The sequence below is a fragment of the Condylura cristata genome, unplaced genomic scaffold (assembly GCF_000260355.1).
Source record: "Condylura cristata isolate star-nosed mole 26May11 unplaced genomic scaffold, ConCri1.0 scaffold00006, whole genome shotgun sequence".
Taxonomy (NCBI): Eukaryota; Metazoa; Chordata; class Mammalia; order Eulipotyphla; family Talpidae; genus Condylura; species Condylura cristata.
In genome coordinates, this window is record NW_004567107.1 from 38462077 (window position 1) to 38596909 (window position 134833).

General features: G+C 40.9%; 1 protein-coding gene across 6 annotated transcripts; it reads right to left on the reverse strand.

Moving 5' to 3' along the window:
* Positions 1 to 32095: 32095 nt before the first annotated feature.
* Positions 32096 to 116124, reverse strand: TJP2 (tight junction protein 2). Of its 6 annotated transcripts, XM_012721544.1 has the most exons (24): positions 116037 to 116124; positions 115332 to 115452; positions 68343 to 68396; positions 66189 to 66313; positions 64495 to 64597; positions 62368 to 62941; positions 58415 to 58518; positions 57611 to 57764; positions 55805 to 55913; positions 55567 to 55691; positions 54040 to 54106; positions 53261 to 53411; positions 48526 to 48634; positions 47139 to 47349; positions 46305 to 46492; positions 45935 to 46030; positions 44949 to 45028; positions 44399 to 44609; positions 39812 to 39912; positions 38428 to 38640; positions 37131 to 37241; positions 35760 to 36068; positions 33239 to 33324; positions 32096 to 32387 (listed from the first exon to the last, which is right to left on the reverse strand). In XM_012721544.1, exons 3-24 carry the CDS (start codon positions 68385 to 68387, stop codon positions 32222 to 32224), a joined length of 3438 nt encoding a protein of 1145 aa, XP_012576998.1. In that variant the 5' UTR covers positions 68388 to 68396; positions 115332 to 115452; positions 116037 to 116124; the 3' UTR covers positions 32096 to 32221. The 6 variants fall into 6 exon arrangements, with proteins under 6 accessions (XP_012576998.1, XP_012577000.1, XP_012576997.1 ...); XM_012721546.1 differs by lacking the exons at positions 115332 to 115452; positions 116037 to 116124 and adding an exon at positions 112894 to 112965; XM_012721543.1 differs by lacking the exons at positions 115332 to 115452; positions 116037 to 116124 and adding an exon at positions 98987 to 99029.
* Positions 116125 to 134833: the final 18709 nt, after the last annotated feature.

Sequence of the window (134833 nt, forward strand, 5' to 3'; positions counted from 1 at the left end):
ACTTGTACCACCCTGATACATTGGTGTGTTGATAGGAGTGGATTCTGGCGGCTCTAGAAGTTCTTTTACCCATGTTTCCAATCTATGCCTCCGTCTTCACAGGAACATTCCCTTTATGTGTTGGTGTCTTCCCTACTCTCTCTTAAAAGGATATTTTTCATCCAATTCATGGCCAGCTCCATTAATCCAAGATTATTTCATCTCAAGGGCTTTAATTGACATGTCTGCAAATACCCTTTTACAAATAATTTCATATTCACAGGTTCTGAGGGCTAGGACATGGACATATATTAGCAGGTCCCCATTCAACACATTGCAATATGTCAGGGATCATTTTAAAAAGAAGTTTTAAAAAAGTATATGGGACCCTCCCTGTTGGTACAATGGGTTAAAGTACAGCACTATGAAGCTATCTACAGTCACTGCAGCACAAGTTTGATCCCCAGCCACAGAGGTGACCTACATGGCATGGCAGACCTCTTCTGACCCACCTGCTGCTCCCCTCAGCCATGTATTTTAGTCAATCTACCTGGTCTGCTCCCTACTCTGTCTCTGGTGAATCCTCTCACCACCACCCCCACCTCTGGCCTGTACCCCAGTTCTTGTACCCATAAATAAATAAATCTTTTTTAAAAAGTATATGGATTATGGGCCCTCCCTGGTGGCGCAGTGGGTTAAAGCACAGCACTAAGAAGCTTAAGCTGCTTCCGCATGAGTTCGATCCCCGCCTGCCCCGGAAGTGACCACATGGCGTGGCAGACCTCTCCTGACCCGCCCGCTGCTCCCCTCAGCAGTGTACTTCGTCGATCTGCCTGTTCTGCTCCCCACTCTGTCTCTGGTGAATGCTCTCACCCTCCGCATCTCTGGCTTATACCCCAGTTCTGTATGAATAATTAAATAAATCTTTAAAAAAAAGTATATGGATTAAATGAATATATATCAACTATGATATATACAGAGGCTAGAAAATACCCATCACCTTCTAGATAGTCCCATCCTCCCCTCTTTCCATCACCTTCTAGATAGTCCCATCCTCCCCTCTTTTAAGTTAATAGCTTGCCCTGGAAGAAGCCCAAAGCTAATCAGTAAGCCAAGTGGTACTTTAAATAAATTTTTTTTCAAAGTGGTTCAGACCACTCATCCTATTGTTTGCTGCCTTCCATATAAGTGCCAGATTGTTCGATTATAATGTGCTTTAAATTTCTCTGCAACCACTGACAAGTTGTCCCATAAGAATTAACTGTTAATACAGTTCTTGCCTTAGAGCTTTGTTCTTCTTGAATTTTAATTGCCTATTAAAGAGAATCATTCAGAGTGTCTATTTTCTGAAAACAGGCTGAAGAGTGATCACCTTGCCTTTCCAAAGAAGCCATACAGTGTTTGGTCTTCCCGTTCCAAAAATAACATAGAAACATTTGTAGACAGTCATATGGCAGAGAACCAAGAGTTGGAATGCAAAGCCTTCCTGTCTCTTGTGGAAGGCCTCTTGAGTCCTTAAGTAGTTACATTCCAACATCACAAGGAAGCTGAAGGGGGCAAATACAGTGAGGAGAGTGTGAGAGGCAGTCCTGGCATTCCTCTTCTGGGAGAGACCAAATTTGGTCATGGCCTCAAGAAGTTAGGGTGTGCTGAAGGAGGTGTTGCTATCACTGTCGCCTGTGAGAAGGAGGTGTTGCTATCACTGTCGCCTGTGAGACTACTTGAAGTGAATTGTGTCTTCTTCAGGTTGCCTTGCCAGTTGCCTGCAGCCTCCTCAGACACCCACTTGGATTGCTACCTTGCTTAGTGGCAGAGATAGTGATCAATTTCTTCCATTCTCTTTCCTACCATAGTCTTTCCCTAACTTAACAACAGAAAATGCACAAGTGAAATAACTCTTTTTTCTCCTAATTTTTAATAGACCAGTGAATTCCTCTTTGAAGCATCCCTGTCTCTTTTTAATCACTTTGATCTTACTGTTTGTCCCCATACTCCAAAGCTCAAACCTACTTATTTCACTAATATTTCTTTCTTTTTTTTTTTAAAGATTTATTTATTTGTGCATACAGAACTAGAGTGCAGGCCAATGGCTCAGGGGCAGTGAGAGGCTTCACCAGAGACAGAATAGGGAGCAGAACAGGCAGATCAACGAAGTACACTGCTCAGGGAAGCAGTGGGCGGGCCAGGAGAGGTCTGCCACGCCATGTGGTCAGAATCGAACTCATGCGGAAGTGGCTTTAGCTTCTCAGGGCAGTGCTTTAACCTGCTGTGCCACCAGGGAGGGACTGCAGTAATATTTCAATCTCTTTCTGTGTCTCTCTCATTCGTGACTTTAAAATGAGGAGCTTTACAACAAAGGATGCTGGGGCATTTGCTTAGCCATAGGCAAGAAAAAAAAAATAAAAAGCCAAACACATCAAACTAACCTCATATCTTATATAAAAATCTAAAAATGAACCACAAACTACATTAATACTAAAATTACAAATATTTAGGAAAAATAAGAGAAAAACCTTGGGTTATAGAACTAAAGAAAAAGCTACTAGTTTGACACCAATTGTACATCTATGCAAGGAAAAAATTAAAAGTTGGACTTCATCAAACTTAAAAACTTTTGTTCTACAAAAGACCCTGTTAGGAGAATCAAATGATGGACTACAGGCTTAGAAAGACATTGCAAACAACATAGTTGTCAGGGGCTATATAAAGAACCCTCAAAACTCAAAACAAAGACAGTCTAATTTGAAAATGACAAACACACAATTAGAAATTACTATACAACTATTAGGATGACTAACAAATAAAGCAAAGACACTAAATCCTTGAAAGATGCAGATAGGGAATCACTCATTCATCCCTGGTGGGAACGTGAAAGCACAAGATAGCAGAGCCTCACTGGAAAACAGCTCAGCTGCATGGCAAAGCTAAACATGGCACAAGACCTGAACAAGAATGGCAATACCCCCAAACCGAAAACCACCCATATTTCTCTCAAGTTAAACAAATCATGATATACTGATAGCAAAACATATTACTCAGCAACAAAAGGGACAAATTATTGATACAAATAGTATGTTGGTGTTTACTACTCATATACATCTGCTGAGTGAAAGAACTTAATCACAAATCATTCTATATGATTCCATTAGTGTCATATTCTTGAAATGGTGAAATAATACAAATGGAAGAAAGATGAGTAGTTACCAGGGTTTGGGGAAGGAAGAAAAGGCAGCTATAGTAGGCAACAGGGGGGAGTCCTTGTACCAATGAAACAGTTTTGTATCTTCACTGTGGTAGGGGCCACCAGCATCCATGTGTGTGGTCAAGTTACACAGAATAAAACAAACACACATACATGTAAACACACACTCATCAGTAAAACTGATTAAACCTGAATAAGGTGAATCAATTGTATCAACATCAATGGGATGTATTTGCACTATTTCCTTTTTTTTTTTTTTGAAGATTTATTTATTTATGTATACAAAATCTGGGGTACAGGCCAAAGGTGAAAGGGGACGGGGATGAGAGTATTCACCAGCGACTGAACAGAACAGGCAGATCTACTGAAATACACTGCGGACGGGAGCTGCAGACAAAAGAGGTCTGCTGCACCATGTGGGTCAGCCCCCTGGCCAGGGATGGAACTCAGGCCATAGAGGTGACAGTGCTGAGACATAACCTTTACACACCAGGGAGGCCCTTACTGTAAATTTAAAGAAACATAGGTTGAAAATGAAAACATAAGCAACTATAAATAAGAGACATTCTGCAGTGGAGGGGTCAGAGAAGAATAAAAACAGGGAAGAGAAGAGCATAAGGGAGTATGGTGATGATGGACAGGTGAACTGGTAGTAGGGATTTTACAGAGACTACACCTAGGAAGAAAAAGCAATCTGCACAAGAATGGACAATGATGGGTCACCATGGAGCAAGAGGTTAGTTTCAGCACAATTAAACTATCAGCAGCCACTGCAGCACAAGATTGATCCCTGGCCCACGTAGTGCAGTAGACCTCTCCTATCTCACCCACTGCTCCCGTCAGCAGTGTATTTCAGTAGATCCACCTGTTCTGCTCCCCACTCTGTCTCTGGCAAATCCTTTCACTAGAGAGTACTGATAACCCCCCTCCCCTGCACCTCTGGCCTATACCCCAGCTCTTGTATGAATAAATAAATAAATATTTTTTTAAAATGGACAATGAGTTAATATATGTATATATAAATGTACACATTATAAAAATGTGAAGACATGAAAAAAGATATTGCATGGAATTAGTAACTCCACAAAAAGTAAATGTGATGAAATAGTCAGCTATATTAAAAAGAATGCACTCTTGCTATTTGCAACAACATGGGTGGGAGGTATATGTTACATGAAATAGCAGAATGACAAATATCAGATGATTTCACTCATATGTACAATACAGAGAAACAAAACAAAAGAACCAGTAAAACTAAACCAAAAAACCCCTAGATACATGACTGCATAATTGAGGTCACCAGAAGAGGGGGAGGTAGGAACAGAGAGGGAAGGGAACCCAGAGGTCTATGGTAAAGGACTGCGGAAGCTGGGGTTGTTGGTGGGGTGCTGACATACACATCTGAGGAGGTGTGAACTTATTCCCCCAAAGCATAAACTATGTTAAGAAGAAGAAGCATATACTGTGTTGTAATGTTACCACAATAAAATATTTTAAATCATTCCAAGTATCTCTTTTGACCACAACAGAATGAAACTAGAAATCAGTAACAATAAGAAAAACAAGCAAATTCACAAGTACATGCACATTAAACAGACCACACGTCTAGAAGACAGCAAGAGCAACATTAGGAAGGAAGTTTATAGCAATAGACAACTACATTAAAAACAGAAGTTCTCGAATAAACAATCTAATTTTAAATTTCAAGGAACTAGAGAAAGAACTGAAAAAGTAATAAATAGATAGATAAATAAACCCATAGTCAATAGAAGGAAGTAAAGAAGAAATAAATCTAATAGAGAATAGAAAAAAATTAATAAAACTAATTTGTTGAGGGTTTTTAAAGAAAACTAAAGACTAACAAAAAAAAGGAAAGAAAAATAAGTGAAATCAGAAATGAAAGAGAGGATAATACAATGGATACAAAGGGACCATTATGAATAATTATATGCCAAAATAATGCATAATTGAAAAGAAATGGATAAATTCCTGGAAACATGCAACCTTCCAAAAGCTAAATAAAAATAAATAGGACGCTTGAACAAACCAATAACAGCTAAGGAGATTAAGCCAGTAATCAAATATCTCACACCAAACAAAAGGCCAGCTGACTTTATAGGCGAATTTTAGCAAGCATTTAAAGACTTAATAACCACCCTTCTTAAGTTCTTCCCAAAATACAAGACGTACAGTTTCAAACTTATTTTATGAGGTTAACATCTCCCTGATACAAAAGCTAGACAAAGATAACAGAAGGAATAAAATTACAGGTCAATATCCCTCATGAAAATGCAGATATAAAAATCCTCCAAGTAGGTTTCTCAAACAGCTAAAAATGGAGCTTCCATATAACCCAGCAATCCCACTCCTAGGTATCTACCCAAGACACAAAAACACTGATTCAAAAAGACACCTGCACCCCTGTGTTTATTGCTGCTTTATTGGAAAGACATGGAACAAACCAAATGCCCAAAAGTAGATGACTGGATTAAAAAGATGTGGCACATATACACAATGGAATATTACTCAGCAATCAAAAAAAATAAACACATGTCTTTTGCTGCGACACAAGCTATGCAACTTCTATTAACTGCCAAATTCCAGATAGAAAAGGAAAAGCTCTGAAAAATCAGAATTTCCATGCTAACTTATGTTATGACCTCCCTTTTTTGTATAATCATCAAAATATTCTAAGTAACCATCAGTTTTCAACTGGATTGCCTTAGCCTCATAAGGTGCTCCCTGGCCCAGCAAGCAAGCACTGCCCCAGGATGGGAAATTCCTCTTGCAGTAAAAAATAACATTACAACTGGCTGATTAATAAAAGCAATTGGCTTATAACAAAATCAATATTGTAAAACAAGGCAGTACTAGAATGTGTTAAAAATAATCAGATGAGAACCCAAATCTTATCACTCTACTCGCTTACTTAAGCTTTTATTGCTCAGTCTTTCAGTGAGGAATCTTACTATCTCCCTTAGTGATTTATCTACCAGAAAACTTCTCTACCCTACTCCTTGACTTGACTTTACCCTCTTTCACAACTTTACCTTGTCCCGCGACCTCACTTTATCCTCTTTCACATCTCTACCCAGCCTCCACCCTACACTCCACTTACCTTTACTCTCTAAGATATCTCAGTGACTATGAAGATCATTAAGTAGCATTTAATGTTTAAAGGGACTTTATTTTAGCTAGTCATCACTGTGGTAAATATAACAATGTTAGCCTTAAATTTTATGAATTTATGCACTTGTCCTAACTTTAATAGATTGATTTTAATAATAAAAAATGTTATAATCTCAGCTTAAGGTCAATACGACCCCAAACTGTTCTTAGAAAAAAAGATGATTATAATCTCTCAGCCCAGTTCATGTGCTGATGTCAGACTTGCACCAAACTCCGATTCCCATGTGTTCCTCGCACCCACTCCCCTTTTCCCCCCCTTTTAGGAATCTCTGCTTGCCAACACCACTCCCACCTTAAGATCCTGCCTGTGCTGCCCCTCAACAACCTGTGATCGGGAAGGTCCCTGACATGCAGCAACATGGATGGAGCTGGAAGAGATCATGCTTAATGAGGACCCTCCCTGGTGGTGCAGCGGGTTAAAGCACAGCACTAAGAAGCTAAAGCTACTTCAGCATGAGCTAGATCCCCCCCCCAGAGATGACCCATATGGTAGGGCAGACCTCTCCTGACCTGCCCACCACTCCCCTCAGCAGTGTACTTTAATCGGTCGGCCTGTTCTGCTCCCCACTCTGTCTATGGTGAATCCTCTCACCACCCCTGCACCTCTGGCCTGTACTCCAGCTCTGTATGTATAAATAAATAAATTTTTTTTAAAAAAATCATAATTAGTGAAGTAAGCCAGAAAGAAAAGGAAAAATACTGGATGGTTTCACTCATAGCAGGAGTATATAGGACCGGGGAGAAAATAATAATAATGATGAACAACTATATACCAGAGACATTTTATGAGATGGGAAAAGGCAAAAAGTATGTAAAAATAAACTATTATATTATTTTTTTTTAAACCTTCCAAGTACTAGCACACTAAATCTGACTACTTTGAAGGGTCTTTTTCCACACTATTCACTGATCAGTGGACACCTATTTCCATATCTGAGCTGTTGTGGATAATGTCACAGGGAACACATGAGTGCAGTTGTCTCTTCAACATACTGACTTCATTTCCTTTAGCTACGTGCCCAGAAGTGACTGCTGGGTCAGAGGTAATTGTGCTTGAGGAATTCCCATTCTGTCCTCTCCAATGGCTGTACCAATTCACATTACACCAAATGTATGGGCCTCCTTTCAGTCACATCCTGGCCAACACTAGAGTTTGTTTTTTTGATAACAGATATTCCAACAGATGTGATGTGATAGCTATTTTATGTTTTTTATTTGTATTTCCCTGATGATCAATGACGTCAAGCACTTCATACACTTATTGGAATATGAATGGAATGTTGTTTGTTCTTAAACAAGGAAATCCTACCACTCAAGACAATGTGGATAAATCTGGAAGAAAACATGCTAAGTGAAATAGGCCAGGTAATGAAAGGCAAATAAATCTATCTGATCTGACTCATATGTGGAATGTAAAGTAGTCTGACTCCCCGAGGTAGAGACTAGAAGGACAGTTTCTAAGAGTTGGTGGGGTGGGGGGAAGTGAAGAGATGTTGGTCAAGCAATAGAAAGTTTCAGTAACATGAGATGATTAATTTCTGGAGATCTAACATACAGCCAGGTGACTCAAACTAACAATGATACCTTGTATATTTGAAATATTTTAAGAGAATAGCTCTCAACTGTTCTTACCACAACAAAAAGGAAAAAGAAAACAGTAAATATGTGGAGATGATGGAAATGCTTTTTAGCTTGATGGTAGCAATTATTCCACAGAGTGTACCTTTATTAATTCATCAATTTAGACACCTAACTATGTACAATTTTTATTTTGAATCTCAGTAGAATTAGAAAAATAACAACCTAATATTATATTAGTTTGAATATATTAATGGTTATGATGACAAATTTTTAAAACAAATGTACACAGAATTTTCATCATTTCAAATAAGTGTCTTTTTTTAAAAATTGGTAGTTCTAAGGTGTAATCACAATAAAAATGTCTAAGTTATAGGTCTACGCACAGAGCTGAGGAAATTATTATAAAAACTTGTCCGTATAACTTCCCCTGACTGCCCCTGCCTTTCAAAAGGCAGAGAACAGGCCGCTTTATTAAAATGTTGGGGGAAGGGAACTGAGGAGATAAACAAGGAGGTGCCCTCTCTCCACAGTATCTGTTGTAGGAGAGAAGTTTCCCTTCGACACCTTACCATTTACTCCTAGAAGTTCAAAAACAAGTTAATGACTGCTTGTCAGTCTTCTCTGGGCCAGGCTATTTACAGGTAGGGCCAAGGTCTTTGGAGAAGATGTCCCACTAATACTGTGCCTGGCATCTGAAGAGCCTTTAACTTCAAGAGCCTCCAGGACAGATGATGTCTGCTCATTCTCTTCTCCCTCTCAGAGCCTTCCACGGGATACACAGGATCAAACCCATAAAAATAGCAAGTGTACCAGGCAGAACAATGCCCAAGTCTGGCTTCATGTTGATCTTTTGTTAATGACTGCAGATGTATAAAATACTGGTCAAACCCAAGTGTGCGTCAGGGGACTATTGTTTCAGTTCTAGATTGTTCATGTAAACATTTTTGTCTAAATCAATGAAGGTGGTAGAAAAGGAATTGCTAGTTTTTCCTTTTTTTTTTTTTTTTGGTTTATTTATTTCTGCTAAATATGGTACAGGCTCAGAGGTGCAGGAGCTGTGAGAGGTTCACCAGAGACAGAGTGGGGAGCAGAACAGGCAGATCAACGAAGTACACTGCTGAGGAGAGCAGCACACGGGTCAGGAGAGATCTGCTGCTCCATGTAGGTCATCTCCCTGCCGGAGGATCAAGCGCACAGTGAAAAGTCTGCGCAAGCTTAGATTGAAAATCTTAGTTTTTCAATCCCTTAAATATATCTGCTCTATCTGGTCTAGTCCCAAGTCAAAATGTTTTCCTTTTATCATTTCCACTGCTGGGAAGATAACAAAGCAATTTGCACCCTAGTAGAGGAAGTAGTTAAGACCTTGGCACCACTTATTTTTCAAGTCAAGAGACACAGAGGTGGGCATCCTCTGGACAGTGTCACTATCTAGCCAATAGTAAGACAGGAGCTTTGCAAGAATTTCCAGCCTCAAGACAACCACAGGGACAAGACTTTGAGATCAGGAGCGCTTACTTACACCATTAGGTATGGGTGGGACTGGGTCAAGGCAAGGTGCCAGAACGAGCTAAGGTTTGTAATACTCGGGGAAAGATGCAGACAAGGAACAGTACAGCTTTCATAAACAAGTTGCTAGCCTAAAGGCACACGGGTTTCATTTTTTGCGATGGTGTTGCTATTGGAAAGGTTGTTACCAGTTACCTATTTGCGGTCATTTCACAGGCTGAAACACTGTCTTGCAACTGCCCCTGGTGATATCTGACCTGTACTCTAATGGCCTATTCGGGTATTCCTTAATGACCTTTACTTCTGGGTTACTCCTTTCTCTTTGGGAGACACACTTTCACAGAGTCGCACGAAAGTACCCATTGTTTTTGTCGCAAGGGTGATTTTGAAGATATTGTTCCTTACATCATACCGGGGAACTGAAAGGAAGGAAGTTCCAGGAAAAGTTCTGCTTCACCCGAATGACTGGTCTATTTTTAACAATGGTGTGGTTCTTATTATTGATGGCATTACTTTGTTTTAGCTGCTGAGAAGTCCAGAATGTACCTGACCACTAGCAAACACGCGGAGAGCGCTATGGCTTTAATTGTATGTGCCCAAGTCATCCCTGGCACCATCTTATCTTCCTACACCAGACCTTTTCCATCATGACCTTTTTTAAAAAAGAAAGCCTATTTGGGCCCTCCCTGGTGGCGCAGCGGGTTAAAGCACTGCACTGAGAATCTAAAGCCGCTTCCACATGAGTTCGATTCCCGCCTGCCCCGGAGGTGACCACATGGCGAGGCAGACCTCTCCTGACCCGCCCGCTGCTCCCCTCAGCAGTGTACTTCGTCGATCTGCCTTTTCTGCTCCCTGCTCTGTCTCTGGTGAATCCTCTCACCCTCCGCATCTCTGGCCTGTACCCCAGTTCTGTACGAATAAATAAATAAATCTTTAAAAAAAAAAAAAAGAAAGCCTATTTTACCCTATACATCTCTGTGCAAAATACATACATACATATATATATGTAAAATAATAAAAATAAATACTCTGTGCAAAAGAAATAAGGTATAGGGCCCTCCGTGGTGGGCAACAGATTAAGGCGCAGAGCTGTGAAGCTCGCCGCTGCCACTTCGGCGTGAGTTGGAGCCCGGGGCAGAGAGGCAACCCACATGGCACTGCAGACCTCTCCTGACCCACCCGCTGCTCCCCCCAGCAGTGTACTTCATCAATCGGCCTGTTGTGTTCTCCGCCTCCTCCCTCTGCCTCTGGTGAATCCTCTCACCACTCCTGTACCTCTGGCTTGTACCCAGTTCTGTATGCATAGATAAATAAATCTTTAAAAAAAAGAAAGTAGGTATAAACAAGTGAATAAATAAACTGGCTGAGTAATTGACAGAAATAACCTATTTTAAAATTTTCCACCCCACTTTGTTTTGGTAATCTTGCCCTGTCTGTCCTTTATAAGTCAGCGTCTTCTATGTTGAGATGTTAAGTAACCACTGATATGTTTAACTTCTGATGGATTTATTCCCATAACTGGCCTTCTTCCAAGCCATATGGCAAAAAAGAGCTTCTACTGAGTTCTACAAGAGCAACCTGGGACTGTCTTCCTAGACAAAATAGACACCTTGAAAGTTCTAGGAAGCACTGACAGACACCAGTGAAAGCACAGCTAACTGGAAGATCTATCTAGAACCACAGACATAACTCTTTTCAAAATGTCCCTATTATGGAAAATTTCTAATATCCCCACAGTGGAGACAGAGTGCTGTGGACCTATCACTTAGCTTCAACTCTTGCTGACCCATGACCAGGCTAGGGGCATCAATGTTTTCTACTTCCTTCACCACCAGGGTACTTTAAAGCAAGCCAGACACCGTATTATTATATTCATAAATATTTCAGAGCCAACTTCTAGCAGAAATTATTTAATGTTTCTTAGATAGTAACACATTGTTAATGCCCACTTATTAAACACCAAGACAGGTAGATATTCATTGAATATTCATCTTTATTTGGAACTTTGTTTAAAGTGGCAGCCCTTTAATGAAATGTTTTATTATAAAAATTTTCAAACATACTACAAACTTAAGAAAATTGAATAAAGGACCTCCTTGTGCCCATCACCCAGATCCAATGACACTCTAGAGCAGAATGATATTATTCCTTTTTAAAATGTAAACTACAGAGTGTTTGACTGATGTTCTGATATTTTATTCCTCTGGAAAAGAGTACAGTGACTGAAATGGAGCTGATAGCAGGAAGAACCCTTTCAATTCTAGAAAGTTTTAGTGCTAAGCACTAAAAGCACTTATTTTTGACTGACTTAATCATTGTTATAAATGCTCATAAATATCAGTCTAGTTCTTAGCCACAAATGTGATTTGTAAATCTGGGTGAATTTCAGTTTCCCCAATCTAGCTAGTTATTTACAGAAAGAGCAAGCTGACATTTCAAGAAAGGCAGTAGCTAAGAAGTTATTTCTCCTTTTATCATAAGCACAGAAAATATGTGGCCAAGAATTGATGCTGTACAGATGTCTTTTTATTTAATGGGGAGTTTGTATAATTTTAGAAACAGATGCACTTCCTAGGTATTTTTACAACTGCCCGCATCACTAGGCTTTTGTTGCATTAAAAAATCATCTTCCAAACTTAGTGACTAAAAAAAAAAATAACCATCAAGATGGAAGGATTTTCCCTATTAGATGTCAAAACTTATACATCCTTGATTCAGAGGCACATTTTATTATCTTCGACATTAGGCTGCATAGAGATAACAATCTATGACCTTGTGTAGTTACTCTTAACCAGACAGCAGTCAGGACATATTTGTTGACTTTACAAAACTGAATTTGGTCAAGGCTGTTCATATTATCACCACTTTAGTTGAGAAGTGTACATTGTTGACTGCCTGTGTTTCCTCAAGCTATCTTCAAAAAGATTACCCCACAACTCAGCCTAAAAATTGGAAGGTATTATGTATCCAGAATGTGCTCAGCCAGATCAGTTGGGTAGAAAGCTGATATTAGTGAAACAAATTTTCATTGTCAGAGAATTGACCTTGATTAGATACCCGTATCCTTGCACAAGAATGGGAGCATGAGACCTAAGTTTAAATGATACTGTATTATATTTTGTAACAAAGATGCATACAAAAGAACTGCCCAGAATATTTTTGAGAAACTTCTCAAAATGAGATTCGGAAGTTTGACAAGAAATCCTATAATCAATAGTTGAGTAGTCCTTTAAAAATATTTCCTCTTTGGGGACCTCCCCGGTGGCACAGGGGTTAATTCTCAGTGCTATCAAGCTGTTGCCAGCCATAATGGCATGAGTTTGATCCCCAGCTAGGGAGTTCACCCACATATGGCACAGCAGACTGATCCAGTCTGGCCTGCTGCTCCCCTCAGTTCTGCTCCCTACTCTCTCTGGTAGTTCCTCTCATTCCCCACACCTCTGGCTTATATACCCCTGGCTTATATTCATGTGCATAAATAAATAAAAATAAATTTTTAAAAAAGGAATAAATACTACCTCTTCAATATTTTTGATGACTGACAGAAATCAACAAATAGTGTGGCTGTAAATATTAAAAGAATTCCAAAGCAGTCTGAAATGGATCGGTAGAGAGCAGCACTAAGTTAGCAGGATGTAGGTTTGTTCTATCTCGCTGCTTCTGCTCATATCTGCACAGGACTCCTGCCTGATGGCAGAAAACAGCTAATTCAGATCCAGACAGCATGTCCACAGTCCAGTTAGCTGATTAGAGGAAGGCATGAAAGCAGAGCAAAGGGCAATGCCAGCTATCTTTCTAGAGCTTTCCTTTTCCTTTTTTTTTTTTTTGTATTTTTTTTTATTAAAAAGTTTATTTTTACATCATTTTTTTTTCATCTCAATTGTAATCCCCACGGGTTTCCCATCACCAAATCACCCCTGTGCCACCACTCCTTTTCCTTTATTTTTAAAATATAATTTATTTATACATTACACCTATATATGTATATATAGATTGCATCATTGTTCATTTTGTACAATGTTTGCTTTCTTTTCTCAGGTGTAGTCACATCTTTCTACAGTTTTTCAAAAGTTGCCACACAATATTCTATCTCATGGCTCAGGAGAGTAGTCAGAACTGTACCTAGGACACCACTGCTTCCTAGTTGCAAGGAACAAGAGTAAACGCCTCCTTTACCCCAGGTGGTCACACACATGATGCATGATCAGATATTTCATGGTTGAGGACGAAGAAAAATAGGAATTTGCACAACTGGCAGTGTCTGCCACATCACAGTTTTCAAATGTACTATCATGAAATTGTAGTATTCTTTCTATTGTTAAGATTGTATAAATAATAATCTTCACTGTTGTAATTCTAATATTTTGTATTTGTGTCTTGCTCCCTATTTTATAACTATATGTTGCTACATTTTCTCTTCTTTGTTATTTCCTTTCATTTTCTTACTTTAAGTTACTTGTTACTCTTTTCCCGGTTTCCTTAACTGGAACTTTGTTTTTAAGCTGTTTAACTTTAAGAAATAATATTAAAATTGGCTGTCTATACTGTTGTCAAAGCAGTAAACTTATACATACTATTTTCATAGTCATTAAATTCTAAAGGTTTTTATTTCCATAAAATCCTCTTAAACTCATGTTACTTAACAGATAATTTTTAAAGTTTATAATATTTGTGCGATGTTTTAAATTGCTAATTTAATGTCATCATAGTGAAATATCTAAGTTGAAATATCAATTATTGGAAATGTGTTGTGATTTCCTTTGAAAATAGTATATGGACACCCTGATAACCCCTTCCTGGTTAAATCAAGCTTACTTGCCGATTTGATTGCTAACTCTTTAAAAAAACGAAATTTTCTTTTTAAAATAGCCCTCTATACGGGTATTGTTAAACATTTCCACTAAGTTTGTAGGTTTGTTCACATCTTGTAATTCTTTCAGTTTTGTATTTTGTCATGACATTTAGTAGCCCATTTTACCTTTATTAATTCTTTTTTTTTTTTTTTTCAAATTCATCTACCATAGAAGTTTTGTCTTGGCCAAGTGTTAGCTAATACTTTTTCTATTCTTCTATTTTCAATTTTTCTACATGGTTCATTTTAGATGTAACTTTATACTGCGAAGACCCAATTAGATTACCTATGCTTAATGGGTAAGTATAATACATTTGAACTTACTATACTTTTCATTTTTACTTATTTCTACTGTTATAATGTATAGCTTCTCTTTAGTATCTTTTTTTCTTTATTAAACATTTACTCTTTTCCTGATTGATGGATTAATAATTTGCTGTATTTCCCATTTCTCCCTCTACTGTTTTTATGCTATATTTTCATTGCTGTTAATGTTAATATCATCCACTTATGCTGTGAATGACAAAATTTACTGTTTCTATGTAACTCCAGGACTTAGAAAATACTTCACCATTATTTGTATATAAAGACTCTCTTCCAGACCTCTAATCCTTTCATATTATTGCTGACCTGACTTAAAGATTTCGTTTTCTTGTAACAACAATAACAAAAAAAACCCTGCTGGACTTTGCTCTTATAAAAGATAAGGATGTGACATGTATGACAATGATAGCACAATGGGGAGAAATAAAATTATATTTAAGCAGAATTTTTATATTTTAGCAAAATTGTCAACATCAAGTAGACATGGATGTTTATAAGACAAAGATGAAAATTATAATTCCCAAAATAACTACCAAAAAACAAACAAACAAACAAAACAAAACTCTCAGGGCCTCCCCAATGGCCAAGAGGTTAGACCTCAGTGCTATCACCACTATGGCCTGAGTTCGATCTCCAGTTAGGGACGTAAACCGCATGTGGTGCCACAGACCTCCCCTGCCTTGCCCACTGCTCCCCTCAGCAGTGTATCTCAGTCACTCTGCCTTTTCTGCTCCCCACTCTGACTCTGATGAATCCTCTTAGCCCCTGTACTCTGTCCTGTACACCAATTCTTGTACGCATGCATAAATAAATCTTTAAAAAAGAAGAAAGTGAAAAGATAATCACTGAATGAGAGAATTTTCAACTTAAATTTTTTGATATAGAGTATATAAAGGATTTTTACATCTCAACAATAAAAAGATATGTGATTTTAGGGCCCTCCCTGGTGGCGCAGCGGGTTAAAGCGCAGCACTGAGAAGCTTAAGCCACTTCCGCATGAGTTCGATTCCCGCCTGCCCCGGAGGAGATCTACATGGCGTGGCAGACCTCTCCTGACCCGCCCGCTGCTCCCCTCAGCAGTGTACTTCGTTGAACTGCCTGTTTTGCTCCTCGCTCTGTCTCTGGTGAATCCTCTCACCCTCCACATCTCTGGCTTATACCCCAGTTCTGTATAAATAAATAAATCTTTAAAAAAAAAAAAGATATGTGATTTTAAATTTTAATACACACAAAGAATATAAATAGAAACTTCTCCAAAGAAATATATGAAATACTAATTAACACATAAAAGATATTCAACATCATTAGGGAAATCCAAATCAAAATCACAATAAGATACCACTTCAAATCCATGAGTATGGTAAAATTAAAAATACAAATTATAACAAATGTTGGCAAAAATATGGAGAGATTGGAACCATCATACACTTCTGGAGGGAGTGCTGAGTTGTGCAGATGCTTTGCAAAAACAGCCTGGCAGATTCTCAAGTGGCTAAACATTGAGTTATATCACAAAGCAGTTCCACTCTAGCTATAGACCCAAGAAAAATAAAGATATGTCTGCTGAAAAACTTGTATACAAATACAAAATAGTATTGTTTGAGTTATTCAAAATGTGCAAACAATACTAACATTCATCAACTGATAAATCCATAAATAAAATGTGGTATATTGATGCGGTGGAATATTATTCAGCAATAAAAAGGAATGCTGTACTAAAATAATATGAATGAAACTTACAAACTTTATACTAGTGGGAGAAGCCAATTACAAAGGACCATCTGGGACAATTCTACTAATTTGAAATGTCCAGGATAAGCAAATCCATAGACACAGAAAGCAGTGATTACCAGGGGGATGAAGGGCATGGGAAGATTAGAAGAGGCAGTAATGACTAAGAGCTGGCAGTTATCTTTTCAGGGTAATGAAAATGTTCCCGAGTTGATTGTGGTGATAACTGCACAAGTCTGTGACTATACTAAAAACCATTGAAGTGCACAACTTACATGGGCAAATTATATATGTGAATTATAGCTCAAAAAAATTATTTTAAAAGTCAACCGAGAATTTAGACTGTCCACTACCAAAATGTTAAAATACAAAAATATTATGATACAAGCAACATGAACAAATCTCAAACACTTTACAATTAGTGATTAAAAATAGAAAAGAAACACTACACATGGCTTGATTCTATTTATATAAAATTTCTAGAAAAGGCAAAACTATGGAAACAGAATGCACATCTGTGTTTGCTGTGGCTCAGTGTGAGAGTATGAATGTGCTATCAGCAGACCAGGAAAAGGAAGGAGACAAAAGAAGGGAGAAAGTTCATAAGGAATTTTGTTAAGTCTTAAATCAAAAGCTTTAAGTTTTTCAGTTGGAAGACCCACTGCCTACCTGGTGCAATGAAGCAAGCAATCCACCCACACATAATTAGGAGATGTGGAAACATCTGGTATAAAGGAGGTGCCTACAAACATCCCAAAGTCAAAAATAAACTGCTCACACACAAAGAAACAGGAATGAAAATGGCACTGGTCGTCCAGAATCACTGAGTGCTGTATTTTTCAATGCAATTCTATGCCCAGTGACTCTAAAAATGAAATGCAGAGATAGAACAAAATTATTTTGAGATATGCAAAGCGTTTACAATTTTATCTGTCTTACACTCTTTCTCAGGAAGCTACTGGAAGATGTCTTCTCACAAAAATAAGCCAAAGTGAATAAGTAAACCAGGAGTGAAAGATTGGGGAGGGCAGTAAAGGAAAATCCAGCTGACAGTTGGCCTATGGAGTAAAAAAAAAGTGAAGGATAGAAATATCATGTGGCCCAGCTACTCCACTTCCAGGTTTCTGACATTCAGATACCAATAAATAAACATATCTAATTATGAAGACACCGATTTGAAAAGATTCATGCACCCCTATGTTCATTGCAGTATTATTTTATTTCCAAAATTAATAGCTTGTCAGTTTAGAGGAAGTTTAAAGACAGCATTCATTGGAAGATATTACATTGTCACAATCAGACAAACCAAACAGAAAAATAACTTTTTCTGGCATAGATGACAACCCTGTAGAATGTATTATTTGGATTATATATAGTTGAGATCTCTTTCTTTCACCTCCAATGTACTATTTATGAAAAAGATTTTAGTGCTTTTCCTGTGAAGTCTCACCTGTCATTTTCAGACTTACCCAACTTTCATGGCTTCTTCAGGCGAACAGGATTAAGATTTAGGATTGCCTGTCTCTAAAGACTGTGGTATCCTCAAAGCAGCCCCTGTGTCCAACAGAATACACATGGGCCATGTGTATTCATGGGAGAACTTATTTGGACATTTGACACATGTGAGTTTTGCAGCATTATTTATTTATTTATTTTTTTAAGATTTATTTATTATTTGTACATACAGAACTGGGGTACAGGCCAGAAGCTCAGGGGCGGCGAGAGGCCTCACCAGAGACAGAGCGGGGAACAGAACAGGCAGATCGACGAAGTACACTGCTGAGGGGAGCAGCGGGCGGGTCAGGAGAGGTGTGCCACGCCATGTGGTCACCTACAGGGCAGGTGGGAATCGAACTCATGCGGAAGTGGCTTCAGATTCTCAGTGCTGTGCTCCAACCTGCTGCGCCACCAGGGAGGGCCCTGCAGCATTATTTTAAGTAGCCAAGACTCAGGAACAATTTATGTGCTTACTAACGGATGAATAAAAAGGATGTGCTATACAATAAAAATTAAGTTTTTTTAAAATATTTTATTTACTTATATTTTGTGTAGAACTGGGGTACAAGCGAGAGGTGAAAGGTCAGGGAGGGAGGGCTGAGAAGATTCACCAGAGAGAGAGAGTGGGGAGCAGAAAAGGAGGATCTACTGAAATGCACTGCTGAGGGGAAAAGTGGGTGAGTCAGTGCTGTGCCTAAGTGGGTCAGCTATCTGGCTGGGGGTAGCACTCAGGTTGCAGCAATGATAGTGTGATAGCGCTGAGACCTAAGCCCTAGGCCACCAGGGAGGGCCTCAAAATTAACTTTTTTGAGTGAAAGCAAACCAATCACAAAACTTTTACTCTAGGGATACACAGTTAGGAATCTCAGAGCTTACTGAGTCAGAAACTTCAAGCCTTTCTCCCTGAACTTTAAGGCCAATCCTAAGAGACATACACAGAATGACTATCTACCCTTACAGGATGATGCATTCCCTTTTCTCTTTTGCTACACCTCACCATAACATGAGTCCCAATTTCAGTGCAAGTGCCAGGAACAAATCACATCAGGGTGTCACTTCCTCAACTTTTCTCCTCATTCTCTTTGCCCTGAAAACCTAAAGGGAAGAAAATGAATTAATGTATCCTTTTTTTTTCTTTTTATGACAAATACTAAGTCCCTCCATGTTCCCAGAGCCAAAAGAAAAACAGAAGAAAAGGAAACAATTCCTTCTTTCAAAGAGATTAGGGCCAAGAGAAGAAAGATCCTTTAAAAGTTTACAATAGGCTTTGTTAACAATGTGATAAATTACTTGCTGCTGCTTAGCTAATGGTAGGCATCCTAATTCAGCCTTGGAAGACTTTCTGGGTGGCAATATCTAAAATAATAACTAAAGCAAGACAGAATGAGGTTGATAGAAATGATTGCTTGTGGGAGTGGTTGAATTCCTAAGAAGGACTGGTTATCTTGAAAGAGGATCTGGCAATCTGAGAATGTGGCAATTTAGAAATCCTTTGGGTTAAGAAAGGAGAAGTTAGAGAAGAAAGAAGAGATAGAGTCAAAGAGAAGTTTAGGACACTGGATAAATTTTTCTTCAGCTGACTTAAGACAATGAAGAGATGCTGCTGATTGACAGATACTTTAAGAGATAGTGTGATAGCGCTATAAGTCTATAAGTACAGCACTTGGTGGTCTGAGCCCTACACCCAGGAATATTCCAAGCCTGAGGTTTCCCTAGAACTTTCTCCTATTTCCTTTCCAACCCTCCAGAATGTCTTACTCTCACAACTCACGAATGTGTGTGTGGTTTATAGGAAGCATACATACCTGGGTCTGGGCCTGAGACAGGGGGTGTGAATAAGCAGGAATTTTATCCAAGAAATGAGGCAAGACATTGACCAGTAGGACACCTGGGAGAAGTCTGACCAATACTGTGAAACACGCCAAGAACCTTAAGCAATTTGAGACTCCTATTTCTGTGCAATTTCATCCCTCCAGCCCCATGACTTTAGCAGGAGTACGTAGGAGGATGTGCTCATAACAGTAGGAAGAAAAAGCCCATAAAGCTTAGTTCTCTAAGAAAGGAGTCCCTCCCTGCTGTCCAGTTTCTTCCACTTTTAAGTCCTGGCTGGGGTCAGCAGAAGCATCAGGAATTTCTCCATTGTAGAATAATATTGGTTAACATGTGTTATGTACTTACTGTACTATGTACTTTCCAAACAGGCAATCACCACTGCAGCATTAGATATTGATGAGTTTTAATAACTCCTGTTTTATAGATGACAAAGCTGAGCTTTATGAAGCTTAAACCAAAAAAAGAAAGAAAAGCTTAAAATGTCCAAAGCTACAGAGCTCATGGAGGTGGAGACCCATCTCTCCAACATCAGGACCTTTAGCCTCTCCACAGTGTGCCCAATGATACTGTCTGTGGCTTCTCTTCTGTTTGATAAAAACGTATACCCAGTGCTCCCAGCTGGAAGCCTGATTGAGAAGAATATTCTGAGACCCTTGACAAGCCTCTCCAGCCCTTATTATTTGCATGATTATGCAGCTGACAAAATTTCATGGAAATGTATAGAACAGGTCAACCACAGGCCAAGGCAAGCCTAGAAGCAAAAAACAAAGCTGAGTTTGGGGTCTTTTAAAAAAGGCCAAGCAGGAAGAAAACTTCCTTCTGGCCCCCTTGCTGTCGCCTTCCTTCATCAGTCAGAGTCCTATTCTTAGTTTGAGGTATCTCAGTTGTCACTGAAGAGAACTCTCAATTGGCTTGAATAATTACAGTGGCCCAGAATAGCACATTTGAAGGGGGGAAGAGCAAGCAGACAGGCGAGGCTACACTGAGACAGGGCGGGACAGGAGGATGATTCTGTGAATACCAAGATCCCAGAAAGCCTCTCTGAGGAGGTCTTCCTTTAACTTAGGGAAAAGGTCAGGACAGCAGGCTTTGTTGCAAGCACAATACTTCATGGGAGGAGAAACAACTCAAAGTAACGACTTAATACATAGGCCAGAAAAAAAAGGTCATTATCCATTTATTTCCTTTTATTCATTTTGCCAGATTTAAAAAATAGAAATAGCTTTGCTGTCTTGTAATTATAAAATTAGTATAGTCTCACTACAAAAAATCCAGATGTACAGGGAAAAAAAAAGTATGTATATATAAAAGGAAAACTGACCAATATTCCATTACCCTAAGCTCAGAAATATAAACACTATTTACTTTTTGGTGTATTTCTATACACAATATTTGCTACCCAAAACTTCCCCATTTCCTCTAAAAAGAAGTTCCCTCAAACTTCCTTTGGGATATAGTGTCTCACCCTGGTCCTCAGGCCAGAAGGGTAGGTATTGCCTCCCTCTCTGCTCCATTGTCGAGTACTCAGTGGCACATGCCAAACACAAGGGTCCAGGGCTCTAGCCAAGGCACTTTGTCCTGGTAAGGTCATGTGACCCAGGCTGGTCCAATCAGGACGAAGAGCGTTTCTTTCTGGGAAGATGGAACAAAGATGCTCTCAACTTCTTACCTGACATGAATGAGAAAACACATGACCCCTGGATGGTGCCCATCACAGGCATCATGAGAGATGAAACCAGCTCTATAGATTACAGAAGAAAGAGCCAAAAAGACTGAGATGTTATCGAGCCTCTGGAAACTTTGCCCTTTCAGTTACATGAATCAGAAACTTCTTTCATATCATGTTCATTTTAATGGCCCTAGTCGACAGGCGCTCAATAAGTGCCTTTTACTGGAAGGACCTCTGACCTTTTGTATCATTGTTGATGACCTTTTAAATGGGCCTTCCTACTTAGGCAAGGCTTTGCATTGTCACCCCTGGAATTTTTCTCTCCTTAGGGGTGACATTTGTGGACCCTCAGTGTTTATTTTTCTTCAGGCTGGTCTTTGCATTTTAGTTCTTAAATGGGGGTATTTGCTCTCTGGCCTCATAAATAGTTGTGAGTAAGGAACAACTGAGTCTGGACCAGTCCCTCTCACTTGTCCCATCAGCAAGACAGGAAAGACATACCTACTCTGTCCTGGTGCCACTGTGGAGCTGCAGAGGCCTAGGGGCAGCTGTCTCCCACTTATCCCAAAATATCTGACACTCAAGCATGCAGAGAAGGAAGTTGTGTTTGTCTGAGAGGAGTATTTAAACCATTAGCTCATTTTTCAAAATATCTTTACTCCTAAAAGAAATTGAATCATTCAGGAGGAATTCAGAGAATAGTAATACTCAAAATAATGGCTTGTGATGCTCAAAAGTACTATACCAGCTGAAAGGTTTAAAAGGCCACATATCATATGACTTCTTTTACTGAAATATCAGGACAGACAAATCTATAGACAGCAAGCAGGTTAGTGGTTGTCTGGGATGGAGTAGGAGCCTGTAGGGATTGCTTAGTGGGTATAGGATTCCTTTGGGGGTGATGAAAATGTCTTATAACTAGAGAGAAGTGATGTTAGCCCATCATTGTAAGTATCTAAATTGGTGCACATTAAAATGGTTAAGGGTTTGATTTCTATTATGTAAATTTCACCTCAATTATTTAAAAAAAAATTGAAATTTGCATCGAGTTTTTTTTTTTAATAGTTATTTATTTATTTGTACAGAACTGGGGTACAGGTCAGAGATGTGGAGGGTGAGAGGATTCACAGAGACAGAGTGGGGAGCAGAACAGGCAGATCAACGAAGTACACTGCTGAGGGAAGCAGCAGGCGGGTCAGGAGAGGTCTGTCTCGCCATGTGGATCTCCTCAGGGCAGGCGGGGATCGAACTCATGTGGAAGTGGCTTTAACTTCTTAGTGCTGTGCTTTAACCCACTGCGCCACCAGGGAGAGCCTGCATCGAGTTTTTTTTTAAGGCATGCATTTATCGACTACCTGTTACATGCCAGTTCCTGTGCTATACACATAACCCTCACAATCAGCCCTTTGAGATATGTGTGATTTTTATACTAAGTGAAAGAATGTGAGTCTCCCCCATGACAGGCTTCAGGTCCAGACCAGGCCTAAGGTCTCAGTTTCCTGAAACCTTGGGGAAATAGCTCCCCTCACCCCCTGAAAGTCAGATCACTTGGCCATGACTAATCAAGTGTCAACCCACCATATGGTGATCACCTCAGCCAATCCAAGTACTGTAGCCCACCATAAGGTGATGCCCTCAACTAATCTGAATACTGAAGCCCACCATAATGTTACAGAACACCGGTCTCAGTTTCCCTCAGCCAATAAAAGGAAACAGAGTTTGAGGAAAAGGAAAGTGGCTTTATTTGTCGACAAATGAGGAGGGTAGCAGACTCATGTCCGAAAGACCACTGTCCTGCTCTTTGGCAAGTTACAGGGCTATTTATACAATGTTCAACAAAGGGGAGGTGGGCAAGCATCCCCAAAGGGGAGGGAATAAAAGTTAGTGCTGGGATGGAGACCAGTGGGCACCAGCCTTTATTTACACAAAGACAAACAAAAATGGGGAATCAGCAAGAGTAATGGGGAGGGGCAGTGGGCAGCACAGGGTGGAAGAAAAGTCGGTGCTGGCCAGCTTTCTCACTATTCGCTTTTGTTTGGGATTTCCTTTCCTTGACCCTAAACCTGTCAAAAGAAGAGAAACTGCAAGGAAAGGAGAGAAAATAGAAAACCCACAGACAATTAAGAAGTCTGGGAAAACCAACTTCACCATAAATTTGTCAAAGGAGACAAATCCGCAAATTCTTATCTGAGAGCCCATTTACTGTATCATCAATAAGATGATCCCCTCAACCAATCTTGCTCTGAGCTAAGGGTGGAGGTGACACTCCCCCCAGCACCCTCTTAGCCCCAACCTCTCTCATAGGACCCCTTTCTTCTCTTAGATGGGTCATTTGAACAACCAATAAGAAAGTTTTGAACAAGGGGAGGGGACCACCTCCCATTCCTGTGCCACAGATGAGCAGTGCATCCTTCCATGTGCCCACCTTTCCACCCAGTAGCCCAAGTGCAGAGGCTGTAGAGTTCATTTCCTTTCCCCTGTGTCACATGCATAGCCATTGATGGATATGTATTAATTAATTCATGAGATGCTAATTGATGAAGACCTAAAGAGAAATACAGACACAGGGACAAGTTCTGCAGCAGGGACTAAAACTATTATCTAATCTTCCGTTAATGTTCTAGATAGCATTCTACCTCTGGAGAAGTTTTCAGAATGCATTTCTCCAAAATGAGCTCCCAGATCCGACCTCAGCAACCAGGATGCTCACAAAGGTGAGCGACCAGCTCCCAGCAATCCCATGCGCTCCTACTCAGCACAGCTTCAGAAGCTAATTTTTCAAGCCACACCCAAAAATCTTTTATCCTTCCCCAAATTTCTATTTCTTATGCCAACCCATTTAAACTTAGTAGCTAAAGAAAAACTGAACCTGAAAAGATAAATGTTTTACTTACCTCTAGAGAGGCCTAATATCTGGCCCATTTTGTACAGTTAAGTCGCAGATCTCCTTCTTGTTCAGATGCTGACTTCCCCGGCAGCAGTGGATGCTACAGGCTGCTCCTTGTGGAAAGGAAGTTGGGGAGGGGTCCTGGGGGTGGGAGCATCAAAACCTCAAAGCCCCAGGCCAAGAGGGTGTGTTGCACAGGTGGCTCCATTGTTAGGGAAGGTATCATTTTCCTCCACCCATGCTTAACTAAGTGCAAAGCTGAGCTATAGGTGAAGCTATGGAACTGAACAAGGGAGATGTGGAGAAAGGCTCACTGGTTTCTTAGCTGTGGACTTGCATCAGGGACTTGGGGGACATGTAAGGACACTTGGAAGAGACACATGGGGAGATGACAATGACAGCCTTTATCTGGTCTTGACTTTGCTTTTGCTCAGGTACCAGACTTGCCTGTCCCTTTGCCCTTTCCTATGTTTCTTCACCAGAAGTTGCCTTAGACTGGTGACAAGTGTTCGGGCCTCCATGGCCCTGCTTCATGCTTACCTGGTTAACTGGATATTTACCCACAAGGGGATGAATAACTTTGGATGTTTTCGTTGGAATAGTCTTTCTTCTCTCCTCTCTCTATGCATACTATAATTTCATTAAAGTTCTTTCACACTGAAAGACCAAACAGACACCATGACAGGCTTCAGAATGCTTCTGAACCAGCCAGGCCTAAGTTTCGGTTATCAACAAAGTGCCAAGGCCGAGTTTAACGGTAAATGTCCTAATCTTGCTCATCCCATACCAACAGCCAATTAGCAAGCAGGCAAGTAACCAGTACATGACAGAAAAACGCCAGGTGTCCTAAGGTATGTGGGCCGAGTAGTGAAGGTCACATCTTACATGCATAGATCAACCGGGTTAAAACAAGATAACTTTGTTCAATGTCAACCATCAATGTACATGTACTGCTGAGCTAAAACTCCCCTCTGCTGAGCTGAAACACCCCTCTTCTGTAATAAAAACCCTGAGCTCAGGGCTCTCAGCTTCAGGCACTGAGTCGGTGCGTGTTGGGAGCCAGCCTCGAGCTTGCAATAAAGACCTTGTGTGCTTTGTTTGCATCGGAATTGGCTCCTTGGTGGTCTTTGGGAAACTCAAAATCTGGCACAACAACACTAAGAGTATGTGCTATCTCTGTGCAGGCAAGTTCCCCCCTCTAGAATGGGTAAATTAGGGGACAGCCCTGGGTGTGTCTCACAAAGGCTCACAGAATGTGTGTGGTACAATAGCCACCCAGCTTCAGCTTATAGTTCTCTTGCAAAATCTATCACTTTTTAAAAGCCCTTATCTGAACTTGTGTGTAAATATCTGCTGAAAATAAATTCTTTCTCTTTGCATATCAAACAAAACTTGTTTGTGTTAACTAGAGTAGTCACATGGGTTCTGGCAATTTGCTGACTCAGTTTGGTTTTTGTTTGTTTTTTAATGAAAATAGAAAACCATACCATTAAATCAAAAAGCTATTTTGAGAAAGGAAGCCTGTTCTGAAAAACAAGACATTCTGTTTTGAATTCAGTGTACTTGTGATTTTAGTTTAAGTATTCTCAGCAATTTAGCATAACTAAGTTATGAACAACCACATCTACCATTTTTATTAAACAAGTCTAGTGCAAAGAACAAATCAGTTATCAACTCAGGAAACTGTCATGCAAATAGAATTGTTCATATTCAGTACATAATGCCCTTGTTTATCTGCACACAAACATACTCAATAAACATTTTCAATTGACTTAGCTTACCCAAATACCTCTAATAATCCAAATTTAGAGAATTAATCTTTCTAATGACCTACAAAACAGATTGTGTGGTTAAGGGGAATAATCCAGATGACTGATTAGTACTAAAACTATTGATCAAAATTTCCAGACTATGAAATTATATGCTAATGTATAGATTTTTGTCTGGTAGAGATACAAATAATTCCTGTCTAGTAGAAAAGATTTCTACATTTATTATTTACTATTCTGAACCTATATTAACCACTTTTGTGTTGAACTCAAAATTCTTGTTCTAATATTCCTTAATTAATTGCTGATATATACCCAATCCCTCAAATACCCTTTAGACCAATATTAACATCTTAACTAGTTTTCTGTATGTAATGGGTCTATCACCTTTGGTATTAACTTTGTATTTCCATGAAAATCACAATTATCCTTTTGAAATTATACTTTAACATTAGTCTCTTTTCCTACTCCAACTAAGTTCTTAGCTGTTTTTACTGACATGTTTTACTATTGATTGCTAGATTATATCAGTGTTGAAGTTTAAACTGAGCACAAATGTCAGAAAATCATTGTCACTGACTTGCTTTTATAAAAAGACATTGCACTTCAATGTATGGCTCCCTCATTCTTTCCATTTTCTCCATCAAACATTCCTGGAATGTGTGCAGGGCACTGAGGGAAATAAAAGATAACATTCATCCACCCACAGACAGTCACACACACTCCCTTTAAAGTTCAAGGGTTAGTGGGGAAGCAGATCTCTACAATGAGAACTAGAATATCAGAGAGTATGGTGCTGGGTCTGATAAACTTATCAGAGGCACCAGAAAAGACAAAGATTGTGGCATATTAACTGGACCTGCAAAGATGAGTAGGATTTCGAAAGGTTGTAAAGAAAGAGAAGGGTATCCCCAGGAGAGGGAAGAGCAGAGAATTCAAGGAATTAGGGACAAGACATCCTGTGAAATTAGAACAGACCTGGAGGACAGTTTGCAGGAGAAAGTTACAAGGGAAAGGATTCTGGGGTCTGCTATACCAAACTACCCCTCCAAAACCCAGTGGCTTAAAATAACACGTGTAGACTATCCTTCACACACTGGGTGTCAGTTGATGTAGCTGGGCTCAGAGTGTTTTGTTCCAGTAGCTCCTCATGCTCAGTTAAGAGCATGTAGCCTGAGGAGTTTCCTCTCATGGGATGTGGGGAGTGCAAGAAAACGAGTCACAAGGTCAATCTAAAGACAGGGTAAAAGAAATAGATTCTGAATCTTTAATGGAAGAAACTGCAAAGTCATATGGCAAAGGACACAGAGAACAAGGAAGAGTTGGAACCAGTGATGCAATCTGCCACAGGCAGACAGTAGACACCTGGGATACCCTGATAATGAATTAATCTTCGTATTTACAGACCTGATCTTAATCATCCTCTCCACAAAAAGAAATTATAGCTAAGTGATATATGATATATATTGTAACATATAAATTTATCAATCAACATTATATCCTTTAAACTTATACAATGTTACCTGTCAATTATATCTTTAAAAACAACAATAAACAGGGCTTTCCCTGGTGGTGCCAATGGTAAAGCACTGCATTATGAATCTCGCAGAAATCACAGCAGCGTAAGTTCTATCCCCCTGCCAGGGAGTTGACCCATATGGCATGGCAGACCTCTCCTGACCTGCCTGTTGCCCCCCCTCAGCAGTGTATTTCAGTACATCTGCCTTTTCTGTTCCCCACTCTGTCTCTGATGAATCCTCTCACCCACCATACCTCTGGCCTGTACCCCTGTTCTGTAAGCATACATCTTAAAAAAAAAAAAAAAAGGATAAACAAAACACTAAACTTTGCTCCAGGCAAGGGGATGGCATCACTGTTTTTGTTTTTGTTTTCCTTTTTAAACAGAAGGGAAACATGCTTAGGTCTGATTACAGAAAGATGATTCTATTAGTTGGATGGAGGATTAGAGAGTTGAATGTTTACAGCCATCTGAAGTAGGGTAGTGGCTGTGGGAAAAGGGACAGAGGGACAAATTAAAAGTTTTAAAGCAGACTAAAGTAGGTCATCGTTAGGAAGAAGTCAGAAAATCAAAGACACCACTCCAGTTTCTAATTAGGCATAGTGAAACCACTAGCTACTTGTATCAAACATTCATTTTGTGCCAACTATTGCAGATATTTTATAAATACCATCCTGTTTAGGCACTACTGAAAACCTATGACATAATGTTGCAGTTTTCTATCATAACCTCTCTGGGTTGCTCTGGTAGGAAAGGGACCACCCTAGGGTACATAATGTGTTTTGAGGTTGAGAATGCATCAGTTATTTATTCTGTACAAACTTACTATTTGAAAACAGAAAAATGCCAGTGTAAAATATTGTTTTGATGCTTTAAAACACTGAAATTGAATCCTTTGTATGTTGTCTCCAGGTGCATTCATTTCCATTCATTGCCATTTTCTGTGCCTCTAATGAGGATTATCCACACCCATCATTTATTTCCCACATACCATTGAGCCCATCTGTATTTCCAGTAATCCCAAATGGAGAGGTTTTAGAATGTCAGGGGAGAAGCAGGCTTCCTTCGATCTCTAGCCTGCCAACTAATCTTGCTGGTTTTGGATTTACCAACTCTCACAATGAGAGTCAATTCCTTAAAATCTATCTCCACACAAACATATTCTGCTGTTTTTTTCTCTGGAGAATACCAATAAATATACTTCCCTGTCCCCATTCTCCCCAGGAATTACTCCCTAATTCTTCTTCTGTCTCTCTGACTTAAAACACTATCTAGGAAATAGCTCTCGCATTAGAAGACTTGGTGTATTGACATCAGTCTTCTCAAGGCTCCTCATTGGTGTTGAGTACTATGATTGGTGTCTAGGAGTGTATGACAGGTTTTCTGTTATATATTTTATGGTTTCGGGTTATATATACAAACCTTTAAAAGTTTTAAATCTTTGATTAACTTTGTGTATAGACACAAGTAAGGGTGTTTTCACTTTTTGACATGTGGCTGTTCAGGTTCCCTACACCATTTATTAAAGAGGCTTCTGTTTCTTCATTGTATGGCTGTGGTACCTTTGTCAAAGATTTTAATGGCAATTGCTCTGAAGTATTTATACTGACTTAGGTAATATAGTCACCTTACCAACATTAATTCTTTTCAATCCATGAACAGAATATCTTTTCATTTCTTTGTGTCTTCAATTTCTCTCAATGTCTTATAGTTTTCAGTGGATAGGTCTAGTGGTAAAAACAATATAGTATACACAGCTTTAGTTATAATGCTATATGCCTGAATGCAGATATGAGTTTATACATCTATACACAAAGGTGCCATGTATACCCAAAGCCTACATGAAGTTATAAACCAATATTATTTCAGTAAATTTTTTCTTAAAAAGTGCTAGAACCAACCAAAAACAAATGTTGGTGAGGACGTGGAGAAAAAGAAACTCTCTTGCACTGCTAGTGGGAATGCAAACTAGTACAATGACTCTTGAAAACTGTTTGGAGGTTCCTCAAACTGCTACAAATGGAGCTTCCATATGATCCAGCAATCCCACTCCTAGGTATCTACCCAAAAGACACAAAAACACTGATTCAAAAAGACACCTGCACCCCCATGTTTACTGCTGCTTTATTTACAATAGGAAAGACATGGAAACAACCCAAATGCCCAAAAGGGGATGACTAGATTAAAAGGATGTGGTACAAATACACAATGGAATATTACTCGAACAACAACCAAAAAAATAAATAAATAAACATATGCCTATTGCAGCAACATGGATGGAGCTGGAGAAAATCATGCTTAGTGAAATAAGCCAGAAGGAAAAGGAAAAATACCAGATGGTTTCACTCATAGCAGGAGTGTCAATAGACCAGGCAAGAAAATAATAATAATAATAATGAACAGCTATATACCAGAGACATTTTATGGGGAATGGGATCAAAAACAGTGGGGGGAGGGGAGGAAATGCACTGGACTATGCTGATGGCACACAGGTGATTTGGTGATAGGAAGCCCATTGGGATTACAACTGAGATGGAAAAATGCACAAAATGATGTAAAAATAAACTATTATAGAAAAAAAAATGCTAGAACCAGGTGGCAGCCCAGATACTGCTGAAAGTTTTTTCTTATTCCCTCCCTGGTTTTACAAGGGAATGTCTCCTGCATTTAAAGAATATGAGTAAAATAATGTATTTAGCCAATTCAACTCTTTTGTTCTACCCAAAAAAGGTCACTTTTATGGAATATGTAGATTTGAATCAGCACCTTAAGGGTAATTCAAAACCTGGTTTAGAAATTTTAGCATCCAGATGGAGACACATTTTTATACACAATTAACTAGTGAGTAGTCACTAGTTAACTAATACTCAACTCTCTAACACAACTAATATACAAGCTAAATACCTTGTGTCGATTAACATTATAAAAGAATCTAATAGCAGACTTTTCTCTTCTGTTCCTAAATTCGGTGTACTTTTTGTTCATATGAGCCTCAATTTTTAGGCTCCCTGTTTAAATCCCAAGCATATTTTAACCTTTAAAGAGTGAATGTGGATATATAAATGGATGTAGCTTTTTAGTCAGCAATTTGACAACAAACATCAAGCATCAAAAGACTTGAAAAGGCTCCTAACCCTGTTACTCAGTGATTACACTTAAAATAACCTGCCCACTGAAAGGACTGAAATGACAATCAATTGATATTTAAAAAATGGGTTATATACAAAGAAGTATGTCTCATGTGAAATAGGCAAAAAGATGGAAACAGTAAAATAGCCAACAATAGCAAAACTGAACACTTATGAAGCGGTCACAGGATTTATTATTCTGTAGTTATCAGCAATGATGTGTGTGTGCATTTTAATTACCTGCAATGTTCGTGATAGACATTAATAGAAAAAGTAGAAACTAAGCTCAAAACATAGTAGCCCCCTCCAAAGAGGACACACAAAGACTACCAATAATCGCATAAATGGAGGAAGTATATCAAAGTTACCTGAAACAGGATTATGAGAAATTTTTGTTTTTCATGTCTCCATTTTCCAGTGTTCTCACTTTTAAGATCAGTAACTGAAATAACAGTTGCATTGAGGGCCTCCCCAGTGGCACAAGGTTGGTTAAGTCTCAGCACTATCAAGCTGGCCAAGGATGTGACCCACATGGCACACACAGACCGCTCCTGTGTAGTCCACTGCTCCCCTCAGCAGTGTATTTTCATCAATCTGCCCGTTCTGTTCCCCACTCTATCCCTGGTGAATTCTCTCACTCCCCATACCTCTGGCCTACACCCCAATTCTTGTATGCATAAAAAAAAACTTAAAAAAAAAAAAAGAGTTGAACAGCAACAAAAAAATAGTTGAACATAAAAACAGGAGTAGAAAACCACCACAAACTATTGATTGCAATGTCCTCCTTTTTATTAAATTATAAAACTATTGGCAATACACACACTTTTGGAAATAAAATGTGTTTTTTCTTGATTATCTGTTTTTGTGGAATACATGCGTTTTAGACAAAAAAATTTCTATACCAAATCTTGGTCTTTAAGCGATTTAGCACTGATAGACAAACTACCAAGTGTAGCTATTTTATATATAGTCAGATTTTATGGAAAATATTACAAAGACAAATTCCTTCAAAAGATGACTCAGTGCAGAGAAAACCATAGCATATAAAAATTTAGTCAAAATGTTTTAGTCCATTATAGCTTTGCATAAAGCTTCAAAGGAAAAAAACTTAAGACACTTCTCATCAAAGGCACTTGGAGTTGTTTGTAGTAAAATACTTCTTTGAATTTAGTTTGTATCTGACAGTATTTTTATTCCTTTTCACATTGAAACAGTCCACAAAGGCAGCTATTAATGAGGAAAAATAGTTATCACTTCTTAATTTACATGTTAAAAATACACAAACAAAATTAATACAGATTTTGGTCCACTGAAGCAGGTAACAGTATCAGACTGTAGTGTTTCTCTTAATTCTGAACAAAAAGCCGTAAACTCCCTAGACCAGGGCCCAGACACTGAGCCTTCAGTTCTTCATTTGCAGTAGCTGTGCCTTCGCCTCCTCCACCCCCCAAGGAAACTGGGCTTAGGTCTCACCTCAGTGCATGTTAACAAGAAAGAACCTTCCAGTGCCTCAGCGGCAGTGCCGAAGGAAGGGAGGCTGGCTCCTTCCCATCACCTATAGCTCTGTGTCCCGGTAGCGGGAGGGCTGGCTGTAATAGCCACGCTTGGAGTGCTCGGACAGCTGATGGCGGTACTCTTCCTCCTCGGCATCGCTGCCAAAACTTCCCCTGGGATCCTGATAGAGTCTGGAAGGAACTTTCTGTGGCTCGGGTGCTCTGGAACTGACAAAGGAAGAGAGTTGCATGCTCCCAAAGGGAAAAAATTAAATGCATCCCAACACACAGCCTCCAATGGCCTGGAGGGGTGTGGCAGGAAGTCAGCACAGTACCCCACATAGATCACTGACTTTTGAGCTATACCTTGTGCCCACAAACCAGGGGTGCTGCTTGCCTGCTCGAGTGCACAGAAGGATATCAGTGGGGAAGGGAGTAACAGGCAAAGCCAGGGCCCATTTGGATACTCAGTCAGAAAGCCAGCAAGGCACCCTGACTGACCAAAGACCTGGACAGGGGGTGTCTTCTCTGTCCCTTAGCTCCTCAGCTATAGCATCCCCTTGTTGCCAGAAGCAACCTGCCTGCTTTTATCACCCTTCAAAGGTAAAGAAAAAATTGCCTCCGGCTTTTTACTGTTGTAAAACTAGATTCCAGCTTCCAGTCAAAATGACCCTCAAGAATATAGGGTTTGTGGATTTTTCTTGTATTCCTGGAAGCAGGAAACTATCCAGTATTCTCTTTACCATTATCCTTTATAACTATCCAGTATAAAATACCAAAAGGAAGAGATTGATAATTTTTGTTTTGCAGATGTCTTCACACCATATAACCTGTGTGCTCCAGTATGTCACAGAAGGCTGATGTGAAATATCAATGATCACACTTAGCCCATTTGGCACATAAGCAAAATTCCCATGAAATTTTGACTCAGTAGTTGTTGCAATTAAATTTGACTGAATGAGTAAGGTAAACAGTTCACTATGAAAACAAATTCTTATTGCTCTAAAAGGCAGGTGAAGAAAGCCCAAGCCCTAGTCAGGGCCCCCCTTTTAGGGTCATATGTGCCAAGCAGCCATTACCTTGTGTACTGGGGTGAGCCAGGTTCAGGCTTATGTGTTTTGATTGGAACTGCATAGATGTCAGGGTGCTTCTGAGCAATTTCAATCTGTGATGATAAAGAAAAAATATAGAATAAGACATGAAGAATGAACCACGGGATGGCCAGCTGGCTGATTCCCCTAGGTCCCACTCTTCTGACCCCATTTCAAGAAGAGGAAAAACAGAAGTAGCTCCCTAGTTTCTATGGCTGTGTGGGGGTACCTACAGAAAAAAATGTCAAGGAGGAATGAAATCCTGTCACTTGTGACAACAGAAGAACCTTGAGGACATTACACTGAATGAAAAAACCCAATCACCAAAGGACAGTGTGTGATTCTAGTCCTATGAGGTTCCGAAGAACAGCTGGCACTTAATCAACAAGGGTTTGAAATGCATGGATCCACGCACAGGTGGCTTTCCTACTAGACAGATGATGTGAACTTAATGATACTGATAAATACATTAAATACTGTGCAGGTATTTTCCATATGTTTTCTTAATAACATGTTCTTTTCTGAAGTTTACTTTATTGTAAGCACACAATCTAAAATACATAGAACACACAGAATGTGTTAACTGACTGCTTCTGTTATCAATAGCAGGCTATTAGTAAAGGTTTGGGGAAGTTGAGTTACGTCTAGATTATCAACTGTGTGGCGGGGGAACATTGGTGACATAACCCCAACATTGTTCATGGACCACCTGTACTCAGATTCAGGGACAGATGTTAAGAGTGGGGCTACCAGGGGCTGGAGGAGGGGAAAATGAGAAATAAGTATTCAATATCTGGGGTGGAAATGGATGGTGGTAATGGTTGCTCAAGAATGTGAAATGCATTTAATATACATAATTATTTAAAAATGGTAAAAATGGTGTATTTTATGTGTATCTTATCACATATACAGAGAACAGTGCTATGGTACTATCACAGATTTGAAGGAAGAAAACACCTATTAAGGGCAGGTCATGCTCCATTGATTTTTCTTAAGTTCCTTAGGCTTTTAAAGGTTTTTAATTTTTTTAAAGATTTATTTATTTATGTATATAGAACTGGGATACAGGCCACAGGTGCAGAGGTGGTGAGAGGATTCACCAGACACAGGGTGGGGCACTGCTGAAGGAAGCAGCGGGCGAGTCAGGAGAGGTCTGCCGCGCCATGTGGTCACCTCCAGGGTGGAGATTGAACTCATGCTGAAGTGGCTTTAGCTTCTCAGTGCTGTGCTTTAATCTGCTGCGCCACTAGGGAGGGCTGACTTTTATGTCCCCATGTCACAACAAATTAAAATGGTATCAAAAAGGACAATCTTTGGGGCTTTTTTCAATTTTAGCATCCACAGTTTGTTGGTTTCTATGGCAAATCTGGGAGAAAATTAAAACCCTGCTACAAAACATTACTTTTTTAAAAAAGAAAGACTTTATTTCTGTATGTAAGAACTGGGGTACAGGCTAGAGATGTGGGGGTAGTGACAGGACAGAGAGACATCAGAGACAGAATGGGAAGCAGAACAGGAGGATCAATGAAGTACACTGCTGAGGGGAGCAGCGGGTGAAACAGGAGAGGTCTGCCACGCCATGTGGGTCACCTCCCTGCCCAGGGAATCGAGCTTGTGCTGCACTCCTTAGTGCTGCGCTTTAACCTGGTGCACCATAGGGAGAGCCCATATTTCAGTAATTTTAAAGAAAAATAACTTCTCAGGAGCACTGATGCTCCTGTCACATGTCCACATCTAAGGATATGATACCAAGTCCTAAAGTACAAAGAGCAGAACCGTATTTATCTACACTAGTAGGTTTTCTTTTTCCTTTTTTGCATAGAAGAACTGGGGTATAGGTCAGAGGATTCAGAATAGGGAGCAGAGCAGGCAGATGTATTGAAATACACCACGGAAAGGAACAGCAGGCAGGACAGAAGAGGTCTGCTGTGCAATGTAGGTCAACTCCCTGGCCAAAGATGGAACTTGGGTGATGGTGGTGAAGCACTAGGACTTAAGCCCTCCACCACCAGGGAGGCCCTGGGTAGGTTTTTTTGATTTGAAGGAAAAAAGCTGCATGGAGAGCAGGCAGCAACACCATGTAGAACACACCTTTGGTATTGTGCACATCCCTGGCAAGTTGGTAGTAGTGGAAAAAAGGACTGCAAATCCATTACACTGAACTGAAACCAATTTAAACACTTTATAGAGTGCAGAGACAAACCCGTGGTTTAAAAACAATTACCCTTGGCCCTCCCTGGTGGTGCAGCGGGTTAAACCACAGCACTAAGAAGCTAAAGCCACTTCAGCATGAGTCCGATCCCCGTCCTGGGGTGACCACATGGCATGGCAGACCTCTCCTGACCGCCCGCTGCTCCCCTCAGCAGTGTACTTCATCTATCTGCCTGTTCTGCTCCCCACGCTGTCTCTGGTGAATCCTCTCACTGCCCCTGCACTTCTGGCCTGTACCCCAGCTCTGTATGCATAAATAAATAAATCTTAAAAAAAAAACAAAAAAAAAAACAATTACCCGTGCATTCTGTGCTTCCTGGAGCTCGTGCATCCTCTGTAACCTGGCCTTGTGATCCATCTTCTCAAATATTTTCACTTTTCCCAGGACAGACTTGGGAGTGTTGTCTGGCTCCTCACTGCCTTCTCCTGCCTCCTCGCTCTCCGGAGGGATGGGAGTGGACGGTTTCAGAATAGACTTTCCAAAGGAAGGTTTTGCTGCCACAGGAGGAGGATAACCCTTCATTGATCCCCCAGGAATGTCATTGCCAGCAACGACTGAGGGGTTTGACTTGTGTTCAAGGGCTTCTTCTCTGTTTTGGCTTCTGGCCTGTGGAGAGCAATGACATATTTTTAGCTTGGGCTTTTAGTTTATTTTCATATCTGTATTAGTGGATTTAATATATTCCATTTCCTGATCAGTTTCCACAGGTGGGTAAAAATTCCATTCCCAAGAGGAATCAGAGAACTCAGGGCAAAGAGCCCCTGGTTGGTTATCCTGAGCCCTAGCTTGCTTCCTCCAGAAGACTCTCAAGAGCTCCAGGAAACCATGAGGCATCCTAGAGCTAGAAGTAAATCAAACCTTCATTTCATAGAGGAGATTAGAATCTTGGAGAAGACCTCAGGGTAAAGCAGGCTTAACAAATGGTAAATCTCCTGAGTTCATGCCTCTCAGAGAGTAGATGTCCTGGCCACAAGTGAGGCTGATGTCCAGCCAGAAGCAAAACAGACCGTGGCGATGGGTGGGTAGCACATCATGCTAAGCGCCACTTTTCTGAGGTCTGCTTAACAGTTTTCACTAATACACTTCCTAAAAATCACTGCTTCTGATGGTTCACATACTGTCTTGTCATAAAGTATTAAGCTAAACAGAAATTGGGGGAGGGGTGATAAGGGAAAAAAGTTCCAATTTTGATTCAGAGAAAGGGAAAAAATTATATGACATATGCCCAGCCTACTTTATATTGATTCTGTTCTGCATAATGATTTATTTTCAATATTAGTTATGCTACCTCATTAAAAGAGGAAGTGTAAACAACTGGTAGTGATTGTTTTCTTTAGCAAATCACCAGTAAGGATTTTCTGGTGCATTTAATTGAGATTACTGGGCAGAAAAATTTAATTGGACAGTAGCAGAAAAATAGATTTTGAGATTAATGAAACTGGACATGCAACTTTTGTTATTTTCACCATTAACTGTCCTAAATGGTCTATTCTCCTAAGCTGCCTTTCCTTCCTATCCTTTGAATTTTCCATTATTTTGGTGTTCAACCAACAGACCAAAAGACTGGCTCCATGAGTTAAAAACATAACCCAACACCATCTTGTGTGTGTTCTCTTCCAGGGCGCCTGCTTCCTCTGTCTTCCCATCCGGGGCTTCCCAGCCACGTACCTTGGGAGGCTCTGGCTTGAATGCGGGGGGCGGGCTACTGTCCCTAAGTTGATCTCTGCTAGCAGCCCTCCTCAGCTGAGCTCGTGGCTCTGGGCTGGGTTTCCTTATGCTCTACAAGACATAAAGGTTCATTCATAACAAGAAAATCCCAGCAGAGAAAAGAGTGCATTTGTCTCATTTGCTGGAGTTCTGCCAAGTGGTATAGTAAGTTCAAAAGGAGAGGTTGGGAACCACTGCTTCTTTGCTTAAAAGGGAAATAACAGGCATATTCCCACTATATATAAATGCTTAAGAGATATTAAGAAAATAACAAAACTGGCTGTATTCTCTTCCTTTAAAGAGTAATCTCTTCCTTTAAAGTACAACAAAACAAATTAAAAAGAAGTTTCTCCTAAAATCTAAACTCTTTGTCAATAATAGCTGCTAACATCTTAAGACATGAGTTCATTGCTATCTGTAGAAATTTCAAAGTTAATTCTTTAGAATCTGTCCAAAAGTATGTACTAACTTTTTTTTTTGTAATGGTGGGTTTTTCTACCCTTTAGTTTCTTGGTGTTTTTTGTTTGAAAAGAATAAAATCACTCACTGAAATGAATTAAATTGCTAAAGGCAAGGCACAGCCATAATTATCCAAAAACATGGATAATCTCATCTATATAAATCATTATTCCAATGTTCTCTGAGGCACAATAATTGCTCTGGCCCTAATTTAGTGCCTAGCTATGTGATTTCTAGGATCAGAAGCTTTCTATTAACTAGCCAGAGGATGCACAGCACATGTGATCAGGTTTCTATTTGATCATGAGCTCAATTGAAAAATTGTAATATAAGAGAAAAGGAAACTGATGGGGAAACTCTCAAGAGCTTCAGCAAAATTAGAAAGGTTAAAGGTTGGGAGAAGAAAAAGCAAGGAACCTAAGAGTCCAGAGAGAGACCTAATCAAAGGTTACAAGTAAATACAACAATATTATATTTTAAAATAACATTCCACTGTAATTTGGACAGCCGGCACATAATGCCATTCGGTTCATCCATCACCCCCAAAGGGATGGTAAGATGCGTGCTGACGGCTCAGCCTCTCCCAGCGCTTCGTCCCTGGCCCCTTTCCCTGGAGCCCAGCCTCCACCACCTGGGCTGACTTGGAATGAGTGCCTTCCTAGAAGTCACCTGGTCCAACCCTCAGGAGTACCTTGCACAGCACCCTGAACAAGATTCAGGGTCCAGAAGAATTCGAAGGAAACACCAGAATCTCCTTTTCTGCCCGTGGCCTCGCAGCCTGTGGCCTGCCTCGCCTCACCTCCTCATGCTGCACCGGCTCCGAGGAGCGGGTGATGGAAGACACCAGCGGCTCCTCGGCTGGCTCATCCAGCTCATTGTCAGTGTAGGCGCCTCCTTCACCGTCGGTGTCTTCAAAGTCACTGGTGATGCGGCTGTCACAGCTCAGATAATCCGCGCCCATGGCGGTTAAGCAGGACATGCGGTCTTCGGGGTCATCATCCAGCCCTTCCATCTAGAGGAATTTGTTTTGAGGGTCAGTGGGGTCTGAGATGGCTCCTGGGAGTGAGGACTCAAGAAAATTCCCAAGGACGCAGACAAGTGACTGAAACCTTCCCTTGTCTAGAAAGGGAAGTCACCTTTATTTTCCTGGAATCACTTGGTTTTAAATGACTAGATTAATTTCTATGCCAGGACTCAAATCAGTGCCTTCCACGCTATCTATCCTTGCTGTCATTGCCCCACATGCCACTCCTGAGCCACACTTGCTCAGACGGTTGTGCTTTTCCTCCAGAATCTGGCTCCTCTCCAGGTTTTTCTCCTGGTACCTGCTTCCAGGTACCAGGCCAGCCGCCTTGCAGTGCATGTCTTGCCACTCTTTCACAAGACTCTCACGTCTTAGAGATGCTATGACCTGTTCAGCTGACTCTCACCATGGAAGCTTCCACAGAGCTTCAGCAGGAGTCAGCACCCAGCAGGTAGGAGACAGATCAACTGAACACGCAGTTTCCAAAGAGTAAGAGACTCAGCCTCAACAATCAAATTGGAGATGGACTCCTTTCTGCAACAAAACTGTACCTGTAACATCCTGCAGACTATCTCAAGTCAGTTGACTTGTGGAAATTGTATCTTTTCTACCCTTTCACCTGTAGTAGAGCCCTCCACAGAAGAGAAGCTAGCCAATTTTAGAAGCCTACACAAGTTCCCTTAAGGTCCTCTTATCACTTACCCAAATTCCTAGGACACATTCTTTATCAATCTTCTTTTTAAGCAAATATTTCCAACTCTATGAGCTTTTCTTCTTTCTATTAATTTTTAACCATGTTCTCCATGCTATTCAGCCTCCCCTCTCACTTCTACTCTGAGTTTCCACATTTTTAGCAAGCTGTGGAGTTCAGCATGAGATCTTGTAAGCTCTGATTAGTGTGCTTGGAACACAACGCTAGTTGCTACGTTAAAAGTAAAAGGGAAGTGAATGTAGGGTTGCAGACATCACATTCTGCTTTTCTTTCCAAAGGCCCGGCATTTTATCACTTTTTTTCTGAGTATATATGAAACTGCAAATATTGATAAACACCTATGTTGGAATCACTTCAAATGGGCCTGGTTTCACTACATTCACTAACCTCTTGAGAGAAGATTCAGAACACGGACTCTCACCTCTGAGCAGTCACTACACCACATACCTTTCCTTCAGAAACCCAAACTGTTTCTCCTTGTTGATGATGAATTGTGTCCTTTAAGCAGCCAAACCAACTATCATTGGCTGAATTTAGGTTGATTGTGGCTAGAGAATGCAAACAACAAAAGGTTTATGTCAACTTCCAGAATAATTTCAGTACAAATGCTATCTGAATTAATTTGTACTAATTTCACTCTTCCATCCATTAAAGTAAGATTTTGACAAATGCAAGTCAAAGTTAAGGGTAATTAAAATGGTTAGCATCTAGCTGCTGGAGCTCATAGTGCAGCTGAGTGTGGTGGAGAGAAAATGGGTTACACTCAGCCCTCAGTGCCAGACAGCCTCTCCACTGTCGGATGAACAACTGGGAATCAAAAGCATGGGTGCTACAATGGCTGTATCTGTGCTGAACATGTATGACAAATTCTCCTTGTCATTATTTCCTAAATAATATAGCATAGATATATCATAGATACTGTTTATATAGTCTTCACATTGCTTTCAGTATTGTAAGGAATCTAAAGATGATTTAAGTTGTGCTAGAGGATGCACACATACTTTATACAAATATTATGTCATGTTATAGATGGGATTTGAACACTAGTGACTTCTGATACACAAGGGTGTGTGTGTGTGTGTGTGTGTGTGTGTAGAGGGCTTGTTCTGGAACCAAGTCCACTCAGTTAACCAAGACTTTAATTCCTTTTTTGAATGTCTATTTATCTGAAAAGCTACCTTTAAAAACCTATTTTTAAGAGTATGCTTTTAGGAACAAAAATAACACCTCTCAACTAAATATAAAAGATTACTACATTGACATGTATGTTATAAATAAGAAAATACATATCAATATAATGTTAGTTGTTGCCTATAACATACTAAAAGTAACATTTAAATATATAACTCACATACAAATTAAATATAGAACACACATACAAATTAAATAAACTCCATAGGGTATATTCAAGGAATATATGTTTTCTGCTGAGAACAAAATGTATCTTACATGATAGTACTTACTATGGATTAACCATACACTTTTCTAAAAACCTTCAATGGATTAGCTCATTTTATACTTACACAAAACTTACAAGGTAGGTATTGCTATTATAGTCATCGTGCAGAAGAGAAACCAACACACAGCAGTGAAACTGCCCCAAGGCTTTCCACTAAGTCATGTGGAGAAGGCTGGACACAAACTTAGAAATTTGCCTTCGGAACCTATGGCCTTAGCCTCTGTACCACATAGCCCACTTGAACACATGGATTTAGAGCACTGATAAAAACTCCAGCTAAGTGAAACATCTGCATTCATTTCTCTACAGTATATATTTATGAACCTATGAGGATAAACCAGATAAAACGGGCCCAAAAATGTTCAGATAAATTAGGATTTTTAAAAACTACTTTGTTGAGGGCTTTTACTGCATTAAATATATCATCCAAAAGAAAAGTGGATTTGTTGGTAACGGATATTTGGTACTTTGCTGAATGAAGTCTGAGGTCTGCTTAATTTCACATACACATTGAAAATAAATATTCAGCAAATTTTGTAAGCAATCATGCTTCAAAAGTTTCTTCCTAGTAATACAAACCCTTCTTACATTTAAGAAGTTCTAACACTGACCTTGAAAGATCCTGAATGAGCTTAGAGTTCCCTTGGTTATTAATTATTCATAGCATTCGAATAAACTGATACATTGGACAACTCAAGGAAAATTAATCTTGATTCTCTGTATCCTTATCGTGGTATTTTGCAAAGATTGCTGTGCTCCTGGAAGCGAGGCTGTGACCCCAGAGACCAAATCGGTGAATTGCACTCAATGTATAAATAGTACACTATCCTTTAAAGTGTAGTTATCTGATATAGATGTCGTTTGTATTTACCATAAGAAAAACCAAAAGTTAAAAAAAATTGGCTGTTTTACAAAATGTGGAAAATATACTCATGCTGCCTAATAAAGTGAAAAAAAAAAAGTCAAAAAGCCTCTTATTGAGTTCACCTTGACTCACATTCATGAAAAAGAAAAGGGTTCACAGTAGCTATTTTTCCAAGCCCCATATAACGGTAACATCCTATTTAGGCACTTGGCCTTTTTTTAACAGGAGGGTGTTCAACCGGGATGCTGCCTTCCCAAATACCTTTGGTTTATTGTTGGATTTTGAGCATTAAGTTTTTCAGATTACTTGACTTGCAAACGGGAACTACTGTCCCTGCCTCTGTAGACCTATGCCCCTCCAAATAGGCTTAAGACATCTCTCATACTCAAGAAAATGCAATAGTGAAGGGACTTTCACATAGCCTCTTCTTGGCTGTGGTCCTAGGACTCTGGGGCATCCATGTCCTGTCCTGGCACAAGGTTAATACTTTCTCCCCAGCAAATTAGGAGGAGCAGTGCCAAAAGCAAAGCAGAAGGTGTCACGTAGGCTGGGAGGAGTGAGGAGAAGCTGTGGAGGGCCTGCTTGTGAGTATGCAGTTTCTTTCTGGGGTGAGAAAACATCCTAAAATTGATCATGGTGGTTGGTTGTATAACTGAATATACTAAAAACTACAGAATCATACACTTTAAATGGGTAACTTGTAGGGCATGTAAATTAAATCTCAATAAAACTATTCATGTGGCAGAGACTCCTCTAAACAGCAACCATCAACCAAGGTGCCTGTCCAGGGATTATGGCACGATCCATCTACTTCCTGTGGTTACCAGTCTCTACCCTCGCCCTCAAGAAGCCAAAAATTGCCTACTGCATTTTAGGTTCTTTCCACTTATACAAAGGACAACTTTCCTTCCTCTCAAGTTTTCTCTGACCACATAATGACTTTTTTTTTAAACATTGTGTAACACTGGAAGATGAAATATAAAGATAACTAGCATTATCACTATTAAAGTAATACATCTAATAATAATGGGTAGCATTTGCTCGAAATACTTCCAAAGTCCCAGGACTGAACTGCACAAATTTCACTTTAATGAGACTGAGGAAAACTGCTAAAAGTGCTAAAATGCCCTATGGAGCTCTTAAAATTCCCTATTTTCTCATAAAACATAGCCCCACTTGGATCTCTAAGTGCTTAATTCCATGTCAATGGTTTTTATACCATGAAATGAGTGCTTTGGGAATTCCAAGAGACCATGGAATACAAGCTTTGTTTTAAAAATAACTTTTGTAAGATGTTTTCAATGGTGATTTCTTTTTAACGGATGGAGAAGAAGCAGTCTAACATTTCAACTATGTTAACAAGTCTAGTTGCTTTGGAGCAAATCTTAGAATAAAGTTCTCATGTCATCTCCACTGAACTGAGGAGAGCACCTGAAATTACCAGAACAGCTATTTTCAAACTGTCCTCATCTGTGTAAAAGGGGTTTTGTTACTGTGTGATGAGAAAAAAAATTACTGAGCCCAGTGAGCCTACATACAACTAATCCTTGATTCCACATTACTGTGTTCAAGTCTTACTGTGTTCAATAGCCTTACTATTCCTACCAACTAATTTTTTTTTTAAGATTTATTTATTTGTGCATACAGAACTGGGGTACAGGCCAGAGGCTCAGGGGTGGCGAGAGGCTTCACCAGAGACAGAGTGGGGAACAGAACAGGCAGATCGACAAAGTACACTGCTGAGGGGAGCAGCGGGCGGGTCAGGAGAGGTCTGCCGCGCCATGTGGTCACCTCTGGAACAGGCGGGAATAGAACTCATGCGGAATTGGCTTTAGCTTCTCAGTGCTGTACTTTAACCCACTGCGCCACCAAGGAGGGCCCCCTACCAACTAATTTTTACCAAGTCACAAATGTGAAATCATGAAAAGAACCATTGAGTCCAGCCAAAGGTTCACATCACAACCTGGTGAGGTGACATGAGACACTGCGAACAGAAAGCATGAAACGAAATGATCATACAGCTTTGAAGTGTCAAACTTATAAAGTATGGGAAAATATTGTAAAAGGCCATCTGGTAGGTAACTGGAGCTTACTGGTCCAAGTTGCTCCACTGAGGTCCTCAAGGCTACATGATTCCATACGAGACTGGTGACTGGGTGAGACTGTGGTGACAACAACTCACTTTAAAGTTCCATGCTCAGTGTCTATGTTCCCATCCCACTTGGACTTCAGTCATCGTGAAACCTTTGACCTCCCGAGTCACTCGGGCAAGCAATGGCCTGGAGTGCCAGAGGCAGGTCTACTGGAGTCACAAACACTTATATCCGTGCAAGTAATGCTGGTCTCCTCAGACACCAGGAGCTGGACAGCCCTAGCTTCAAGGATCTGGTAGTATATACAGAGATGTGGGTATTCTGTGGTATGCTAGGCTCACCAGCCTTTCAGACACCCACAAAAATTTGAACTTCACTGAAATGACCAATTATTGCATGTCACAGGTCTGTATGATCATTTTCCAATAGTTAAAATTGCAAAAGTAAATATATAAACGTCACTGGTTTAATATTTTCATTGCATAGGATTGACTACTTTTCAAAGAAGGATTGTTAGGATTTTGATCACTGTTCTCCAGTCATATTGTTTTCTCATGTCTGCCACACTCTTATTTCTCTTGTTTGAGCAAAGAGACCGCACTTTCAATTTCACATACCTGTAAAAAGGTGTGCACAAGTTTTTTTAAGCTTGTTAGCTTGATCATATAACTTTCGAGAACTTTTGTTGGATGTTGGATTCAACCTCTGTCTCATGACTTTGACACCTTGTCTAGAATCTGGGTTGAAAAAAATAACAATCGGGAACCACTGAGTATAGTTCAACAGGTCCACAGCTTTCGGAGTCACATCCAATAGTGCATGCTTATTCTGTCAGAAATGGGAAAAGGTTATGCTCATATGTATGAAAAGTCACAGGTACAGCATCAGAGTTTGTCTTAATAAAGGCTGAATATAATAAAACAGTGATTTAAATGAAAAAAGCAGAAAACCTTTCTCAACACATTATGTAAACTCAAATATTACGAATCTGTTAGAACTTCTAACAAAATGAATAACAGGTTATTTAATTCAATGCTGAGAACTCTGAAAAAAACAACAAAGAACTGTAACTGGTGTCCACACAACTTACAGTTACATTCATTTACACAGAGATTCTGTTCTAAAAAAGACTGCGTAAACCAAGGCCCAATTCTTCCTGTGGCTCACCTGTTCAATAATTTGCCTCACGGTATTTAAACGCACCACCCCGCTGGATTTCTCAGATCCTGCATCCTTTGGTTCTGTTTCTAAAAGTAAAAAAAAGGGGTGGAATGAACAACTAATCAATTATCCGAAGCTAGCATCACCAATGACAGCACACCTCACATAGGTGCCTCCTGATGAGGGCAGGCAATGGGAAGGAGCCACGCTACCTGTTTAACTGAAATCTAGTCAGGAAGAAATAGACCAGTCCAACAGGGGACATCCCATGAGACATCTGGACTCTTCAAATTATAAATGTCACAAAGTAATTCAGAAAAAGGAGGGAATGAGAAAGACATAAAAATCAAGTGTAATGCATGATCCTTTGCTGCATTCTGAATTTTAGAAAATGTTATGAAGGACAAATTAGACAACAGGAAATCTGAAAAACAGATTCTATACTAAACATCATTATTACATCAATGTTTAATTTCTTGGCTGAGGGATAGTTTTGTTGTGTAAAAGAATCTCCTTATTCTTAGAGGATTCATAGTGGCAACATGTATCAATGAAGTCCAAAAACCAAATTTTCATATAGATGAACAGAAATTTAAAAAAAGAAACAAAACTGAGGAACAAATGAAAGAAAAATTCTTAGTGTATGACAACAAACAGTGGTTGTCAGAGGGAAGAGCCTTAGGTCAAGGAAGTCAATTTTATGTAGTACACACAAAGGTTGATTTATAATGCAGTATGCTAGAAACCCATGTAATGCAACAAACAAATGTGAGTTCAGTGAAAAAGAGGAATTCCTTTTAGAAGAGGAATTTGCAGAAGGGTGTACACACAGTCCATAGGAGGGTTGCATGGCAAAATGTTAAGAACTGTTGACAGTGACTGATGGAGGGTATATAAATAAATGCTCATCATTTTTTTCAATTTTTCTGTATGTTAGATATATTCCAAAATAAAATTTGAAAAGAAAAAACTAGTATCACTCATAGACTTACTAGCAGCTTGGAACAGGTCAGGTAAATCATTTGCCAACTTCTCCAGTGCTATATCAGCTATGGGGCCAAACAAAACCACAGGCCTCTTGAAACCAGCTGAAATGAGACAAGAAAGGCCATAAGAACACGTACAATTCCTTAGTTATCTTATTGTTAAGATAGGAAGCAAAAGCATTTCACAGGCGATTGATAACACAGCTACATGAAAGAAATGGAATGTTCTCCCACCCCCAATTCAGCTTGGCTCCTCCCTGAAGACTATGTATGTATTCACTCAGTAAGTTTGAACTTGATTATTAAAGTCTGAAAATGAAGAAAAACCAGGTTGGGCCCAAACAGAACAGTTCCTGGCCCTGCCTGATTTCCTTACCTTCTCGCAGCAAAACCCTCTCATAAGCTGGGAACTTGGTGCTGACAGACACGACAGCTGTCAGGTCTTCCCGACTCTTCCTTAAGTTCTTCTTCACACCAGATCTCTGGCCTCTCATTCTCCAGAAATCTGCCCTGTCTCCAGCATTGTCCCTCTGAGCATTCTGAACACTGGCCATTTGTTCAGCTCTAAAAGAAGAAGCCACAGGAAGTAAATCTGCACAACAATGCCATGGAAGTTACTAGAGAAATCATTCAATTTTACTTATGAGCTTGAATTAGAGAAGATGCCATTTGATGATGAAGTCTCTCAGGGTGGGAAATGCATGGATATCCTTTTCCCAGTGGAAACAGAAAAACCTGGAGCACATAAAAGCCACCAGAAGTAGCTAGAATAAACAGTTAAAGGAAGTCCATTCTCAGGGGCTGCTAGACAGCAAGCCTACCTGGACCCTCTGTTGAAGTAACTATACTTTCTTGGCCTTCCACTGTCAGCCATTCATCAAGTCCTGCTGCCTCTTCTAAGAATGAGAACATGGCATCAGGCAAGGGCGAAATGTCGCTAAGGTTGGCTGACCTGCTACAGCCACTTAGTATTGGCTCAAATTTGGTAATGGGCATGTAAGGAAAATGCCAGCCAAGTGCAGCAACCAACCACATGATGCTAGCTACCCACAGAACAGCTACTGGCTAGTTCACAGTTCCAGATCACGTCATATCAACAAGTAGAGGATGGGTAGAGGACCATGGTTACAAACAATGAAGTTAAGTGGGGCTTCCTTTTGGGAGGAGTGAGGTTAAACAGGAGTGTGTGGGCGTGTGTGATCTCAGATACCTGCTTTTGTTGGGGATTAAGCCTTTTTCCAACTCGTTTCCAATCCGCACCGCCAGCCAGTGGCCCAGCTTGCCATCGTACAATGTATCTACCACTCGGAAAACCTCCCCCCTGGTGAAGGCCAGGCTCTGTGCCGTTTCCTTCTCACATTCAAAGTGGCTTCTTATGAAAAACGAATCCCCTCTTCCACAAGCCAATATGTCTCTATACACTGAAAGAAAAAACATTGTTGTAAGTTGTGTTGAACTTAGCCAAAGATCTTACTTGAAGAATTAACAGCTTCTGTTATCTCTCACCACCCTCTTTACTTCTCTTCAGTTAATGAACCTATTGTACTGGCCTATGGAAATCACAGTTCAAACAGGAAGACAGACAAATAGTGAACTTTATGCGTTTCTGTGATGATTAATTTTATGTGTCAACTTTGCCAGATAGTTACTGCCCAAATATCTGGTCAAACATTATTCTGGGTGTGTCTGTGAGGATTTATTTTTGGATGAGATTAACATTTAAATTAGTGGACCGAATAAAACAGATTGTTCTCCCTGGAGTGGGTGGGTCTCTTACATCAGTTGAAGGCCTGAATAGAACAAAAAGGTGCACTTTCCCTTAAGTGAGAGAAAACAAACTGTTCTTTACTTCAAAATAACACAACATCCTCTTTCTAGTCTTCTGACTCCAAATGAAATAACTGGTCTTACTGGGTCTTGGGCTTGCCAGCCTTCCAACTGCAACTATCCCATCAGCTGTCTTGGTCCTTATGTTCTAAGACTTGTACTGCAACCAAATCAGCTTGTAGACTTCACTGTGCAATTTGGGACTGGTCCGTAAGGGTATACACCAATCCCTTACAGTAAATCTCTGTGGTCGTATGTGTGTAACACAATAGGATGTGTATGTAACTAAGTATACATGTACAATATACAAATGTTGTATGGCTTGTGTTTCTCTGGAGAAACCCAATATATTGCCAAATAACCCTCTGAAACAGAAGATACTATCAACCCCCACTTTACAGATGAGCCTAAGGCTTAGAAAGGTAGAGCAATGTTTCAGGCGGATAAGGGTTAGGATGGGAGCCAAGTAGCAGGCATGTCCCTTTGCATCTATCCTATGGAAAATTCACTATTAACTTTAATTGATAATTAATGGCTCAGTGTTCAGAAAAGCAAATTTAGTGGAGATAATTTCAGTGTACATAGAAAACATTTTTGTAGAAGGTAAAATGGCACCTATCCATTTTTCCTCCATATAACAGTGATCCACATATTAGTTATCAACAGTCACTTTTATTTAACTACGCAGCTTTGTCCATTTTGGTCTCAAGATAATCTCTCCCAACCGCCCCACTCCCCTCATCATTAAACTAACAACAAAACTTGCTCACCATCAGCTCGGCTCTGAGCTAAAATGGTCACCATTTCACCTTTCGGGATTTCTAACAGGTAGAGAACAGCGTCTTCCCGAACCAGCCCTCTGAAGTCCTGTGTGTTCACCTGGTAAGAGAAAACATGGGGGAGAAAAACAAAAAAGAAGTTTAGAACAAGGGGTCACTTGAGCTTTTCATGTGATTTTATCAGGGTGGCCCAGAGCAAACCCCAGATGTGTAGATGTGGGCAGTGTTCCAGCTGAGTCATGTGCCTACTAGTGCCCAGCTGTGTGCGAGTCCCCACACCTCTCTGCCTCCCCACACTGCTGACCACTCCTTTGACTCTGCCCTTCCAGCAGGGAAGGTTCTAGGTGGGGCTCCCTCCTTTGAGTCCCCAACAAAGGTGACCAGGAAAGGAACGTATAACTTGGAAACCTGTAACTGTGTAAACAAGGAGTGCTGGGGTATGTGGCCAACAAGTATGTTAGGCCAGTTTAAGAAAGGCATTAACACTTTTAAAATTGGCTCAAATAAATGCCAGAAAATAAAGATACGTGGGATGGAAACATGCGTGTGCAGCAGAACACGTGCCTTGGCAATAGAAGAAATACACACATGTGCTTGGCTTATTAATGATAGGATATGGTTTTTGCTTCTCTTTTGGAACCTCTAACCAGTTCCACCTTTCTGTTATAGCTTCTGCCACCTAAAAGTATCTAACAAGTTTATGAAATTGAAGAACATTCGTCTTATGTGGCAGACAATTAGCCTAACACATGGGCCTGTATATTTAAGCTTCTGCCACACATTTTTGGCATGGAGCCCCCGACATTTATTCCGCATTAATTGAGTTGGTGACATTGAAAATAGCTTTTGGAAGATGAGCTAAAAAGCAAGTAAAATTGAAATGTAGCACAAAGAAAAGGACATTTTGTCTTTTTCTTGTTTCTTTAAAAGTTTTGTAAAACAAAATAACTACAAATAAGTTAACAGAAATTATCTCAATGTACCTAATATTTTAATAATGTTACAAAAATGAAGATACAAAATTGCAAAAAAAAAGTTTTTCAGACATGAGGACTATAGAATGCTTTAATCTGAGAATAATTTATTACTGAAAAAACATTAAGTCCAAGGAAAAATGGTCAAGTTCAGACTAAAACTTACTTGACATTTTATCTCAATGAAAGTGATCTGCTAAGATGATCATGTCAACTTTACCTGGAAACAATATTTCCCACTTAAAATAATTGCCATTCTCCTGGCTCCATACCCCAATTAAGGAACTTGGCACTTTTGTATCTAATCTTTTATTGTGTCCTTTCTGCAACTACACCTGTCTCCAGGTGGTTGGTCACATATATGTTTTTATATGCACAGTAGATGTTTTTATTTGTTTACTTAAATAAGATCAGGATGTAGGCTGTGGGTGCCTCAAAAGTCCTGCTGTCCAGCTCTCTGGACCTGAGCCCAGCAATTCAAAATGACAATGGTCAAAATCAAAGCACAAGTGGTGGCAACATTTTTTTAATTATACATGGTTAACAACCAAACTTTTTCTCTTTTCCATTCCACAGAAGTTTCCAAAAGAGAAGCAAAAACCACATCATATCATTAATAAGCCAAGCACGAGTGTGCATTTCTTCTACTGCCAAGGCACGTGTTCTGCTGCACACAAGTTTCCATCCCATGTATCGATCAGGCTATCACAAATGGAAAAGCCCCATGTAAAAACCCAGTACAGAAGAGAGTGGTTAGTGTATGTGCATAGTTCATCACATATCTCTGATTCGGCCAAGAGGAGCACTGAGAAAGTCAATTGCAAAGGACCAGGGCAGTACTTTTAACACTTGAAGGTTAGTCTTTTCCAATAAGTACTCTCTTTCATCATCTATTTAGTAGTCTACAGGGCCTGACATGTCTGCTGGGAGCCTAACAAAGATTCTGTTATCAGCTACAGTGTAAGATTGTTAGCAGCTTGCCGGCCCCAATAGGTGAGCTCAATCTTCTTCCCTTTGTAGAGTTAAGGGCTCCTTTTGGGGTCTACTGCCCAACCTCCATGTGGGATCTTTGCCACAGAGACTGGTACTCATAATCCCTTCCTGTGGCCAGGATAAAAAAGAATTTTATTTATTTATTTTTGTGTAGAAGAGCTGGGTGTAAGCCAGAATTGTAGGGATAAGAGGACTCACCAGAGACAGAGTGGGGAGTACAGCAGAGTTTACTAAAAGACACTGCCAAGGGGAGCAGTGGTCAAGACAGGAGAGGTCTGTGAACCATGTGGGTCAGCTCCTTGGCTGGGGAGCGAACTCAGACCACAGCAGTGGTGGTGCAGAGACCTAACCCCTACACCACCAGGGAGGCTCCAGGACACACTTTCTTAAGTTTAACTTTTGATCATCACAACTTTTACCTGTGGGAGAAATTCTCCTTATCTTTTTTGAAAGATTTATTTATGTATGTATATAGAACTGGAGTATAGGCCAGAGGTACAGGGGCAGTGAGAGGATTCACCAGAGACAGAGTGGGGAGCAGAACAGGAAGGTGGACAAAGTACACTGCTGAGGGGAGCAGTGGGCGGGTCAGGAGAGGTCTGCCACGCCATGTGGTCGCCTCTGGGGCAGGCGGGGATTGAACTCATGCTGAAGCGGCTTTAACTTCTTAGTGCTGTGTTTTAACCTGCTGTGCCACCAGAGAGGGCCTCTCCTTATCTTTTAATGACTTACAGAGAAGCCTGTCTAGCTACTAAGTGAATTCACTATTTTTCAAATTTCTGGCTGCCATCTGAGGGCTCCACATTAGTAGGAAATATGGTTTTCTTCTTACCTGGCATCAGCCCAAGTGTAATCTGGCATGAGCTGACAGTTGGATGGGATTGTTATCAGTAGTGCTTGGTAAGTGGTATTTCCTAGTCTCATATGATCCCATGAGGTCCACTCAGGTAGTTAGTCTTCTAGGATCCTGACCAGAGCCAAAGTGGGTCTAGAATGTCACGGAAAGCTTCAGCAAAGCTCATGATCAAGGTTTGCCCTTCATCTGCTCCAGAAATGAAATATAAACTACAGCAATGGAGCCAAGAGCACAGCAGGATGAGAACTGCCTGTTTTGTACTCTGCTGCCTCTGGAATTCTGCAACTATTTTCTTTTGTTTCTTTTAAACCTAGCAGTTCTCACCAGACCCTCTTCCTTTATGAAATAGCTCGTTACATATAGAGTTTCCACTAAAGTTGACAATAAAAACACTCTCAGAAAAACTGAAAATTTGACACAGTAATCCCCATGAAATCAGTTTCCCAACTTTTCTATATTCTCACAATCATGAGGTACCTGGCATTCCTGAAGTCTATGGTGAAGCCAATAGAAATTAAGCCATATATATCTCAGAAATGTCAAAGCTGATTTTTTAACTCCTTAACTCCTTAAAACCAATAGTTTTTTAACTCCTTAAAACCAATAGTTGATTAAAAAAAAGAAGTAACTTTAAAAGTACCAATATTTCAGGCCCTCCCTGGTGGTGCAGTGGGTTAAAGCACAGCACTAAGAAGCTAAAGCCACTTCTGCATGAGTTCAATCCCAGCCCTGGAGGTGACCACATGGCACAGCAGACCTCTCCTGACCCACCTGCTACTTTCCTAAGCAGTGTACTTTGTCGATCTGCCTGTTCTGCTCTCCACTCTGTCTCTGAATTCTCTCACCACCCCTGTACCTCTGGGCTATACCCCAGTTCCGTATGCACAAATAAATCTTTAAAAAAAAGAAGTATCAATATTCAATTAACCAGGAGTTCCCCTTCCTTGACAACTTAAAATGTCACTAAATACAGAGTGATAACAAACTGCTGTTTTCCCATGGAGGAGAAAAGAAGGAGGGACACTGACTTTTTGCTTTATACCAGGAACTCTGTAAGGTGCTATCAAGTATTCTAATCTTCCTCAGGTCCTTGCAAGGCAGGAATTTTATTTTTATATTTTTATTATAAATATTTCTAATTTAATGAATGTTAAAAAATAACATATACCTATGTTCTTGTCATCAGTTTTATCAAATCTTTTTTCCTTATATTTATTTTTTACATCATTCTTCATTTTGTACATTTTTCCATCTCAGTTGTAGTCCCCGTGGGCTTCCCACCATCAAATCACCCGTGTACCATCATTATAGTCCTGTGCCCTCTTTCCATCCCAGTTTTTATCCCATTCCCTTTCCACCCCATACCATGTCTCAGGTTTACATTTGTTCGTTGTTCTCATTTTTACTTTATTATATTTGCTTCTCTCTGTGAGGCAGGAATTTTAGCCCCTTTGTAGAGACACAAGAAACTTGAGTCTCAGGTCGAGTCAGGATTACAGTACTGAGAGGCTGGGACAAGATTCAAATAGGACGAGTGGATGCCAATACCCAGCTGCACTTAATGACAGCAAACTGTCTGAAGAGTGATAATCAGGCAAGGGAATCATGACTTTTGAAAGATAGGAAGATCCCAGGCCTTTAGTTAGACTCTCAATATTAGGCAAATAATAGTCTTTGCAAAGGCCTTAAATATTTTTCTCTCCCAAAGACATCAGGATGAGCTTTGGTTCTAGTATTGAGACAACAGGACTTTCTGGAGAAGAGACCTTGTTGCCTGGCAAAAAGGAACCTGCAGCTGGTTGGTTTTCAGGCCTGAACCACCCTCCCCTCCCTTCTGTAAGAATCCCGAGAAAATCTCACTCTTCCTCAGGAACTTTTAGAAGCACAGCTGGGCTTTTCTTACCTTCAGAATCTGGTCCCCTTCTTGAAGGCCCTCTTGCTCAGCCGAGGTTCCCTCTTGAATGCCAGCCACAAATATTCCCACATCATTGCCACCAGCCAAGCGGAGGCCCACACTGTCTCCTTTCTTAAATTTCACCATTTTGGTATTGGGGCTGAGATACCAAAGAGAGGTGGAGTTTAGTTTTTTTGAGGGGGTTAAAAAAATGGCCACTGAGAGATTTAACTTTTTCTATATAGTATGTACTTTAAAGAATGCCCACATTTTTTTTCATGTGATCTATAATTTTATCTTCCTTGGGGCTATGAGGTAAATATGAGCTGGCTTACTTTACCAGTGAAGAAACAGAAACAGAGATGCTCATTCAATGATTAGGAAGCAAATAAAGGACAGGGTTAGGGCTAAAATCAAGGCTATCTGACTCTCAGTTTGGGATTCTTCAAAGTCTGCCGCCACCATCACAGGGTCCCTGGTCAAATGGAGACACAGCCTGGGTGCACAGATGCTGGACCCTAGTTTGGGGCCACTGCTCTGGACAGTGAACTAAGAGTTTTCACTATTACATGCAGCAAACAGGATGTAGTTTACTACTACTATTACTACTACCACTACTACTGCAACACTGTGCGGGAATAATTGCAGGAATAATCTAGCAAATGCAAATACTTACAACAACATTCTAGAAAAGTACTAAGCAAAGGAGACAACTGAGTTAATTATCACAACGTTCATTCACTTCCATGGTTTTAATTTTCCTGCTAATGCTTTCTCTTTCTACATACCCATATATGGCTTCATCTTCAGCACTAGGACGAAGAAATGTTCTTGGGGCTGTTTTTGATTGAGAGGCTATGGATTAAAAAACATGTATGTTTATCAAAAAAAATTGTTTATCAACCTGGACTCATAGAAGTTTGTCTATTACTATTACTATTAATTAATAAGAATTTTAATCAGTATTAAAATCCACAAAAAATTCAAGTTTGTACCTTATATGTACACATGTCATCATGCAAACAAAAACAAGCTTTTAAAAGAAAGTTTAACTCTGAGGCATTAATGTGTACCAATGGTTTCTCAAAACAAAGGGGAAGTGAATCTCAAAAATGTAAGGTGCATAACCACATACACAGAAGAAGGCATTTTGTAGAACTTCAAAAATCACACAAATAATGCTGTTTTTAAAAGTGCAATGTTTATGCAGGTAAAACCATGATAATTGTAAAGTGGTAAAGACGGCTAGGAGGATGGGGTGATGTATTTATTATTTTCTAACTGTGTATTTATTATGTTTCTGTTTTAACTGAGGTAACACTGGGTTACAACACTGCATGATTGGAAGTAGAAGATCGCATCTTGGTATATGTTACCATACCACACTCACTACATATTTAACCTCTGTTCTAGGTTTCTGGGAGGCTGCTCCTAAGATCCTAGAAATTTCAAGTGTGTCTCCTCTATGCAAGTGATGACTGATGCCTAGGAAGGGACACCAGACAGACCAAAGAATGATTTGAGGTTAGAATTTTCAACCACCCCTTCCTCTAAGCTTTGGAGAGTAGAGATGATGGGAATTGAGCCAGGTCACCAATGGTCAATGACTGATCAATTGTGCCCTCATAGTGAGAACTCCATAAAACCCTGAACCAAGTTCTGAGCTTCTTGGTTTGGGACAGATTGAGGCACTGGGAAGGGCATGCACCTTCAGAAGACATGGAAGCTCTATACTCTTTCCCCAGGCCTTGCTCTTTCTTCAGTTATTCATAAATTATATCCTTTAAAAAAATCTGGCATAATAAGTAAAGTGTTTTCTTACTGTTGAGTTCTGTAAGTCATTCAAAATAATCAAATAATCAACCCTGAAAAGTAGCTCAAGGAAATCCCAGATTTACAGTGGTTGGTCAGAAGCATAGGAGGTGACCAAAGTCTGGCATCAAAAGTGGGGAGACTTATGAGAATGGTCCTTAACCTGTGAGGTCTCTGGGTAGTCAGTGTCAGATGTGAACTGAGTGATAGGCTACCTAGTCAGTGTCTGGAGAATTCTAGAACTTATTAGTGAGTGGAAGAAAACTTCTCATTTAATGTCAGGAGTGTTGTGAGTCGAAACAATTCAGGCTGGATCAGGAATGGGAAGCAAAAGGACACCAACTCATCAAATATAATAAAATAGGCCTTATTTTTGGCTTATAAAAATTTTCAGTATCAAAAGAGAAACAAGCAGCAGTCCCTCCTTTGCAGACTCCTTCCAGCCTGCTTCCAGCGTTACCAAGTATGGATTCCTGAACACAGCTATTTAAAATGCACCTCACCTGAGGGTTCATCTTGGAGTCGGGGCTCCTTGCTGGACTCAGGGCCGACTGCAGCAACAATGTCCCCAGTGGACTTGAATGGAGTGGGTGTGGCGCCCATCCTGCACCATCTGTCCTCTCTTGAACTTAAGCACACATCATGTTAATGTCTCACAATGTAACAGACTCACAAAAAGGTGTGTGTGTGCGTGTGTATGCGTACAGTGAGGTGTGCAAGGGGAAATACACATTAGCTTACTTTGGCCTTTCCTTCAGCTTTTCATTTGAAGAATGATAATCACAATCAGAATGCTGCTGCTGTCTCTCCTCTGGAGAAAACGATCGGTTTGACTCTATTTCTGAGATATCTGGTTTCAGAAATAAGAAAAGACTTAATAAAATATTTAAGACCTGCACCAGAAGTTATACTCTTCTCTGGGTAAGAAACATGGGAAATGGAAGAGAAGCTGACACTAAAAGTGCTATTAGTCTAATTATTTTCTCTTAGGGGAAAAAAAATCCGATCATTTGAAGGGAAAGGCATGAATTAATAAAGAGGAAGTTAAATTCAGAATTTTAGGCTCTTCTTTCCCCACGTTTTCTAACAATATTGCTAGTAAGAGTCAGAATAAATTACTGGATCCAATATGTCCATGCTCGTATTTATCACACCGACCAGTGCTTCTCAAGCTCTAATGTATGTATATATGACCGGAAATGACAGAATGCAGTTCTGGAGCGGGGCCTGAGATTCTGCAGTTCTATCAAGCTCTCAGGTGACACTGAAACTGTGGGTGGACTGAGACCCTCACTGTAAATAGCAAGGAAATAAATGATAAGATCCCAACATGCCGGATTATTTCTCATGCTCCTTTTACCTGCACTATACTCACAGCAGTAACCAACTGATTATATTTTTGATGCTATGGAAAGTAAATTAGGTTTTAAAACATTATCCTTTTAAAAACCAACAAATCCGGCCCTCCCTGGTGGCGCAGCGGGTTAAAGCGCAGCACTAAGAAGCTAAAGCCACTTCCGCATGAGTTCGATCCCCGCCTGCCCCGGAGGAGACCACATGGCGTGGCAGACCTCTCCTGACCCGCCCACTGCACCCTCAGCAGTGTACTTCGTCCATCTGCCTGTTCTGCTCCCCGCTCTGTCTCTGGTGAATCCTCTCACCCTCCGCATCTCTGGCCTGTACCCCAGTTCTGTATGAATAAATAAATAAATCTTTAAAAAAAAAAAAAACAACCAACAAATCCTTGGTGATAGGAAGCCCACGGAGATAACAGATGAGATGGAAAAAGGTACAAAATGATGTAAAAATAAACTATTAAAAAAAATCCTTTAAACTTTTGAGGAGCTGACACATATGACCTCTCCAATCTGACTCTCTGCTCCCTTACAGGGTTATTTCAGTAAATCCTCCTTTTCTATTCTCCAGATGACTGACTGATTGATTATAGATAGATAGATAAAACTTTGTGAAGCTGATCTCTTCTAACTGCAATCAATACTAGCAGCAGAAAAATAGTCATTTGTGATTTTTACAGATTTCACTTATCAATTATTTTAGGTGTAAGTCATATGCAACCACTGAATATCACAATATTCAATCCTTTTGATTTTTAGAGTGTCTACTTGCTTTAGCTATCCTCTATATTGCCTTCTCTGTTGGAAATAGCCAATAACCTCTTAAAATAACCACATGAAAGAGAAAGTATAAGAACGAGCAATTTAGGAATGTTTCAGAGATAGTTCTTTGAACCCCTCCTATATACATTTTTTCACTAACAAGTTTAGTTTTAGTTGCCTAGAGTCCACTGAGATTATAATTTACAAGTTAGGAGAATGCTGGAATTTCAAACTGAAAACTCAATTTCAACAATTTGATAAGAAAAGTAACAACCCAACAGTTAACTTTTGGAATTGGGAGTCTAGAAGAGAAACTTTCTTTAGAAATTTAACTGCTAGCGGGCTGGATGGCTATGATAACTAAAGATGAGACCATGGCCATAACAGCCTTCCTTGTTTCCAGCTAATTCTCAGCCTCTTCTCTCTTTACCTTCTATTTCGGAGTCACTGTCATTCAGCGATGGGATGTTGATGAGTGTCTGCTTGCTGTCTCTCAACACCACTAGCTGGAGTTTTCCCCTTGACTTTTCTATCAGTTTGCGAGCATCCGTTAAAGACATATTCTCAGTTACGGTTCCATTTATCTGTGTTTATAAAAAACAAGATAGTACTGTATGCAATACAGCTATTCACAGCAAAACAGGGAATTCTTGTTCTACCTTTCCAAAATGTAAAAGTGTCATGCAACTAGTCAAATAGACACAGGTTTTCTGATGACTGCCTGAATAAAAATGAATTATCCTTTAAATTATATATAACCCTATGTGCTTGGATCCCAAATGCTGGCATGAGAGATCTGTAGTGTACTTAAGTTACTGTTAATTTATTTAACTTCCAAGCTCAAGACGATGGCTTGGTTTACCACTGGAACATGTTTCTTGACCGGAGAGGTTTACAAAAACGATTAAATATTCAACATTCATATACCACCAACTCTCCCTCTCATCTTTCTTTAGTTTAGAGAATAGGAGCTTAAACATTAAATAAACAAAGAAGAAAAAAGTATTCATTGACATCTTTAAAAATGAAACAAACCAAAAAAACAAAACAAAACAAACCCATACCATTTATTACCAATCTCTAAGTCTGGCTTTTCTATAAAATTTTCTCAGTTGGCTGGTTTTCCCAGCCGACACCCTTCCAACAAAGTCTGACTAGTTTGCACTGGCATACAGCCCACAAACCAAGCATGAAAGCACTGCTCTCTCACTACCCTTTGCCCTGGCCCACCCACCTTGAGAATGATGTCCCCTTCATGCAAGTTGCCATCTTTAGTTGCCAGACCTGTTCTGGTCATTTCCTTTATGAAGATCTGACTTCCAAGCCTGAGGCCATACTCTAAGAGACAAACATATAAACATACATATTTCACCAACCTGTTCTGAAAACTTAAAATATTTATGAAAGATTAATTTTACATATGGGATATTTTATACGACAACAACACTATATAAAACAAAAAAGTCAATGTCATGAAAAAGAGGCAGATAAAATGTTCTTGATAAAAAGACACTAAAACCCAAATGCCTGAACTGTCCCTAGATGGATGAACCTAAGTGGAGGTGGGAATGGTTATAATTCTGAGCAACTTCAAAATGAAGTTATTAAAAAAGATAATCATGTTAATTTTCTTAAGTGGGATAATGGCACCATAGCTATGCAGGAGAATGTTCTTAATCCTAGTAAGATATCTGCTTAAATATGCAATGGTAAAGGGTCACATTTCCTACAACTTATAAGTTGTTCCCAAAACCCATGTGGGGGTGGGGGGGTGGGGAAGAGGGAGAAAGTGAAGATAGAAGAGGAAGAGACAGCAAATGTTGCAAGATGTTAACACTTGGTAAAACTAGGTGAAGGCTCTATGAGTATCTGCTATAAAATTACTCTTTTCAAAATAAAATGTTGGGAGAAAGACCAGCTCAGTACATCTTAATAAGCTTGTTCTGCTGATAATGCAGTTGCCTTCAGGAAGACCCTGCAAATAGCCTAGCCTTCATCTGTAACAATGTAGACTAGTGTTAAAAAAAAATGCAGTGTGTAGAAAGGGGTAAATAAGTCAGGCAAAGTGATAAAAGTATTTAACCAAAGCCAGAATTGCTTTTGGAGGTTTTAACTTTGGAGGTTTGAACTTTGTCTTTCAAAATTAAAACACTGAATATACGAATACTGTATTGTATTGTAAAAATGTTTTGTATTAATACATTAATTACTTCCAATATTATTAAGACTATTTTGATCTTATTAAATCTGTAAAAATGTGTATTTTAAGGATGATGTTGGATGATTTTAAAAAGTTCTAACAACCTAGCTGGTTTTAAAAGAGGCACAAATCTCATGAGAGTTCTGGAATGAAAATCTTGTAGTTACAAAACAAACTAATATTCTACCATTTGAAAAGTTATGGAGTAGATTTAAAGATGCTTTAGTGATGGCAGCAAATTAGATCCAGATCTCATACAATAACGGAGTGTTGAAGTCTCCTCCCATCCCCTTTGGGAAGCTGATGCTTAGGACAGAGAAGGGGTAAGTTTGCATCTTCTTTCCTGGATGGCAATTCCCCATGGCCTAACACTCTCACAGTCCAGGACAGAAAGCAAAGACAAGTGTGAGTTAGAACTTCTTTCTCGTGCATCAACAATTCCTCTAACCTCTTAAAAACTAGTCTTATAAGCTTATGAACAGATTTTATTAGCCTTTATGTAGATATCAAAAAACAAAGAAAAAAATCAGTTAACAAGTTTCTAAGATATTTACCAGCAATATTTGGTGTCCATGAAATGTAATAGCTGGCCGTATGAAAGATTTGTCTTTTTCTTAATGAAATGTAGACCTTTGCCCAAAGCCAGATTTCTTCAAAGGTTGATATATACCTCTAGCCAGTAATAGAAAAATAGCCTCAAGACAGGATAAGCCTCTTTTTCTCTTAATAGCATTACTAAGACCACATGTGGACTTGGATAGTCTCTTAGAACAATTTATGGGTCACAACCAGTTAGGGAGTCCTGAAATCAATTTAATGAGTTGCAATCATCACTTTTAAATTTAGTGTAATAGAACTCCTCATGCATCACAGAGTATTTTCCATGAAATATGTGTTCAGGTTTCAGACATTTAGGTACATTCATAATCACAAGATGTGGTTCTTTCTGTCCCAGAAGGTAGTAAGGAAGAAATGGGGGGAAGAAAACAAAAGCAAGGAGTTAAAGTTCCTCTAAGCGCTGCCTGAGATAGCTCTCTTGAGGTGCACATCCACTGAATGGGCATGAGACCTTCTAAAGGAGGCCTTATATCAAGCTATCTTTCTCAAAATCTCTCAATCAGGAAGCAGAATGGCTTTTATTCCACAATTCTTGGGGGGTAATGAGTTAATATGTCACTATCAATGGTTATAAAGCTTTAGAGACTCCTACAGCCTCCTAAGATGTACATTCCCCAGAGCTACTACAATCCTAACTTTGACCTTAATTTTGTGAAAAATTAAGCTGGATTCCAGCTATCTCATTACTCACATCTTTGCATGATTCTTTGGTTATTTCAACAGGTACCTTGCTCTGTAACTCAACTCCTTGCACTCCCCTAGAAGCACCAGAGGAAACAAACTCACTCATCTGATAAGCTATTTTAATTATAATTCCAAAAGAGCAGTGTTTTTCACTTTGCATTCTTGAGTGCTCTTAGTCTCCTTTCCTTTTTGAAGGAGAATAATTAGAAAACAAAAGGAGAGAAAAGATACATTACAAAGAACTTAAGTCAGAAGCCAAGTGTCAATGTGCAGAATAAATCACACTGGGCTTTAAGGCCCTGTTCTCCTCCTGGTCCCCTTCCCTCTATTTACCGAGACCAGTTTGAATTCTAAATCCTCCATTTACTTATTAGCTTCAAAAGGTAAGTGGGCTGCATTTGTTGGCCTCTGACTCTCAAAATTCTCATCTATAAACTTCAGGTACAACTTGCTTCCAAAACTTTAGATGTAATTAAGTGTGCACAGGGACTGAAAATATATGGATGGCACAGCCCAGATCAGAGCCATCTCACCCAGTGGCATCAAAACCTCTGTGCCTTAACATGCCCACCTGTACACAGGAATGGTGTCTCCTGTCTTCTGGTGAGGACTGAATGAAACTATTTACCGAGCACAGGCCCTGGCACAGAGCAAAATTCAATCAAGATAAGCTGAAGTACTGTTCTCTGGTACAGTTTCATCAATTTAAAATACCCCAGGCCCACCAAAAGAGCTTGTTAACACACAAGCTCCAGGTGCCCAATGGTGATTCTGAGTCAGTGGGGCCTGAGATGCTGCATATCAAAGAGTGGTACTTAGTGCTGTGTGTGGAATGGTAATGGGGGGGGGGGGGGGGGAAGGGGGAGGGGGTCCCAGGAAAAGGGGAGATTCCAGGTTCCCTGCCCCACAAAGAAGGAAGATGGAGCTGAGCAGGGAGAATATGGAGAAGAGACTGAAGAGGAGGGAAGCAGGTTGGAGAGCCAGAAGGAGACCTGAAGAAGGCACGATTGGAACAGAGAAGTGTGCAGAATCTTTCTCGTTTCTTGGTCCAGGACTGTTGAAACAAATGTGCCATGGGAAGGTTGACTATGGCAGTGTTTTTCTTGATTTTGATTTTGCTCTGTTCCTCCCAGACTTGTCTGGCCATTTCTGACCCTTTTCTATGGGTCCCCGCCAGAAGGTGCTTTAGACTAGTGGCAGGCTTGCAGGCCTTGCTTTGGGCCAATCCCTTTTGGGTGGACTTTTACCCACAAAGGGGATGGGTAACTTGGGGTGTCTGATTTGTCTTTGTCTTTTCTGTACTGAACACTAATTAATTGTATTAAAGTTCCTATATGCTTTGTCTTGATGTGGCAGATAGCAGAACCTATTTGGAGCAGGCAGTTTTGGGGTTCAGTGGTGCCTCTCTCCCTGCTCTGCGACAGAACCACTGGCCTAGCAGTTTAAGGCTAAATTTCTGCAGCCCATTCAAGTTCAATTTGAGAGTCAATAAACTTTTCTGTGCCTCACCCTTCCTTGTCTATCAAACCAAGGTGTAAGAGTAACATCCCCATGAGGCAATTGTGAGGGTGAAAATGAGATAAACCACACACAACATTTAGGTCAGTGCTTGGAGCATGAAAAGTCCTGGATAAGAGTCAACAATTGTTACTACAAGTGTGTTTTCATTCATCAAGTATGACTACCTTCATTTGCTTTGCTCTTCATCAGAAGAACTCCGATGGGCCTGTCTGGGTCAGACTGGCCGGCGTGGCCAGGCCGCCCCCTCAGCTCAGGGCTGGGGCTGCGGGAGTGGAGCTGCTCACGACTGCGGCTCCTGGACACCTCGTACCGGGTTTGGTGCTGGGCCCTGCGGCTATACTCCACCTCCGGGCTGTAGGCCCGGTCATAAGCCGGGTCATAGTCGATGCTTCGGCCGCGGCTCCGCTCCCGGGCTCGCCCGTAGTCATCCCGGTCAAGGCCCCGCTCCAGGCTCCGGCCGCGGCTACGCTCTTGCTCTCGGTAGTCGTCATGATCCAGGCCCCGCTCCAAGCTCCTGCCGCGGCTGCCGGAGGGTCCAGGCCGTGATCTCGCCCTCTCTGGGCTCTCGTCCCAGCTGCGGCTGCGCTCACCATGGCTGCGCCGGCTCCTCTCGCTGTATCCGCTGTGTGCACTTCTGCCATCAAACTCATCTATCACCTCAAAACCCCGGTCATCCTCATCCACTGGATGGTTGCCCTGTGGAGGGGCCAGCTGGACCTTCCGGGGCCTCTTGACCACCTGTCACCAAAATAATAAGCACAGTGGCAACAAAGGACAATCAAAATCAAAAATGGAGTATTTAGCGGCTAAGAAGCCTGTTCTCATTTTAATAAAATTGCCAGTTCCTCACAACTTCCAAGCTGTGGTTCTTCCTCTGATAATCAGGGCACCAAATGCCTCTCACTGAGCTGAGAGCAAATTAAGACAATGAGTATTAAGTTCTCAACATAGGGCCTCCCAACGAGCCAATAATAAGAGAATCTCCCAGACTTCTTTCTACTCAGGATACAAAAAGCACCAAGGGACTTATTAAAAATCACGTGATAGGCCCTCCCTGGTGGCTCAGCAGGTTAAAGCACAGCACTGAGAAGCTAAAGCTACTTCCACATGAGTTCGATTCCCACCTGCCCCGGAGGTGACCACATGGTGTGGCAGACCTCTCCTGACTCGCCCGCTGCTCCCCTCAGCAGTGTACTTTGTAGATCTGCCTGTTCTGCTCCCCGCTCTGTCTCTGGTGAAGCCTCTTACCCCCCCTGAGCCTCTGGCCTGTACCCCAGTTCTGTATGAACAAGTAAATAAATCTAAAAAAAAAAAAAAATCACGTTATAAAAATGGAAATGCAGATTCTTCCAAAAGTCAATGATAGTGAAAAGGAAGATGGGGGAGGGAGGAGGAAAGCTTTCTTCCAGATTAAAGAAACTAAAGAGGTAAGAACCAGTGAGTAGACTTTGATTTGATTCTGGGTGGAGAAGGAAAGAGTCTATCAAAGACACTTGGGGCTATGGTTTGGATATTAAGTGATATTTTATAATTATTATTAATTTTCTGAGATATAATAATAGTAGTGTAGCTAGGCTGAAATATGTCCTCATTTAGTACACAACTGAAGTAAGCAGCGTTGAAATGCGGTGTCCAATTTTCCCTTCATATTGTTCACTAAACGGTTATTTATATACACAGAAAGCTCAAGTAGAGATGGCAGAATATTATCATTATAGAAGGTATGTGTTTATTACACTAATTTTTGAATTTTTCTTTCTTCATAATATGAAGTTAAAAACAAACCCCATTGGGGAAAAGAAACAAACAAAAAAACCAAACCCCATTGGCCAGTCCATCTCCCTAGCACTGTCTCCTAGGAAATTCTATTAAGATAACAACTTGTCTCTGGACTATGGTGATAGCACATGGGTGATTTGGTGAAAAATGCACAAAAAATATGTAAAAAATAAACTATTATAAAATTTTTTTAAAAAAGATACAACCCGTTCAGACCTTTCCAAATAAGGTATTTTGTGCTGAAGCTGTTTTTCTAAATTAGTGCTGTTTAACCTGTGTTCTTAATCCAGTTAATGCTCTGGGGGTCTAACCTGGCTCTGAAGGCAAACTCAGTCAGATCAGAGAATCATTGGTCTTAAGTTAGGAGGAAGAGGAAAAAGAAGAGAGTAATATATTACTTGCATACATCTTTGTAGCAAAACATCTGTCAAAAAAAAAGCAAGTGGTAATTTTCTTCTAGGCACAAAAACAAAATGCTACCAAGGAGAGCTGGACGCAAACCTGGCACTTACAATAGCAGCAATCTTCCCAGTATTTCTCAGCTGCTGAACTGCAAATGAATGGAGCACATTTTCCATGGAGGTGCCGTTAACCATGACCACCCTGTCATTTTCTCTGCAAACAACAAATAAAAAAATAATACTGAAAAACTCCCCATCTATTCACTGCCAATCGTTAATATAAGAACAAACAGAAGCAGCAAATGGCCCTATCATGCTACTGAAGGACTGTGTGTTGACTCCCTAAGGTTACTCAGCCAACCCAGTTGGCCTCTCCTGGGGAAGCCACTCAGCACATTTTCTGATAGCTATTACTGGAAACCAGCTAAGGACAAGGGCCCAAACCACAGGGTCCCCTTGGAGACAATAACAAGGTCTGGGCATGAAAGGAATTCTGCATCAGACCCCCTCACCTGACACGCACCACAGGCTTCAATAGTCTGTTGCAAATACACCAGAGTAAGTATACTTCTCCCTGTGCTTCTTTTTGGAGGGGAAAAGGTTGCTTCATATCTCTTTAAGAAATCTGGGTTTTACAACATTCTCTTTCTTTATCTCATCCCCAACGTTATTTTACAATTCTACATTGCACTCTATGTAAAACACTACTAATTTGGATAGAAATTTGAAATACCAGAAGAACCTCAACTTTTGAGGCAGCTAGACAAATAGTCTTAGAGTCTGCCCTGAGAAATTATTTGGGGGAAACCCAGGCATGTGTCATTTAAAAAGGCATTATATCTCCAGACCAGAAGGCTAGCAAATACAAAACCCATGTATTCATGTAGAGAATTTCTCATAAATCAGATAATCACTGAACCAGAATATCCTCATTAAAATTTTTAAAAAATTTATTTATTTATGCATACAGAGCTGGGGTGAAGGGGCAGCGAGAGGATTCACTAGAGACAGGGCGGAGAGCAGAACAGGCAGATCGACTAAGTACACTGCAGAGAGGAGCAGCGGGTGGGTCAGAAGAGGTCTGTTGTGCCATGTGGATCACCTGCCTGGCCGGGGCTCAAACTTGTACTAAAGCGGCTCCAGCCAGCTTCTTAGTACTGCACTTTAAACCATTGCAGCCATTGCGCAAAGGGTTAAAACGCACCACTGCAAGCAAGCCACAGCAGCTTCAGTATGAGCTTGATTCCCACCCGGAGGTGAACCACCTGACTCTGCAGACCTTTCCTGATCTGCCCGCTGCTCCCCTCAGTAGCGTACTCCATTGATCTGCCTGTTCTGTTCCCCACTCTGTCACTGGCGAATCCTCTCATTGTCCCTCCACCTCTGGCCTGCACTCCAGTTCTGTATGAATTAAAAAAAAAATTAATGATTATAAATTAAAATTAACATTGATAACATACAGCATTGAGTAGGTACTGGGGTAGAAAAGTAGGGAGTGAAGCAAGTCAATTTTATACCCAATATTCATGGATGATTCCCAAGCCCTGGGCTTTTAGTTATGACAGTGTCTCCCAATGGAAAAGACTATTCTCCTTCCAAAGTGCAAATGTTCCTAAAGCTTTGGGTATTGTTAAAATATGGTGTATTGAGGTTTCAAATCCCACAGAAAGACATTTCTACATATAAAGTGTTTTCTTTTAAATGAAAATTTTTTTAACTTCAAAAGTGAACATCACCCAAAGCACCCTGTCTTGTGCCCACCAGCAGAGAAGGCAGGAGTTGGGGGCAGGGAGGTGAACACTCACTGAAGCAGCCCATCAGCGGGCCCACCCTGGAGCACATCAGAAATGACGATTGACGTTTCTCCATTTTCGAAGTGAGGGTTGTCTCTGCCTCCGGATACTGCAATTCCAAATCCTCTTTCAGGATGCTGTTCATTGGTGATGAGAGAAAAATACAAAAATCCTTCCATACATGGGCTTTCAGGATTTATTACAAGCACTCAATAAAATAAAAGGCAAGCCAATAGTGAGGGACAGTTCAGGAACAGAAGGCTTACAGAAACAAATGAGAAGAAAATAAAGCCTCATCCCAGTTAGCTGGCAGGTTTATAAAGGGAAATTCCTTATCTTACAGAAACAGCCTTGTAAAAGCTGAAAAAGATTAATAGTACAGACTGAAACAATCAGCAGAAGCTGGCAAGGAGTGGAAAATAATGACTTTTGCCCAAATTGGATGTGATATTCTAATCATAAATTGCACCTATCCTTAGCATACTGACCTGAGCTGGAAAACCTCAGATACAACTGAACTGTGCTAATCCGTATTTTTAAAATATACCTTTTAACTTCAAATTAGGTGAGCTGGTGGTTTCACTTTAATATAGGGCAAAAAAAAAATCATTGCATTTTAAAAACAAAAATATTAAATCTGAACACAGATTTAGTGTTCAGAGAACAAAGCATTAAACTCTTTCCTACATAGGGTCCTGTCCATATAAGAGAGGAACTATAGGTTAATGAGATTAATTACATCCATGATTTGTCTAACAGAGAACTTAGATAACACATAATCCTAATTAATTTCAATGTTTAAAAAAGCTAAGTTCCAGGACCTCCCTGGTGGCTCAGGGGATTACAGCATAGCACCATGAAGCTCTCTGCAGCCACTGCAGCACAAGTTCAATCCCCAGCCAGGGAGGTGAACACATGGTGTGGCAGACCTCTCCTGTCACACCCACTGCTCCCCTAGCCAGTGTGTTTCAGTAGATCTGCCTGTTCTGTTCCCTGATCTGTCTCTGATGAGTCCTCTTATCCCCCACACCTCTGGCCTGCACCCCAGTTCTTGTGTGCATAAATAATCTTTTTTTTTTTTAATCTTTTATTTATTCATACATAACTTGGGTTACAGGCCAGAGATGCAGAGGGTGAGAGGATTCACCAGAGACAGAGCAGGGAGAAGAGCAGGCAGATCAGCGTAGTACACTGCTGAGGGGAGCAGCGGGCGGGTCAGGAGAGGTCTGCATTGCCATATGATTCTCCTCGGGGCAGGCAGGGATCGAACTCATGCAGAAGTGGTGTTAGCTTCTTAGTGCAGTGCTTTAACCTGTTGCGCCAGCAGGGAGGGCCCCTTTGTGGAACTTTTAATCCCTCTAAGTGAATAAGACTTTTGCGGCTCACAAAAATCATAGCAATGCTGACCAGAGCTTGACAGACAGCTGCTTCAGAAGCATCAGTATAGCTCAAGTCTAGCTCAGGTGCACAAAAATTACTCTCAAATTCTTGGTAGTGAAGCTTATTTCCAGCATGGCTCCTACTTGCCATGTCTACCTTGTACTTTACTCAGAATAGAAGAGGGTGGAGCTAGTATCTATTAGGCAACATTTATCGGCCAAACCCACTGTTCTGGAAGCCATTTAATGAGAGGGGGCAAAATCTGTGAGGTAACTTTAACAGTGAAGTAAAATACATTAATATGTAGTACTTAGTCCCGCTGGAGGAAGGGGACATTTCGTGATTAATTGAACACCGTTTTATATATTAGGACTGGGGTAAAGAATTCAGCCCACATCGCCTACAGGAACACTTTTAAATTAAGCGTGGACTTAAAACTCACTGCAGGAGTGATATATGTGATGTAATTAAAATAATAAAAGTTACAGAAGCTACTTGAATGTCCTTAAATAATCCACTCCTCTCCATTTTCACTTTTTTTCAGTAACTGCTGTCTGAAAAATAGGTGAAGGCACTCAATTAACTTCTGAAACTTTCTACATTATAAAACTTTACCAAATACTAAAATAGTGTGGAAATTTTTGTTAACATGGTAATTATCACCAACTCTCACCTATGTCATCAATCACTCCAAGGGGAAAAACTGTGTTTAGGAAAAATAAGTAAGATCCAAGACTGTAAGTTCAAGAACACAACTGTAGCATAAATGTAATGTGAAACACTCACCCTCTGTAGGGTCACAGTATACTGCTCCCATATCAGTTCTTCCATGCCTGGGGCCTGTTTTAAAACAAGCAGAACAAACCTGATTAACACCACATCAATGCCAGAAATAAAAGCATAATTCAAAATACCTTAATATAAAGTCTAGCTCACATATTCTACATACCAAAAAATTGGTATTTTTTTTTTTTAGGAATATTAAGCTACATACTCTCCCTTCAATAAATGGCAATCTGAACAAGACTAGAAAATTCATGAAGTCACAGCAAGAGACATACCCTTAAAAAATGAGTATCAAGTTTTGAGTCCTTTTACTATCACCACTGCAAAACAGTCATAATAAATATCATTTTTTAAAAAATCTAGATAGTTTCAAACATATTTATAAATTTTTTTAAGTCATTCGCCTCTCTTCTGTGAAAGTTGACCTTCAAAGCAAGACACCTGTGACTTTATCACAAACAATGCCCAATGAAGGAAGGATCCCTTTCCTTCACTTGTTCCTCACATGTCTCTCTTTATGTAGAAGAAAATGCCTGCATAAAACCACCACCAAAGCTTCACTTTATGACAATATTCCAAAACAGATGTTTGGAAAACTTGAAAATGGGGGACATCATTTTAAAAATAATAATAATAATCCATTAAATGCAGGTTACCTTTAAAGGGAAGTCCTCAAAGGCTAGAAAGTCCAAAGAAGCTCAAAGTCAGAGAGAAAAGCCACTGCTGAGTGACTGAGCATTTAAACATGAGGCTGGGGGGTGTGGGGGGGTTTGAGAGAGGTAAGACTGGTGGATCCAGATCTGGCAGATCAGGCCAGAGTGGATGTACTGGGGGAAAAAAAGTCTCCACACAAAGGGAGACAATAGAAACATCTACGTCATCCTTGGCTCTGGGTAGAGTGGAAATAATTAAAAACATTCTCCTGGAGAATTCCAACACACACCCATGTACTCTCACAGGTTAGGGATTGAGTTGGGTACTAAGGTTGTGACCACTGACCACACCCCTGAAAAGCATCTCACACTCAAAATGGTTCTGCATTGGTAGGGCCATCCATATACACACATGGAGGGAAATTCCAGCTCTTTCCAAGAACACACTAAAACACAGGCTTCAAAGAAACCCCTGAGCAAGAGTTCACAATAGAAACACATACGTGAGTCACCATGAGTGAAAGACAAAAGGAACAAAAAACCACAGAATAAAGACTGTAAATAATGAAAATATGTCCCAAACCATAGAAAAGTACGTATGTTATATATCATCTGCTTATCACAAGGAACTAAAAAGGGAAATTGAAAGCATAATGGAAAAACAAGAGACCATTAAAAAATGACAGAACAAATCTGAAAAAAAAATACAACTTTAAAGAAATGAAAAGATGATCACTGAAATTAGATAAATAATGAATTAAACTACATACTACACACAGTTGAGAACAATAGGTAATGAATTAGAAGACAGGTGTGAACAAATTACCCAGAATAAAGCACAAAGTTGTTTTTTTTTAATTTTTTAAAAAGATTTATTTATTTACGCACACAGGACTGGTGTATAGGCCAGAGGTACAGGGGCGGCAAGAGGATTCACCAGAGACAGAGTGGGGAGCAGCAGGCGGGTCAGGAGAGGTCTGCCGCCATGTGGATCTCCTCCAGGGTGGGCCGGGATTGAACTCATGCTGAAGTGGCTTTAGCTTCTCAGTGATGTCCTTTAAGCCACTGCACCACCAGGGAGGGCCTATTGTAAATAATTTTATTCGAGGGTAGAGTGGAGGTATTATAAGTTTATAAGCTAAAATTTCATGTTAAATTTTCTATATAACTATTATTTGGAAACTAATAGAAGAGGCCTTCCTGGGACACAAGGAGCTAAGCGTCAGCACTATGAAGCTATTAGAAGCTAAGGCAGCACAAGTTCCATCCCTAGCCAGGGAGCTGACCCACATGTCAGGCACAGCAGACCTCTCCTGTCTCTCCCACAGCTCCCCTCAGCACTGTATATCAGTAGATCCACCAGTAAAGTATTCTGCTCCCCACTTTCTCTGGTGAATCCTCTCACCTACCACTCCTGAACCTCTGGACTGCATAAATAAAGTCTTAAAAAAAAAGAAGAAGAAAGAAAAGAATAAGAGTTAGAAAACATAACTTCTAAAATAGCAGGAGAGTAAAATGAAAAAGCAAAGCAAAAGTTAATTCAATAGAAGGTAAAGGAGGACAAAAAGGGAAATTTTTGTTTTAAAGCAGAGCAGCCATAAAACACATACATAGACTGTGGACATTAATACACATGAATGATTTAAAGTTATTGTCAGAATGGATTAAAAAGAAGATCCAACTATATTTTAGTAATGAATATTTAAAACATAAGGATACAAAGTAAATATATCTAGAGAATAAGTCTTTCTGCACTTTTTATATACATATTAAAATGACTTAAGAGAAAGTGTTTTACATTAAAACATTTTTAAATCAAATTTGTATTTCTACATTAATACTAATAGGAGAGAGAGAAGAACTGAGAAATGCCCAGATAATGTATTTTCCCAGTTACTAAAACCTTAGGAGTGGGGGGAATGAAGCTCAGCACAAAAAAGAAATTCTGTGGACTAGACATATTAAAACAGGTAATTTATTCACTTTGCAGAAGGGGGTTAAAAAGATAATTTTGTCTGTATAGAAGGCAAACCATATAGCTGCCTCTAGAGTAGTTTCATATAGTTAAAAAGCAATGTTTCATGAAAACTGAATATACTTAACACTACTGTAACGTACACCTAAGAATGATAAGATGTATGCTTTTATTTTTTTAAGCTCAATGGAAAAAAGCAAACAAAACTAACACTATGTAAGGACACAGGTATGGTATGTGTTAAAATTATAGAGAAAAAGCAAGGGAATGAAAACACAAAATTCAAGGTGAAATGACCTGGGACTAGGCAGAGGCGTGAGATACAAAGGTCTTGTGTTCATTTCTACAAAGGTCTGTAAATATGTGTGATGGGTTCATGGGTATTTTTTCATAATTATACTTTATGATTTAGAGATACCATTCTTACCTTCATAAGGTTAAAAAATAGGAGTGGCGTGGATTCGAATAGAAAACCCAGATATAAACCCACGAGTTTATGGACACCTAATTTTTGACAAAGGAGCAAAGAAGATACAATGGAACAAAGAAAATTTGTTCAGCAAGTGGTGCTGGGAAAACTGGGTAGCTACATGCAAAAAAATGAAACTAGATCATTGCCTCACTCCAGTCACAAAAATCAACTCGAAGTGGATTAAAGACCTAGACATAAGAACGGAAACCATAAAATACCTAGAAGCAAAGATGGGTCAAACACTTCACGACATACACTTTAGCGACATCTTTAAAGACAGAGTACCCAACGCCACAATAGTGAAGGCAAAGATAAATAGATGTTAAAGAGCTTCTGTACAGCAAAAGAGACATTACTAAAAACAAACAGAAAGATCACTAATTGGGAAAACATTTTCTCACACAAAAGTAGCGATAAAGGACTGATCACAAAAATATACGGAGAACTGATGAAACTCAACAAAAATGAAGTAAACAACCCCATCAAAAAATGGGCAGTAGAGCTAAAAAGACACTTCTCCAAAGAGGAAATGCAGATGGCCAACAGGCATATGAAAAAATGTTCAACATCACTCGTCATAAGGGAGATGCAAATTAAAACCACAATGAGATACCACCTCACCCCAGTGAGAATGGCACATCTTCAAACAACTAGCAACAACAAATGTTGGCGAGGATGTGGAGAAAAAGGAACTCTCCTGCATTGCTGGTGGGAATGCAAACTAGTACAACCACTATGGAAAACTGTTTGGAGGTTCCTCAAACTGCTAAACATGGAGCTTCCCTATGACCCAGCAATCCCACTCCTAGGTATCTACCCAAAAGACACAAAAACACTGATTGAAAAAGATACTTGTACCCCCATGTTTATTGCTGCTTTATTTACAATTGGAAAAACATGGAAGCAGCCCAGATGCCCAAAAGTAGATGACTGGATTAGAAAGATGTGGTACATATATACAATGGAATATTACTCAGCAACCAAAAAAGAGAAACACATGTCTTTTGCAGCAACTTGGATGGAGCTGGAAAAGATCATGCTTAGTGAGATAAGCCAGAAAGAGAAAGAAAAATACCGGATGGTTTCACTCATAGCAGGAGTATAATGGACCAGGCGAGAAAATAACAAAAATAATGAACAACCATAGACCAGAGACATTATGTGGGGGTGGAGTGGGGAATGGGATCAAAAACGGGGGAGGGGGGGAAGGGAGGGAAATGCACGGGACTATGGTGGTGGCACAGGGGTGATTTGGTGATGGGAAACCCGTGGGGATTACAATTGAGATGAAAAAAAAATTGTAAAAATGATGTAAAAATAAACTTTTTAATAAAAAAAAAAAATAGGGGTGGCATAGAAGTGAACATCAAGGGCTACCTTGCTCCTGGCTGAGGGCGCTTTCACCAAAAAGAATTTTGTTAATGCAGTACAGATTTTACAAAGCAGAGAGAGGACGAAGTAGAAATGGTAAAAGTAATTAGAGAGATATGGGGAAGGCAAGAAGGCAGGTGAGGGAGAAAATCTGGTTAGCTGGGGGAGCTGGGTGCACAGAAGACCCCAAGTCTCCTGCTGACCCCATCAGTCAATATTCTACTAGGATTTTTCAAGTTGCTTTTCACTGCTTTATCCTCCTCTCTTTCACTTCCTATGCTAGCAGAGAGAATAACAATCCCTTGGATGTTTTAACTTTACAAAAAGGAAACACAAAAGTGAGCTCATTTTCCTATATAAAAAGCTTGGTGCTAACAGTAAGGTATTTAGGTGATAAACGAAGAGGAAAGGACAAAAACAATTCTTTGACCTATCATTTAAAGAATATTCTTGAGTTCAATAGTTTCTTTCCTTTTAAAGACAGATAAATCCTGGGTTTTACATAAAGCATATAGAAAAACATTTAAACACCAACCAGAAGGCAAATACCAAGTCTTTATCACCCCACACCGTTCCTCCCCCCAGACAAGTTTTTATGCTTTGTTCACAAATTTCAGCTTCTAAGTGGTGGAGGCCACAGTTAAAGTTTAACCAAATTCTGCCCATAAGGAACATACTTGATAAAACTCCAAAGCCATAAAATAAGAAATCATACAAACAATAACAGGGGGGGGAAAAATACGTGAACACATTCTCCCATAATTTAGAAGACTAGACATAAAGAATAAGAATGGAGATTCCTACAGTATAAGGAAACAGAGTTTTGCTCCAAAACAAAAAAATTCCCAAATACAACCATCTTATTCAAGGCAGTATATTAAGTTAGAACCCAGGACGCTAAACTGCTGGCTGATTCCCAACACATGAAAACAGCAGCCCTTGATCCCTAAACCCCTGAGAAGTTAGTCTCGTAGTCAGCTAAAAGTACGAGTGTTAAAAAAAATACAACCTGCATCTCACAATTTGTTACTACAGAAAGCTGCCAGATACACAAATAAATGAGAAAGGAGTCTCTGTTAGAGGGGTTTGACATCCCACCCTGAAAAACTGGGGGTGAGGGTAAAGGGACTCACTCACATGGTCTTTCAATAGTCCCAACTTTTTAACAGCCTGGATCCACATTCTCTGTAGGACCTGCGCAGTCTTCATGGCCTCTGGAGACTAATCAGCCAGGCCACTGCCTACATCCCAGGCCACTCACCCATTGCCATCACTCCACGTGGTTACGTAAGGCAGATACAATAGTAGCCCACATTCCCAGCAAATCCCGTTGTCATCTCACACAGAGACACATCCATACAGCAGGCAAGCCAAACCCTTTGAAAAGAACCACTTGTGATGGGGGTGAAAAGCAGTCTGGGTTTGTAATACTTTAAGACCTTTCTGTTCTTCCCTCTCCCTCGTGGGAGGGAACTAGAGAATTAAATGTATAAAACGACTTTACAGACATGTACACTGGCTCATTATCTAAACAGAGATTATTGAAAAAGTACGATTTTCCGGAACAACACTATGGGCTATGGAAAAGTATTTATTTATATAGAATAGACCCTCCCACACGAACAGACCCTCCCCACACACAACACATATAAGCTGGATGAAAATGAACTGACAGTGTTACAGTTGAGTGGAGTTGCTAATGTTACATAGAAGTGAAAAGGTGCAAAGATAAGATGTCTTACATGTTGGAGATAACTAGGTCCCTTTAGCAAAGGAGCCTAAGCCTTGGGGGGGCTGGGGTAGCTGGGAGCCAGGGCTCACTCAGCAGTGTTCTCCTGGCTCTAGCCTCCTTTCTCTGTTAATTTTGCAGATTAAAAGAACAAAGAATCCTGCTGTTTCTTTCTTTATCTTCACCATTGGGAGGTGGTAGGGGGCTGGGTGTGGAAGGGGGTGTTGGTAAATTTTAGATTTCTGAAAATCTAGAAAGACCGTGTGATGTAACATTTATGAAAAATGCTATTTAAATCTAAGATGTGCTTACATGGGGGTGACTTAGAAAAGAAACCAGTTACATAAATTCAAGCAGAGTTTTCCTGCCTTTACTCAAATAAGTGCTTCAGCTTTCGTTTTGTTTTGATTAATTTTGTTTTGATTTTACTTGTTTTAACTCTGCCTAAGAAAAACTTAGGTATATTTAAATAAGTAATGGAAAGAAGAACCAAATTAGTTCCAGTTTAAATTTTATCTCCAGACCGGCAATCTTGAATAAGTAATTTGATCTCAGTTTTCTCAACTCAGTTTTCTCAACTCAAAAGTTAGTTTGGGGACCTCCCTGGTGGTGCAAGGGGTCAAGCACTGCACTATGAAGCTATGTGCAGACACTGTAGTTCAATCCCTGGCCCAGGAGCTGACCCACATGGCGCGGCAGACCTCTCCTAACTCTCCCGCTGCTCCCTTCAGCTGTGTATTTCAGTACATCTGCCTGTTCTGCTCCCCACTCTGTCTCTGGTGAATCCTCTCACCTCCCTACCATGTACCTCTAGCCTGTACCCCAGTTTTATATGCATATATAAAATAAATCTTTTTTAAAAATCATATGAGGCACCTCGGGCTTGAGAGCAGTGCTTCCAGATTTCTGAAATCTGATTTGGGAGAGTCAGTGATCATTCTTGTTACCGGAGCATGCAGTTTGCAAATCAAGATTGCGCCATCCAATTTCCTTGAGTGAGATGCATAACAAATTTGGACCACAAGATGGAAAGCATACAGGAAACAACTTGAAGCAGAGGTAAGAATGAGTTTTAAAGTCAGGATCTTAGGTGCAATCCTGTTCTGTCATTAGCTAGGGGGCAAGAGATGATCTGTTCCCTTCATGCAATGGAGATGCCACCTAGGCCTCAGAGAGCCAATGTCAGCAGAAAATAGTACTTGAATACCACTGTGTCCTCTCCTTGGACTCCAAAAAAATAAATTCTTTAGGAATGCTCCAACAACAAAACAGGATGGGAAATGAATGCAATTTTGTTTCCAGTCTGACATGAAGAGGTCCAGAAGTACAAAGGAGCTCCACAGAGTGAAAGTGAGCAGGGGGCATGAGCATGGGAAAATTTGTCTACTGTCTGCAAATCTGAAAACACATATGTACCCTAGAACAGGAGGCACATACATACCCTAGAAGAGGAGGCAAGGTGGCTATGGGTACTGGAAGGAGAAGTAACAGAATTCAGCAAAGCACCTGGCTCAGGGGTCTCACCACTGTTAATCACCAAAGGCCTTAAGCCCTAAGAGTTAGCCACAACTGTTCCCATTCTACAAACAGGAAAGCTGAAGTCATATTGTTCACGGTGTTAACCATTCTCAGAGAGGGATACGAAGCTGGCACCTCACTCTAGATCTGATACCTTTTCTACAAGCAGACTGTGACCCTGTACACACTAAGTCCTTAATAAATGTCACATAGATGGTTGGAAAGCAGGGAATAAAAGGATAGAGGAAAAAGCAAGAGAGAGGAACACAGTGAAAATTCTCAAGGTGCTAAGGAGGTTCCAAACAGCAGATCAGAAACCCTGAGACCACCCCAATAAAAGAGGTCAGAGGCTCCTACATGAGGATACCTCTGGTATTGTTACTCTGTGCCCTTTCTGCCATCTTTAAAGGCATCACAAGCCCTTAGAGAGACAGGTGCAAATAAACGGTCAGTCTCAGGATGGATGGGTAAACCACTTCCTACTTTCAGCTGTGTACTTCCCCTCTCCTTCCCCATGAAATCAGTCTTATTCAAAGGTTGAGAAGGATTCTGTTCACCAGACACAAGTTTGGAACACCTATCAGGTAAGTAAACAGGAACCACTATTTCCCAAGGAAGGCAGAAGTTGAGCTCAGCTCTAATTCTGAAAATTATAAACCAATTTTTAGGATCAACTGTAGCCTTTTCTGAGGGAAGCAGTGGGTGGGGGAACGGAACAGATCGACTGAAATACACTGCTGAGCAGAGATAGGAGGTCTGCTGTGCCACATGGGTTAGCTCCTTGGCTGGGGATAGAACTCATGCCATCATGGTACTAGAGCTGAGACTTAACCCTTAGGTCACCAGGGAGGACTGCTAACTCTTCTTGCAGCAGCAAACTAGTCATTAGAGAATTAAATAGTCCCTCATAGAATTTTTGGTTTACCAATAAAAATCTTTTTAGTATAAAGTTCTTCATTTGCAGATGTGATTGTATAATTCACAAAGGTGAGGGCCGACAGGGAACAGTTAAAGTTAGTGGGCACAGCTCCCAGCACAGACCTCACCACGGGCACAGTCTGGGCATGACAGCGGCCACGGAGAAAACGTACAGGCGGAAGTTTAAGGAGGGGTTGGGGGGGGGGCAATCAGAATCCACGTGATCAGATCCCAGGCCTGTTAATGAAGAAACCAGAGTTAACTGCTGGGTTGGAGTTTTTCTTTCTTTCCCACCCATTGTTCTTTATTTACCTAAGGGAATAAATTAAATTTATTTAATTTAAATGGATCACTGTACAGCTGAATAAGTAATGTGACCTGGGAGAGGAATTGTGGCTGCCAGGGGGCAGTCTGTATTTTTGAAAGTCGCTGTGTTGAAATCCAAAAAGCCATGTAGCTAGACTCTTAGACCTCCAGCCAAGAGTCTGCCTCTCCCAACTCAAACGTGACCTTCGGCACCCACTCAATTCCATTGCCACTGGGTAAAAACAAGGCTATCTCTCACTGTCTACTCGGCTCCTGGGAAAGTACCCTGTAAAATCCAGGTCAATAAACCTTCAGTGGCGGGTGACATCATCTTAAATTGCCCTAACAGCAGTGGCCACATGAGGGGAAGATAAGAGCTCCATCACACCCACACTCATCAGTCAGGCTCTGTGACCTTGGGCAATTCACTTGCTGAGGGCTCAGTTGCCTCATCTGTAAAAAGGATCTCACAGTCCCTACCCCAGTTCCATTGCTGAGGCCAGAACAAAGCAATGTTTATCACAAGTGCCACTGAGTGTTCACCACAGAATGAGCACTCCCTATAAGGTGTTCACAGGTAGTATTGTGGCCTCATTGTAGATGCACCATTCCAGGGAAGGGTAGCCTTTTTATTACTCCCAAAAGAGTCACATCATAATTACTCATCACAGAATTCAAGAGACTTGAAAATATTATGTCCATACACAAACTAGAATGCAAATATTTGTAGTGAGATAGGAGCCACGTGTCACTTGTTCTTAGAAACATGTCCTCAGGCAATTCTGCCCTGTGTAAATGTGAGAGTATGATTGTACAAACTGAGATGGCAGCCTATTACAGACCTTGCTGTGTGGTTTAGCACCTTCAGACCACCCTTGTGTATGTGGTTCATTATTAATCAAAATGCCATTAAACAACATATACTAAATACATAACAAAATAGTGGGAACATTCCAAATGTCGATCAACTGACCAATGGGTAAAGAGAATGTGGCATATCCATATAATGGACTGTTATTCAACCATACAAAGAAATGAAGCAGCTATACATGCTACAACATGAATGAACCCTGAAAAATAAATAAAGAAGCCAGGAGAAAAAGACAAATACAGTATGATTCCACTTATGTAAAATGTCCAGAAAAAGCAAACCTACAGAGGAAATTAGATTAAGGTTGCCTAGGGACTGGAAAGTATGGGGGTTGAGAAATTATGAATGGCTTTTAATGGGTATGGGATTTCCTTTCGAGGTGATGAAAATATTCTAAAAATGATATGGTGTGGGTTATATGACTCTGTGAACATACCAAAAACCAACAAGTTATGAACTTTACTTTGGTATGTGAATTATATCTCAATAAAGCTTCTTAAAAACATACCATGGATGGGCCCTCCCTGGTGGCGCAGCGGGTTAAAGCACTGCACTAAGAAGCTTAAGCCACTTCCGCATGAGGAGATCCGCATGGCGTGGCAGACCTCTCCTGACCCACCAACTGCTCCCCTCAGCAGTGTACTTCGTCGATCTGCCTATTCTGCTCCCCGCTCTGTCTCTGGTGAATCTCTCACCCTCCACATCTCTGGCCTGTACCCCAGTTCTGTATGAATAAATAAATAAATCTTAAAAAAAAAAAACATACCATGGATTCTTGCCATCCAAAAATAGGGATTCAAATCCTAGCTCTACCATTTAATTTATAGGAAGAAGGTGCAGGAAGGAATCAGCTTTTATTTATGTCAGATTTAGTTTTGGGCTCTTTCAATAGCTAGTCAGGTGCCAGCTTATATACATGTAAATCAATGGTGTGAAATGCACACTCATAGTCTAGACATGTCTCAACATGGCAGATGCTGTGCTGAGTGCTTTATGGCTGTTGCCCACTAACTCTTCCAAAGACCAATTAGTTCCTCTTTTTTTCACAACCATAAAGTTTGGTGATCCATGAAATTTCAGTAAATTTTAAAACTTTTGCTTTGTGACCAGGTCAAGAGAATGAAAAGACAAGTCATAGGTAGGGAGAAAATATTTGAAAAGACACATCTAATAAAGACCTGTTATCCAAAATATGCAAAGAATATTTTAAAAATCAACAATAAGGAAAAAAAATTAGAAAATGGGACAAAGACCATAGCAGATGTCTCATCAAAGATATACAGATGGCAAAGGAAGCATATGAAAAGATACTGCATATCCTATGTCAGGGAAATGCAAATTAAAAGACCAGTGAGATACACTCCACACCTACTGGGATGCCCCCAGTAGGAGAGGCCATGGAGCAAGAGGGATACTGGCTGCTGGAGAAAATGCAGGGGTCCGGTCACTCTGGAAAAATGTGCAGATGCTGACAGAGAGAAATACTCTCACCAGACAATCCAGCAACCATACTCCATGGGTCTTTTCCCGAAGGCGTTGCACATTCATATGCGCACAAAACCTACAACTGGACACATAGGTTACATACCGTATGTCTCTACACGATATTCTAGAAGACAAAACTATGAGGACAATAAAAAGATCAGAGGCTGTCAGATGGAGAGATGAACAGGTGGTACACAGAGGATTTGGAGGAAGGTGGAAGTTGCTGTGGGAAACCAGAATGACAGATATATGTTGTTTTATATCTGCCTAAAAATCCACTGAATACACAGCACCGAAGTTATAACAAACATGGATGGTGTGAGCCGATGGTGTGCCAACATAGGACCATTAACTGGAACAGCTGTACCACTCTGGTGGGGGTGGTGAAAATGAGGGAGACTGTTAGTGGTGGCAGGGGGTCACAGGGAGCCCCTGTACCTTCCCCTAAACTGTGCTGTGGTGTTTAAATTACTCTAACAAAATTAAGCCTTCACTAAACAGTCTCTCTCACACACACACACACATACACACACACACAGACTGCCTATTATAAGAACTTGCACATGACTCTACAACTAGTAGTTGGCTAATCACAATCTGAATCCAGATCTGTAAGAGTCCAATTATAATAAAATGTGAAGCAAAAAAATAACCACCTGCAGATAATTACACTTAAGACCTCTATTTTTATATTTCTTGTACACTGGGCTGTAAAGTGTAATTATAATTTAAACAGACCATTCTTATTTGTAATTACAAAGAAGCCATTAATAAGTCAAAAAACAAGGTGCTTATTTGGCCACAGAGACACAGCCCTGTCTACTCTATGATTTTTGAAACTGACCAAGCCTATATAACATGAAAAGAGGGTCCCTTAAAAAAATAAACATGTACATAAAACCACCATCTTGGGATAAATACCAAGACAAAGAAAATTATAAACTAGGCTGGAAAACCAATTCTTAGTGCTTAGCTGGGCTGGCCCAGAAGCAACACTCAGGGGACCAGCCCCAAGGTGCCAATGCAGCTCACAGAGAAGACCACATGCTGAGCACATAGTAAAAGCCAGGTTCACTCCCAGAGAGCCAGTGACTGCACAGTTACGAGCTGAAAAGACATCTTTCTTACCAGAACCTGGGGACAAATGCAGGTGCCTAAAGAACCTCATCTTTAGATGACATCGCTACCACTTTATCAGAAATGCAGAGCCTCAACCCTTACCTTGGACCTACTGATAAGAATGTGCTTCCAAAATAAGCACATGCCTTTTGCAGCAACATGGATGGAGCTGGAAAAGATCATACTTAGTGAAATAAGCCAGAAAGAAAAGGAAAAATACCGGATGGTTTCACTCATAGCAGGAGTATAACGGACCAGGCGAGAAAATAATAATAATGATGAATGATTATATACCAGAGGCATTTTATGGGGGTGGAATGGGGTCGAAAACAGTGGGGGGGGGGAGGGAAATGCACTGGACTATGGTGATGGCACATGGGTGATTTGGTGATGGGAAGCCCCAGGGGATTACAACTGAGATGAAAAAAGGCACAAAATGATATAAAAATACACTATTATATTATTATTATAATTACATAATTATTTATTTTAAAACAAAACAAAAGATATACTTCCCTACCCCCTCACCCCCCAAGACATGGTGGGGATAACTGCATGCTTAAGCCCCTGGCTGAGTAACTACACACTTAAGTCAAAGAAACACTAGCCCAGCAGAGGCTGCCATGCTGACAAGGTTCTCAGCTGCTGTCCAAAGTGGTACCACAAGTCACATGGGACTGTCTCTCCCTTGAAACTTGGCTACTGCAATGAAGGAACTGAATGTTTAACTTAAATTTGTAAACAGCCACATCTGTCACCCCATTTATTAACTATATTCCTAGCAGTCATTTAAGCTGTTTCAAGTTTTTTGCTACTATAATTAACTATAACTAACACTATGGCAAATATTACAGTGCAGAGACCCCACCCCCCTTTTGTAGAATTTCTGGATTAAAGAGCATAAACATTCCTTAGCCTCTTCACTGAAATTCTAGCATTTTACAGTGATGCACCAGTTTGAGTCTAAGACCATGGTTTCTTTCTTTCTTTTTTTTTAAGGATTTATTTACTTATGGATATAAGAGCTGGGGTGGTGGGGGGTGTGCATGCAAGAGATTTGCCAGAAACAGTGGGGAACAAAACAGGCAGTTTGACTGAAATACATGCTGAGGGGAGCAGCAGGACAGGAGAAGTCTGCTGCAATATGTGGGTCACCTCCCTGGCCAGTGATCAAACATGCTGCAGTAGCTGCAGAGAGAGCTCCAGAGTACCACCAGGAGGTCAGAAGACCTTGGTTTTCAAATGTCATTTTGGAAAGTAAAAGGAATTACTTGTTTATAGAAACAGAGCTTGTTTTCAGGTCTTTAGTATTTTGTGAGCAACCTTTTAAAATTTTTCCTGAACAATATTTTTTTGAACTCTTCTGCAGGCATGGTGATAAAACCTAGCAAATGACATGTTGGAAACACCAACCAGTTTTCAGTAAGAGTCACAATTTATACTAAAGCATTAGTCAATGGATAAGATTAAATAGTTTACAATTTACAGCTTAGACTGCATGTTTATTAGTTATCTTTTTTTTTTTAAGATTTATTTATTTGTGCATACAGAACTGGGGTACAGGCCAGAGGCTCAGGGATGGCGAGAGGCTTCACCAGAGGCAGAGTGGGGAGCAGAACAGGCAGATGGACGAAGTCCACAGCTGAGGGGAGCAGCATACAGAACTGGGGTACAGGCCAGAGGCTCAGGGATGGCGAGAGGCTTCACCAGAGGCAGAGTGGGGAGCAGAACAGGCAGATGGACGAAGTACACAGTTGAGGGGAGCAGCGGGCAGGTCAGGAGAGGTCTGCCACGCCGTGTGGTCACCTCCGGGGCAGGCGGGAATCGAACTCGTGGAAGTGGCTTTAGATTCTCAGTGCTGTGCTTTAACCTGTTGCGCCATCAGGGAGGGCCATTATTAGTTATCTTAAATATAGTTAAATGATAATGTGTGTTGGCAAAATAAAAGTCCACTGCATCTCAAGGGAATCAATGGAGAAAAACAAAGAACTACTTGGTGCTCCATTAAGGGGAGGGAAGAGGAAAGGTGAGGCTTCCTGCATCCACCTTCAGCACAGAGAAATGTGGGAGTCTAAGCCAGGTCATAAAAATAATGAAAATGCAAATCAACAAGACTTATTAAGGACTCTGACTTCGTAACAAAACAGAGCCCAGGAAAGTAAAGCAAGTTACCCCCAAATAGGTAGGTTTCTCCAAACTATCTTTCTCAGGACAATATTTAAATAAAGAAAAACTGCAGCTGTCTGAAACAATCTTGTATCTAAACTGAGAAAAAGATCTCAATTCCTTGATCTAGTATCTTGTACGCCATTAACAAACTTAGTTAAATGGACAGTCCAAAGAGAGTATTCAGGATATCCCTCTCCTCCTTCCCTCTCTCTTTTGCACTGTTTATCCTTCATTAGTAACATGAGAAATTTGGGTCACTTTTTTTTTTGATTCTGAGTTAAACAATGTTGCACTCCTCCATGCGCCCTCCCCCCCAATCCCAATGTTCAGTAAGGGTAACAAATTGCTGGCAGAAACTGTATGTGATCTCAAAGTATGAAAAGGCGCCCATACTTTGTGGCATTTGTGGTTATCAGGAAATCAGCAAAGACCAGGGCCTAGTAATAGACAATCCACTAGGTGGCACACTGATGCAGAAATAAAAGGAAAGCTGTTTCCCTTTAAAATTATTTCAAAATGTAACTTAGAGGAAATTAATTATTAAAAGAACTTTAATAATTACAATAAAACCTCACCACTATAACTTCATAAAAGGCAAGGGTAGGGAGCCCTAAACATTCTTTCTGAGTTTCATTAGCAAAGAAAAAACCCACAAAGCATCCGATCAACAATCAATAAGACGGCAAAATTTTGAACCTGTTTCTGGGTGCTTTGGGGGTGATCAAAGTAAATGAGGTCACCTGGACATTGGAAAACAGCACTTTCTAATCGCTGATGACTGGAACTAACTGGTATGGAATATAAATTTCCAGTAGAAAAAAATTACCAGAGTAAGGTGAAATCCATTCACTGGTTCATTCAGTATGGATTTATGAAGCTTGTCCTTTCTGCCAGGCCCTGAATGAGCACTGGGGATGAGAGAATGAGCATGATAAACATGGTCACTGCCTTCAAAGAGCCAGTCACCAAAATGTGATACATTCTGTTAAGGGAGAGCACAAAAAGACTGGCATAAGAGAAGCTGGCTTCTGGGAGGCCAGGAAGGGTTTTCTTTTTCTTAGTGACCCTGTGAAAAGAAGAGAATGCAAACCACCAAGAACAGAGAATTGCCCACCACAGCTGGGACAAATGCAGGAGACTGGAGTTCAAGTTTCTTGGACTCGTGTTGGTAAAATCAGTAAAAGTCTAGACAAGTCAAAAGCACAAGTGGATATGTTATTTTCATAGAGCTGAATCCAAATTCCTCCTTTTACTGATAAACGGGGAAGCACTGTAAGCCGTGGTTGATGGCCTCAGCAGGTTACTAGATACGGGAGGCAGGGGGAGAAATGAGCACTGGCACTGAGAGCCACATGCAGCGGGGCATTCTCAGGGAAGCCGAGGCCAAGAGGCCACCCAAGGGCAGGTTCCAAAGACACCTCTGTGGTCCATTACTGAGCAGTGGGTAAGTGGGTATGAAGTCAGTGTCCGGACATACAACACACCTTTACTGGCACACATACAAATCCAAGTACCATGGAAACAGCCTCACACTATGAAGGTCATCATCTGTCTAAGGGAGAACAACCACGAGCAAGCCTGTCTATGGGAACAAAGTGCAGGAAACAACTTCATCTGCCCAGATGAGTCAGACGTGGTACCCATGGGTACACTGAGTCAGACAATGACCCCCACATGCAGCTTTCTCCAATTGTTCTCCTTCAAATCCCTGGCTACTCTCTGACCAGCTTTGTGACCTGTAAGCTTTTGGAGCATCTCCATAGAGTATGAGTGAGGATCAAGTGAGAAGCCGAGATGGTAGATTTTATAAAGTAACACAAAATCGAGGGGTGTGCTCTACATTATGCAAGTTCTGCTCTACAAAGGGTCCTGGTGGAGTGAGTCTAACACAAGATTTACAAATCAGATGGCATCAGTCATTGAGCATTTAGGGATGACTGTGAAAATCAAAGGCTGTAGATACACAGTCCCTACACTCAAAGGATGCAGAAAGGCCTGGAATAGTAGAGAGAACAGTGGCAACTAATGCACATGAGCTGGACACTTTGTCACTGAGATGTCTATTAGCTCAAGGCTTGTTCAGATCTCCTGATCACTAATTTTTCTTTTACGTTATATTTCTTCAGATTTTTAAAAGATTTTATTGATTTATGCATACAAAACTGGGGTAAAGGCCAGAAGTGCAGAGGCAGCGAGAGGATCCACCAGAGACAGAGTGGGGAGCAGAACAGGCAGATTGATGAAGTACACTGCTGAGGGGAGCAGTGGGCAAGCCAGGAGAGGTCTGCCGCGCCATGTGGGTCACCTCCGGGGCGGGGATTGAACTCGCACTAAAGCAGCCACGGCTTGGCTTAACATCAAAGTGCAGTGCTCCAACCCGCTGCACCACCAGGGAGGGTCCCTTTTTCTTCAAGATATTTGACCCATCATGGTGTCTGAAATTGAAATAGTCAATAAAGTAGAAATACAACAAATATTATCCATCCCAGAGCCAGAATCCAGAGAAATAAGAACGTCCAAATCCACAGAAAAGCACGTCATCACAGAAGGGAATTTCAGGTTTATATGGCCTTTTGGGATCCCGAAAACATGCACTTTGAAGTCTATTTTCTCCATGTTTTCTTGTTATTTATGTTACTGCTTAACTGAGAGGAAATGTCCACTCATAACTTATCAGCTGTCCCCTTCCTGTGAAGCCAGAAGCAAACCAGCCCTTCGGTGCTCCTTCTCTCTTTACTTCCCACAGCATGGAGGGACTTCAGATGAGTATGTTCTCAGCAGCTACAGTCTTCTCTAAGTCATCATCCTATACTCACATGGCTGAGCTTTGTGAGAAACCAAATTTACCATTCCAGGAGCTGTAAACTAGGGGCCACCACTTTTTTCTTAGTCACAAAGTATGTATTTTCAGCTCTGCAGGTGGGTGAGGATATGATATAAAATTAGAGAACCAGTTAATATGTGACCACATAAAATCTAGGGAAAAAGCTAGTAGGCAGGGGGAAACAAAACAAAACAAAACAAAACAGGCACTTAGCTGTAGCTTGCCAACCCTTACTCTAAACTTCTGAACATTTAGTAATAGATAACCTGCACTATAGCCTGAGGAGCCCACATCCGTTGATTCTTGCTCTTCTTCATCTCTTTTCACTTTGATCCTCAAGAAATCTTAACACAGTCCTTAGCATCTATCTGTCAGCACTTAGAATGATTCTTTTTAGTTTGCTTATTCATTGCTTTTCTTTTTTAACTAGTAAGGGTTAAGTTAGTGGTACAGAATCCAAAAATAAAATCATTCAAAGTAAACTACACTTGGTTTTGGTGGTAACACACACTTTCTGGTTATATTTTACCTGAACTAAAATATGAAAATGTTCACAGATCCCAACCCCATACTGGGGAGAAAGCTGACCTGAGATCAGAATCTTGTTCCAGACAATCCTCAAAGTAGATCATTAACTGCACATCAGTAGTATCAACAAATACATTGGGCAAGATACTGGAAAGAAAGGTGTTGCACACAGAGAAGGAAAAACCTCGGTTCCTGATGTCACAATAGGACACTGCTGTGTCCTCTCCCAAGACAAGGATGTGGCACCCACAAACAAGGCAAGTGCTGGTTAGAAGAAATTTTGTAAAGAGAGGGTGAAATCGGTTTAAGTTTTTACTGCCCACTGTGAAGCTGGACTCCAAAATGCTGAGAATTACAGAGCCACCATTTCTCACAGCTGAACAGTGTCAGCCTTGTTAGCCAGTTCAGGGAAGCTCATCTAACTTGTCAGTTCTGAGTTCTGGGAGAAGGACTCCATTAATACATATTTTAGATTTGTTGTTCCAACTGGGGTTGGGGAGAATAATAGAAAGGACAGAGAATACACACCTGGGCTGCTCACATTCCAGCCCTGGGAGACTGAGGCAGAACTTCTTCCATCTCCTCCTTCCACCTTCCTTCATTTACTGATGCAAAGAACCCACCCTGCCCTCAAGAACTCACAATCTCCCTTGTCAAAACTGTCCCACTCACTAAACACTCCCAACAACCAGGCCTCCTTAAAAACAATGCTCTTCCAGGCTCTCTGGTGGTGCAACAGGTTAAAGCACTGCAGTACAAAGCTCTCTGAATCCACTGCAGCATGAGTTCCATCACCAGCCAGGTAGCTGACCCACATGGCGTGGCAGACCTCTCCTGTACGGCCTGCTGCTCCCTCAGCAGTGTACTTTGTCAATCTGCCTGTTCTGCTCCCCACTCTGTCTCTGGTGAATCCTGTTACCCACCACACCTCTGGCCTGTACCCCAGTTCTGTAAGCATAAATAAATAAATCTTAAAAAAAAAAAAAACTTCTCTACTGAAAGTTTACAAATATGACCTTTGTAACCAAAGTCATATTTACAGTTGTTTTCAAGCATTTCTTTTGATTAAGTGCATCCCAATCAAAAGCTTATGAAGCTCCTCATGAAGATAAGGGGCTGTCCGTGTAGCAGACCTCACACACAGAGCTCACAGGTCCAAGTAGGAACACATGAAAAACACACAGACAGACATGACAGTATGCTGACTTCAATGACACTCCACTGCATAAATCATTATCCCAAAATAACATATCTGGAGTGCTTTGTTACTGCTGTTTTCTCAGGACAGTTCACTGCTGGGACATCATCCAATTAGGTCAACATTATACTTAATCATCCAACCACACTCTGCAATAACTCACAGCTGTGCAATTGTCCCTTGGGGCTTACTACTAAGTCAAAGGAGCCTTTTCTCCATGGTGTCTTGTATACTCTCATTGGCTGCTGTTCCAGTAAAGGTAAGTATGTCTGAGATGCAAGGCATATTGATAGATATTCTCTCTGGGGCAAAAATAAATAGCAAAACATCACCGATTTATACTTTCTGCACAAAGGAAGTAAAAAAATCATACTAAGAAATTTAGCCATGCCTGAACTAGAAACCTTATTTTTAACTCTGTTCCGGTTCCCCACATTTTATTTTAGAAAAGTGGATGACTAACCAATTCCTGATAATGAGGAGATTCCAGGAACTGAAGAGAGAAGATGCAATTGTCGTTCTTAATTCCCTAACTTTTCTGAATTAGTTCATACCAGAACATGACCTTCTTTTTTTAACCTAAAGGATAGTGTCAAATAAAACTGAAGTCTGTTTTATACAAAGTACACAGAGCACCACCACCGGTCCCTTCTTCAAGCGGTAGCACTACTGTCTTGCAACATTGATAGATACCAGAGCAGCAAAACATATATATTTAAAAGCCATCATTTGTACCGAAGAAGTGAATTAGGTCAGTTCCCTTAAGAAGCTCCCCTTCGGCTCTATTTTCCACTTTCCAAACAGTGAAACCCTTTGTCCATTGTATTAGCCTCTGTAAACTGTTTGGACATCCATTGTTAGCCCTGGCTGACTGGATAAGTCTGGAGAAAAGGCGATAAAACAGGGAATTCTGTCAATATATTTCTAGTACATTGTACTTCTAGTAAGCAAGCTTTGCAAACAACCAGCTCTATCTGTTAAAGGCTAAAATGAAGTTGCCAGGCAGGTTTATCTTGGCAAGCAGAATATTTGTATTCTGTTTTGCTTTGAATTTCTCTGCAGAAGAGCCTTTACAGGTAGCATTATAAAAATAAGTCTAAAATAAAATTATTGATCATTGGCCCACTTTGTTTCTAAATAGCCAATAATAAAGCCCTAAAAATTAAAAGTGGTCAATGTCATTGGGAAAATTATTTAAATGAGAGAGTAGATTCATAGATAATCCAGAATAAGAAATGGACTCAGCCCTTTCACAGTGGACATCCATGATAGGGAAGATTTTGCCAAAGTTAATTCAAGATGCTTAACGGTCTCAAGAGTCATATACTATAGCTCACAATTCATAAAATGAGCTAGAAATAAGACACACACAATAGTCAAAAGTTGTGGTAGACTGGAACATGCTGTCAGCATGAGATCTGAGAAGCAAAATGGTGAAAATTCCACTCTCTAAAGGAAATGGGAGTGGGAGGCATCTTCTGTAGCCCACCCATAAAACAGACTCATGTAGCAACTTTATTAAAGGTGCTACAAAAAAATTTTTTTCTTCACTAAAAACTAGCAAATTAGAGAATGACTTCAAAAAGAAAACCACTCACTAAGTTCCATAAAATCATACATTAAGTTTCATAAAGTCATACATCAAAGCAACAATTCTAAGAGTTAAGGCAACTTTCAATTTCTGCATTCATTTGTAGGTTCACAAGTTATAATTTCTGAAGTTTACTCATATAAAAAGGTACCTAGAAACTTGAACAGTCAGTAAAGAAACTGAATGCCCTAGTGCCTCCTTTGACTGGTCAGTGTGACAGTGACGCCAGATTCCAGCAGGTGACTATCAAGTCAGAGAACTGGTTTTGAATGCCTGTTAGGGGCAGGAGCCTCTAGCTATAGTGGCATTGTGTCTGTCATTCACCAGGACGCAAAGAATTTACAGCCACTGCTAAAGACTAGGAGCATCGATGCCAACTCTGTTTTCTGGCACTCAGTTCCCTGTCTCCCTCTCCAAGAGGGGGTCAATCCATGCTGGTATGGAAGGTCTGGAAGGATGAAAGCAGATGCCATTTGTTTTCTTTGTAATATAGCAGTAATCTCAGACAAACAGTACACTTCCCTGATCTGAGCTTTGTAGCGATCTCCTAGTCCCTATCATTTTAGTCATATTACGGCTACAGAGTCTGAGAATATGGAAGGACCTTCTGAAGGTTCTAGCTTTGAGCAGTGGTAGAAGATTTCTAACTTTCTTTTTTTTTTTTTTAAGATTTATTTATTTATGCATACAAGAACTGGGATACAGGCCAGAGGTGCAGTGGGCGAGAGGAATCACCAGAGACAGTGTAGGGAGCAGAACAGGCCGACTGACTGCTGTGCCATTTATGTCAGCTCCCTGGCTGGGAATCAAACTATTGCTGCAGTGGCTGCCACTAGTTTCATGTTGAGCTCCCTGTAACCCACTGCACCACCAAGGAGGGTCCCAGATTTCTAACTTTCTGTGGGTACATTTGAAAAGCTAGTGGTGAGGCCTTCCTTGACTGGCATGCCTCCAAGACAGTGAAGAATTAGGCACCTAGTTGTTCCCATGAAGTAATCTCCTTGGAAAACAGATGACATCTTTTTTCACTCAACTCTAGCTGACAGGGCACATAATGCCCATTTTACAGCTGAGAAAACGGAACATGAAAAAAAAAATGACTGAGGTCAAGCAAGTAAGTGGCTGGACAAAAAATTCAAGCCCAGGTCTGTCTAACTTTCAAAATTACAGAATGAAAGTTGGACATGTCTCTAACCCATGACCTAGGAATGTCACTTATGTAAACCCATTACACAAGAGACATGGGTTTACATAAGCCCATAAAACAAAGTGTAGGTAATTTTCTGAGACGCTTTTTTATAGTAGTAAAAATAAAACAAAAACCACACACACACACACAAAGCCCAAAACCAACAACAAATCTAGTATTTATTAACAGAAGAATAGATAAACAAACTGCTATTCCATATAAATTCTATTTAAAAGGAATACTACTCAACTACAAAAAAGAGTTATTGAATCATGTAAAAGGATGATTCACAGATGGTTATGTTGAGCTCCCTTGCAGATGGGCAATAACAGCTGGAAAAATGGCAAGGGGATTCCTCTAGAGTGATGGAAAGTTATATTTTTGATGGAGGTGGTAATCCCACAGGTGAATACATTCACATAAAAGTTCATCCAGCTCTGGAAGGAGATCAAGGAACTTGTCTCCCAACACTGAATATAATAAATGCCACTGAATTGTACTTCTTAAACTGGTAAAAACAGTGGACCATACTGTCTGTGTTTTACCATAATAAAAAAAAGGGGGAATCTCAAAACTCCCCACCAGGTTTGTATATTTTACTCTATGTAAATTACACTTCAATAAAACACTGTAATAGAAATGTAGAAAACCTGCACTCTGAACAAGCAGGTGTGGAAGGACAGACATTGAATACCATGATGGCACGGGAAAATTTTTCTGAGTTTCAGGCTAATTTTTTGCACTTGGTTCCCTCGGTAATTGAGAATATCTTTCATGACTCCTGAGTAAAGACATTTGCAAACTGTGCACTTAAGCAGTGTCAATAAACCAAATATCCTCCCAGACCTTTAATTAAAACTCACAAGAAAAGAGGGCCACCGAAAATCAAGACCAACGCAGAGCCTCTTCACTTCAATGTGTCACCACTTGCCTGCTTTCAGCTCTAACAATAACACCAGAAGGAAGAGAACAAATGTTTCTCGTTCCATTTCTGGAAAATTTCAATGGGTGTCTCAGATGCCACAAAACTCTCTCTCCTCTTAAAACTCATCCAGACACTGAGCAGATCCGTGCAAGGTAGGAAAGTGCTCTCTGCCTGAAGTTAGGTTTAAAAACTGAAATGCCTCAAGAGAAGCTGAGACTGGATGAGGATTTTGCATTAGTCAGTGAGTGAAGCCTCACGACAGAAACCAGCAGGTTCATCTGAAGTGCATTCTTGAAGAACAAATCAGAAGGGCTCCCAGTGGCAGGCCTTCCTGCTACAACAGCGTGGTCCCTGGGAGAGAAGGCCACAAGAAAAGAGGACAGCTGGAGGCTCCAAGCTCTCAGCTTTTACTGGGAAAGGCAAAGGGGAAGAGGCAAGAGAAAAAACAATTCTCATGAAGCTCTGGAAGAGGTGGTGGTTGCCAGCATGCTACAGAGTAAGAAGGCAATCCAGCATGCACTGCCTGGTACATTATTTAAGCTGCGACTGAATAATAGATCTTTCCATCACTTGATGAGTTAAACAACTAAAAGCTACTCTTGGGTCCTCTAGTTTATTGTTTAGAAAAGTGCCTTTAGGTCTCTTTTTTAAAGAAACAGGAAGGAAGAGGGAGGGAGAAAGGAAGAACACAGAAATTGTTTAAGGAGCACCCACATACTTTAAGAGTTTAAGAACCAAGAGAAATTACTCTTCTGCTTTACACCCAAACATTCAGAACCCTTGTAAGTACCAAAAAGACTTCAGAGATCATAAAATGCTACTCACTTTTGCTATAAAGAAACTAAGGGCTGGAAGGACATGGCTTAGCTAAAGCCCCTAGCTAATGAGTGCTGCACTAATGAGCAACTACAGGCCAGGTGGGATGTTGGTGTACAGTTGTTTCTCTTCCTCACAAACTATCATTCACTCACTGTAGAAATGTCACTCACTTCTCAATTCTCAGCAAGACTTAATTCTCACAATTCTCACAGACTTATGCAACCAAACTCCCCAGGTCAACTCAGTTCCATGTGGTAAATGCGTCGGGGATGTGTCTGGTGCCCGGTCAGCTTTGGGGCTGTGGGATGACTCAGGCCAGGGAGAGGCTCCAGCTGGCTGAGTTGGAAGTGACTGGCAAGCAGCAGCCTCGATAAGGCCTTAGTGCTGGCCTGTGAACACTAACCAGCCACAGGCAAGAGGCCGCTGATTCAGTCTGGGTGAAGAGAACGAGGGTGGGGCCAGGTTTCTAAAAATGAGCTCACCAGGAAGTTTCTTCTTAATTCATCCTTTTTAAAAGCTGAAATGGTAAGCTTTGCTAACTCCCTTTGCTATTCTGCCTTGCCAGATATATTGGGTCGAGTCTCCCAAGGACTGAGAAAGGGCTAGTTGTCTCTAGGGGCACACCCATCAGCCCTCCCCCCACCATCAGTCTCCACTCAGCCTGGGTCTCAGGTGCACAATGGTGTATCAGCCATTGCCAAGAACTTCAAACACTTCCTTTAAGACTCTGACAAAAAATTACTCTCAACAAATTGAAACAACTACATTAAGAACATTATTTCTGCCTTGGAAGGACAAAGGTCCTAGAAGCTGTAGGTCCTAGATGATTCCTACTAGAAAGCATTGTTTTCTCTGTTCACTTCCAGCTCACATGACAAAATCTAGAGTGTCTGCAATGTTCTCTCGTTCCTAAAAAGGTTTCTTTAATACAACGGCAATGATGTAACTGGGTTTTAATCATTATCTATTAATTATGGCTTAGTATCACCTACCAGCAAAAATAACTATCCCAATAAATTCCTCCCACAATACATTATATAAATACATATTCCTTCAAACATATCTAACTTGTCACTAATCATATTGTCACTAACTATAAATATGTAAATATACATTTAGTTCCGTGCTTATATAGGATGTCTATCAGATGAGGCACAATATAATTAAACTTTCAAAAGATGCCATTTCCCCTTTGGACACCATGCATATATATTTTTATGGATGATTAAAATCTACAATAGAAATAATCATCATCATATCAATAAATTCGGAAGTCCACGTTTACATAGGCATACAGGCAAAATTTAGGGAGTATTCGAAGGTATGTCGTAAGATCTTTGCCATTAGTGGTATAATCTGATTTTCTTTGATAAGCCAACTTCTTAAAATGCAAACATTTATTCATAAAGGATGTATCAAGGGCATGCCTTCACTTCATCATTACCATTTCTGCCACACCACAACCTTCCCCACCCCTCCTACTGTTGAGGGAAGAGAAACCAAAATAGAACCTATAATTCATGAATACCCTAATCAGACTAAATATTAGTCTGAACGTTAAAGTAAAGTAAGCATTACAAAAATGAAGTTTGCTACAATCTAAAACGTGCAACTCTGTGTGTCTAAGGAGAGCTGCCTTATGTTTTTTGTTTTTTTTTTTCAGAGAAGAGGCATTAAGGAGTCATGCCATAAGTTTATTTACAAACGTATTTAATATGTTGAGTTCAACAGTTTGACTTTTCCGAAGAAATTGCACTTCTTAAAATGATCCTTTTCATATCTGGTGATGAACTAAATGTCCTTATTTCTTAAGCAGTTGGTGCCTTACTATGAAGAAAGGTGCAGCAAATCCAGAACCAAAGTACACGGTCATCATAAGCAGTAACCGCCACTTGTTTTCCACTGAAAATGGCAAATTCTTCCCTGGGCCCTCCTCATAGTGGTTCCTAGGGACCACAGAGGTCGTGAATCTCCGGATGCTCTGTCCCAACATAGCGCAGTCGGGAGCTCTGTGAAAGACGCAGAGACCGACGCTGCCTTATGTTTTTAAGGTGAAAGACCTGACTTAACTATCTGGCACAAGCTGTAAACAAATTATCTGTACTGATTTAAAGTGACTAAAGTACAAGTTACTAATTGAAGGCTTAAGATTTCTCATAAATGCTGTGTGAGAAAACACACAATTAGTGATTTTGATGACCGAAACAAAGTGTTAGGTGGTTGTATTTACCTACTTGAAGGTGAACTTCAATAGCCCATCTTTCTAGGTCAAGGCAAAATTGCTTTGGAGTCTCTCACTCTTTTTTTTCCCCCAAGACTCCCAGTGACAATCCTTGCTGCACCCTATTTTAGAGACCAACATAAGATACATTAAAAAAAGAAAATTTTCCAATGGGACCCACCCAAAGGATCCTTTTTGTTTTTAAAAGTTAAATGCATTTACTTGTGAGCACCACTCCTGAGCACTGGTGGTCATGACCAGGATGCATTCCCAAACACAGCTGCCTCAGATAGTTTTGAAATATCTCTCGATTTGAGCCTCTTACAAAAATCACACCAACAGAAGTTGCAGAATCCTGCAAGGGGCTAAGTCTCAGCACTACCAAGCTATTTGAAGCCACTGTAACATGAGTTCCATCCCAGTCAGGGAGCTGACCCACATGGCACAGCAGACCTCTTTCATCTCTCCTGCTCCCCTCAGCAGTGTATTTCAGTGGATCTGCCTGTTCTGCTCCCCACTCTGTCTCTTATGAATCCTATCCACCCCCCCCCCACACACACACCTTTGGCCTACACCTCAGCTCTTGTATGCATTAATAAATAAAATAAACCTTTTTTTAAAAGCTGCAGAATGGCTTGCGGGATACAGAGAAAGGAATGAAAATTAGGCGAGATGTTAACTAGCTTCATCAATACACTACCGGCAATAATTGCTGAGGGTTGGGCAGACAAAAGCAAGATGCATGTGCTCAGACAGCAAATCCATCAAATTCAACTATCCTGGCTTTTCTGAAAGATCATCCTATGACTGACTTCCTATGTCTGACTTCCTTGAAGTACGGACAAGGTACGCCATACTCTCTATAGTCAACACCGCACTGATATTTGAAGCAATATTCCCCAAGTCTGATGTTTCCATGGTTATTTTCACAATGTTTGCCTTCTCTTACACCACTCAGCCTGATGCCTTACACATTTTCTTAAATTGAACTATTTTAATTAATAGTTATTTTGCTTCATTTTAAGCAATCTGACCATGAAATATGTGAGTGAATACTCTTTATTCCTAACGTAAAACAATCATGCACAGAAACTGAAATAGAGGCTATGTCCCTCCCTGTATTTCAGTTGGTGTGTAGAGCACACTTTGGCAAAAATTTGTTGGGGGGATAGCAGGAAGTCAGGGAAAATACTTCATTCACTTACTAGGTACTTTTTCACTAGGATGGCCTACAGTTTCCTGTGCTCACAGGTACAGAGAGAGTGATTAAGTTCTGAGTGCAGTGATGGATACATGAAGGATGCACTAGTCCCCTTTAAAACCAGAAGACAGACCACAGAAAGGCCCATAGGCAGTCAGACACTAAGTTCAAAGTGCATTTCCTAATCAAGTTAAGATTGGCACTTTGCAAATGAGAATTCTGGTTCTGGTGCAGTAAGGTAAGGTGGTATACAAGATTTATGGTTTCTAGGATGTTCGCACACAGGTAACCTTCAAACCTGAAATTAGCTATTGCCTGCAAGCTTTTCCCCACTGCTGTTATATGGTCTTTTAAAAACTTGTCAGTGTTAATACTACTTCAAACTCATAAATTTGTTAGCTACCTGGGCTTCCACGAAACAGGGTCATCAAATCAATTCCTATGGGTATAAAGTAAGGGGGACATTTGGGGAAGTTCTTTTTTTAACTTGAAAAAAGTTCATGTAAGCACTTAAATTTTTAACCCACCAAATCGGTATTTAGTGTGACCTCTGGGTCTCTTTCTGACCTAAACCTTTGGGTTTAGAATCAAGAAACTGAACTCAGTGAAACACCTGAGATGATAATTCTGTCTCCCCACCACCCACACACCACATCTGCAACAATTACACCCTCATAGCCTATCACACCCAAATCACTGTTGGTATGGACAGTGCCTCCCTAAACCAAACCTGGCTGGTCTAAGGCTATTTTGGCTCCAGCAATTGTTGGCGCCCATGACTGCTTATAGTCTAATCAGCAAGGCATTTTATAGGGAGTCAGCGCTCAACCTAGTAAATTAATGTGCAGCCACTACTCTTTAATAGGATCTGTTGTAGAGATTAGGCCAGGAATTCCCTGATGGCTCATATTCTTGGTGGAAGTATGTTGAAAGCTTCAACAGTATTACTAACCCTTCCCAATCCTCTACCCCACCCCCTCTACTCCCACACCTCCTGCCACTCCCCAATACAAATTTTTTTAAACCTATTAAAACTATAGAACTTTTAAAACTACAGAACATACTAGTACACTTCACAGGACTAAATTCCCACCCAAATTCAAGAATATAAAGAAAACCTTTCTAGGGAGAGAAACTTGAGTTACTGTGGGGATTTGATCATCTCCCCTGCAATCCCACGCTTATCTTGCAGAGATAAATGGTTGGCTGTCACCTTTTGTGAGTGTACAAAGAAAATGATCAAAAGTTAAACAGATGTAGGCAAAAGTCCTAGCAAATGGAATCAATCCCCCAGAGGGGTGGTGTAAAAATTCACTGGCCTCTGGCCTTTGAGAACCTCAAAAATAGTATTATGTGTGTATGGGGGGTGGGAGTGAACTGTTTACTGGGAAAGTGAAGGGAAAGTGAATTCCTAAATACATTAGGGATCCCTATGACCCCCCCACCCCTCAAGGAATCTTGCTGGCATTTACAAGAGTATGAGTGCATTTCTTTCTCTGTACCTCAGCTCCTTCCTTAACACTTAACACCTGGCATCTCCTACCTAAATTTCTAGATCCCACCTCCCTGCCCAAACCAGGACCCATCTTTTGTATGCAGCATCCATGTTTGGTTCATAATACAGTAAGTCCTCATCTAACACAGATAGGTTCTTGGAAATTGTGATTTTAAGCAAAACTAGGTATAATGAAAACCAGGTCTAGAAAAACACCCTTTGCTCAGTGTTGCCCAGGATTCGTTTTTCTCATCAACATTATAACAAATCAAGTTGAGGACCTGCTGCACTAGCTACCATTTACTTAGCATCCACTGCCACTCCAGGTATCCTTCTTCATTTTGTTCAGTCCCCACTCAGTGCTAGAGGTGTGCACACTATAAGCCCTATGGATAAGCTGATTCCTAGTGTGGGCTATCTGCCTTTTCTCCCCGGCAAGAATCCCTGACTGGCATGTTATGTCTACAGGACAGTCCCACCCTTGGTGACACTGCCTCATTGCACACGCCCTCAAACCGAAAGGTGCCCATAGAGAGTTGCACAGTCCAAAACTCAGTCCAGAATTTTCAAGTTTCACTGACTCTTGAAAGGAGACAGTGAGTTTTGATCACTTCAATGGCCCCTGAGGGATCTGCAATGTTACCTGCCCATTAAGGTTATAGCTTTGCAGTCCTAAAAGGTGCTGCCACATTTCAGGATGAAAACTCCTCTTCATCAATAACTGGCAGCAGTTCTGAAAAATCTCAACAGCCACTGTTGCCTTAGCAAAGTATGCCTTTCATCTCACCAGAGAGGGGAAGCAACAGCATCCTGTTCATATTTCTGGAACTCAGGGAATTCTTAATTACTTGCATGCTTTCTCATCAAGACTGGAACACGCACGTAAACATTTGTATTCCCTACAACAAGGTGAAGTTGTTCATGAAAATGGACTGAAGAATTACATTCATTTTCTTAGGCAGGCTATTAAATGGGGTACTACATTACAAATGCCATTTCCTCCCCACTAACACCTCACTGCAAACATCTCCTTCTTAGGTGTGCTGGATAAACTTTATAAACTGTCTTTTCCAGAATGTCCCTGAAAAAAACAGACCTGCTCTCCCACAATGTCAGCACCCCCCAGCACAACCTAAAGATCTTTAGAAAGGGGCCTCTTGCCAGCTCAGTCAGGATTCCCAGGGTGGAGGAAGGGAGTGTGAAACGGCAGGGAAGTTTCTCTGATGGGATGAGTCTCCGGCGCGGAACCTCAGGGAAACCACAGCCATTACTCAGGCCAGACAGCTGCCAGGGAAGCAGCTCTGCCTAAGAACAGAAGCTAAAATAGAGGTGGGAGGGCTGTGTTCCATTACTAAGCCCTGGAGTATTCACTCCCAAGTCCGTCCATACTTCAAGAATGTTAAAACCCTGTAGTCAAAACCCAGCTTACTTATAACTTAAAATAATCCACTGTGTCAAAGGAGAAACTTGACAAATGAAGATACAGAAGAAAAGGAACGAGTGACAGGTCAGATAATACCAGAGTAGAAAGCATTCATCACTATCTGGCGGTGGCTCCTTCCAAAATCCCTTGTCTATTCTCAATTGAAAAGAACTTTTACTTACAACTACAGAAAGCACTGATTAAAGGGGAAAATGAAGATTTGCTCTTCAAAGAGATGTCAGTTTGTCTCTCACACGCAAACCTGTAACTCTGCATCAAGTAGAGACGTGGTTTGAAACAAGGAAAACACTATTGCATACAATAGAAACGAATGCCTCCAAGGTAACAGATCCAAGGCAGGGTTTAAGGCAGTTTCCCCTACTTCGCGACTTAACCTCAAGCTCAAGCGGTTTTAGAGAACAGAGCATAGGATCCAGGAAGCCTGGAGGCCAACAGCCACCCTCGGCCCAGGAGTCTTACCGCCGCGGGGCAGAATCCACCGATAGCGCATCGGGGAAGCCCACCACGCGCTTCCACGCTAGGTCCTTGAGACCCTCCTCCCAACCGGGCACACGCCAGAATCCACTTACACGGGGCCAACCTGACAGCTCCCGCCGCGGTAGAAACCCGCGATCTCTCCGCACCGGCATCTCGGGCTCCAGTCCCTCGCGGGCGCGCCGGTCCCAAACTCCGCAGCTCTCGCTCCGCGCCGGCCGTCAGTGCTCAGACCTGCAGCGGCGGCGGCCCGGGAGCCGGTCCGCGGCGACCCACCCCTTTGTCCCTCCTCCCGCGGCCGCGGCGTCGACCCGCCCCCCCGTCGGAGCGCAGCGCCACTGAGCCGCGACTGGCCCGGGAAACTCTCAAATGGGCCGCTACCACCCCCGCGCGATCCGGGGGAGGGCTTCCCGGCGCCTGGCCCCAAGGCCCCAAGGCCCGCCGCGTCAGGCGCGACTCCCAGCCTGGAGCGGCAGGGGTTGGTGGCAGCAGAGGGACTGGGAAGGCCGAGCGTCCTCGCACCAGCTTCCGCAACCTCCCCCTCGCCGGCCCGCACGATGGTTCGCTCCGCAGCGCGCACTGGGGAGAGCAGGTCCAGCTCCCAACGCGCGCTTCGGGAAGCGCAGCAAGTTGTGCGCGCGGGTTTAAATTGGGGGACTCGCCTGCTCTAGCCATTCTACAGAAGGTCGCAACCCGAACACAGTCTTTGGAGAGGTTGGCGGAGGCTCACTCCGGCAGCGCTTTCCTTCCTTTGAGAAGGGAAGAACCAAAACCCCCTAAGTTTCTGTCCTGCCTGCAAACCCGCCCTGCCAGCCAGTACACACCGGGCTTTGTACCCCTCATTTCTCGGCTCACCAACGGACTACCCCAGTTCCGAGCGTATAAAATGTTTGTGTACAATAATAAAACATGAATTTTGAGGAAAATATACTATAGGTTATCTGCTCTGCACTTTCCCAATAAAAACATCGAAATTCCTGTCGTCAGCTTAGAAAGACTATCAGTTCACAAATGCTTACCCACAGGGTTCATCCAATTCAACTCAGGGCAAGCTATGTACAAATAGCTGTGCAAAGTAAGTTTCTCTATTTAAGGGGCGTGTAAATTATTTGGAGACGCAAAAACAGACTGATTAAACTTAAACGCTGGACCTGAAATCTACGGAACATGTAAGAGAAAAAAAGTGGGACCCAACCTGCTGCCTTCAAATGAAAAGCAGAACAGCCCAGAATCACAAATAGAAGGTAAAAGGTAAAAAGGTAAAAAAGTCTGTTCAACCAGCTGTGGAGATATAGATGCTGTGATCTCTCCCAAGAGTTGCTTCACTTCCTGCCTAATCAAAACAAGTTTGGCAGTTTAGGTGGAAAAACAAGTCCAGCAGATGCCTCTCAGAAAGTGTTAGACTTCTGGCATCCTTTCAAGTATCTAAATGCAAGCCTCTAAATAAACAACACCATGAGTAACTTTTCTCACTTCCCTTGAAGTCTTTAAAGACATTTGGTAGTATTTCTGAGGTAAGGTGTTACGCTTCTTATCTTAGCAAAAAAATGTTTCCTGAACGAGGCTGTGCTGACTAATAATAACATCATTTGTGAACTAGTCACACCTTAGTGATGTGAGCTTGTACAATAACATTTAAAAAGGAAGAAAGGAATACAGAACACTGCAATTCGATCTGGTTAATGATTCTCTTTTTCTCTTTACAGCTGCCCAGTTCATGATAACCACTTACCACCTGTGGGAATTTAATAAATTTAAATCTAAATGAACTAAATATTATAGGGAAATGAAAATTTCAGTTTCATAGTTACACGAGTTACATTTCCAGTGTTCCGTTGGTAGCCAGAGTTAACAGCTACTATATTGACCAGCAAAGATATGGACTATTTCCATTATCATAGAAAATTCTGTTGGACTACACCACTCCAAATGATGACTCACATACTAAAAATACTTCTTTTGGCACAGTGCCTGACATATAGCAAGCACTTAATGACTGTTGAAGAAAGATGATTCAACTGATACAGTAGCATTGCTGGTGGCAGTAAAAGTAAGTATAACTCTTTGGAGAAAACAACTGATAGTATGTATTTTGGGGACTGCATCTGTGAACCCCACTCCTAGATTTGTTTCCCCTAAGAACTTCTATATAAGTAATTACAGAACACCCCTATCAAGCCAGAAACACCCTGATCCCACCCCCAGTCCCCAGGAAGCCTTTTAAGCAGGTGTCTCAGGAAGCTCAGTCTATTACAGCAGACAAACAGTAAATAATGGAAACTATGTAAATGCTGAGATTCCTGGCAGGCTCAGGGTGGTCTAGGGGCTTTCAGGAGTTCCAAGCCCAGGCCACAGGGAGGTTTCAGGAGAGCTTTCCAAAGAAGGAACTGCTTATGCTTTCTAAAGGATGGATAGGAATGAATTTGTGAGACAAAAAGAGCAGAATCGACTTTGCAAATGAAAGGAATAATAATTCCTAAGGAATGATAGGGATAGGAAGGGCAGGCTTACTCTGGAGGTGTCCAGAAGTGAAGGTGTCCAGGCAAACAGGCTATATTCTTTGTGAACAAGTGAAAGTGGGATCAAATTGACCCTTTGTAAAGATCTCCCTGTGGGCTTCATGAAAGATGGATTTGGCAGGTGAAAGTTGGGTAAGGCATGTAAAAAATGCACTTGTGTGGATCTGATAAGAGATGAGGTCACTATAAAGTTAGGCAGACAAAAGGAAGAGAATTCAAGAAAAATTAAGGAAGCAGAATCAGCAGACTGATTAGATTTGAGGAAATGAGTCTAAAGGGATTCTCGGGCTTCTAACTTATTTAGCTAAGTAGATGATGGCGTCTTCACCAAATAGAGAACACAGAAGGGGAACATATCTTGGAAGGGGCCTGTAGAAGGATGAAGAATTTAGTTAGGAACTGAGTTTCAAGGGCTCAGAATCCTCCAGGTGGAGGTGTCTACTATGTGCTAGGCACTGGTTAGTACTTGGGTAGAGATTTGTTATGAAGGGATTAAGAAAGTTGAAGTCATAGAGTAACAGAGTGGTCCCCAGGAAAAGTCTCCCTGCTCCACCTCTGGAACCTCCCCTTTTCCTGGACATTACCCCGTTACAATAAGAGCGGCTAAGACTATTCAGAGATATGATGTAGACTGAGACAAGGAGGGTTAAGGATACCATCTATCCTTTAGAATGCCAATGTTTAGGGAGTAAGCTGGAATTGCCAGAACAGAGACCAAAGAGGAACTGCCAGAAAGGAAAGGAAAAAACCCTCTGGAGCAAACATTCCAAAACTCAAGGGATGACTGAATTTCAAGGAGGGAAGAATAGGCAACAACATGGAACTTTGAGGAGGTTGATTAAGATAAAAACTGATGACACTCACTTACTGAGCAGAGGCCCCAGGAATGATAGGAAGGGGAGGCTTGCTCTGGAGGTGCCCAGAAGTGAGGGTGTCCAGGCATACACGCTATGTTCTTTGTGAACAAGTGAAAATGGGATCAAATTGACATTTTATAAAGGGTTTAAATGAAAAGACAAGCCTGTTTAAATGAAAAGACGGGACTGGAGGTTAGATCAAAGGTGCTGGAGGTTCAGCAGCTCTTCCTGTTATGCCCATGAAAATAAGGCAAGATGGAAGCCATCAATGTTCACAGGGAGAGGGCTATTAAACCACAGCTTAGGGCCCTCCCTAGTGGCACAATGGGTTAAAGTGCAGCTTCATGAAGCTCTCAGCATCCACTTTGGCATGAGTTCAACCCCCGGCCAGGGAGGTGAACCACATGGCATGGCAAACCTCTCCTATCTCACCCGCTGCTCCCCTCAACAGTATACTTTGTAGATCTGCCTGTTCTGCTCCCAGCTCTGCCTCTGATGAATCCTCTCACTGCATCTGTACTCTGTCCTGGACCCCAGTTCTGTATGCATAAATAAATAAATCTTTAAAAAAAGAAACAAAAACTACAGCTTAATTGGCACAGCAAGCCATCATTTAAAACTGTAGCAAGGTGGACCTCCCTAGTGGCACAGGGGTTAAGTCCCAGCACTATCAAGTCACTGCAGCATGAGCTGGTATGAATTTGCTCCCAGGCCAAGGAGCTAACCCACATGGCACAGTAGTCCTCTCCTGTCTTCCCCGCTGCTCCCCTCAACAATGTGTACAGTGTGTTTCAGTCATTTGCCTGTCTTGCTCCCCACTCTGTCTCTTGTGAATCTACTCAACCCTACCCTACACCTCTGGCCTACACCCAAATTCTTGTATGTGCAGATAAATAAAAATAAATCTTAAAAAAAATAAAATTATAACAAGGAATTCCATATAGTAGAAGAATAACAATATAATCATCAATGATACAGAACATAAAAAGGAAAGATACAAAAAATTATAAAAAAGAACATAAACCTTAGTATCTATGGTGACAACAATGAATAATGTATAAAAGAATTAGAAATTATATAGGAACTTAAACGAATTGGTCAAAAAAAACCACAAATAAATGTGATAAATCAGGTTTCCTCAAGGTTGTTAAGATTTGGGGATATATAAACACATATACAAAAATGCACATACATCACATATTTGCAATATGGTTGTAAAGTATTATTAAATGGAAGCAAAGGAATCTGACATTGAAAAGTGTACTGGTTAGTGTACTACCTGGTGGTGCAAGGGGTTAAAGCACAGCACTATGAAGCTGTCTGCAGCCACTGAAGCATGAGTTCGATCCCAGCCAGGGAGGTGGCCCACATGGTGTGGTAGACCTCTCCTGTCTCACCTGCTGCTCCCTGCAGCAGTGTATTTCAGTCAATCTGCCTGCCTGCCTGTTCTGTTCTGCTCTGTCTCTAGTGAGTCCTTTCACTCCTCACCCTGCACCTCTGGCCTGTACCCCAGTTCTTGTATGAATAAATAAATAAAATATTTTTAAAAAGAGAAACGTGTAATGGTTAATTGAGCTAAATGTTGGCCAGCACACTGAATGGCATATTGGAATTATATAAACACTTCCCTTATACAGATCTTGAATGCCTACTATGTTAGGAGTAGGTAAAGAGAAGGTAAAGCAAATATGTAACAGGAAGCTCTTACATTGTGGGATGAAGAAGAAGAAGATAAGTACCAAATGATGACAAGGCCCTGAGAATTGCTCAAGTACAAGTATGACTAAGTGCTGAAACTGGAGAGAAAGAGGGTGGGAGAGAGGGCAGGAGGGAGGAAGGGAGGAAGACCTCTATGAGCGAGCACCTTTCCTAAGGCCAGGTGTTCACTGAGAGAAGGTGGCTCCCCAGCACCCAGCAAGAGGTGCACACCAAGAACTCAATCTGCCAGCACCTCAGCCACCAGAACTGTGACAAACAAATGCCTGTCTCTTCAGTCACTCCCCTTGAAGAGCCTGAAGATACAGCCTCTAAGCAAGCAAACTATGCATACCTGAGTGGGCCCTGCTGTCTTCTGCAAGGTCAGCTCATCCTGCATTCTCCCCAGCTCGCTTCCTAGAATCTCACAGGCCTTTCTTTATGGTTGTTGTTCTTGAGACCCTGCCAAGTCATTCCTACCCCAGAGCCTTTGTGTGAGCTTCTCTGCCTAGACCACAGAGCCAGAGCCAGCTTAGATTTCTCTTTTCTGTGGTAAGTAGGAAGCATCCTATGTGTCTATAAGGAAGCCAAGTTTCGGTGTAAAAAAGAGTAAAGTCCAGCTGATGTTCCACTTTCTATGAAACAAAGGTTTCAGAGAACACAGTGCAGGGATATGAAAAAGTGGGGGCAGTGGGTGGTCTGCTTACAGTACTGAGAACAATAGCAGGAAGGGAGAGCAGCCCAAAAAAGCGAAGAAGCTTATTTGCACCTCTCTGTCTTTTCAATGTATTATTATTGTTATTATTGGCAATACATTGGCAGAGATGTTGTTATTACTAGAATGAAACGATGTTAGAGTAACTGCCAAAATGATGAAAACACCAGCGGTCAGTTAGGGAGATTCTCAGGGGATGGTGCTTTATTTGCTTGTTCCTCTGTGCTGCTGGCACAAACCTCAAACCCTATCACCCTCCCTCCCCTAAGTGTACAAACACTACAGTTTTTTCTGGACATGATGGGGTTAGCTGGCCACAAAGTTGAAAAAAACTATTAGCTGTTGTGATTCAGTGTCTGCTGTGGGCTGGCTGAACTGTAGTCAGCAGAGGCCCTGGGCTGGAGCTGGAAGACTTGGGGGTGAAGGGGTGGCTTTTGTCTTCTGGGCTGTCTCCCTTGGCCCACTTAGTGGGATGGTTGGGGTATTCTGAAGCTGGCAGGCAAGGTCAAGGTGAGTAGCCTGGTCAACAGGGGCCAAGGTAGAATATAAGACAACTCCAGGTCTAAAGATTCTAGAAGCACACGAAGACTGAAGAGAGTGGCCTGGTCTAGACAGATTCTGAGGGGAGAGTGCTCTGCTCTATGAAGGAGCCTCCCTACTGCGCTCTGTTTCATTGCGGCTTCTATTATTTCACTACTGTTTACACGCAGGCTATATGAAATCCACTCTCACTTGTCAGGGACATATGCCATGATTTAACCCTCCATTTAAATAAGTAAAAACAGAAATCGTAATGGTTAAAAGCACAGTGTGTGTGCTGAAAATCTTTCAAACACTATTTTAACCCATTTAATGTAAATCTTTACCACCCCTCACCTAAATATTTGGTATTACCGTCCTCTCTTTAGAGAAAGATGAGGAAACTGCAAAAAATGGGTTCAAAGCCTGTTCACTGTTTCCTGGTCTATGTTCACTGGCTCCATGCAATTGCATGGAGTGAGGGGAGAGGTGGGATATTTGTTGTTATTGTCTTTCTTTCAAAACTCGAAAGGCTTTTTGTTGATACAACAACTGAACAAGGCTGTAACCAGGTTTATGACACACTCCTCTGTAACACTAAAAAGGCAAATGCCACAAATGCAGATGCCTTTGACACTATGTGAAGTACTCGTTAATCAGAATCCTTCATTCAAATAGGATTCTAGTGTCACTGAATTTCAGAGCACCCTCTCCCTAATTAAGTACTTTAGGAAAAATATTTTGAAAAGCTACAATGTTCACTAGGTGAAAAAGGCCTTGAGCCCACAGGCAAGGGAGGGAACCTAAGGTGAGAGAGGTCCAGTGGGACAGTCAGATAGGAGTCCTCAAGAGAAACCAGCAGGCCTCTGGCAACAGTGAATTGCTTAAAAGAAAGACTGGCAGAATCCCTAAGAATTCAGCATCCTTGATTAACACAGATTAAAAGTGTTGAAAAGTCACCTTGGTTTATATAAAGCCTTCTCAGACCTGAAAGGAAACAGAAAACATCTGCAAAATGATAGGGCACCATACAAATTTACCTCTTAGAAAACTAAGAAAGCTGGGCCTGGAAAAGATACTTCTTGCAGTTTCAAAAAAAAAAGAACCATTTCTGTTTCCATAGTAGAGCCATCTCAAGTTCTCTGATGATAAAAGTCACATCAGAGAGTCTCAGAAGGAGACTAGGGAATTGGGGTTTTTTAATTGTACCCCCAGGTGAGTCTCATCATCAGGGAGGTTTGGGAAATTCTGCCACAGGCACATTGTTACTGTTCTCAGGTAAGACATTGTTTAGGTGAGAAAAAAATTCTCTATTTGCAAAAGTCTTGTTTTGATTTATAAAAAAGTTCTGATCCAACTGTGATTTGTATTTATTTACATATACATTTGTATACATACATTTGGATTCAACTAGCTTTATATAAATTTATTTACCCACATCATACAGTGGATCATAAAATCAGCTAAAAGCAATGAAAATGATGCCATCTATAGCCCACTACTATTAGTAATTAAATGAGCATCTTTCCAGGGACACCTGTTGTGGGGTCCCTCATCCCCCTTGTCTTGGGAATATTGTCTTGGTGCCCAGCGCTCCTCCTTGTCAGCTGGGTATGGGGTCAGACAAGGGCCTCACACCAAGGGCAGAAGCCATGGATGAGGAACATACTGGGAAACCAGTATCTGCTGAATACAGATATTACATACATCTGTTATTATAAATATTATAGTATTATAGATATTAGGTATTATACATAGATAGTAGAATAGAGATCATATGCTCTGACCTGCAGAACAAGAGCCCCCCCAGGCACTAGGTCCTGCTCACTCCACCCTGGCTCACATCCCCAGTAACTGCTTCCCCCACTTGTGTACCCTCCTACATACTTACCCTACCCTTGTACTTGATGAATACTAGACTGCATTGAGATGTGGGCTCCACTAACTTCCCAGTGTAGCCCTTCTAGGCATCTGGTTGCTTCACATGGACTTTGAATAATCTCTCATCCTGTGCCACTCCCAACTCAGCTGCCCTGTGAGGCAACAATCTATGAACAGAAGGGGCTGTCCGACACATGGTGTACCTCTGGGGCTACACCACACAGGCTCTTTTACTTACTGCTAATTCTACATAAAAATATTACCTGACAGGATCTCCATGATGATGCATGCATGGGTTAAGTCTTGTGCTATCAAGCTATTGCAAGCTATTGTGCCACGAGTGGCATTAGTTCCATCCCAGGCCAGGGAGCTGACCCAATTGGCACAGCAGACCTCTGCTGTCTCACCCACTGCTTCCCTCAATAATGTATTTCAGTCAGTCTGCCTATTCTGCTCCCAACTCTGTCTCTGGTGAAACTTCCCCTCCTAACCCCCCCTCACTCACACACACACACACACATACCCTGCACCTCTGAGCTTTACCCTAGTTCTTATATGCATAAATTTAAAAAAAATAAATTTTTAAAAATTACTTGACTTTTTTCATGTCAATAAAGATTTAGCTCATAATTTCCTAGCTGCATAGTATTCCATTTGCACGACTATATTATAATTTGCTGAATAAGTACCTTTCTTTAAAGTTTTTAATAATACTGGAAGAGAGGACAAGGAAAAAAGCAGATGGATGGAATCTTTGTTTTGCCTAGATAATAAGGAAGCAAGTAGCTTGCAAGACTCAGGCAGAATTCATCCAAAGTGTACAGTATATAAATGAAGATATAGTAACCTGTAAGATGTGTTAAAGGTAAACAGAATAAATGGGGTACTTAGGTAAGTTTTTATACAACTCTGTCAGAACTTATTTCCCAGAGAATAAGAGCTTGCCAAGTTGTACATTCTACACATTAACATCATATAAACAAATGGTCTTCCTACTGCTTTTTCAGAAGCAGTCCTAGTTGTGATGCCCAGTGACCATGTTTTAACCTATCTTTTTTCTGCCTGACCTAGTTTGTCTCTGTGGAACCATCCTCCAGTTACTAAAATGTTTTGAGTTTTTATTCTAGGTCTTGGGAAAGCATTCTTTCTTGTATTTATTCTGCTGAGCCAAAGTCATCTGATCAGGATAATTTGATTTTAACTTATTACAAAGCCTCTTTCAAACTGTGCTGGCAGAGCTAATTACATAAGTAACCAAACTTAAAAATAAATTATGTTTTTTAAAGATTTATTTATTTATGAATACAAAACTGAGGTACATGCCTGAGGTGTAGGGGCAGTGAGAGGATTCATCAGAGACAGAGTGGGGAGCAGAACAGGCAGACTGACCAAGTACATTGCTGAGGGGAGCAATGAGCAAGACAGGAGAGGCCTGCTGTGCCATGTGGGTCATGCCCCTGGCTGTGGCTTGAACTTGTGCTAGTGGCTACGGCTAGCTTCGTAGTACTGTACTTTAATCCATTGTGCCACCAGGGAGGACCCAATTATTATTTTTTAATATCGATAATTCTGTATCCAGTACTAATATCAAATATTAAATAATTATGCTCACATAATAATGTATTTATCCTTTCAAAAATCCATAATTTTCAAGTATCACATTAATTATGATGGGTGCATCCTATTTAGGTTATTTTGTCTAGTCTTACTATACAACCAGATTACCTCTTTGAAATGAAAATTTTGGTTAAAAAGAAGATTGCTGTTATTGTCCACTTAACTAATGACAAGATGATGAAATATCAAAATCAGGACTCCAATGATGACACCCTTCACAACCAAAAGTGACTTGGAAATAAATTCCTTATCTCAACTTCATTGAGTTAGATGGGAATCAAAATATAAAAAGTGTCTGTAGGCTTCCCCACATGGCTACCACAGCAAGTAGGTTCAGGCAGCACATGGAGCACTGCAGTTGCTGATTGCAAATTAGACCCCAATTCCCAGCCAAAGAAGAGTCCTGTCTGTGCAAATTTCCTCAAGCCCGACTGTGTCTCCTCCATAGGTGAATAACCTGAAGCTGACTACTGGCTCCCCAGATGAGACAAATAGGTGGAAGAGAAAGTACTGGAGCAAAAAGCAAGTGGCTGTTGGGTGGAAGTAGGCTAAAAACACACAGAGAAAGTTTTTAAGGTGATAGGACTCTGGGTTTTTAAGCCTCTACTTACCTTTTAATTTTTAGGTTCCAGATTCTCTTAAACATGCAGGAGTATAATTAAATGTATGTTTTGGAACCCAGTGTGAGTATTACTCATCGATGTGCTATACTTAAAATGTCCAGACATCTCAGATTCCCAGAGATAGGCCAGATGACCAACACTTTGTCTTGCTGATTTCATAAGTAATCACACACTTGAGTTTTTTGCTATGAAAACACATTAGAGTATAATTAAAGGAAGCAAAAGCAAGAACACATCAGTTTTATTTTTATTTTTCTTCTTAGATGGTATGCCCAAGTATCCTGCAGGAAATTTTGCAAGAATTGTTCAAGTGAGAAAGTCTTTGTAGCTAAGTATTTGGAGCACCGCTTTAGAGAAAGATACGGAATAATTGTGTGGACACAAGACAAAACTACTTATGTGAAAGTCCTACAACTAGACAATTACATTACTTAAATCCCTAAGTGCTAAAGTCATTCCCAAAAAAATGTACTTACGAGGGTAAGACAAACACACTACTTACAAACGTACAGTCCAGTTTGATAGGAAAGATAAGAATAAGCTGTTTGCACTTAGAAACCTGTGTGTTTACAGGTATTTAACATTTCAACAGTACAAGGAAAACAACATCTTGAAAACTATAGCCCTTTCCCCATTAATTTTATTATTATTATAATTATTATTATTAATTTTACAAAAGTTTATTTTTACATCATTTTGTACATTTTTTCCATCTCAATTGTTTATTATTATTTTAAAGATTTATTTTTATTTGTTTATGCAAATGAGCATTGGGCCGAAAGCCAAGGTGCAGGAGTGAGAGAATTCATCAGAGACAGAGTGGGGAGCAGAACAGGCAGATGGGTGAAGTACACTTCTGAGGGGAGCAGCGGGAGAGACAAGAGAGGTCTGCTGCGCCAGGTGGGTCAGCTACGCCATGACAGCACCACCAGAGAGGCCCGTCCCACTAATGTTAAATGTCTCATATGCTCTAATAGTTTCTTAGCAGTCTCTTTAAACAAAAAGGAGAAAAATGAAATATAAGAGTATTTTATCCAGAAAAATCAAGACTCAGAAATGAAGAGGCTTGGGCTTCTGAGCACCACACCACTGCTTTTCCCAGTGAATACTGAGAAAACAAGGCAGAAACAAAGAAAATTCTAGAAGTCATAAAAAAAAAAACCAAGGGCAAGAGCACCTTGGTGAAATCAGATAGACCTGGGTCTCAACTATGCTGTTCATTAGGATGAACATATAACACTGAACCACAGTTGTGTATGAAAAAATAGTGGGTCATTCAACGTGTTTTCTAAAAAGTTAAAAAAAAAAAAAATGGAGCCCATCCTGGTGGCTCATTGGGTTGGAGCACACACAAGGAAGCTACCAGCAGCCACTGAAACATGAGTTCATTTCCTGTCGAGGGGGCTGGCCCACATGGTGTGGCAAACTTCTCCTGTCTCACCTACTGCTCCCCTCAGCAAGGTCTTTCAATCTTCCAGTTCTGCTCCCCAATCTGTCTCTAATGAACCCTCTCTCACTTCCAACCCCTACGATCTGTACCCCAGTTCTTGTATGCATAAGAAAATAAATCTTTAAAAGTAAATAAATAAAAGGAGATAAGGTGTATTAAAAAAAGAAAGAAAACAAAATCCCCGTTGACATAAAACAAAATGAGCTGGTTTTCTTAAAAGCAGTTTCTCTAAATACAGCAATTTCCAAGGACCCACAGCCTCTGTTAAGTGAGGGCTAGAGTGTATTCGGCTATTTTTAACCTATAAAAATGGCAATTTGCCTGGTTTGGTCTACTGACTGTGATCCTTGGGCAGCTTATCTGAACTCTCAAAACTTCCATTTCTTGAACTGTAACATGGTGTTATGGGTTATATTGTGCCCTCTCAATATATGTTGAAGACCTAAGCCTCATTACCTCAGAAAAGGACCTTCTTTGGAGACAGGGCCTTTACAGAGGTAATCACGTTCAGGTGACTGATGTCTTCAGGGCGGGTCTAATCCAATGTGACTCTTGTCATAGAAAGGGGGAAATTTGGCTCTGTGCCCCCACAATGGTGCGTGTCAATGTACTGCCTGATGTTCTCATGAGCATCTACAACGTGGAGGAGAGAAGCATACAGCCGGCTCCCATTAAGTGTGCTCCTCATTGCCAGCTATGATGATGAAGCAGGGTTACTTTGATGATTTTGAAAGAGCTGGGAAAATTGTTGTGAACCTCACAGCAGGTTAAACAAGTATGGAGTGATCAGCCACAGATTTGATGTGGAACTCAAAGATCTAGAAAAATGGCAGAATAACCTTTGTTAAATGGTTTCATTATACTCACAACTTCAACTGACAATGGGCCATATAGAAGCAAGACAAAAAATACAGGAGGGAAAATCCTGGAATTCTTTTTTTAGGAATATAAAATATATGCACAGGTACAATACCTGAGCGGACTAAAACAAAGGTGTGTGGAGGGGGAAGGGGTGTTACTTGGGACAGAGACACACACCCTTAGAGGGAACACAACCATCTGTTCATAAGCCAAGAAAAGAGGTCTGGAGCAGACCCTCCCTCGTAAACTTCAGCACCTTCATTTCAGACTTAAGAGTCTACAGAATTGTGAGATGATACGTTTTGTTGTTATTAGCCATCAGGTCTATTTTTACTACGGCCCCAGGAAACTCCTATAAATTGGGATTGTAATTGGACCCATACTTCAGAGGGTGGGTGTGAGAATTAAGTTAGACAATGCAGGTCAAAGGCTTAGCAAAGTACCAACCACACTGTAATAAGCACCCAAATAAACAGCTTTCATTGTTATTACTATAAGCTAGTATTTCCTTTCACATTGGAATTACAATGGAATTCTCACCACAACATGGTTAACTTTTCCTCCAGTCTAATGCAGCATCATAGGGCCCTTCGACTTAATCTTTGACCAACATTTTATCTTCATTGTACTAACAACTTCAGCTGACATTACAGATCATACAGAAGCAAGCCAAAAACACAGAAAGGAAAATCTTGGAATTATTTTTCTAGGAATATAAAATAGAAGCACCAATAAAATACCCCAGTGGACCAAAACAAAGCTATGTGTTTGTTGGGGAGTGGAGGGTGCATTTCCACTCAAATATCACCTCACTTAGTCCCCGCAGGCCTCCTGCTCACATCCACTGTGAATGCAGCTCTTTTCACACAGCAATACAATTAAAGATTCTAAATTAGACTCCCAATACCCAGTGATAAGCCTTCATAATCTTCTAAATTTTCCTCAGTGGCAGGCTATACTATGTGTGTTGCTCATTAAGAGGAAGAATCTGGTCCCTTCCTGCTGGCACAAGAAGTTAAAATGCAGCGCTAAAAAGCTAGCCAGCCAAAGCCTCAGCAGGTCAACAGAAGTTCAATCACCAGCCAGGGAAGTGACCCACACGGCACAGCAGACTGCTCCTGTCTCGCCCTCTGCTCCACTCAACAGTGCACTTCATCAATCTGCCTGTTCTGCTCATCACTCTGTCCCTTGTGAATCCTCTCACTGTCCCTTCACAGCTGGCCTATATGCTGCACAAATAAATAAATCTTAAAAAAAAAAAAAAAGAGGAAGCACCCCCTCCCCCCATTCCCACAGGTAGGGAAACTAACAATACATACCTATGAACTAGTCTGTGCTCTAAATCAGCTAATGCAAGTAATTTCTGGGTTAGTGATTCCAAAAGGGTGGTCCTGGAATCAGAATTACTGTCCGCTGAGAGTATTTTAGAAATTCCTGGACTTCACCCTAAACTGCTAGAAACAGAAATTCAGGAGGTCAGACCCAGGGAGAAATTTGTTTTCACGATCCCTTCAGGTTAACTGATTTAGCTAAAGTTTGAGAACTAAAGCTCTGGGTTCACAAAATTTAATATAAGAAGGTCTGGCTATTGGTGTGATCCCCCAACTATTCCTACTGAGGCTCTGAGGATTTCCCCAAGGGGAGAGGGTTCTCCCAGGTGCACAGAAGTAAAAATTGTAAGTTTTCACTTTCAACTCAATTTCCTAAGCCCTATTATGAGTTGAGTCAGTGACAATTCTAAGGTACCTAAGTTACATGATAATGAAAATCCACATCTAGGAAAAGAAGTTCTTCCCAGATGCTCACATGCCTGCTGACAACAAAGAGGCAAAGGTGGTTTTGCCACATCAGAAAAAGGATCACCAAAGTCCCTCAAAGAGGCAAGAAAAAGTCCCTGGCAAATAGTACACTCCAGTCGTGATTTCTCCATTTGTCAAGGGGAGGTGATAATCCTGCTGCATGGAAGGCAGTTGTAAGGTTTAAAAGAGAAATAAGGTATTTAAGAATGCCTAGAAAATTAAGGGAAAATATATAGATGAGGAAAAGTACAATTTTTGAATCAATAAGCAAATTATAAGGAGGGTTTCATGTTCTTTGGATGGTTGCCCATTTATGGTTCTATACAAATTTCAACTATTTTTTTCAATTTCTTTGAAAACTATTATTGGTATTTTGAAGGGAATTTCCTTCAATTTATATATGACATTAGGCAGAATAATCATTGTGATTATGTTGATTTTGATACTCTCCATCCATGAGCATGGGATGTCCTTCCATCTCCTTATGTCACTAAGTCCTTTTATACCACCTTGTAGCTCTTATTGTAATGTCCTTCACTTCCTTAATTCTGAGGTCTTTCATTCTATTTGAGGCAGGTAGTTTTTCTTTTTTTTAAGATTTATTTATTTATGCACATAAGAACTGGGGTATAGGCCAGAAGTGAGGGGAAGGGTTGGTAGTGAAAGGATTCATCAGAGACAGAGAGTGGGGAGCAGAACAGGTGGATTGACTGAAAAACACTACTGAGGGGAGCAGCTGGCAAGACATGAGAGGTCTGTTATGCCATGTGGGTAGCTCCCTGGCCAGGGATGTAACTCATGCTGCAGTGGCTGCAGATAGCTTCATAATGCTGCTACTTAACCCCTTGTACCACTAGGGAGCCCCTGAGGCAGGTAGCTGTAAATGGAGTTCTTTTTTGATTTTCTTTTCTTATTTGTTATTTGTATATAAAAATGCTACAGATTTTTATATATTAATTCTGTATGCTATAACTTTGTAATATTCATCTATTGTTCTAGTAGCTTTTTGATAGTCTTTATTGGTGATACTTTTACTTCTCCAACTCAGATTCCCTTTATCTTCTGGTTTTTAATCTGTTAGCCCTGGCCAAACATGAATGACTAAACTGAACAGAAATGGGACAGTGTGCATTCTTGTCTTGTTTCTAATCTTAAGTGGAAAGCCTTTAGTAATTACCAATAACTATTATATTGTTAGTTAATTTTAGCAAATGGTCTTACTGTGGTACTCCCTTGTTTATAGATGTAGGACCTAAGACTCAGAAACATTCATATATGTGCCCCTTAGCACACAATTAGAAGATAGTAGCATTGGGATTGAAGAATAGCGGTATGCTAGTCATACTCCACTAAACTCCTGCTCTGATAGTAGCTGGAATCTACCCAGGCAGGGGCTGTAAGCTTAAATAGATGGGAATCATGAAACTAGTGAATGAAAAAAAAAAATCCAACCACATACCAGCAAGCCATGAACTGACCTATAATCAGGGGTTAAAGTGAGACTAAGAATAAATATATCCCAGCATCTGTCAAAATAAAATTTAATACCTTGTAAATCTCACTTAATTCATACTTAAAATTGAATCAGTAAATAGATAATGCTCACTCTTAGCTCTCTCACTAAAAGTGTGTACATAATTAATCCTTAGAAAACAGTGTGACTGATGTCTTTATATGCTCAGCAAGTGTTTTCCACCGTTATTTAATTCTACTACTGCAAGATAATGGAAAAAATATGACCCACAAGAATGATCTATAACCTGAGACACTAAAATCGCTCACTAGGCATTTACTCTGAGCCTCAGCATAGTATTCATAAGTAGGACACTACAATTAAATGTTCCTTGATACCAACAATTTCTTTCTCAGTAACATAAAAAAAGGTAAAGTTTGTCCCATCAAACTTTAGATGGAACAAAGCCAGTAACCAGGTCAATGAGAGACAAAAAAGCAAGTACCTGATGAGGCGGGCGGTCCACCGACCCACGTTTGTGTGTTGATGCAGACTCGTGGCAGGAAGTGCTGCGGACGTGCCAGTCCCACTCACAGGGAGACGATAGCAGTGTGGCTCTCCGCACCCTGAAATAGATAGTTCAGTTAGAAATCCAAGTGATCATTCCCAGCAAGGTGAGATCTTGGGATATGTGCTCAAGTTCATATATTGTATGTTCATTTCATTTGCAGCCTTGTTTTCAGTATCTTCAGAGTCCGGAAACCATTACTACAGTCTATTTTAGAACATTTCACTCTGTTAGAAAAGAAATCCTGCTCCTTTTAAAAATCATCTCCAGGGCCACCCTGATGGCACAAGTTTAAAGTCTCAGCACTATCAAGCTATCAACAGCCACTGTACGCATGAGTCTGTTCCGTGGCCAGGGAGGTGGCCCACATGGCACAGCAGACCTCTCCTGTCTTGCCTGCTGCTCCCCTCAGCAGGCAAGAACCACTTTTCGACTCCCCACTCTCTCTGGTAAATGCTCTTACTCCCCACAACACTCAGTCCTTGTATGCATAAGTAAATAAGAGTAAATCTAGAGTATCTAGAGAAAACTTTTAATTGTGAAAAATTACACAACATATAATTTACCATTTTAAAGTAGACAATAGAGAAAGCCTTTACTAAAGGAAATTCATTTTTCAAAGCATTTATAATACTGGCTTACCTTATTTATATGTATGGGTGACCCTTAACCAGAAAAAAAATAGCAAATACTTTTTGTTTTAGCCCTGCATCCCAAGAAAATCCAAGAACTATTCCATCTGGACATTTTAATCCTGTACGTGCCCTTCAAATAGCACAAGGAGGAGGCAGCTTCACGAGGGGCAGAGTCATAGGGGACATGTGCAGTGGGAGGAAGAATGTGGCTTCTCACCAGTTCCAGGCACATTCTTCTGTTTGCGAAACAAAGTCATATTGTGACATCAGTGCAAAATACACCCTACACAATGAAACAGAAATAAAGATAGTGTCGTTTTTATTTGTACAGGCAGGGGACACATTTCCCTTCTCTAAAGAGCAGCAGGAAATGTAGACACTGGTGAAAGCAAGGCTATCTGGACATCCTACAAAGCAAGCAACAGAATTGGAGCCCGCCCATGAGTGGCTTCTGGCTTCTGTTATTACTTCCAAAGATAAATAAATGACCAACAAATCTAGATGGACTTGGTTATGCTTTTGGACTTAGCATGAAATTTTTCAACAGGTATCAGTTCCAAAGACAACGTTTTTATTTCATTGGAACCATTTGCTTTTTAAACTATTTCCCTGCAATTTCTTTTTTTTTTTTCTTTAAAGATTTATTTATTTATGCATACAAGAACTGCCAGTTGTTGAGACGTGGGGTGGGGAGGGGGGGCGGTGAGTGGATTCACCAGCATCAGAGTGGGGAGCAGAAAGGCAGATCTACTGAAATACACTGCTGAGGGGTGCAGTGTGTGGGTCAAGAGAGGTCTGCTATGCCATATGGGTCACCGCGGGGCTGGACAGAATTCATGCTGCCATGGCTGTAGATAGCTTCATAGTGTTGCACTTTAACCCACTGTGCCACCAGGGAGGGCCCATTTCCCTGCATTTCTAAAACATTCTGGTTTTAACTTTCCTTTATAATATTCCTGAGGTTTTCCACATATGTAGGAACCACCAGTAACAATTAGCCATTTCTAAAATACACCGTTATTGATTAGAGCCTCCTCTAAATTAAGAAAAAAAAAAAAACCCTGACAGAAAGAATTAAATTATATTCACGGTTTTCAATAGTATTGACAGATTTCAGGTAACAGGACTTGCATTGGAAAACTGGACTAAATCATAAAAGGTATTTTGTGTTTAGATATAAATTCCTTTTTCAGATGTTTTCCTTCATTTATGGCTACAATGAAATATAGTAAGTACTAGCAAGGTTTTATAAGAACTGGGGTGTAGGCCAGAGGTGCAGTGGGTGAGAGGATTCATCAGAAAGAATGGGGAGCTGAACAGGCAGGTTGACTGAAATACACTACTAAGGGGAGCAGCAGGAGAGATATGAGAGGTCTGCTGTGCCATGTGGGTCAGCTCCTTGGCTAGGGATCAAACTCATGCTCACAGTGGCTGGTGATAGCTTGATAGTGCTGAGATTTAACCCCTGTGCCACTACAGAGGCCCCAGCACTCACAAATTTTTGTTGAGGGCCTACCACTGCTGATGGAGGGGCCATTAGCATCACCTGGACATCCAGTGGGCCTGGCCTAGGCTGAAAGTATCACTCAGAAACTTATTAAAATGCAGCCTCCTAGGCCCCACTATAGGTAGAAAATTAAAACATTCATTTTAACAGAGGGATTCATTCACAGTGTGAAAAATAAGACATCAAGGTGCCTCTGAAGGATTTAATGAGGTTAATCAGCAGGAGACACCTCTCCTAGGAAACCCAGAAAGGAGAGCTTACTACAGATTAGTGAAGGATATGAGTATGTCCAAGCTCAGTGAGAGATATTAATACTGTCAGGTGACAATGATGGCAACAAACAAAAAATGAGGATGTACAAAGCAACATTTCTGTCTAGATATATTTAAAGAAAACAAAGTATTACAGATATAGGAAAATGTTGTCCTACAAGGCCATAATATTTCAGAAGCTTAATGTAAAGTTCTCATTAAAAAAAAAAAAAGGAAGATTCAAATACCCTTCTTAAGGATTACTTTGAAATGAATAATTTGACTTCTGTTTAGCCTGACTTGGGAAGTGAGGAGAAGCAGAGATGGTTCTATTTAGAGTACTTACTTGTTTCAACTGCTGGGAAAGGTTATCTGTCTCCAAAGAGAAATGAATAATTTGGCAATCAGTTTACACATCTGAATCTTGTAAGTTTGTTTAGGGGGAATCCATTAATGAATGATCCTGAGCCAAAAACTAAGAACATCCAGTTGCTGTCTGAGAGCCAAGCACTAGATCATGATGACCCAAAGGAGGCTGAGTTTCATGACTGCAAAATCCAAAGACCAAGCTACAACTAAGGAATAATAAAGAGATAAACCACATAGTAAAGCTCCCCATTATCCAGTTGTGTATGCAGAACAAACATCCCTTATCAATTAGTGTTCCTTTCTTGCTAAACTTAGACTTGGACTGAGGGTCCTCCCTAAGTTAACACTCCAAGTAACCCACCCACTCACTGGTTTTGGCAAGCCACATGAAACCTATTTGGTGTCCTTAACAAAAAAGCCTCCCAGCTCTAAGTTCCTGTCATTCTGGGACAAAAGACCACACTACAGTATTTCCAGTCTCCAGGGAGTACATGAAGAATTACAACTTAGTCACTGCAATGTGTTTTTTATCATCCTTGTGAAGCAACAGTACTCTACTTTTTCAAAAGAAATATCAGTAGCTAACAGATATCTTTAATTGATCCTTGGGGGAGTAACAATGTGTGGCTCATTCAGTTTAAAAATTAAATTCAGTCCATAAATATGCTATCTATCATACAGGCTCTAGGGTTAGAACTCTCCTCAGTTTGTAAAAGAACGAGAGGGACTTCAGAGAAGAAAGTCAGCACGGAGGCCTATGACATTCAGAAAAGAACATCTAAACCTTTCTTCAACATTATATATCAGTGGGACTTCAGAAAGAGATGTGAGATAAAAACTGTTGTTTCAAGAGAAGTCTTCACCTAACCCACAATGTGCACATGCACTTTAATCAGAAAAATATTTTGTATTATAGGGGAGGAAAATGGCACATTTTCAAGAGTTGCAACATATGTAAACCAGGTTAAAAAAATTAAATATCTGGATTAAAAATTAGCTCTAGACACACCCATTACTTCATCATCTTCTTGGTTGTTAAACCAGGAATTTTCTTAGAGTATTGTAACCATGACAATCAGTCTGGGAAAACCACATCCATCAGGAAGAAACAAGTTCTCAATGAAACACTCAATATCTGTTCCTCTATGGCAGAGATGACCCTTTCATCCTTCTAGGCCCCCAAAACCCCCATCTCTGGCCTTTGCTTACCCAGGGTACTGCCAAAGGTTCACATGTCTTCTGCTCTCAGGTAGAAGTTCTCTTTTGTTAAGTGGGGTGATACCAACTGCTGCTTCCAGAATACTCATGTATTTCTTGTACCTCATCTTGTCTATCTTAGAACAAGGCCATGCAAACTTCAGGCACTGTTCAGTGGAAGTAACAGAAGTAATCTCTGCAATACTGGAAGCCGCTTTGCCTTTCGATGCTCCGTGTATCCCTGGCTACAACTATTCAACTCTACAGTGGGGAGGAATAGGGGAGGGCAAACCATAAATATTAATAAATAACGAGAAGCTCATTTAGATTCTGTGGCAACATCAGTATTATGAGGCTAAAGAATTTTAAATAAAGCACTAGTGAAAATGATTTGCAGGATGACTGTGGCTCTAAACACCAGTGAGCTTATGTGCACTCCCCAATTAATCCCCACATAAATCTTTGAGGCCGATAATCCTTCAAATACTAATGGCACAGGAGGTGATTTATCTCAAAGTCTTGTAATAATTGGTCCAAAAAGCCTGTGTGCCTCTGGGTGGACTTAGATCAGAAGCAGATTTGCTCCTTCTACAAATAACTCTTGCTAAAAGGCTGCACTTTGACAAATGAAAGAGTTCTAGTTATCATTTTATAGTAATGCTTTTGTAAATACTATAAACTCCTCATTTGAACCAATACCAAAACAAAAATTAATCAATAGAGAAATAATTCTAGATTTTTTTTCAGATTTTAAAAAATGATTTATTTTTATGTATTTATGCATACAAGGTCTGGGGTATAGGCCAGAGGTGTCCATGTGGGAAGTGGTTTGGGGGTGGGATTGGAGGATTCACCAGATAGAGTGGGGAGCAGATCAGGTAGATCTACTGTAGAAATCTACAGACAGATCTCCACACTGCTGAGGAAGCAGCTCCGAGACAGGAGAGGCCTGCTGCACCATGTGGGTCAGCTCCCTGTGCCAGGGATTGAACTCATATGGTGGTTGGTGATAGCTTGATAGTGCTGTGACTTAAGCCCTTGCACCACCAGGGAAGCCCCAATCGGTTTTCTTCATATATTTAAAAAATACCTCTAGATCTCAATATGGATGACTTCTATTAACATAAAAATAGTTTGGAAATAAAATCTTCCTCTCCCCTTTTTAAGTATGTGTCTCCCCCTTGGCTTGAGGTCCTTTCCTCCTCTATTTCCATCCTAGGGTCCATCCTAGGGTCAGCCTAGTGGGTTATGGGTCATGACCCAGACCAGGTTGACTTTTCTTTTCTGGGATGCAAATATGACATTCACAGAAAAATGCCCTATTCCCATCGGGGTTGCTAACCAGATTCTGGTCATGGCACTGACATTCACATTCCCTACCAGGCAGACAGGGATCTTCACTAGTAGGAAAAAAACAGTACAACAGAATGTGATCCTATCACTCAAGCTTCTGGATCCAGCTCTGCCTAAGCCATAATCATCATGGAAGATCCCAGGTAACAAACTGCCATTTGTGATATTTTTGGATGCATTTCTGTTGCCCTCTAGGAGTTTCAACTTATGCACCTCCCTTATCAACATTTTTATCCCAAAAGGTTTATTTAGTTATGCATACAAGAACTAGGGTACAGGCCAGAGGTGTAGGGGTAAAAAGATTCACCAGAGACAGCATGAGGAGCAGAACAGGTAGATCTACTGAAATATACTGCTGAGGGGAGCAGCAGGTGAGAAAGGAGAGAGAGGTCTGCTGTACCATGTGGAGATTGAACTGTGCTGCAGTGTGCCATCAGAGAAGCCTCTTATAGGTCATTTAGAAAAACCTAGTCTTTGTAATTATATCATCTTCATAACAAATAAGCAAAGTTGAGAAATAAAATCTGAACTATTTCTCCCTTAAATATGAGTCATGTAAGGCTCTTTAACAAAGAAGATCTCAGGTATATATGGTCTCGTAGATGTCAAATAGAAATTTTCTTCCTATTATGATACACCAACAGATTAAGGGAAGATATATATATATATATGTTAAGGATTAAGATATAAACACTTTTGGGCCCTCCCTAGTTAGGGGTTAAAGAACACTGTGAAGCTCCTGCAGCCACTGCAGCACGTTAGATCCCAGCCAGGGAGCTGGCCCACATGGCACAGCAGACCTCTCCTATCTCACCTGTTGCTCCCCTCTGCAGTATATTGCAGTAGATCTGCCTGTTCTGCTCCCCGCTCTGTCTCTGGTGAATCCTCTCAACACCCCCCACCTCTGACCTACACCCCAGTTCTTGTATGCATAAATGAATAAAAATAAATCTAAAAAAAAAAGATGTGAACACGTAGGAAGGTAAATAATTTATTGAAGAAATTACCATTCTTACCATTTACTTTAAAATGTGGATAGGTTCCTGAAGTTTCAAATTGTGAGAATTCATTTACCTTTTAAATTTTAAATTAAATTTTAAATTTACCTTTTAAAGCCTATACTCATAGGCTTTACATTAAAAAGCATCAAAAATTTAAAACCGGCCCTCCCTGGTGGCTCAGCGGGTTAAAGCACAGCACTGAGAATCTAAAGCCGCTTCCGCATGAGTTCAATTCCCGCCAGCCCCGGAGGTGACCACATAGTGTGGCAGACCTCTCCTGGCCCGCCTGCTGCTCCCCTCAGCAGTGTACTTTGACCATCTGCCTGTTCTGTTGCCCACTCTGTCTCTCACCGCCCCTGAGCCCCTGGCCTGTACCCCAGTTCTGTATGCACAAATAAATAAAATCTTTATAAAAAAAATTTTTTTAAACCACCAATTTATTGAAAAAGCCATTAGTTTGTTAAAACAAATTATGGTTCTCAAGATGTTGGCAATACATCATCATGCATTTCATCTAGCGTATTTCTCCCTTTAGGAAGTGAGTACTTCCCTGACTACGGAGACAGAAGTATTTGATAGGCTATGTTAGTTGGTCTCCTTATGCAGAAACCATGCATTTCCTTCCCCGAATTACCATATTAAAAAAATGAAAACTGGGGCCCTCCCTGGTGGCACTGCAGGTTAAAGCACAGCACTCAGAATCTAAAGCCCCTTCCGCATGAGTTCGATTCCCACTTGCCCTGGAGGTGACCATGTGGTGTGGCAGACCTCTCCTGACCCTCCCGCTGCTCCCCTCGTCAGTGTACTTCGTCGATCTACCTGTTCTGCTCCCCACTCTGTTCCTGGTGAATCCTCTCACCCTCCACATCTCTGGCCTGTACCCCAGTTCTGTATGAATAAATAAATAAATCTTTAAAAAAAAATTTTTTTTAAATGAAAGCTCACAGATATAGTTAGGGATATCCTGTACTAGTCACAGAGACAAAAAAGACACACGGCAAAAGTGCTTGGGCAACACTGGGACCAGTAGATATTTTAATAGCTTGTAAGAGCTTTAGCCAAGCTGAAGTGCTCTGCATTCACAAAAAAGTGGCAACCAGACTAACAGTAAAGTCAGCCCTGGCTGTTTTCAAGTATCTGTGCCAAACAGGTTCATTAACAGAGACAGAGCAGAAGAAGGGCAGTGGAGCAGACTGGGAAGACAGAGATGGCAACTGTCATACAGAATCGGGCAGAAAAATAATCATCTCTGAGAAGGACATGATGAGTCCAGATCCACATTACAAACACTTGTGGAGGTATCTGACTTGAGGTCTGATTCGACCTGAATGATGACCAAAGTAGCTGTAAAAAGCAAAGATACAAGTAATCCAATGGAGAATCTTCATGAAGCCAAGTGGCTTCTTCAGCAGAAGGAAAATATCCGCTGTGGGAAGGAGGAAGAGAGAGTTAGGCCACTGGGGCAGAAGAGTGGACAGTGAGTTTGAGGAATCCTAGTGGCCCAGAAGGGCAGTATCCCTAAAATCTTGAACCTTCTACAGATTCTCTTTCTGTAGTAGCAAATTTCTTTCTTTCTTTCTTTTTTACTTGAATGAACTAACATGATGCACACACAGTAATAACCTTTATGGTATGGGTAGAAAATATTAAAACATCTATTTCCCTTTTTCCCCAGCACTTTGAATGCTTATGTTAGTAAACATTGGTAATACTTACTTTGGGAACTAACATTTTAAATTACATAAACTGCATCATTTATAAAGCAAACATCATACATGTTGTAGAATGCTTACCATCTCATGGTGATATATGAACAAAATGTTTGAAGATCGGTAACTTAAAGGACACTTCAACTGCTCCCTCAGTCTCAGTTTCCCCATTTATGAGAGGCCTTAGTAGACGGACATTAAGTTATCTTCAACAAGACTAAATGATCCCATCTCTCTTGGCCTGATTATACAAATAATATAATCTGACCACAATAAAGTGGTGAAAACCAGAAATAAACCACTAGGTCTTAGAATATTTCATTTCCATAGCATTCACGAATATTACTCCCACTGGTTGTTCTGCAAACAATTAGTACCAGTTAGTCACAGGAATTCTTTTATAGCTGAGCTTGGTTGGCTACAGCTGCCACTGCAGAAAATAGCTCCAATACAGCCCTCATTTAATCATACAGGAAGATGTAATTACACTTACACAACAGCCTTTGTTCTAATAAATTGTATTTCTAATGACGCATGATTAAAAATTATTATACAACCCTTTCAAATAAGAACTGAAGCTTGAGCATCAACAAGAAAAAATCAAGTTAAACTTGTTACCCAGTGGACACTTTTTTACTACAATGAAAGTGACACAATACTTTGTAAATGGCCTATTTTAAAGTTTTGTTTTCTATAGGAATCTTTGTTGCATTTAATATACATCCTTACAACCTGATTCTTTTCCATAATGATCTCATATCAAAAACTGAGATTTTTTTGATTTAAAAGAATTATGTCCTAACAAAAATTAGAAAGAGTTTGTATTTTCTTCTATAAGTGAGTTTTCTGATAAATGCCCAGTTTCTATAAATTCAGCTTTCTCATTTATAAACTTTTAATTTTTAAATTTCACCTACATGTGAATGACTTGCATTCACACTCATGCAAGTCACTTTATGCACACTAATGCATAAAGACAGTGATACGGAAAAATAAATCTAATCAAAACACCCTATCCAGATATGTATTTGAATGGTATTTTCCTTGTAATTCTAGGAATTCTACATTCTAGAGAATTTCTAGACCTAGAAACTCCTTACAACTACTGACGAAAAAGAATCAATTTTTTAAAAATTTAACATACATGAACCAGATGCTCAAGTTCTCTTCTGAATGATTAAAGTTGAACATAAAATTTACAGAGCAGACGGACATTCCTTAGAAATGATAATTTGTACTTTTTTCCTGCTGCAGTTAAACATCCTTCTTCCCTTGGACATCCTTCCCTTGGTACTTAACTGTTCCTATGCTTTAGAAGTATAAAAATGGAAATGAACTAATGCCCCGAACCGGCTGTTCTACAGGGTGTGGTCTGCTTTTAAGGGGGCTGGAAAAAGTCTTAACTAAAAGTAGAAAAGTCAGGGAAACAGCCAGTTGTTTTTTTTGTTTGTTTGTTTGTTTTTAGCTCTACTACAAATAAACCGTCTGATTTTATGCAAGTCATTGCATTGCTCCCCTTAATATCTTTCTATGTAAAATCTACTTTAATATTTGTTACTCGAGTGACCCACTCAAACACTGAGAAAAGCAGACAGTGTAATGTAAAAGAAACACCAGAATGAAATCAGTTGTGGTTCTCCTAGGTTCACTCACCTACTTCAGCCCAAACTAGCTTGCTCTCTTCACAGTCTTCCTCAAGATGCACTAACTCTGGGCTTAAAACATTCCTCTACAATGGAGGCCTCCAAGTCTCCAGAATTGTCATGCTAATCCTGTCCTCTCCTAGCCAACCCATTCATGTCAGAGAGCTCACTGCCCACCACCCAAAAAAGCCTCCTCTTGCCTAGTACTGCTTTTATTTTCCTTTTTAAGATTTATTTTTTTATTTATGCATATAAGAACTGGGGTGTAGGCCAGAAGTGTGGGGGGGAGGGCGGTGAGAGGATTCACCAGAGACAGAGTGGGGAGCAAAACAGGCAGGTTGACTGAAATAAACTGCTGAGGGGAGCAGCGGGCCCAACTGGCCACAGAGCTACAGAACAGAGCCCTGAAAGGGAGCTTCACACCTTCCCCAAAGCTCTGCTTCTGGTCAACCTGGGAGGTGCTGTGGAGAGCAAGGCAGAAGAACATGACAGTGTGAATGTAATAGGGTGGGCCCCAAGGAAAGGTAAGGTTCTAGGTTCCCTGCCCCACCCAAGGAAGGGTGGAGCAAAGAGAATGAGAGGAGACTGGAGGAAGAAGGAAGGGAATCAAGAAGGAGGCCTGGAGGAGGCACATGCAGCAGAGAGCCATGTGAAGAAGCTGTGCTGATGTCGAGGCTATGGACTTGTACCAGGGACTTGGGGACATGGAAGGAGGCATGCGAAAGAGACAGAGAGCTGGGTGAGAGACCAGTGGGGAGGCTGACAATGGCAGCCTTTATCTTGTTGTGGACTTTGATTATGCTCTTTTCCTTCCAGACTTGTCTGGTCCCGTTTGCCCCTTTCCTGTGGGTACCCACCAGAAGGTACCTTAGACCTGTGGCAAGTCTTTGGGCCTCAGCAGTCCTGCTTTGGTCCAACACTGTTTTGTTTTGTTTTTATTTATTTATTTATTTATGCGTACAGAATTGGAGTGCAGGCCAGAGGTGCAGGGGGTGGTGAGCGGATTCATCAGAGACAGAGTGGGGAGCAGAATAGGTACATCAGGAAGTGCACTGCTGAAAGGAGCAGAGGGCAAGACAGGAGAGGTCTGCCACGCCATGTGGGTCAGCTCACTGGCCAGAGACCTAACTAGCGCTGAAGCTGCTACACTTCAGTGCTGCGTTTTAATCTACTGCACCATCAGGGAGGGCCCTCAACCTTGTTTGGCTGGGCATTTACCCACTAGGGATGGATAACTTTGAGTGCGTGATTTGGAAACTATTCTTTCCCTTTCACACACTAATTGCATTAAAATTCCTTTCCACTGAAGGTCTCATGCACTAAGAGTATGTTTTGTCTTGATGCAAAACCTATTTAAAGCAGGCAGGCTTGGGGTCCTGGGTGCCCTCACCTTGTCCTGTAGCAAGAGTCTATCTGCATCTCTGTCAGGGAGATGGTGGAGTATGCCTGATAGCTGCTGTGTTAACAGTTCTCTTGATTTGAAGCAGGAGTTCTGATTCTTTCTGTCTTAATTTTCAAGGAAGATGCCATTATAAAGCATCAAGCTATTGGATTGCTAGAAAAGTCATGACATTTTTTTCTATGTTTTTCAAGCAAAAATGCATCATGACTCTTTCGACAACCCAACAAGAGGCTTTTAACAATGGAACTCTATTATCTTACCTATTCTGGGGTCTGAAAGCCCATGACTTAGGTCTTTACAGCATTGATTCCTTCTGAGGGCCACAAGGCAGGGCTCTCACCTGAAGAGAAAAAGCTAAACCACTTAAAACTATTAGAAGCAACTGAGAGACTCAGGGTCTGCAGGTAGTATTCTAGGGTAGTTTGTCTTGAAAGGAACAATACGGTAAGTTGAAACCAAGGGATGGTTGAAACCAGGTTAATGACCAGGCAGGAAGTTGCAGGAAGAAGCTGATGTTCCAAAATCAATCAAACTCTCACTATCCGACTCTCCCTGGTGGAGCATGAGTTTAAATCACAGCACTATGAAGCTACCTGTAGCCACTGCAGCATGAGTTCAATCTCCTGCCAGGGAGCTGACCCACATGGTCCAGGAGATCTCTCCTGTCTTTCCCACTGCTCCCCTCAGCAGTGTACTTCAATATGCCTGTTCTGCTCCCCACTCTATCTCTGGTGAATCCTCTCACCACCGGCACCTTTAGCCTTTACCCCATTCTTCTATGCATAAATAAATCAATCTTTAAAAAAAAAAAAATCTCACCACCTGGAAGAAGTAATTCTCATCTACACCAACATTGCAGATCAGACAGGCCAAATGAACAAGTCATTTTAATAATGCCAGATCAAGCAGGTATTCATTGAAAGAAAATGAAATGATGTGAGCTCATCATGAAATGGAACTTGTGGGAGCATTACCTTTCAAGGCAGTGCAAGAGGAAAGTTCTGGAGCAAATGATAAGGTGACCTTTGAATAAGGGGGGCTGAAAATTCCTTTGAAAAAACAGCTTCACATCGAATTAGCTGCAATTCATTTAACCTCTCCAGGGCCTCCGTTTCCTCATATGTAAACTGGGGGCAATAATAACACCTAACTGTTAAGGTTGTGTCAAAATTAAAAGTTAAATGAATATGTATAAATCACATAGGGCCTCCTGGACCATCCAAAATGCTAAGTGCCAGCCAAATTATTATTTACGTAGCAAATATTTATTGGCCCCGGTAATTATGGTCTGAATGCCTGTGTCCGTCCCCCACTAAATTCCTACATTGAAGGCCTGACCTCCAATGTGATAATAAGGTCAGTAAAGCGGACCTCTCTCGATGGAACAAGTACCCTTAGAAGAAAAGGAAGAAGAAGAGGAAGCTCACTCTCCACACATACATCTAGGAAGGGCCAGTAAACAAAGAGAAAAGTGCTACCGGCAACCTGAAAGAGGGACTTCACCAACAACCAACCATGTTGGCACCCCAATTTTGGAAGTCTAGTCTTCAGAACTGAGAAACAAATGTTAGTTGCTTAAGCCACTCAGTCTTTGGTATTATTTTTAAATTGCAGTCTGAGTCAACTACTGAATGGGTCCTAGACCACCTTTTAACTCACTCGCTGCTACTTCCTCAACCAACCCTGGAATGTAGGCTTCAGTTTTGTCTGCTCTCAAGTAGCCCAGTTCAACATTCCAAGTCTCCTTACATCTCCTTGCGGTTCTGTCATTGGTAGTGAGCTGCTGGTTACCCTTGATCCACCCATCACTCCCATCTGGAGGACTCCTGGCTTGACCAGTCCTTCCAGTTTCTAGCACCACCCATGTCCAGAAGATAACCAACCGCACACTGCCCAGGGCATCAACGTCGGGACCCTCCACACCTCCCTGTTCCTTGCACCTGCTGCTGGACCAGCCTCTCTTTTCCTTGTGTTACTTCTCAGCCTCTATATTATTCCACAGTGTTTGCTACCTGTCTCCCCCTTTGGAGTGTGACATCTGTTCTGTGGGCAGAGACCTAATATGCTGATATTATAGCCACTTGTAATTGGGTTTTCTCAACCAACCCAAGATTCATTCATTCATTCACAACTTTCAGAACCACTGAGAAGCTCCCTCGTAAACTGACATTGGACCTACAGATGACACCAAACCATCCCTGCCCTCAAGAATGATCCAATATAATGGACTAACAAGTAACTACTACTGAGCATGCAGCATAGAGATGCAAGTGAACATAGAATAAGGAGGAGACAGAGGGCAGAATGGGCAATTTGTCTAGGAGCTTGACTTGGGAAAGTCCTCAGAGAAAAGCTGCTCCCCTCAGCAGTGTACTTCGTCGATCTGCCTGTTGGGCTCCCTGCTCTGTCTCTAGTGAATCCTCTCACCTCCCCTGTACCTCTGCCTTATACCCCAATTCTGTATGCATAAGTAAGTAAATCTTAATGAAAAAATAAAAAATAATATGAAGACCTTCTGGCATTAGGGTCTGCACTGAGTAAGGGTATGGCAGACGCTGTTCCCTCTGGTGAACACACCCCTCCTCTTGCCCAGCTATCACGAAATCATTATTTAGTCAGCATTCAGCAACTGAGACAGGGACGCCACATGTATTATATTGTTTCACAACAACCTTAAGAGGAGAATGTAAATTCTTCCTCTTCTCAGATAAAGAAAGTCAGGCACCAGGTGACTAAGTAATTTGCCCCAGGGCACACAAGTAATGAGTACTGGAGGTATAATTCCTATCCAGTCGCTCTGATTACAAAACTCATGCCTTCTGACACCCACTAAGCCTGGCAGATGCCCTGAGGTCCCAAGCATGTCCCCATCATAATGAAATGTAATTGCCTCCCTACTTGTCTCCCTCTAGATTGTGGGTCTCATGAGGGCAGAGACTGCTTTGCTCACCACTGTGCCTGGAGCACCTGGCACAGTGCCTGGCAGAGCGTAAGCATGAACAGCGTGTGTTAAGGATGAGTGAACAGGGCTTTGAGCTCATTCTCAGTGTCTTCTACCACCTTTCTACAGAGAAAGGTGGGGGACAGCCCACAGTGAAGGGATCTGAGTATCATCCTGAAGCCAAGATCTGAAAGTGAAACCCAAGTTCACCTCTGTCCTCTCCCATTTTGGTGAGAGGGAGAAAACACCTACAGTACCAGACCCTGAATCTGAACTTCCAAAGAGCAGAGACTTCCATCACCTTCTTCCTTCCCATCCTATCTGCATCTGGCACAAAATAGTTAACATCCTTTGAAAGGCATGCTTACAAGGTTGGCCCTTGGCTGGCATCTGGGAACTTGGATTTGGGGAAGGTCTAGAAAGAGAGAGAGATAGTTAGATAGTAAACAGGTAAACACAAATATATAATTAAAGACTGAGAAGTGACACAAAGAAAACAGAAGCTGATCCAGAAGCAGGTACAGGGCAACAGGGAGGGATGGGAGGTCCGGATGTTGATGCCCTGGGCAGTGTGAGGTTATCTCTGGAGGGTGGGTGGAGGTGGAGGCTGGCAGGGGAGACCCTGCAATTCCCAGACTGATGAGTGGCTCACTGTGCCCAAGCTGCTAGTGCAAACAACATGGTGATGCTGAATGCCTGCTTTCCTTTTGGGAGTCTGAACTTTTGGTACACGTTCTGCAGGGGATGCTCCCTCTGGAAAACCCTGGACGCTGAGTCTTTAGAGAACTCTGGCAACACTTCACATGTTGTTACAACTCATTGCCAGGTTTTCACACATGTCCTCCTGACTCCAAGGGGAGGGATGCTTGGATGCTTGCGCCGGTTTCTCTGGACTTGTCACTGCACCTCTTCCCTTTGCTGATTTTGCTTTGTTTCCTTTCACTGTAACAACCTCAGTGAGTATGCTAAGCCCAGCAAATCACCAAAACTGGGGGGTAGTCTTGCTATCTAGAGACACTATCTCCAAAGAGGGAGGATTGTGAAAGGCCTGCTGTCTGTTAACCAGCCATACCACTCAGCCAGACCCCACAGGGGCAGCCAGGAACAAAGCTCAGGACCAGCTGAATGGGACTCAGGGCACATTGGTGAATCTGGAGTATGTAGGTAGCTGCTACTTAGCTTCAGCCCACACCAGCAAGTAACCAGGCAGAGCTGAGCTGTTAGTCCACAACCCTGGTAATACAACCTCTTGCTCAGCGAACAGCAGCTGCCCCCAAACAAGAGACAGAACCTTAGCGCTAGTTTTAGACATTTTTCAGAAACCCAAGCAAAAGGCTTCTCATTCCTCACAGTGAAGAATTCTTTAAAATAAGATAGAAAATAACATTAGGGGACATTTGTCTTGACTGTGCAAAAGCAGCTGCACGGGTGGAACACAGCTCAATTTCAGAGGCGCCCACAGCAGTGGGCTGCTGTCCTCTTGGCTTGCTTTTATAGTGAACCTTCTGACCTTCATAACAGGGATTGTCAGCACCCACTCTCAGAATCGGCTTATACCCAGTTATGCTAAGAAGACTAGACACATCGCAATACCGATCTTAAAGCTATTAAGCTCAGCAGGCAAATGGTGTGAAAGGAAGAAAACTAAAACTCAGCCACAATTACACAAGACACTTGGCTCCGGTCTACAAAGCTCACCTTGCTTCTTGGTTGATTGTGACAAGCAGGGACAGGCAGGAAGAGGGAGCAGGTCAGCGATGACCCCAGACTGTGGCCAGTGAGACGACAGTGGCTATTTATTTAAAGACGGAAGGTGCCCACTCGACCCTGCGGCCCTGCTGGCCTCTGAGCTGGTCTTCCTGAAACTGGTGGAAGGGTGAGGCCTGCAAGGCTGCAATCATACCCTCCCCCCAATATGCTCTATAGCTCAGTCCCTCGTCTGTACCCAACACCTCCAAGAAGCCCTCACTCCTTTTTATGCCGTTAGTAGAACCCTCTGCATTCCCATCTCAAGGCTTCTCTTCTTCCAGCCACATAGTTCAGTACCTGTCTCAATTCCCTTGGGATTGAATCCACATCCCTGGCTCCACCAAGCACCTGTCAGCACAGGAGGCCAAGCCAACCTGTAGCCTTGCCTCTTCTTTCACTCTTGCTCTACCCCCATACTTCAGATGCTTCCAAACCAATGCTTCTTTTTTTATTTTATTTTTTAAGATTTTTATTTCTTTTTGCACAGAACAGCTGGGGTGTAGGCCAGGAGGGTGACAGGAGACAGAGTAGGGAGCAGAGCAGGTAGATCTACTGAAAGTCACTGCTAAGCAGACCAGCAGGAGAGACAGGAGAGGTCTGCTGTGCCATGTAGGTTGGCTCCCTGGCTAGAGATCAAACTTAGGCTACAGTAGTACAGTGCTAAGACTTAGCATCCTAGGCCACCAGGGAGGCCCCCAAACCACTGTTTTTTCAAAGTGAGATTCCCAGACCCCAGGCATGTGCATCACCTGTTTATTTAATAAAAATGTAAATGTTCACACACACACACATACCCCCAGCCACCACCAATTGACTAAACTAGAAAATCAGAAATTTCAACACCTTTGTGAGTGGGGTCAGCAAAGAGTGTTTTAACAAGCCTTTCAGCTGGTGCAGATGCATGCTAATGTTGGAGACTACACGCTTCCACTGGCCTACCCAGGCACTACACGCTTCCACTGGCCTACCCAGAGCTGTAACAAACAATTGTCAAAATCAGCTCTTTTCCCTATTTCTCTTAATGCTACCTACATGTATCAATAATACCAGATCAAAACAGCACAACCCAAGTTTAATAGAGTGGACTTCCAAAATGCAACAGGTATTTTAAATGCTCAAGAGTGACTTGTGACTGTAAAGCATGAAGATATTTCCCCTCTGACCATCCAGAAAAGATACTGTTAGGAAGTTTGGGAAACAACACAAATGTACCAATAGAGGACAGCTGATCAATCTATTCTTCTTTTAAAGGTGCATGAAAAGAAAATGAATAGTAGTGCCCTCTTAGAATATAAAAAGCAATTTATTAATACGGTGTTCAAAGTATATTATTGTATAGTTGAGTAAGTAGAATGGAATGATATTAACCAATACAAAATTAAACAATGTTTTTAAAATGTTTAAAATGTCCACCACTAGCACACACAGTTTTTGGCGTGTTATTAACAATTGAGAGATGTATGATCTTTTAGTGGACATTAAATCAGCACACAAAATAATAAAGTCCTGCCAATTTCCTCCCCTCCATGTCCAAGAAGCTATGTATTTATGAATTTTTCATTCAAATCTTTTGGAACATCAGGTACTATGTGCACTAAGCCTGGAGGCAAAATTAAAAGATGAACCAAAATGGAAATACATTCCAAAAGAGCACACGCCTCAATTACTTGTTTAGTATTCTAAATATAAAACTGAAGAATCCATTTAAATTTAATTTCTCTCTTTATCTAGTTTTCCCTCACAAAAGAATTTATTAAAAGTCAAGAAAGAATGACCTAATAATAAGTACAGGAAAACAAGCTTGGCATCTTAGCATCAGAGAAATGTGTGACTCAAAAACATTTCATACAAACTAGGATGGTAAAAATTTAAAAAGACAGATAATGAATATTGATGAGTATATGGAGAAACTGAACCCTCATCCATAGCTGGAGGGACTGTAAGGAGGTACAGCCACTTTGAAAACTATCTGGCAGCTCCTGAAAATATTAACTATAAAGTTATCATGTGTTTTCCACTTGGCGGTATGTACCCAAACGAAATAACTACCTCTGTTTACATAAAAACTTGTACATGATCTCTCATAAGCACCATTTTATTCATGATAGCCCAAAAGCAGTGACAACCCAAGTGTCTATCAACAAAGAAATGGAAAAACAAAGTGTGGTATATACATATGATGGAATACTTTTAGGCAATAAAAAGAATAAGGCATTGACACACATTACAACATAAGTAAACCTTGAAAACAATATGCTAAGTGAAAGAAGCCAAACATAGGTTATATATTGCATAATTTCATTTATATAAAACATCCAGAATAAGCTAACCTGTAGATAAAAAGTAAATTAATAATTGCCTAGAATGGGGGTGGGAGGAGATTGAGAGGTGCAATTAAGGGCTGGAAGGAATGGTATATATATATATATTTTTTTTTTAAAGATTTATTTATTTATTCATACAGAATTGGGGTACAGGCCAGAGATGCGGAGGGTGAAAGGATTCACCGGGGACAGAGTGGGGAGCAGAACAGGCAGATCGACAAAGTACACTGCTGAGGGGAGGGGCGGGGCGCAGGAGAGGTCTGCCTGGCCATGTGCATCTCCTCTGGGGTTAGGTCGGGATCGAACTCATGCGGAAGTGGCTTAAGCTTCTTAGTGCAGTGCTTAGGGAGTGCTGCGCCACCTGGGAGGCCCCCTAATGGTATATATTTTTTAAAGATTTTTTTTTTATTATTCATGCATACCGGAACTGGAGACAGAGTGGGGAGCAGAACAGGCACATCTACTGAAATACACTGCTGCTGGAAGCAGAGGTGAGACAGGTTAACTCCCTGGCAAAGGATTGAACTCATGCTGCAATGGCTGAAGATAGTTGGTAGTGCTGAGACTTGTTAAGGTCCCCGTGCCACCACAGAGGTCCAGGGATGGCATAATTTAAAAGTAATAAAAATGTTCTAAAATTGTGGTAATGGTTGTATAGCTTTGAATATACTCAAAAAATAATGAACTGTGCACTTTATTTTTATTTTGTTGCAATAACCATAGCTACATCATTTGTGTTTTAGAGGTACAGGATCTATCCCTTCAGGTCTTGTTACTGCACCATACCCAAAACACCATCAATTCACTCCCATAGTTCTTTGTATTCCCTTTGTACTTTGTTCTTACTCTTCTTTTATCCCCCACTAAAAGTCTCAATTCTACAATCAGATTTCTAGGCTTTGTTATTAGTTGCATTTTATCTGCCTCTTTGTTTGGTTTCTCCACAGTCCACATATAAGTGACACCATCTATTTGTGTTTCTCCCTCTAACTTAGCATAACACCAATGAGCTCCATCCATATTTTCACAAATGGCAAGGTTTATGTTTTTTGATAGCTGAATAGTTTACCATTTTGAGATATATGCCACATCTTCCTAATCTACTATTCTGTATTTGGGCACTTAGATTCTTTCCCCCCATAACTTGGCCATTGTAAATAGCGCTGCAATAAAGACCAGAGTATGTGTTCCTTCCAATTAGTGTTTTTGTTTTCTTCAGGTAGATACCTATGAGTGGAATTGTTGGGTAATATGGGATATCCATTTTTAATTGAATTGTTTGCTTTAAGTGGGTGTATTATCTGGTGTGTGGATTAGATCTCTCTCTCTCTCTCTCTCTCTCTATATATATATATATA

Coding starts and splice junctions, on each gene's coding strand:
- TJP2 (XM_004677612.2), bottom strand. CDS start 98,992: ATGCCGGTGCGGAGAGATCGCGGGTTTCTACCGCGGCGGGAGCTGTCA. Junction 55,914..57,610: donor CAGTGACTCCGAAATAGAAG/GTAAAGAGAGAA, acceptor TTCTGAAACCAG/ATATCTCAGAAATAGAGTCA. Junction 53,412..54,039: donor GAAGATGAAGCCATATATGG/GTATGTAGAAAG, acceptor TTGGTATCTCAG/CCCCAATACCAAAATGGTGA.